This window comes from Scomber scombrus, chromosome 9, assembly GCF_963691925.1.
Source record: "Scomber scombrus chromosome 9, fScoSco1.1, whole genome shotgun sequence".
NCBI lineage: Eukaryota > Metazoa > Chordata > Actinopteri > Scombriformes > Scombridae > Scomber > Scomber scombrus.
This window is the reverse complement of record NC_084978.1, coordinates 9,652,341-9,796,519: the sequence shown is the minus strand read 5'-3', so window position 1 is coordinate 9,796,519 and position 144,179 is coordinate 9,652,341. Positions and strand designations below refer to the sequence as shown.

Sequence of the window (144,179 nt, the reverse complement as noted above, 5' to 3'; positions counted from 1 at the left end):
TTAACTGCCAGCATGGATCACTGTCTAATTTACAGCATGTTACCTGATCCACCGAGGGAATACCATCACAGGTGTGTGCATGTCTGGCTATATGTGTGTGTATGTGTGTGTTTGTGTGTGTTACAGGATCTATGGTAATTCTATAACCCTATCAGCATCTCATTTCCACCCCCAGTTCTCTGCCTGTGATGCTATCTGCTCCATTTAGGAAGATATGATTACAAACATTCAGCTTTCCCTCCTGGCATGAGACTTGCATACCTGAACGCATTGGTGTACATATTTGTAAGGATATGTGTTTCCGTGTTTCTGTAAGTGACCATCAACTATTACTGTGGCTTTATAACATACAATTTGTCACACAGAACAAATTACATACAAAAAAGGAGAGAGCAATTAATTGGATGTATGATAATGCTTTTAAATATATTTTCTCTAAAATCCCCCAAAAATCAACGTATAAGCAGAGAGTTGCATTTAATTACTTCACACCAATGGACCTGTCACATTACGTTTGAACCTTAATCACAGGTATTTGAGCATTATCAAGCTGTACACATGTAGCTAAGGATGTTATGTGTTGTTTTTTATTCATTTCCATTGTAATATTTTTTTTTAAATGTTAATTTCATAACAACACTGAAAGAATTATTAGGAAACAACGTACAGTAAACAGCTTGAATACTGATTGTAACTCATGCGCTGACAGTAAACATTATTCTGAATACACGTCAAGCAAAGCTTAGGCTACTCAGAACTGCCAAAACTGCCAAAACTGGCAGGGCAGATGAGAGGAAATTAAAATAGAAAAAAGAGGAAAAAAGCACATAAAAATGGAGAGAATGATACTCAGCTATGTTCACAAAAGGAAAGAGGGTGAATTATGAATGACAGAGAGAAAAACTAAAAACCCAGAGCTGCCTTCTGGTCAAGAACAGAACTTTATCATGTTGCATCCCATAACTGGCTGTTAAATGCTGAGCAGAAAAAGTCAAGTGAGGGACAGAGATCCAAGAAAAGGAAATGAAGTAGACATGCTCTCTTCTCCCTCAACAAAACTCACTGCCCTGAAGCCAAACACTGATCGAACCCCAGCTGCACCAGAGGAGCTGCTCCATGGTCAACACTACAAGATTACACTTGAACTGAGCAAATCACAGGCCAATGTGTGTGTGTGTGTGTGTGTGTGTGTGTGTGTGTGTGTGTGTGTGTGTGTGTGTGTGTGTGTGTGTGTGTGTGTGTGTGTGTGTGTCAGTTTCTACCACAGCAGACATTTATCAGGCTAGTTTTATACCACATTTGTTCATCCCAGTCAGACAAGCAGAAGTGACAATCAGAAGTCCCATCACAGATTTATTCTGTGAGCATAAAACAAGTTGCAGAGCGATAACTGAACACAACTTACCAATTTGTTTATTCTGTCGGTAGTCCAAAGGTCTCAATAAGCACACTTCACAACAAAAACGCTGCTAGTTGCTCCTCCTTGTGTAATTACAGGCGGGGAGTTCCGGTCCTCTGAAATGATGCCAACGCGGAAGTAACTTAAAACAGCATTCTATCAAAAGGCCACCAGGGGGCGACCGTTTTGGTGTCAAAAGGACTTCCGTCTCTATACAAGTCAATGGAGAATTCACCAACTTCTCACTTGATTTCTAACCTCAGTAAACGTTTTCAAAATGTGTTTATGGTCTCAATAGCTAGTTTAAAGCCTTCTTCAATGCAGTATGATGTTCATTTGTGAAATTTTGGCCTCTCTGATTTTATATTTGACGATAAAGCAGGGTATGCATTAGGGCGTGGCTACGTCGTGATTGACAGGTTGATTGGTTCACAGGTTCAGGAGGGCGCCTCTTGCTCCTCCTGATGCCCATATAAGTAGAATCCGTGTTTTTATTTTTTCCGGCATGCACCGGAAATTTTTAAGATGGCGCTGCTCAGATCCGAAACTATTGGCTTCGAAGCAGCAGTCCACAAACCAATGGGTGACATCACGGATGTTACATCCATTTTATATACAGTCTATGTGTAATTATGAAAACTGTAAACTAGGAGAAAGACTTCACTGGCAATGACAGGAGGAAGCAAGCAGGAGGCCACAGGTGTCATTAATGAGATGGATTTCCCCGTTCTTAAAAATACAACATTTAAAGACTGTGTAAAGTGAATTCAGACATTTTCTTCTAAACACATTAAATAGGTCATAAATGTATTTCAAAAAAAGTTGTAAAAAGCATTTCAACCATTTAGATTTGAATTGTGGAGCTAGGCTTCACAAACTGTGTTTCAAGATTTCTGTGTCTGGATTTAATGGGCGGGTCTGAAAATCACTGCCGTGTTTAGCATAAACCCGCCCCTGCTGCTGTAGAGGTATAAATACATTCAGCGCACACTACGACTACTACAGTCTACAGTTAGCTGAGTTAGCCGCTGAGCTAGCTGCCGAGTTAGCCGCCGAGCTAGCAGCCGAGTTAGCCGCTGAGCTAGCAGCTGAGTTAGCAGCAGAAAGCTCTCAGACCTAGCGTCCATGTTTCTGGTAGAGGTGGTGACTTTGATTGACAGGTGACACTTGGTAGGGGGCGGGGTTTCAGCGGACTCGGCGGGCACTCCCACAGCGTTTGGGAGCAGAGAAAAAGGTTGATTTTTACACAACTTTGAAGCCTAATTTCATATATTTGGCGATTTTTTTAATCATTCAAATTTGGCAGGGTGGTTAACAACACACTTTTCTGTGGTATGTCAAACTCAGCACACATATTGATTCTTACTTTACACGGACTTTAAAGCTGCAGTCGGTAACATTGAGGAGAGAGAGGACTTAGCGTCAAATTTGAAGAAGTACAACTTTCAGATCCCTCCCCCTCCCTCTCCGCTGCACTCCTGCTCTGCCTCCAAAGTCCCTCCCCCAGAGGAGGCTGACGTGCGTGCGACGGCATGCAACCATGTATGCCGTTGTTGGTAACGGAGGTATCGTAGTTTTGTCTTCGCTGATGGTTGTTGCTGCACCATTACTTACTCTACGCTCCTGAAGCCGCTCTCCCGAGCTGAGGAGGAAGGGGGAGGGGGCTGTGTGCGTGAGCAATGATTGACAGCTGTCAGACACTCCATCAGACACCATCCTGGATCTGATTGGTTCTTGTTGTCCGGTCGTGTTGGATTCTGGCAATTTGCCAATTTGCAGTAGGAGCAATAGATGGGGCTATATGAGCCTGTTTTTTTTTTTTTTTTTACAGATTACTAGTTTCATGTAATGCTGTCTTTACATAGTGACAGTCTTAGCAAATATGACAAAACGTTACTTTTATAAGACTTACCAACTGCAGCTTTAAAGACTTTTAATTTAAAAGCAAACACATCTCAAGTTTCGATGTTGGCCTTGCATTGTCACACAGCTTGGATATGTTCAAAAATCACTATCAACAAAAGTTGAAAAGAAACATTTAACAGGTTGTGTCATTTTTATGATTAGCATTCAGTTACCTGGGAGACTTGCAATTAACTTGCAATTTGCTTATAAATACTTGTGACTTGTTCTTAGAAACTTGAGACCTGCTATTATAAGACTTGAGACTTGAGACCGGCTTATGTTCCTCAAAGATTGGAGGTCATGACTTTGCTAAATACGATACCCCATCTTGCTGTAATCATGATCATAGGACAGTCTTTGAAAGCTGAAAGATTTTCCCGCATTATAGAAACTAAAACCTCCAGGATTTTGGATTTGATTGGAGCCACCCATTGGTGCAGCTTTTGCTTAAAGCATGCATAAAATCACATGGGGTTTACATTATATTTGGGGTTTCTGGCCTGATAAAATTCAGCTTGATTTCAGTTTCTATTTAAAAATATGAGACGGACGGAGTTCTAATGAAATAAATCTTGGTAGCTATACTGTAATTTACAGTGTTTTTTACTTCAGCGAAGGCCAAGACACTGAAGTCATAACATCAAAGCCATCGGCCTGCTGGTAACAGGCAACACCGACTCACCAGGAGTCAGGCTCCCATGGCAGGACACAGACACAAGTGAACATGCACAGCTCCACGCTGTTAGCTTATCTCTTATCTGCCATCTCCCTTCCTGCGGTTTGGATCAGATGAAGCCCTGTACTTCAAAGTTTGTGTGTGTGCACGTACTGTATGTGGACATGTGTGTGGATGTAATGGAAAGCACCTGCCCTCATTGAGGCGGGGAAATATTTAGTGTGAAACAATGAGGAGACATGGATGGATGAATGAATGGATAGATAGAGAGATTGAAGGAAAGGTGGATGGATGAATGGAAATATGAAATTTCTTAATTTTTAAAACAATTTTCACAAAGCAGTTTTGTCAGTAAAGCTTTAGGAATAAACATGGACTTCACTATACAGGGAGATGGGTGGATGGTTGGATAACGTCTAGATGGGGGGGCTTTCTGGGGATAAAACAAGGAGATGAATTGGATTGTACGTGAGAGGAAGAAAGGCTAAGGGAGGATTGGAAGCGTGGATGGACAGATGGAGGGAGTCCTCACAGGGGATAAAGAGCTTGAGGGAGGGATAGCGGAGATCAGATAAAGCAAAATAAAAATGAAAATATTGAATGCAGAAGGAAGGAATAAGAAAGAGAGTACACACACAAGCCTGAGAGGGGGATGAAGGAATGGATGGGAGGATGAGGAGGATAGAGCTCAGTTGAGAAAGTAAATGAGAGACAATTGAGGCAGCACGTGAGGGAGATTTCAGCAAGAGTAAGTTCTCATGCATGGAGATTTAAGATGTTTTGGAGCACTTTGAAAGAGTTTAAGATGCATTAATATAAAAGCAGTCTTTCATAGTCATTTGTTATTGTTTTTTGAAGGATTTGTCTTTATTTTACTTTGGGTATTATAGGACATATGGGAGGCAAAAAGAGTTAGTTTTGCACCAAAGGTCAAATCTACAGTCTATGAGATGATGGATATTTTGCCTGAATACAGAAATATCATAGTTTGTATTTGTGTATGCTGCACTAGAAAATAACTGTATGTCAGTCATGTTTAATTATGTAATCAATCACCCTGTAATCCCCACCATGGGTTTGTGATGTTTTTAATTACATAAGTAAATGAGCTGGAAACCTGGCAGCTGTATTTTTTCCGCTGCCAGCCAAGCATTTCAAACATGTAGTTAAAATGTAAAATAGATATCTAACTTTAACATTGCAGACTTTAATTTAATCATTCAGAACAACAGAATGACCAAATAAAATAATACCTGTAATATTGAGTTGTGTGCGAATTGACCTTAAAGGAATTTTTTTCTCTCCCATATATTGTGTTGCCTGAAACTGAGAAAATATATACAATTAATATAAGACAAGGTTATTTTTGTGATTCTGAATTAAGACTTACCATCACAACTCACCGCTGGCTGTCACTATTTTCCACCTCTTGTCTTTACCACCAACATCTAGACTTTGCAGGAATCCTGTTTCATCTCCAATATTTACTTGTCTAAATTGTCTAGATCTACACATTATGAGCATAAATCAGCAACACACTCTTCCAGTTAACATTTTTTATACATTTCTAATAATTTGAATTGGAAGTAAAGTGTTGATTTAGGTCAGGGTATATCGAGTTCCCTTCAATAGTCTGTCAAACAGGAGGGTCAGTGCACACTCACACTTGGATTTTACCCTTTTTGACAAGGGGTCACAGGACGGAAGGGTTTTATTTTTATTGAGTGGTGTTGATCGCCTAATCTTTGGATCTCATTTCCAAGTAGATGATCAGTTGAATGACTCACACTTCTGGAAAACTCTGACATGTATTTCAATGATTACTGGCAACAAAATGTAAGTCTTTTTAATGTTGTACTGATATTAATAATGGATAAGGTGAGACTGAAACTGCATTGAATGAAAAAGATTAGGCATAATATATGTGAAACATCAGATGTTGCACTCATTTGTGTTCCCGGAATGAAAATGCTGTTCCTCAATGTGCAAGTTATTAAGAAAGTAAAGCTGCGTAATAGTAGGGTCTCTTCTTCTCATGCCAAAAGTAGATGACTGATACCATTAAACATCAATAGAAGTCTGTGAGTCACACACTCAATTAATGGAAGTGATGAAATGCTTGCACATCCAAACAGTGTTTCACTGAGGGTTGTTGGGATGTTTGTTTTAGAGAAAGAGAGTGAAAGACAGATGGAGAGAAATGAGTGCGAAAGGAGCAAAAGCTAGAAATTGTATCCAAAAGTGAGTGGGAAAAGCTAAATAATGATCATTCCGTTGATGGAGCAGGAGAAAACCCCTTTTGAAAGTGGCTTATTAGATTTCACTGTACTTTGCTTTTAAAAGCCAGGAGTTTGGGACAAAATTATATGTTTCAGAGCACTGTTAGCAAAAAAATCTGACTCAAGTAGCAAAAGCAAAGACATTTGTCTCAATTGCAAAGCTGCCGGCTATTCATTTTGAGCAGAAACCCATGTAATTTAGTGCTTTCCCAAGCACAATGTAAACTAAATTACTGGTTGTAATACAATGCATGGCTTACGTTGATAACAAGGCCATTCGACTACAAGGGAAAGAGTCAGAGGCTTGGCCAATGTGCAAGCAAACAAGTCATTATCACATACTGTACACACTCACCCTCACACACACAAATCATTGTCAAATTTAAAATGACATTGTAAACTTTGCCATGAATGTCTACTGAGACAGATTCAGTGATAATCTTTGGATTAGTTTACTGAAGTGAGAAGAGAGAGGGCAGGTATTTACAGTTTCACTAAACATTTGTTAGAATTATTTAAGCCGAGAGCAGAGTCTAGAGGAAAAAAAGTTTACATAGCCTTGCCCGGGCCCTCGATTTCCTTTCCCAGGATATTAATGAGGAAATGACACACACTTGTAAAGAAAGAAAGAAAGAGAGAGAGAGAAAGAGAAGAAGGAGAAAAAAAAAGAGGGAGAGCGGGATGTAGGTTTCAGGGGGATGAGGGCTGGTGATTAATCCCGCTTTGAGTCGACTCCGCCGGGAATTCCATCAAAAGGACAGAGAAAAGGGGATTTTAATTGCTGTTCCCTCCACGTTTCCCAAAACGCTTACCTACCTCCACCCTCCCCACCTCCACCACCTCCACCCGCCCTCCTTTCCTCCGCCATCCTGGTGAGGGGGGTTGCCCTGGAATCCGGCAGGCCTCCCACCGCACACACACACATACACAAAGACCAAGAATTACTTTCAGATGTGGGGTGAAAGCAAAGGTAGGTGTGTATGCATGTGCTTAAAATGCCACCTCACCCTCAACTCCCTGTGTGTAGCTCCTCATCTTTGTATTTAAACGTATGTTTGTCTTGCTGTCACATGTGTCTGTGTGCTGAACTCCCACCTGTATTCAGTTACAGTATAATCCAGGATCCTGGTAGAACAAAGCCATCAACCCTACTCACTGTGTTGATAACCTAACACATAGGATTGACCCTTTTAAGACTGTTAGATTCATATGAATGGATAAAACTGCCAGCAGAGAGCCGTCCTGCCACATCTGGTGGATGTGTTTCATCGCTATGCTGCAGTGACTGTCAGAATGGAGCCTGGGGACCCATCAGAGGTCCTTGAAGGAAGCCCTGCGGTTCCCCAATAAAAATGAAGAATAGTTTCATTTCAGTATTATTTCACCGACCTTTTAGCTATATCGGAGAATGTACTGCCCTGCAACTTCAATACACTGTAGGCTTATACTGTTTAGAGAACCAGACCAACGTGCCACTCCATTTAAAATAACCGACCTCCCACTCCCCTCGATACCCTTTAGCTGTTTGATATCCTCAGTTTATTAAGCATTACGGGAGTTTTAGGGTAGATCATCAAGTTTAAATTTAGTACTGATTACCATACTTCCAAGAATGAAGCCATCAACTCGTAGGCTGGACATTTTTTCATTAAAAAAAGTATAAACATAAATATGCGATACATATCACATGGAACAGAGAGTTGATCTTGCTGTGTGATTGTTGAATGTAGGTGTTAAATGACCTTTGCTCTGTTCACTTGCAGCTACACTGAGAATACAGTATGTGTGTGTTAGGGCTGTCACTTTTTTTCAAATCATATTCAAACTATAATTAAACCATTTGAATTTTAAAATGTCACCCGTAGCACATTAGACAATATGTTTTTTGTTTTGATGTTTGCCATCTCATCCAGCAGTGGACACTCTAAAAGTTTTGTAGGCTATAGTATGCCCCGTCTTGACCAATCTGTAAATTAAGCAAATTATATAATATATGTATATAATTATTTAGCGGTTTCTGGATCTGGGCAATAAGTTTACTTCATAAATTTGATTGGCTATTTTCGGCCTATGAATTTATGAATGACTGCCTGACAGACTGCTGCGGCACTTCTACAGGGCTGTCCTGTTAATACTTTCATATTTATTGAAATGTGGTGATTATTGTATATATGGAGCTCTGAAAATTAAACCTGAGAGCGGGAGTACACCTAATAAAATAATACATTTATGTTTAGTATGCAAAGCTAATGATAGTCTGGGCAGAGCTGTTGTTCTGTCCAGTAAAAACATGAAGTGCCTTAGTGCGTATACTAAGTGTCCTACTACACAATAATAATGGATGAGGTGGAGGCAAAGAAGTGGCGTTTCCACCATAGAATGTATTATTTTCTATTCCTAAACACTCCACAGTGCATGAAGGTGCTCATACCATGACTATACTTACAGGTACCAAAGAAATAAACAACATGGTTATGTTCATTATATTATAAGTAAACGCTAAAGTAAGGCTAATTATTACAGTAGCATGAAAAGTATTGTTTCTATGGTTACCTAGGTTTAATTTGCCTGTCCATTTATTTAAAACCTTGAACTCTGTTTAAAGTGTCCTGGTATACAATGTTAACAAAACAACTGCCACAAACTGCATTTAATGCTGAAATAAAATGTTCAAGCCACAATGCACAGAAATAATACCCAAAAAATAACCCATAAATGTAACATACATCAGGCTGTTTTTAAACTAAGATTAAGTTATTAAGGTAAAGTTTTAGGGTAGGAAAAATATATCTGCCTGCAGCAGCACCACTCTGTCTAAATAATTGGTAGAGCATGGAGTAAGCTGTATGTACTGAGCCTCAGATATTAACCTTTTCACTCCAGTACATTACCATTGGCCCAAAACAGAGTGATTTCTAATGAGTGTGATCTATCAAGTTTGGCATGTTCTTCTCAAGTATATTTTTCCATATGGAGACACAGTAATGAAAGCAATTAATGTCAAACATTGGACCTGTGTGTCCAAACCTACCGCACAGGTGTTTATATCTGTTTTATTTCTATGAACTTAAGAGGTCTTCTTTCCTTTTTAGCTTAAAATAGTCTTCTCATCCTCCTGTTCACCTCACTTTCCCCCTTTACTTTCCCTTCAGTTCAAACAAGATCAAAGAGAGGAGTTAAGAGGAGGAGGTCTTTAAGTGGAGATAAGATGGGGGTGTTTGATTTCGACCGCAGCTAGAGGTCTAACTGTCATGTCATGGATAGATGACTTTAACAAACTTCCCTCAGATGAAACCACCAGTCAGTAAACATGAAGTGCCTTAGTGCGTATACTAAGTGTCCTACTACACAATAATAATGGATGAGGTGGAGGCAAAGAAGTGGCGTTTCCACCATAGAATGTATTACTTTCTATTCCTAAACACTCCACAGTGCATGAAGGTGCTCATACCATGACTATACTTACAGGTACCAAAGAAATAAACAACATGGTTATGTTCATTATATTTTAAGTAAACGCTAAAGTAAGGCTAATTATTACAGTAGCATGAAAAGTATTGTTTCTATGGTTACCTAGGTTTAATTTGCCTGTCCATTTATTTAAAACCTTGAACTCTGTTTAAAGTGTCCTGGTATACAATGTTAACAAAACAACTGCCACGAACTGCATTTAATGCTGAAATAAAATGTTCAAGCCACAATGCACAGAAATAATACCCAAAAAATAACCCATAAATGTAACATACATCAGGCTGTTTTTAACTAAGATTAAGTTATTAAGGTAAAGTTTTAGGGTAGGAAAAATATATCTGCCTGCAGCAGCACCACTCTGTCTAAATAATTGGTAGAGCATGGAGTAAGCTGTATGTAGAGAGCTTACTCCATGCTCCCCCCCACCCCCAATCATATGGCCCTGGTTACAGATAAGGGCCGTTTTAAATGTAGTGTGGCATCATCTATAGATAGATCTTTAAGGGCTGCTGTTGAGGGAAAATGCAACGTAGCTGTAGTTTGTTTGTATTTTTCTCTTGCGTTAAAATGCTCACAAAATACTCCAGCATTTATTTGACTGTCATATGCACTCCTGTTTCAGTTAAGCAATTCAGCACAACCTATATTTCTGGTTAGACTGGATCAAAAGAAAAAAAAAGAGCAGAAAAAGGTCTGAAATATAACATTTTCTCACATGATAAAACACCTCAAACACTTGCACACACATGCAGTACACACTCACATATACTTGGCATCATGTAGCCCTTGTGAAAGACAAGTCTTTAAATGGTATTTGTAGGGCTTTTTAATGCAGCAGGCTTTGTTATCTGTGCCTTGGGAGGGCAGCCACAGGATAACATCTTTTCTGTTGATGTTTGCAGGGACAGAATGTAAGTGATCGTATTTCCATGTCCAAACACATATCAGAGAAGCACGGGGAAAGTAATAGTGTTTATGTGTGTAAAATCCTGCTTACATATAACTCAGAAAGATAGAAATTTCTGATAAGGTGTGGAATGGTAACCTTAGGAGGGGATCTTGTTTTTTCTTACGCTCGACAAAGACGGATCTTTCTAATGTTACACAGCAGAAATCAGCTTTTGCTGCTATGGTCTTTCTACCCAATTGGTCACCTGTCGAGCCTCTGAAAAGAGGATAGAGGTCTACATTTATACTAGTGTATTACAAAATATTAAAGTTAACATGAAACTTTGAGTTGGATGCTACTACCTGGACCTTATTTGTGATAGAGAAAAACAACACGACTCTTTAACCTTGTTGAATGCCTTAAAATGCATCTAGTAGGTATTTTTACTTCAAAAATCTGGTGCAAATTTGTCTTTGCAGCTAATATTTGGCAGGTGTTTTATAACCACATACTGGCATCCTCTGTTGATACACTTCTGACCTGTTTTGAGTTTTGTTTAGATGGTGAATGGATGACACATTTACATTTTGCAATCCACAATGTGTAAGCTAACCTTTTCACATGAGATTAAGTGAATCTGATGGCACACATGAATTTAATATGTATTTTGCGGACTAAGCACATCAGGATGTATTTCTGAATAAATTTGAATGAAGTGCAGATTTGAGATAAGGATTTCTAGGTTATATCTTTGTATACAGCCCTGGAATAGTGTGGGAAAAGATGGGAAAACAGTATCTAAACAAAAAACTCATTATTTCCTTGTTTCATGTGTGGCAAAAACCACCGGGTAGGAACATATTATTTTGCCTTGTGTTTAATGGAAAGCGTATGTAGAAAACCATGTTGAGGAAAAAAAAAACACAATTCATATTTTTTTTATAAATAAACACCAGAACAGTGCGTGTTATTACTGCAGCTGCATGGAAGTGATAGCAGACATTTGTTTTCTCCGCCATTAAAAAATGGAGAGAGCAATGTTTACAGACACCATGTAGAACATAAAATGTAAACAGGCAGACAGCGCAGGAGGAAGCGATGTGGCAGCACATTTAATTAAATGCAGCCATGGGAGATAAATGTAAAACATCATATCACTGAGTAGGGTGTCGCAACATATCTTTATTGTCTTTATTGTCTTTCTTTATCAAAGTCGAATTGACAAAGGAAACGTTTATTTTGCAATAAATGCATTTAATTTACACTATAACTACTCAGGAGAACTTTATTATGGGTAAAACTCCAATGCTTTGGTACTTTTTATAAAAGGATGCTTTTTTCTTTTTTTCTTTTTTCTTTTTTTTTTGGTTGTTTGCTGTAACAGTGATTAATATCCCATGTCTTCTTGCATGTTGTATTTGTGTGTTTGCCTTCTACTGCAAATCACATTTCCCCTCGAGGGACTATAAAGATCTGAACTGAACTGAACAGTAGGATAGCTGCTTTAAACTTTGTTTAACCAAACACTTTGGCTAGAAACACATTGTAAATAATTGTAAAGGATTTAAAAATCTCTTTAATATTTCCTGATCCTAATTATGCTTGTGATGTTCTTTCTTACTATAAGAACGAGTATTAAAGTCTTCTAGCTGTTGGTTCTTGTGTGGTCCCACAAAATACAATCTTTATGATCAGATGTCATTGGAAAGACAAGTGTAACACCAGCTCCTAAATGCATCAACTCAAGAGTTTGTTGTTGAACTCACTCCTCTGTGTCAGGTATGCTTCTGGTTAGTGGCCGACAAGAGTGTCAGATCATTATCAACACGACACCTGCTGGGACTACCCAGAAGCCCCTGCTCATATGGGCTGCATTACCGGTCTCTCTAATTGGCTGGCTCCCCTGTGAGCGTTGAAACCTCTGCGCTGTGATTGGTGGAGCAACGCTATTTTAGCCTGCTGGGTTTGTGAGTGTGAAACTGCAAATCTGTGAAAACTTTGTAAAGTGTGCTTGCACTTTTGTGCCTCTATTTGTGTCTGCACATGTAATATATATACTGTATAGTCAAATAGCCGCAGAGTACTTCTCAGAAATCTTTACATGCTGTTGGTGTTTTGTAGGAATGAATAACTTTTTTTTTCTAATGAAATGTGGAAAGACATGCGGGAAAAACATTCTTCATTTTCTAATAAATGAACTCCAGGTCACTTTCTTAGTGTGGTAATCATAAGCCTGTGGGTTCATAAAATGCAAGATGTTGCGACATCATTTGTTTTCAAAATGATTTTGCACTCGAGGATGAGGTCTGTGTAGTGTTCTCTGTAATTTAGCCGCTCTGCCAGCCTCCTCAGTCAATCCCATGATCCTCAGGGAAACATTCTCTTTTGCCCTCAAACAATACTAAGCCCTTCTGCTACATATTTTACAACCAAATGGTGTCATGCACGCAACAATGCCAGAACACACTGCACAGGAAAAAATAATAAATATATAAGCCTGTTTTCATGTACACACACACACACACACACACACACACACACACACACACACACACACACACACACACACACACACACACACACACACACACACGCACACACACACACACACACACATGCACACAAAGACAAACACACAATAAACGTCAATAAAAATGTTTTAGGATGCTCAGGAGAGCTGAGTTTTAAGACTTTCTTCCTGCTTTCACTCCTGGATACCCAACACTTAGGATTTCAATTACTATCACTCAGCCGTGTGTGTGTGGGTGTATGCGAGTGCCTGCGTGCACTTCTCTGTCTGTGTGTACCCATTCCTCCATCTGTGCATGTGTGCAGTGAGTTCCTACAATCTACAGCACAATTAACGACCTCTGTTCTCTGGTAGCTGGCAGCCAAGGTGGAATGGTTCGAGTTAGGAGTAGAAATGGCGTGAAAAGAAAGGGAAAAGAAACAGTAAATGGACCCTGGCTCCATGGTAGTCTCCTGCGACAGCAGAGGCCGAAGCTGTTGCAAGCCTCATTTCCACCCCGGCTTACACAATGAATTTAAAACAGCATTTGCAGAATGAAGTGATTCTATTTTTTACCTACTTGAACTTTGCTTAACTTAATGTATTTTAAGACCAGAGGAAGCTCAGAAACCTATACTGTATGACTCTAGTATATTATTTTATGAGAAGACAACATTAAAATACTGTACTGTGTATGGTAATAATGTTGTATTTAATAGAATGAGGCAGTAAAAGGATTGTTGAACTTAGTGACAGAGCATTTTAATGAGGAAAAATGTTAGCGAAAGTGATGTTGGGGATTGTGTGATTATTTTGTCAACTAATGACTAGAGGAACTTATTTCTCAGTTTCTAAAATGAAAGAATAAAATTCCAAATAAATGGATATCTTGTTTTCAGTTACTGCTCAGACTCGTAACCCACATCCAGATTCCTCAGAGCGCTGCCTGCAATTCATGACCTTGAATTGAGTTTACAGCAGTGGGAGCACAGTCAGACTCAAACCACAGCCAGTGTACTACTGCACACTGAGTTAATCACACTTTCTATTAACTTTTATTGCCTACACACATGTAATGATGTTTAAATGAGCAGAATGTACAAAGTTTAAGGCGTTTCGAATGTGCCTATTGTGGTAACAATGTCAGAACAATGTGCAAGAAAAAAACATGAATGCAGCTAAACACACACACACACACACACACACACACACACACACACACACACACACACACACACACACACACACACACACACACACACAGTAGTAACTAGTGTTGTAATCATTATTTAAGACAGGGTTTTTTTACTTATTTCTTCTTACTCATTATTATTATTATTATTATTATTATTATTATTATTATTATTATTATTATTATTATTATTATTATTATCATTACTATTATTATTTCCTGAATAATCACAAAACTGAAATTTACAACTTTAAGGAATACCATGGTTGTTGAAAATCTAGTCCATGCATTGTACTTATCTTGGTAAGATAAACTATTACAGAGCAAGAATAAACTATATTGTATACTTGTAATTTTGGAGAAGACGAGAATGTTGTCATTTAACCAGGTTTGTCCAATTGAGATTAAAGTCCTCTTTTACAAGGAAGACCTGGCCAAGAATCTACAACACAGAGTTTCAATAATAAATTAACATAAAAGCACATTGATTTAAATAGCATTAAAGTGATCAGATGAAACTTTTTAAATTGTTCAGAGATAAAAGTTTTCTTTCCAAGTTCAGTACTTATAATACTTTATCTTTGATTGTTACCATCCTTCCTCTTGGTCAGAGAGGTCTTGGAATGAGACAATCAGGGGTTACAGGTGAGCCGACCTCTGCTCTCTCCGTGTCAGAGGGTCAACGATTTAGCCAAATAGAACATTAGAGCTTCAGAGATCAAGCCTGATTTCCTTTAAGTATGTTATTTAAACCTCAGTAATTCATCTCATTGAATAAATATGTCAGTTAAAAGTGGTTTAATATTACAAACCTGTAATGGCAGTTGTATACAGGTTCATGGCTAAGTTTGCTTTGAAAGTAAAATTTCACTCCTATTCTTTTTCTATGACTGCTGGGCAAACACCATCTACTGAGGAGGATCATGTGATTTGGTTAAAAGCTCCAGAACAGCCTGTGGTGACACAGTTTTGCGAACTGCAGACCTAGTATTACTTTATATTCTAGAGGAATGAAAGGAAGTCAAAGAGAAAGCAAAAACTAAGGAGGAAAAAAAGAACAAAGAGAGGGGGATAGGGAAATATGTGTTTTAGGGTTGAAGAAAAGATTAACGAGGAGGCATGAACAAAACAGGAACAGAGGTAGAAAGTATAATGATATGATTAAAATATGAATGGAGACTACTCTGTGATCCTTGTAATTGTGAAATTAGTCTCAGTCAAAACAGTCATACATTCACATAAACCAGCAAACTATATATAATCTCTGAAGTTTCAAGTAATCACTAGCAATAGATTACCAGCAGAGAAAACATGCAAATTCAATCTTAAAGCCCCTATTCAGATATTCCATGAATAAAAAAAAACTGGACAGTGAAATATTGTTGTTGAAGACCTAATGTTTGCAACTTTATATTTTCAGGATATGACCAGATGGGTTAGATTTCATAGAGTCACATATCTGCGTATCCACTCATGGCCTGAGAACACCTGTTCACTGTTTCCCTTGGCTTTATTTATTTAATTATGCGACCTAATTACTTTTTCCGGCTCTTGCTTTGTTTAAACAGGGTCAATGCACATTGAGGCTGGATTATATCAGTACGAGAAAGTCAGATCACTTCCAAATTGGGTGTGGAGTGAACTACATTTGGAAACGGTCTGGTCAGACTATCTATCTGTGTCTCTCTGGACCCTCATCAGTGGATGTTTCCTACAAAATCAGCGTTTGTTTAAACACTGTTGAAGACTAACTGGACAGCGCAAATGCAATACAGCCACGGGCAATGAATGAATATGCACAAGATGTAATGACCTAAATAAATATCCAATTATCTAAATATCAGTTCATTGTGGATCCTGATGATTACTAACAGATAATGTTTTGTGCAACCCTTCAACTAAAGACATGATTAAAATCATTTTAGTCAGTCTGAGTATTTTCAGGTTTAATCTAAACCAATGTACGTTTTAGTGTATGTTTTCAAAACGTATAGTTAAATTGCTCTGGTCTGAATCAGTGGATGAGTTGTTTTCCCTTTGGCTCATTTCTTTTCACACAGAAAAATCCAAGCAAACTAAAATGCATCACTAAGAGCCACGTGAAAACATGCACTGTGTTTATTGGTCAGATGACTTGAAGAACACACCTAGTAGCTGGGTCGAATTGAGTTTGGATCACATTCCCTCCACAAACGAACCACTCCAGAGTTTATTTGGGAGCATACTCAGACCACATCCTCAAAGGGTCTTGGTACTGCTGTTTTGGTCCAAACAAAAGTACAATTGTTCTTTTCAAACCAACAAATCGCACCAAAGGGGGAAAACAAACCTGTGTCTGAGTCAACTGGACTAATAATGCAGAACTGAAAATTCCCTGATTCTTTTTGCCACCGAGCAGCTTCACTGGAAAAATCTAATATTGTTCATATCAACATGCTGACAACAATTGCTGAGGAGGTGGAGAGCATCTCTAAGTCCTGTATTGAGAATATGATGGTCAGTGTCTAGAGGGAACATGCTGAAACTGATTGGAAGAGAGAGGAGTAATTTGCTCTAATCAGACCTGGTATTGTTACAACGGCCTCCTGGGTCCTGCTCTGTCATTGACAATTATTCACTTCTCTCCTTATCTGTGTCTCTTTGCGTCTCTTTTTCATTTTCTCTGTCATCCTCATATCTCTCTCCCTCTCCTACAGTTCTTACATAAACTTTCGCTCCATCCTCATCTCTCCTGTGATCTACCTCTTGCACAATCAAAAATGCTAGTTACATTTTATAAATGTCACATCAGCATATTCAGCTCTCTCCTATCCTCACTCTTCTGTTTAGCTCTCTAAAGCTGAGTATCTCTTCTATCAGTCGTTTGTGTGTCATTTTCTCTCTTGCCCTGGACCTCTGTCAGCTGATGATTCCTACAAAATCAGCCGTTGTTTAAACATAGTGAACGACTGGCTGTCTCACATCATGGTACTATACAGTTTGGGGTATGATTGAAACCGCTGACCACATAATGACACTGAGGATTGCAATCTTCATGTAAACTCTGCTATAAATTCACTGACAAGAGTACCTGACATGCATTTACCATCTGTGGACCCTATCTTTCTGTGTCAATGCCTTTCTCTGCTCCTCTCTCTTTCACTTTGTCTCTTGCCAAAGAAAACATTGCTGGAAACACTGTTTTGTAAAAAATCTATTTGTTTGTCTTTCTCTGTGCCATCCCTCTCTTTAGATGATTTATTTGACTGCATTGCGGCGCTCAGCTCCAGTTTCAGGCGGTCCAGCCAACGTAAACCTTGTCACAACTCTGAATTCCTGACTAGGCTACAGCTTCCAGGCAGAGCTACAGTGCATCAGCGCTGGATAAATACATGAGATAAGCTCCACCAGAGCCGTGCATAGCACATGAGTTGGGCAAAGACCTCCTAACCACAGATAACTTTGATGGGTAACTTGAAGTGGAGCCATAGTCAGTGTTTGTTTGGTCACATGTCAATCACTGTCTCTTAAGTAAGCAAAATGTATTTTAGCATTTTCCGTATACATTAATCACAAAGTGTTTTACAAGGGCATAATGCAAGATACCGAAAAGAAATATCATAACAGATCGACCACCCATGTCAATTGATTAAAAAGTGCAAAACTATGATGGCTTCTAATGCTCAATCACCACAGATCTTAAGGTGGGTGTGTGGGACAGACAGCAAGTTGAGCATATTTGACCCAAGAGAGCAAGCTAATTTTAATAACATTATTAAGTTAATCAGAACATGCAGAAAATAAAAACAATATTTACAGTGTGATGTATCAGCCACATATGCTTCAGGAGCCTGACCATGCATTACTCATGGAATTTTAAACTGGATCCTATACACAACAGGGAGCCATGCAATGATTGTTTGCAATGCTTCTCTGTGTCTCTCTAGGTCGTCCTCAGACGAGCCCTCCATCGTTGCTTCCAGTCATCCCGATTTTCCATACATCTGGCCAGTTCAATGGTACTTTGCGCTCCTGCATCCTTCTTGAGTACATCCACATATGTTAGCGTAGGACGTCCTCGAGACCGATGCCCATGGGTTGGTTCCCATAGTACCAATTTGCTAGCTGGCAGCTCTTGGTGTCTTTGGCAGTGTCCCGCCAGTCTCATTCTCCTGACAGCTACTTTCTCGCTAACCCTTGGCATTCCTTCATACAGGATACTGTTGGTAAAATGTGTACTCTTGCTGATGTTAAGTACTGCACGCAGCATTCTGGTGTAGCACCCGTCTAGAGACTTCTGCAAGGTTGGCTTCAGGCACCAGCATTCGCTGCCGTAGAGGAGAACAGACTCTACCGTTGCATAGAAGAAGCTGAGTTTTATTTGACGGGGGAAGTTGGAGTTCCATACACAGGTCATGCCATTCAGGGCCCTCCATGCGAGTGCCTTCCTCACCTTTAGGTCCTGCTCGGTTGAGTTGACCCATGAGCCCAGATACTTGAAATCCTCAACTTCCTTCAGCACAGTGCCACCAGTTGTTGTCAACGGTTGATGCTCCGGTGAGATGTTGTAGGTGATGACCTCTGTTTTCTTGGCGTTTAGCCTAAGGCCAACCTTGGCGCACTCCAGCTCCACTCTGTTCAGGAGTTCCTGTGCTTGCCCCACTTTGTTGGAGAGCAGGCTGATGTCATCCGTGTAGTTCAGGTCTGTCAGGACAACTGCAGGGTGTCGCTTTGACCTCCTTGGGGTTAGGGTGAAGCCGAGGTCCTGCTCCCGCCCACTAATGGCTTTTCTGAGCGCGTAATCCAGGACTATGATGAAGAGGAAGGGGGCTAGTGTGTCCCCTTGCATTACTCCAGCCAGGATATCAAACTCCTCAGTGTTGCCATCTGGGGTAACCACCTTGGACCTTGTTCCTGCGTGCATGGTCTCAATAGCCCGGAGTAGGTTGGGAGGAACACCGTAGGCCTTAAGGATCTTCACCATCGTGCCTCTGTGGATCGAATCAAATGCCTTTTTGAAGTCAATAAAGCACAGTACAGCTGTCAGGTTATCCTTCTTCACCTCCTCGATCATTCTCCTTAGTGCCAGGATCTGGGCTGTGGTGGATCTCCCCTCGCGGAAGCCATTTTGGCTCTCCCTCAGGTGAGGGTCGATGGCGCTCCTGATCCTGTTTAGTATCATGCGGTTGTATATCTTTGCCGTGATACATGTCAGGCTGATGCCCCGGTAGTTGTCTGGCTTTGAGAGGTCTCCTGATTTAGGCACAGGGATGATGTTGGAGAGAGACCATACTTCAGGCAGTTTGTTTTGCAGTAGCGCTAGGTTGGCAAACTCCAGCATGATGTCATCGAGGTCACAGTTCTTTAAAACCTCTGGGGGTATGCCATCTGGCCCAGCACTTTTTCCAGCTCTCACTGTGGCTTTTCGCCCGGGCTAGATCAGTGACAGTGAATGGACCATCATCGATGTCTAGGTTCTGGAGGACTGGTGGAATTTCTTCCCCGGCCCCATCTGCTGTTGAGCCCAGAAGGCTTCGGAAGTGGTTGAACCAGGTTGGCATCCTCTCCTCAGGGCTGTGACCTTCAACCTGTCCCTCCTTTGTCCTTTTCCGCCCAGTCCTTTCGTTGATGACCCTCCAGGCTTCCCCATACTGTTTTTCGCTTTGCGCAGCCTGCACCTTTCGCACCTTCTCCATCAGTTCCTCCCCCTTGATGTTGTCGTAGGTACTGAACAGAAGCTGCTTGGCGTCTCTCAGTTCCCCACTTCTCTGCTGGGTTGGTTCACGCTCAAAGTTGAGGCGTGCTTCCTCCAGACTTCCTCGTGCCGCTACGACCTCCGGATGCTTGGACCTCAGGGAGGTTCTGGCTCTGTCCAACACGGGCACACACATCCTGGTTGCCTCCTCGTTCGCAGCGGCAAATCTCATATATTCGCTGCTGGGCTCTGCACCCTTGTCCAGCTGCTGGAAACGATTCCTGACTTCCTCAGTGTACCTGGTTTGAAGGCCAGGATCGTTTGAGAATGCCTTCCAATCGTGCCGGATCTTGGGACTAGGCGTCGCACCCTCATGCACACCACACGGTGGTCCGAACCCACCGAGCTGAACGAGCTGTATGGTTCGGCATTAAGGATGGAGTTCCTCCACTTTCTCCTCACAAGTATGTAGTCCAGTTGGCGTACCATACGTGTGGCTCGATCCTGGAAGGTCCATCTCTTGCCTTGTCTTTTCTGGAACAAGGTGTTCGCTGCCAGTAGTTCGTGCTCCGTGAGAAGGGTAGTGAGGTATGCACCATTGCGGTTGGTAGAGTCGTGGTATGGGAAGGGTGTGTCCTCTGGTCCGAGCCTTGCGTTAAAGTCCCCCAGGATTACCAGGAAGTTGTGTGCTGGAACACCTCGTACGGCTTTTGCCAGGTCCTCGAAGAACTTCTCCGTCTCCTCAGTTGGGGCCACGTTGGTGGTACACGACTATGACTGTTATTACTGGGTTGCCTGAGAACTCTGCGATAAGGATCCTGTCGGTGTGGTGGAAAATCCGACGGAGAGCCTTACGCGCCCGAGAACCCAGCATTAGCCCCACGCCGCCTATTGCGTCCTGGGCCTCCCAGGATCTCCACTCCCCGCTCCTCAGCACAGTGTGCTAGCTCCACCAATCTAGCTTCTTCTCTCACTGTACATGCGTTGAAGGTTCCCATTACAAATGGTCTCCGACAGCGCATGAGTGAATTGGGCAGGGTGCTGTAATCGGACAAGACCCTCCCTGGTTTCCCAGGGTTTGAGGTCCTGTCGTCATGGTGTCCTCCAGAAGGAGGACAAGCACCACCGTCCGCTGCGTTGCTCCTGCGGACTCCCTCCGCTGGAAGTATAGGGTTTGGGATGACTTTGTTCTTCATGGTTGGCTTTACAATGCTGATTAAGGACTGTGGGGCACAACTCCTCGCAGTCCCGGATTTAGTTCAGAGTGTCCTTCTCCTAGGTGGGTTGCCATCCACGGATATGAGCCCCTCCTGCCCATGCTATTTGCCCATAGCTGGGACAGTGGTTCAGCAGGCGCCAGGGCGTGTCCACACGTTGGTGGGCCTGCGCGCCGTGCCTCTGGGGCCCACTGCTGCTCCGAGATCCCCTACAGTTTGGCCTGGAACCTCATGGTCCCAGTATCCGAGTGTGGCCACGGGAAGGCACTGTAGAGGTCTTGGCGATGAAGAGGCTTTGTACCGGCAAAAGGAGACTTATGCGCTCGGCTCCTCTTTTCACCCACCGCGAGGAGGGCTAGCCGGCGGCAGTAGCTGAAAGCAGAGTAGCAAGCAGAAGCAGCATGCAACATCCACTAACTACAAGCACAACTACCACAGGACTACTGCACTACGCGTCACACAGCCCTGCATGCAAGCACGCTCACACCCAACCAGTCAAGTCAGATGATCGCCCACCTAGAACCCAGTTGTGCCTGAGGTCTCTTCCAGTTTAAGTCAAGTTTTTCCTCGCCACTGTCATCAAGTGCTTGCTCATGGAGGAATGTGGGGTCTCTGCATTGCAGCACAGCGGACAGAAAGACTCTGCAGCAGGTGGTGAAGATGGCAGAGAGGGTCATTGGGGTCTCATTCCCTGCCATTGGAGACATCTTCACAGACAAATGCAGAAAAAAGCTCTGCATTGAGAGGGACTCCTCCTACCCCTATCATAGACTGTTCCACCTCCTGCTGTCTGGCAGGAGATATCGATCCGTTAGTGCAAAACAACCAGAATGTGCAACAACTTCTTCCCACAAGCCGTAAGACTCTTAAATGGCACTTTTTTCACATCTACACAACAGCTACCTCTTAATTAATTATTTATTAGGATTTTATCAGGCACTTGATTGCACTTTATTTTATATAGCACTGATCTTTTAAACTGCAGCTACTTTATTGTTTTTTTAATTGTTATTATGTGTTTCTTAGGTATGATTAGGAATTTGAATGACAAATAAATAAACTTGAACTTGAACTTAGTCTTTAAGGTAGAACATCTGTTTGTTACTGGTGTGCCAGTCAGTCAGCCAGAGAAATCAGATTGTTTTTGAAATCTGAAATAACTGTGGCTACACAGAAGAAAACATTATATGTGATGGATAAGAACTTATGAATTAAAAACATTTTTTTTGTCACACTTCAACCATTCATTGTATAAGCCACTGGTGAGATTTTGCACAGGGGCCAAATGGCTAGTAAGTTATTGCATAAACACTCTCGGAGAGTGTGACAGTTTATGCTACATTGAATTAGACAGTCACAGTTTGTTGCTCAGATTGTTGGCAGACGCTGAAGAACTGGGATCATTGTGTCACTCAGCATTTTCAAGTACATATTCTGCTGAACAACCAACAAGATGAGGTGGTGGGAGAAAAAGATGCCAGCTGGACCGAGAAGGAGGCTGACCTGGCAAAATCCTCATCAATTTGCTAATCTGGCACATTTTATACAAAACATTTATACTGATGTGTCATGTTGGCCTATTATTTAACCTGTGGACATTGCATGTTGTGCAACTGCTTTCTCTTTTTGTAACAACCAGGCACATTTGGCCTTTCTCTTTTCCATGTAAGCTTGGCTAACCCACCACTTGATTTATTTTTCTGTATAAACAGCATTCATTTTCTGTCCTGCCAAGGTTAGCCATGCTCCTGTATTGAATTAGTCAGATCTCATAATTTCATAGTACCATGATTTTCTGTTGTGATAGGCAACCTTCCCCTATAGTAATTTCAGTATGCTGATCTATGCCAGTCCATAGTGCACACAGTCTAGGCTGATATGGAGGGATTGCCATCCATCCTCATGTTACTGCTGTTCTAGCACCACATGTGTCAGGAGTCAGGAAAAGCTTGTGTAACTTTGAAAGTTGTTTAAATGTTTTAAAATATTTCCCACAAATATGATCCAAATTTTTCCAACTCAGAATGTGCTGTAATGGTTCACTCACCCTCAGTTATATCTCAATAGATTGGATAAGATAATTTAGTCATATAAAAAGAAATTCACATTATGGGCTGATGTTAATAAAACATTAATAACTCACGTGATATGCCTGTGTCGAATCATACTTTTTCCTTTATTGATAATCTTCAAGCCAGAAAACTGTAGTCAGGGCTTGAATTCCTGGAATTTTGTTTGTTCTGTTAGACAGATTTGCCTAACCCTAATGTGAACTATGGCTCTGGTCTGGCTGGATCAGACAGAGAGCCTAAACAGCCGGGAGCCCCTCTATCAGGGGCAAACCTCTGAAGCCATTTCTACATCAGTGAAAGAAGGATTAGAGGGGAAACAGCAACACCAGCGGCACTTGAGTGTGTGTGTGCATGTGTGTTTTGAATTGAAAGCATGCATGCTTAGCTGATGCATACCTGATATAGAGATGTGTATGCGTGTGTGTGTGTGTGTGTGTGCGTGTGTGTGTGTGTGTGTGTGTGTGTGTGTGTGTGTGTGTGTGTGTGTGTGTGTGTGTGTGTGTGTGTGTGTGTGTGTGTGTGTGTGTGTGTAATGCTTGTACTCACTAAATGTGCTCTGCCTGTAAGGCCTGAAAGGACCCACTCTGTGTTTTCCTACCAGTGTTTGATCAAGCTGACAGGAGCCCATTGTTTAGGGCTGGCTGGTTAAATCTTTGTGACCAAGTGCTGCTTGGCAGAAAAGATGCTTTTCTGAGAGTTAGATACACAAATGATGGCTGAGATCAGACCTTTCAAAGCCTTTTTATTCTGCGACCTGGGTAAGACAAGTCACTGACCCTTTTAGGCGGAATAACAATAATAACACTGCTTTTGTTATTCAGGGCTCTACACCAAAACTATGGTGTTGCTTGAGACATATTTCAGGTTATAAGGAAAAATGTAATCAACCAGGTTGACTTTGATCTTATTGTTAGATTGCAATAGACCTCAAGATCAATATCAAAAGGTGAAACATCATGCACCTTAGCTGTGCTTTGTTGAGGGTATAATTGTATCAATGCAAAATCTTTTGAGAGATTAAGCTGTTTTTTTTATTGTCACAAATCATTAATTATCATTAATTGAATTTTATTACTGGAAAAGTTTGCCAATATATTTTTATATATATTTCCATGAACCCAATCAGAACAAACAGAAATCAAAATTTTAAAGTGGACAAATGAACCCTTCACTGTCTATTTTTTGAAGAGTATGCTCATTGCTCCTTACAGCAGGACCTCCCACATCATGTTCACACATGTTTATGCAGTTCACTGCACCGCCATCTGTTGGCCACTAAACTGTCACACTGCATCACTATAAAATCCTTAAGTTCAAAGGTACTTCAGTGTAACTGCCAAGGGAAGACAGCATTAGATCCTTCTTTTCTCCAGTCCTTTAATGTATCAATGTATTTATGGTGAATGACAGCATTTATTGATCATTTCAACATCATATTCTTTTCATTCTTACATTGTTTATTTGGTTACTGCACAGGTTTGATATTAAGGAAGATGTGCAACCAAAGGATTCCATGTGATCAAATTGTTCAAAGAGGGCTGCAATGAGACACATGATTTTTCTTGACAACTGTCTTCTGAAAGTTATAGTGCCACCCAGTGTGGTCAAACACTGACTGTCATGTGTTGAAAAGCTGCAGAATTTATGTAGAGCTACAGAATTTCTCATGGGAGCCATCTTGGAGTTGCTATTTCTTCTAAGGAACAGCTCCCACCCTTCCTAGGTTTAGCAAGAGTGCGGTTCAGAATCAGAAATCTCCCTGTTGGGTCCAGACATTTGGGATTTAGCCAAAGAGTATGTCTGTGTGAAACACTGCAAAGGCCAGAGTCAGAAATGGGTTGAAAGGGTTTAAAAATGTTGTTGGCTCATTGCGAAAACTGTTACACTTTTGAAAAACACTTTTACAGAAACAAATAAGAGATTAGCAGGGATGCATCTGCATGCACACACATAAGCATTTTAGTCTGACAGTGTAATTATCTCTCTGTCTATGGCGTTTGTAGCCAACATGGCCCACACTGTAGAAACCACTTCCCCTCCACCACAATGGACAGAAGCAGAGAGAAGATAAAGACAGACTGGAAATACCTTAGGGGTCTCTGTTTCTTTCCCTTTTTCTATCCCTTAAATATCTGTCAGTAGTGGATGGGAAGCCAAAAAGCAGCCTAAATACAGATGAAAAAACAGATTTTTTTGCGATCACTGACTTCCAGAGATGTAGTGATTTTTGACATTGCGGCTTGCACTGAAAATTAAAACCATGTGGAAAGCTCAGGAGCAGAAGATGTGGAGGGATGTTGCAGCCAAAAATGCTGAACTGTTATCCAACTGCCATCCTTTCATGCCACCAGACACCAGATGAGCTGACAAGGATGACCAACCCCAGCAGTGATGAGTCAGTGCCTAGGTGGAAACATGCGGCTGTTGACTTTATTTTTAACCTTTATTTATTCAGGGAGCACTTGCTGATCATGCAACTTCTTTTCAAATTCCGTATCACACAACCACAATCACAGTTCTCTTCTTCTAGTGACTATTCAGCTCCACTGCAGCTGGTGGTGGTTACCTGTCTGGCTCATCTCAATATCAATGTTGAGAGCAGTGACAGCACTTGTCATTCTTTCTTGAATTACACTTCCACTGTGAGTATGAGGATTTAAGTCGCTGTTCTTCCAGGTACAAAGCACATGAGTAGACTTTACAGTGCAAGAACAATGGTGTTGTTGGCTGCTCATAAAATATATTAAAGGTGCTACTTGTAATATTTTGTCCTTTTCAAAAATGAATACCACGTTTCCCATAAACCCTGTTCCTTCCGGTTTCAGAAGGAGGACAAGAGCCAGTAACAGCGCTTGGTAACAGAATAAACCTGCACCAAGAGATTTTTAACTGTCATTTTGAATAATGGTAGTGGTGAGAAATGCGCACAGTAAAACAGTTCAAATGTTATGCCTTACAGCAGTCTCCCTTTGGGTGTGAGGGAACACAGCAGTTTCACCATAAAAATCCAACATGAAGGCAGACCTTACCAAACAGCGTAGGAGTTGATGTAGACTGACATCAACTCAAAACTGTTTAATTGATTTGATTGACATTGTTTTGAGTTTGGAAAGAGTTTTAGGAAACAGTGTCCAGTGTTTTCAGATTTTCTCTAATCATTTAGAAATAACATGTTTTCAACACACATTTCTAAGTCTCTTTTCATTTATTTATGGGCTTTTTTGCCTTTATTGTACTGTGGGTGGCATAAGTGGCATGATTCCCACAGGAATCAGGGCGAGATAGAGGGGGGTATGACCTGCAGCAAAGGTCCTTTGCCGGAACCGAACCAGGGACGCTGTCTTTATGTGGCATGCAGCTTAACCACTCAGCTGCCAACAAACTCCCCAAGTCCTTCTTTAAAAAGGTGACTCCAGTTTCATACAGCATGGATCTTTTTATCTCATAACCAATTATGTATGGAGCATGACAGTGATTAACACATGAGCGGAAGAAGTCACATGTTCCATATATTGTCCAAACATTCATGCCCTAAATCTATTTCATTACCTAATGGGTCATGACACATGAAGCAGTGTGCTTATCAAAATGGTTACTCCTCAATGCTCTCAGCACATTACCTGCCCCCTACACTCTCTTTTACACCAGCATTATGGGTGGTTTCATGATTCTCTTTTGTTTATTCATCAATATTGTGAAATCCATGCAGCCCTGCCAGTGTGGTGGTGAGTTCAGGATAGTCTGTGTCAAAGATTTATTCCAGAGCATCACATGTGGATGACCTAACTGAACTTTCAGTAATAATAACATTCTCACCTGCAGGGTGAACACAGAACTCTATGAACACAGCAGATTGCTTAAAATAAATCAAGAAGAGGAACACGAGCAGTCAGATAATGGTGATAATAATAACTCGATAGCACCTTTAAAAACAGAGTTTAAAGTGCTTTGACAGACATACAAAAGCAGAATACTAGAAGGCAATATAGAGAGAACAGAAAGATAATGGAAGATAAAAGACGGTAAGAGATTATCATATAAGTTTTAAAGAACCCAGATGTTAGATAATTGATTAACTGCGAACTTAAATCAGTGAACGCACAGTTTTTACAATGATAGATTATAGCATTTAGGTTCACAAATAAAGTTTTTTTTCTCTGTTTGACTTTGTTGCAATATTTTTTGTCATGTTAGCAGTTACTTTGGTGAGAATGGTGTTCATACAGTGATCAAAACCAAAAAAGTAAGACCCAAAAATGTACCCTAGAAAACAGTAATAAAGTACATGTATACAGTATGCTTTAGAAATCCTGTTTTTTTGGCCTGCTTTGCTTGAGTGAGGGTCATCATGAGATACGTCATAGCAGTCTCTTTGTTTGTATGTGTCTATGTGTGTAAATACATTCTCACATTTTTCAGAATTACCTGATAAGTTGCCTGAAGCCTGATTAAAGGACAGCTGAAACCCCTACATCAGTAGTTGCCGTGGTAGCTAATTGGCACAAATTACTCAGCGTGTGGCGGTCATTTCCCTGTTAGGTGCTTAGGGAGGTCGCAGAGGCTAAAATTACACCAATGTCATGAAATTCTCTCAATCAACTCCTCAGATTACCACAATGGAAAAGCTTTTCACTTTTCTCTGTTACTTAGTTTATGCTTCATCTCTCATTTTTGCTTACTTCTCTTTCCTTTTTCTAAATATCTGTTATGTCTGTGATTTTAACAATCATATTCCCCTTTTCATTCAGAAATCATCATTACATTATTACTTCATATCATTACTTTCTGTTCTGACACTGCTTATTCCTACATTTTTCTCACTGTTTATTTAATTTTAACTTCATCTTCATGCCTCATGCTCATCGTAGCCTTCTTCTTTATTTCAATCCCCATTTTTCTCTCTAAGTTTCATTTGCTAACTTTCTCCCTGAATCTTTTCCACTTTTTATCCACCCCCCTCCTTGTTTTTGTCTCTGTGATTTGAGTTGCCTGAGACTGGTTGCAAAAAACAAATTATTGCAGTTTTATGATTCTACAACAGGAGGAGTGTGGGTAGAGGGGGGAGGGAAGGATGGAAGGAGAAGAAGAAGAGGAAGGAGATGGATGAAGGGTGGGGCAGCGGTCAAAAGAGTAAGTCAGGCATGGTAGATAAAGCAAGAAAAGAGTGAAAAAGGTTAAGATGTAGAAGATGGAAGAGAAAAACAGGAAAGGAAACACAAGAGAGGGAGAAAGTTATCAGAGAGGCAGAGGCAGACAATACTGGGAGGAAAGAGAGGAGTAAAAAACAGAGAGAAGGGTTGGAATGGGAAAGGTGAAAAGAGAGGCAGGACAGCTGTACAGCAAGAAAGGTCAAAGCTATTGTACATTTTGGCACTTTGTCAAAAACTCACACCAACAGATTATCTTCCCCAAGATGGAATATTTAAGACTTCTTGTGGTATTAAAAATATGCAGAAAATGACATGGTTGTCATAACATTTGTACAAGAAAATGTTTTTTAAGAATGATGGCTCCTCTGCCTGCCTCTCCCAGAGGAAGATTTAATGTGCGCTGATGTCTGGATGACTAATGATGTTTCCATCGTAGCTGAAATGATGAAAACAGCCGATTTTTGGCTCATTTTCAAAGCTTTATCAACACGCTGTATCTCTCTGAATGTACAGAGACTCACACAGACACACACGCACAAATGAAGCTAAGGCCTCCATAAATGCTTGCATACACATACACACAAACAAACACATATGAAAACAGAGATGCAAAAACATATTTTAGCCAACACACACATCATCATACACACAATCACACTCACACATGCTCTCAGCGTGTAGACACAAAATTGTGTCTAATTCTCTGTGTGCTGAGTGATATAGACCACATAGGATGTGGAATGTTTCTGCTTAACATCCATTTTAAATAATGAAAAGTCAAACCGAACACCCCCACATGCACACACACCACCTGCTAACACACCATGCACACACACAGTGCACATTCAAACACACATCTCTTCCTCACAGTGTTATTTAATGTGTTTTCTGATTTTATTTTGTTCTATATGATTGCCTGCATTGTTCTGTTTTATGTTCTGTCTTTTCAGTGTAATCTGTTTCTTAGCTTGCATTATTGTTCCAGGTCTCATTAACTTTGTTTCCATCTATCAGTATCACAGTGCTGTCCATTACAATGTCATTGTTTATACTGCCACCAGTTGCCAAAGTTTGAAATATTCAAATGATGTACATTTGGCTTGAACTGAAAGAAACATCGACCAACAATACTTTTGGGATATTTTCTGAAAAAAGCCTAATCCAGTGTACAGCTGGATCCCATTGTTGTTAACTTGATGTCCATTTCTGTCACAGGCGGCAGGATCAGGGTTATTCAGCCATTCTCTATCAGGCGGATTGATAGAGAAAAAGTGAATACCTACTAAGATGAATGATGATTACTTGAGAAGTGGTCCTTACTACATTTCCAAATTGCCCGTGGTCAGAATTTTCAGGTTTTAATAACTATGGGTTCATGCAATAAAATAAGGCTGCTCAGTAAACTAGAGACTTCCAGAAACTGTGTAAAACTTTACTGGAATCATTAATGCTTATACCTCACTCTGCAATCTGTAATATTATTGGCAAGGATACACATAACAAAGAAGCCAGACAGTGAGCCAATGAAAAAAACACTGTTATTAGAGAAAGATTGAAAGCATACTGCACAGAAACACAGAGAGACACAGACACAGAAGGGAAAAGGATACAAGCGAGAGTCTATTTAGTCATTCACTGTAATTTCAAGATGGAAGTGATGAGATGAAATAAGATTTCTGCCCCATTAATCAAATATCTGATATCTGCTTGGGGAAGTTTCCTGACCACCCAGCCAATGGGTTTATCGTATCCTTTCCAGATACTAGAGAGATTAGTTTACAACAGTATCCCAGCAACCAGCTGGCAAATCAAACGAACTAACATATTAGAAAAGTTACTGCTTCTCAGCGTCATTCTCACTCTCTGGATCATTTTGATGCAATAATTTTACACTTGGAATCAGGCTGTAATTGCTCAGCTTGTTTGTGGTGGGTCTAGTTGCCATCAACAGAGGCCACATGGATGGTTGAGGACCTTTACTGTAAAGCACAAATCAAATGTGTATCAAATCTACACTTTTAACCAATATTTGGGGAAATATTTAAAAAATCTTGTAAATATCTAAAAAAAAAAAAAACAATCACCTTGTCAGCCTAAAAATGTAATTGGGGCTCATAACTGTGATGATAACCTTTGTCACTTAAATGAAATTCAGATTTTCTCAAAATGCAGATGTGTGGAGTCATGGGTTGAAAATGTTTTAAAAGACTTTTTACTTCACCAACAATGAATGCTAACTTCTTTTGGTTTCTCCAAAGGGATTAAATCCAAAAGAAGGCAATCAAGTCGTTTTTATATTTTAAATTACATTTCTGTCTTAACAGTTTTGTTTTTATTTGTATTGTAAGTTTGTATTGTCTACCTTTTCAGATGTAGAGTTATTTCACTTGTTTTCTGATCTCTGTATTTGGCTTGTTAAAGTTATATTGACCAATGTGCTTTTGAATTTCTGTTTGTTCTATTGCTACTCATGTTGTGTGGACCTCAGGCAGACTTGTGACCCCTTAGTTTACAAGACAGACACAGAACGAGTCTCTACTGTACATTTATACTCCTTGAACTGAATGGAAAAATGAACAAAATGACAGAATATGTTACACATGAAACAGGTGAAACATTAAATGATTACATTTATGAGCAGCTGCAGGTGCAACTTTTTCTAGATATCAAATTCCCTTAACTGTCTCTTCTCTCTTTCATTCTGTTTATCTATCTACCTGTATTTAGTTTAGATAGTGTTGCTGCTGTATGTTCTAGTCATATTTCTGGAGAGCAAAAATGCAGCAGAAATAATAAATAATTACAGTAAAGTGCCAAACTCAAAACATATATTTGAAGTCATTTCCCTCTCAGAGTTCATTTGCTCCATTTCATGTTATTTCTCTCTCTGGCTTTTTGAACTGTTTCTCTCCTTCAGTTTCTCTCACTCTGTGTCTTGGTCTTGTTTCTCCAGCTCTCTCCCCCTTTCTCTCTTTCTCTGGTTTCATTGCTTTCCTCTGATTATTGCCCTCAAAGAAAAAATAACAGATTACACCCAGATGTAAGCACTCAAGAGTTCAAGAAGCACGTTAAAAGACTTTGACCAGGTTTACTCCCAATTAGAGAAACACAAATAACATAAATCCAAGCGTATGTCATAGTGTCTCCTCCGAGGCTCTGCTAATCCAAAAATGTATCGCCGAGGGTAACATTTAGTCCAATTAGTTAGGGAAATCTTGCAGGCCAAGTTCATGATTTGTCAGAGTTGAAGTAATATAAACAAATGGCTCATGAAATATCTCTCCATTAAAATTCATATTATGAACTAGTTTAATTGCCACGACTGGCAGCACTGCCACAACAACAGTAACTCTGAGGCGTAATGAAGCAGCAGGAGTAAACAAGAAAGAGAATGAGTGAATTTATCAAAGAACATAAAGTATCAAGTAACATCAGCAGCCACATGACTGGATGAAATATGAAGAGCGTGAAAACTAAAAATGAGAAGAGATGATGTAATGAAAGTGAGTATGACATATATGAAGGTGACAACATACATTATGTCAGACCGAGTACAATACACATTCAAAACACAGTAGGAATGGGGTCAACACTGTAAAAAATAATGTAATGACATAACCGCACCAATGCAACAAAGTGACATGAAAGAAAAGATTATATTGGAAAGATGGATCGTAAGGAAGTAAAGATAAATACAATGAATTAAATACAAAGAGGGGAAGAAATGGGAAAAGAAAAACTGAAAAGGTGTGGGTAGAATAGAAATTCTAGAATTAACTAAATCAGTCAGGCAATCAATACACTAATGAAACATAACACAATAAAACAGATCATAATTGAGTAAAACCTTTTTTGTTAAATAATTAGTCGTCGGTTTTCAAAGTGTTCAGCTCCCCTGGGGGGTACCAGAGAAAAAACTAAACCATAAAAAATAACTGTAAACATCTGGTTAGCTAACTTCAGCTATGTGTGGGGCAAAATGGATCAATTTTAGTACATTGAGTGAGAGAGGACACAGAGTCTGGGGCGAGAAAAAAATTGAATGAGTATGATTACTTGAGGTTTGGATTTTCATGGATTGGTCATGATGCTCCATTGTCACAGTGTGTTATTTGCAAAGAGATGCTAGCTAATGACAGTATGTAAACCATGTAAACTTGAGACCAAGCACCCAAGTGTGAACCCCTGATTTAATTAAAACATTTCTAAAATAAAATCACCAGACTTCATTAATAATGTTCAGTAGGATAACATTGCATAATATCAGAAATAGTTGTATTCTAGTTAAAATGACAGAGTACGGTCTAAACCCTTCTCTATGTGAAAAGTGCCTTGATATAACGTTTGTTGTGATTTGGCTCTATATAAATAAAAATTGATTGACTGATTGACTGATTGTTTCTCACCTATGACAAACAAACTGAATGAGAAATGAGAAGTCTGAGGTAGAAAACTATTCAGATTACTAATCAATGGTCACTCAGTTACTCCAGTCTTGATACCCTCCTAGTTACATGATAGGTGCAAACTGGTAAGTATTCTGCAGTTTGCTGTATCCACACAAAAGTGGAAGAATTAGCAAACATACAAAGGATGCAAGGAACTGTTGAACCTTTACATCTGCAGTAATATTTCTGCAGCCTTGGGGTTTTTGTTGTGGTAACCTCTTCTCACAAAGTTTTCAGACTGTGCTGGTCTGTAGCATCCTGGAGTCAAATTGAAGTCAATACTCCGCTGAGCCATTGAATCTTGACCTTGGAAAAAGTTTGACAAACAAAAAATACACACAAACAAAGCTCCTCTTACTTTTCCTGAGTTTTCAACTATATCACATGGTTTTTGTCAGTGGATGGAATTTACTCAGTCACACCAATGTCAATTTGAGATGTCATTGTAGTGGCATATTTTGTGAGTCGTGGTAAAGAGGAGACGACAACCACAAAGGTCAACACATGCATCAATGTGGACATGCACAGGTTTGTTGTGACATGTCCATATCCTTAAAAGGATGGTTTAAAGACAGTATTGTGAAACAGTCTAATTTTAGAAGTGCTGGTCACTTCTACCTGGCACACACCGGAAAGGCCAGAGGCCACCTGTATGCCAAGCCAGTGGTATATATAGCCTAGAGAGAGACTGAGGCAGGAGCTGTTTTCAATAGTCTTCGTTTATGTATGTCGTGTTTATCGCATCTTCAATAAAGATCCCAAGTTGGCTGTTTGATACTTCTGTTCTCAAGGTCTCTTACTTTAAAGATTAGTAAAGTTAAGTTACCAAGGAATTATCTTACATCATGTCAACACATTTAATCTCTATGGCATCTGAACAAACCACATCCACTCATGAAGAATGCTCCAGAAAAAGCAAATAAGTGGAACTTCGGTTCAACAAGTGTTCTGTCAAACCGCTTTTTTGGTTAAAATTTTGTATCAATGCATCACCCTCTTGAAAATAAGACCTGCATCCATCTATTATCTGTACCGTCTTATTATCCTTTGCACCAACCTTTTTACACTGAACATAGCTGATAAAGTATTATAATGAAAACCAAAAGGTGGATTCTGAAAGTTTTAAATTTCTATGTAAGACTTACCTACAGCATGCATACAGGTTAGTACACATGCTCCTGGTGTATTCATTACATCCTGCAGCCTCAAAATCATAAGAAATGTGACTTTGCACTGTTTACAGCGGAAGTTTGTACTTGGCAGAATAGAGAAGCCTTTGAAACAGCAAACCAAAGAAATAAGACCCCTTTTTATTGGGGTTACTAAAGGTTTGTATTTTGTTTTTGTAATTTTCTTCAGCAGTTTAATGTGTTTCCAACTTAAACAGGATGAGGGTATGCAAGTTAACATCCTTAACAATTTGGAGCAGCATTTACTGTAATGAGCACAATGAACACACATCAACTCCAATGTGAGGAAAATGGCTGAGAAGATACTCCAGCACTAATCTAATCATCTTCATTCTCAGGTGAAAACAAAGATGCTGGATTCAGGATCAAAGAGCAGTAGCCATGGAAACAGCAACAAACACAACAAGATGTGTGTAGGTGTGGTGAGCTTGTATGTGTGACCTATGAGTATCAGTGCAGATTTCTTTGTCTCCATCTGTTTGTCCGATATGTATCTGTCTAGGTTATCAGTGTGTGCATGTATCAGTGTGTGCATGTATGTGTGTGTCTGTGTGTGTGTGTGTGTGTGTGTGTGTGTGTGTGTGTGTGTGTGTGTGTGTGTGTGTGTGTGTGTGTGTGTGTGTGTGTGTGTTGGTGGGGCGTGGGGTGTGTGGGGGGGTTTTACCTGTTCCTAATGTTTGTGTGCATGAGGGGGGAAGCTGTTGCCTTTTAAAGTCGATTAACAATGAATGAATGCACATGAACAGCTGTTCAAGAGTTGCAGTACATTAAGCTCCCAGGGCCACCATAAAATTCCCATTTGAAAGATTTTTTTAATGATAATATCGGTGTTCCTAAACATAAAATGTGGAAGTATCTTGGAAAAATCTATGTTATAGAATAAAGCTTGTCTATTCAGAAACTCCAGGAGGTATGGATGTCTTATGCAAAAAGATTTATTGGCAAACACAAACCTGATTGATCAAGGACACAACAGTTACATATCAAAGTACCAGTGTTGACACAGTGAAATGCCACATCAAGTCGGTAGAAGAGTTGTCTGCATGCCTTGTTAAACCTCTCACCCCGTCCAGATAAGGGTTCTTGCACAGCAGAAAGCCTTAGCCCAAGTCACAACACGCAGAACTCTTCCCATACTTTAAAGCCTGCTCCCCCTGGCAGCAGCCAAGTGGAAAGACTGAGAGAGGTGCAATTTGACCCAAGAATGGACAGCTGTGCCTTTTCTCTGTCTGTTTAATTCTCATAGTCCTATATTTGAAAATGACTTCACAGTTTGCCTCCTTTTTGATCAAAGGATCAACCAAAATGATCTACTATACCTCAGATCTGAAGTAACATACACCATCCTTCATCAATCAACCTTAATTTTTCAAATATCATATGAATCAAAGTATGCAATGATTAATATGGCAGAATTAATATTGTAATGTAGAATTAATATGATGAATGAAATAATGTGATTAATGCAACGTAGTGTAACATAGTAAACCTCTAACCCTTAGACACGTTACCACCAATCCATACATATCTAATTAGAGACATGATGATATTTTCTTTGTTCACTAAATCTAAACAGAAGATAATGAGTCTGAATAAAACATAACTCTGACAATATATATTTAAAGTTAGAATAATTCACATAAATCAAATATGTGGCAGTGAATGATCCATCAGAATAAATATGTACAAAAATGTACATTTACATAGAACACAGTTTAAAAAACAAACAAAAAAACTACTTAAAAAGTCTGGCAACAAAGTTTTCAGACTGATACCGTCAAATCACCGGCAACTATAACACAAAATGATAGGTAAGTTTTACTGTCAAAATTAATGAAATGATGATGTATATTAATGTTGATAAATGTGCATTAAACTGCTGGAAAACAGACATATTACATCTAAATACATAAAAAACCAATTACCTTTCAAGTTAATCTCTGTAAATTTAGGACATTTCGAAACAATCCAGTCTATCTATCCATCTACTGGCAAACAGTCTACAGCAGCGTTGACAGAAGTTTTTCCATTTGTGGCTCACTCAGTTATGTGTGCAATGTTCCTTCCACACAATGTCTTCTTCCTGAGAATTTGGGGACAGTCTTACACAGGCTTGGTCTTGGCCGGGTGATAATACTACTTATCTATGGTCTCTTGCAGTGTGTGTAAATCCCTCTGGTCCTAGCACCTGCTAGCAGTGGCTGCCATGGCAGGGACCCACGTGTCTCTCCCCCCGCCCTTTACTCAGTCAGGTATTCATCTGTCCAAAGCAAAGTGGTTTTGTGAGGTTTAAAGGTACTCCCCTTGAGTACTTCATGAGGATGTGATTTGTGGATCTCATTAAAGCACACTTGTCAGTTAAAGGTTTGATACGCCCTCTTCCCACTTCCCACACTGTTATTCACTCTCTCTGCAGCCCAAGGCTAGGGCTATGAAGAGCACATGTTCCAATTCATGGAAAGCTTTGTGTATTTCCTCAATCCACAGCACACCTAGAGGAGCAGATTGGACTGTGACTGCCTGCAAAACTGGGTCCATAGCAGTGTAAATCCAGTGCCGGCAGTAGTCCACCATCCCTAAAAATGAGAGCATCTTTTTTGGGAGCAGGCATGTGGTTCAAAAGCTTCACTCTCTCTGGTGAGAGGAAGCAATGTCCATTTTTTAAAACACATCCCAAGAAGTTTATGTCACTTCAGGCAGACAAAACTGCTGCTTCGCCAAAGAGGCTCTGTGACCACACTCCACCAGTCTTTGCATGGAAGATGGCTCTAAATACCCATTAATCTCAGCTGCTGTCTCAGTGGAAGGAGTATAGCAAGAGGTGCACAACAGAGATGTAGAACATTCAGAACGTTTTGTCATTGCACCATAGTGAAGCAGCATTTAGCTTTTATGCTGCACACAACTAGAAAAGCTACCAACAGAACTGAAATCAGCCCCAAATGTGAATATTTTTAAATCCAATTTTCCAATTGCAATTTTGTTCTATGGAAAGCACATTGAGTTGCCCATGTGTATGAAATACGCTATATAAATAAAGTTACCTTGCCTTGCCTTGCTCATAGTGGCCTAATCCATTTAAAATTTACCCAGAATCTGAAAATGAACAAATTGAATCTAATGAATGTTGTATCATGTTTCTACTAAATATAATCAGCCGGACATTAGCAGTGCACGCAACAGATATAATGACTCAAAGGGAGTCTTAGTTGACTTCTCTCGTTAGTTTCTATGCACACAGGCTTGTATCAGATACTTGTACTAGTCTTGTACCAGGACCAGATACTTCCTAACATAATTTCATCTTGAAAAAAACAAAAAAACAAAGAAAAACTGTAACTGTCAGACATGAGGATGGTCAAGGTAACATCTAATTAAGGTGTATTTTGATTTTCACAGTCGTTTTTTCAAATAATCTGTAATCCTTTTCACAACTAAGCTACTGGACCTCCCCAAATGTATTTTTCACTGCATCCATCTTCATCTTTTGTAACTCCTCTTTCATTTCTGTATCCACAATATGTGTTTGTGCACATGCATCCTACTGTATTTCAGGGGTCACTACACTTTGGCATCAGAGAAAGGATGTTTTCACTTCCGTTGGTTGGCAACTATCACTGTAGTGATGGCCTATCACAGACGCAAACAGGAGTTCTATTGTGAGAGGTGTGGCGTTAAGGAAGCTGATCTCTGACAAAATAAGGATGATATCAGACAAGAGATGTTAATCTTACCACAGAGCAGGGTCCTTGCGTGCATGTTTACAATCGAGACAGGCGGGATAAAGTGAGAAAGTCTTTGTTGACTGTATGTTTCAGTGTGACTATGAAAGGCAGATGTATGTTTGATTGTGTATGTGATTGTGTGCAAAGATGGGAAGCAGAGGTAGAAGGATCAGGGCCATGCAGCATTGAATCATTCCTGTGTTCCCTATTTTTTTCTGAGTTACCAGCACAAAGGATGCTTTCATATAGATAAGAGGTAAACAAACACACACACACACACACACACACACACACACACACACACACACACACACACACACACACACACACACACACACACACACACACACACACACACACACACACACAGTATGCTTGAGATCAGTATGAACTGTGAATAACCATACAGCACAGCCAAAAGCATGTGGAGACACATATGTTGTTTAAGATCTCCTCATCTGCATGTATCCCAAATAAGGGTGATGTCAGGGGTCTGTTCATTACAGTGAGGGTCCATAGCAACCTGAGAAAACTATTTTTTATTTTTTGCTTTGTTGACAAGAAGATGTTGTCATGGACCATGAAAAGTTCCTCAAACTGTTGCTACAAAGTTGGAAGCACACTAAAAATATAGGCTCCAGTGTTAAGAATCCTCCAAATTGGAACTAATTGGCCTCAATAACAAACCCTATGGAAAAAATACACAAAAGTATCCGGACAGGCACGTAGGGCAGCATATTTCAGTGTAGCTTTCAAAAATGCAATATTAAATGCAAAACAAAAAAAGAATTTCATCATATTTGGGCATGCACTCCTACAAAACACCCATCCAGCAAAATGAATGAAAGAAAGTTTTAATAAAATAAAGGAAGCAAGTTGTTGAGCTTAATAAAAAACAAAGCTTTAGAGAGCTGTAGAGTTGCACTTTTTTAAAAAGTAATGAAAGGCAATAAGGTTGAGTATCCGTTGGAAACCTTTTTTACAGTGCTGGCTTTATTTGGAAAGGACTCATACAGGGCACTTGACATTACCAAAAGCCTTTAGTGCCAGCAGCCCACACACACATACAGCTGACATTTACATTGTCAAGCTCGCCTCTAAAACTTGCTAAATTACTTTCGGTGAGTTGTCATAAAACAGTTTAAAGCACATGATGATGAATTATGACACCAATGTCAACATCACACAATATGATTCCTTTGCAGAACAATATTAGTTTAGTTTTGGTGAAAACTTGTTTTTCTGCATTCATGCTGTGCTAAAGACAACCATCAACACTCTGGAGGTGTATTCAAGTAGAGAAGCTTGACACCAGTGTAACCATAAACATGAACATTGACTTTTCAAGAACCAGTCATAAGTCAGTGTAATCTGGTTGTGTGTAAAACACACAAAAGGTTGATGACCTTAAATGGAAAGTCAGATACGCAGAGAAAACACATTTAAAAAAAATCTAACACTCTAATTGTGTTAGATTTGTTTTCATGTTTGCACTCACACCTTTGGGCAATTTAGAGTTGCCAAATAACCTAACCTGCATGTCTTTGGACTGTGGGCATTTGAAGGAAATCTGCAGCCATAAAGAGAACATACTGTACATACTGACCACTGTGAGGCGATAGTAACACTCTGAATCCCTGCAAGATCTTACTGCCCTAATGTAAATCCTATGATTGTTTTTTTATTGTCAATTATTTCTCCTTTTTCAAAAATGTTGTTTTGAAATGCAAAGCTGGTGGACACCAATTACTTAAGACCCTTAGACCATTACACCTACTCCCATTGACCAAATGTTCTCACTGTGAAGGATTGTAAATACTGTAACTCAAGGAGTCAACAATAGTGCATCATATGAGGACAGGTTAAGTTTATTCACTGTTACATAAAAACTTTGTCACATTTTCCCCCTGCAGTTTCAAGTGCTGTAAGTCCATTCTAATTAAGTTTCAAATATTTTTTTTTTCACAACAGCTTTCAATTTCTTTATTTATCCTGCCCCAGCTTTAGTTCAGAACTTCTATACACTTTATTTCCTCTCAGCTTCCCAAGTTAATACTTTGGTGGTATTATTCTGGTGTCACACTAATACAGTGACACTCAAACAGCAGCAGTTAAAATGTTCTTCTGTCATCAGAGTGGAAAGCAAAACTTTATTAAAACAAGCTTTTCTAGTCTGGACCTGTGGTACAATGCATGTTGAGGCATTAACAGAGGGGGAGGAGGGCAGCTCTTTGGTCCTAAATTGGCCTATAAAAACAAAGCAAAACGTAACAGAAACCTGAATCTAATATAAAAACAGAACGCTGAACACATTCAGGCTCAGGGAGCCTGTAAATCAACTGATTAGGCCTTTGCAGGAATGGTAAACAGCATAAAAATTAATGGCTCTCTGCATGGCACCGTGTGTGACTTCACCTACATTCATATACTTTCATGTGTGAACGTGTGAGTGTGTATGTGGAGAAAGTAATAGGCAGTAAGTCATACTTGTAGTAATTCGGTGGAATTCCTGTGGACCTGTAGTGGTGCTCACTGCCAATAAATACAGCCTGTTAAGCTGGACTGATAACTTCACCCAGGACTTGTGATTTACAGGTGAGCAAACACAAGTTAACTCTGGTGCCTTGGCGTGGGTGTGTGAGTGTGTTATAATGTGGAAAAAGACAGGATGAGATAAAAGAAATGTAGTTGACAAACAACAAATTATTCCAGACGTATTCGTCTGGGAGAGGGTGGGTGAGGTAATGACAGTCATGTAGTCCTGAAGGTACTATAATGAATTAACTCAAAAAAATCAGGAAAATGTGTAGACCTGCATTTCTTTCTTTTTTTGGACTATAAATACAAGAAGACACATCATTCACCTTTCCAAGTCACAACATAAACGTAAAGGAAATGTTGTTAATGTATTTCAGAAATAATTGTTGAAAGTTAACATATCTATAAATTGTTCATCGACAATTCATGAATTCATTTCCTACAATATCTGCTCCAGTCGTACAGTAGCAAGTATTATTGAAACTTTTTTGTGGTTCTGTAGAGGTACTCAGAGCACTAAGTTAAGGTTGAGAAAAGGTTGTGGTCTTGGTTTGATAAGTTAAAAATATAAAATGGGTTGAAGATCGACACAGGGCAGGTTTGCTTTGTTAATTATTAACTGAAACCATAGTCATTTCTAACCTTAACTGAAGGGCTTTTTTCACCTTTTGCATAAACATTGTGTGCCGACCATCTATCCAGCCACTTACTTGTGTGCAATACAATAATGTAACTATAACTTTCTTCATTACAAAAATCATGGCTTGTGAACATAATCTGCAAGAGGCAAAACATTTTACCCAAAACATAATTGGAGAAACATTTAGTATAATCTAAAAATAACTTCTAGGAGACTTTTTAAATAAAAAACTTGAACTGGCTTATAAACAGTAGCTATGCATTCCCTAAACTAATAAGAACACTATGCTGATTTTTAAAGTTAGTTTTTATTATGAGACATATTTTGTTCAATACTCAAAAAGTAATAATAGGTTTTGTATAGGAGTTTGATGCAGAATTCTTAACGATAAATTGGTTTGTTTGTGGTTTCTTTTTCATTTTTTCTTTCCAATAAGAAGACCGTCAGCACGGGTAAAAGGTAGGTAAAACCTTTTTTTTATTAATAAAAAAAAGGAAGTTGGTCATTTCCTGGAAGTAAAAATCTACCGTATGTATATGTCTTGAATTTTCAGGCCAAAAATGGTGCTGCAGTCATCTGAGAAATACAGCAGACGATGAGAGGAAAGGTGACATATGAAGGTAATTAAATAGACAGACGCAATCGGAAGCAGATAGCCAGATATGAAAAGAGGCAAAAGAGGTTCTAAAAATTCCACTGAAGTTCAATAGTGAAAGAATATGTTATTATTAGCATATTAAAAAAATAAACACAAAAAATCTGATGAAGAGAGCCAATGATAGAGACATTATATTATATCATCGCCTGAAACATATACAAGATTCAACACCTATAAGAGTGCAGAGGGAGTAAGAGAAAGTGAGCTGTCTATGGACTGTGTGAAAGGTGTGTGTGTGTGTGTGTGTGTGTGTTGGGGGGGGGGGGGGGGGCATGAGCTCATGACTGCAGCATTAGTGTAATATTAGTGTTAAGTGCTCGTAAAAAAACCTCTTTGCTCTGCATTAACTCAGAGTGTGGGGGAGCGAGACATGAAGTTAAAAATATAGCTGTTCTGTAAACTTTCATTTTTAATGTTTTTAATGAAGCATCTCAGGACAGAATGGAGGGAATCGTACCTATATATATACACACATATATACATATGGAGGGAATCGTACAGGTAGGTTTAGGCAGCACAGTGGAACAGTCAAAAAAAGACGTCACAGTGTGTCTTTGTCATTAGGGAATCCCATAACAACCTGCGTTCATCCTTTACCTGATGTCATCACAGTCGTAGTGGAGCTGAGGCCAGTGCTGATAATGAATCAGGCCGGTCTCAGGTTACATTACAAAAAGACACACCAACTTAGCCAGTGTCCTGTTGTATTGTGCTCTGTACTATTTTGTGCTTTTACAGCTGGCTCCATTACTTTACACTTTTTATTTTCCCAGTCTGGGGGCCAAATATCTCCCGTTAGCTTAATGGGCCCCCTTGGTTGCTTGGACCGATGTGTGTATATGTGCATGTGTGAGTGTGTTTATGTAGGTGTGGTGAGGTTCAGGCTACCTGGCATCCAGATGTGGAACAAGGTTCCTCTCTAAACACAGCTATTGTTTCCTACAAACTGTATATATTTTATGAAGCCAACAGATATCACTTGAGATCCACAACCATCAGTTACAACTTGAGTTGTATTATTTATTATATTGTAACAGCTGGCAGTAGTAATTGTGGATGACATTTACCATGTACCAGCATAAGTAACAGTGGCCATACATACCTTTGGTAGTACAGTAGTAGGATCCTAAACAGCAGTACTACTACATCAATAATTGCAGTAAAGGTTGTAGAAAGAGTTTGAGAAAAGTGTATATCCTGTAATAGAATAGATAGAATAGATACTTTATTGTCATTGCACTGATAAAACAATACAACGAAACTTAGTTCAGCAGCATTCCATATAGCAGTAAAATTAAAATCATTAAGTGTCCTAAAATAAATAATGCCTTAAAAATAGTCATAATAAATAATCATTGTCATATAAAATAGTCAATACATAATTCAGTTGTAGAAAAATAAGAATTGCACTGGTTTGCATTTGCATGTTGCTTGGAGCTTCAGAAGGCAGTCCACCGCCCTATAGGGAAAAACTGTTTATCAGTCAGTCTTTGCGGGCTTGGATGGTCCTCAGTCTGCCTGAGGGGAGAGTGGAGAAAAGTTACTGTCCATGGTGGGTTGGGTCTGTGAGGATGCTTATTGCGCATCTCTGTAGGCGGGTTGAGATCTGATGATCCACTGTGCTGTTTTAATTACTCACTGCAAGTTCTTTCTGTCTGTAGCAGCACAGCTGGGGTAGATCTGTATTGGCTTGGTTTTGTGTGCAGTGATCACTGAATGTCTGTGTGTCTTGTGGGTGTGGCTTTCACTTGTGGTGTGGGATAATTGCATGTTGATGGCCTTATAGTATACAGGTGTGCTCTGATGTAACCTCCAACATGCAGGTACTTAACCAGCAACACACACACACTAGACCAGTCATTTCTCTTTGTCTCCTGTGATGTGCAGATACAGAATAAAGTTGTGTTTATGGGGTTTTTTGGGGTATTTTCTGGTGCAGTTGTGGGAATTTGGGTGTTTATGGCAGGAAGTTTGTATTCTATTTGTGTGTAGAGTTATTGGTGATCAATGTGAAGATGTTTGACAGTAATTTCTCTTTGTCTCCTCTGATGTGCAGTGTCGTGGTGTGCTGGACCTGTTGCTGCTTCCCCACTATGTCACACGGCTGGGTTGAGGTCCAACCACTGATCCGGACCAGCATCAACACAGCGGCCCCACAGCAGTTTTGGCCTTGCCACACGCCAGGACGACAAACTGAGCGGACCTATCCACACACACCTTAGCCTGCTCTACCAATTGACTCTTGGCTTTTGCCTTGTTTTAGGCTTTCTTTATTTATTAGAAATTATAAAATAAGTTGTTGGGGTTTTTTTGTTTTTTTTTCAAAGAGCTACAGTTGATTGATTTTTTTTTTGCCCATTTCCTCACACTGGTTGGTCAATTTCAAGCTTGGTGGGTTTTACAGCAGTAGGCCAAGGTGGTCTCTATGGTGCAGTGGTAAAAGTTCATCAGCAGCTGTTTGGGCAGCCTGCTGTGCCGTAGGGTCCTCAGAAAAGAGTCTTTGTTGGGCATTTTTTATGAGATGTGAAACATTCAGGCTAACATACCAGTTTGTATAGGTATAGAATTAAATGCTGAGCTGAAGTCAACAAACATCCTGACATCGGTGTTTGGATTTTCGAGATTAGTGAGAGCTGTTTGGAGAGCCAGTTAGACCGCATCCTCTGTGGATCTGTTGGTCTTAGAAGCAAACTGCTGCTGATCCAGGTCAGAGGGGATGCAGGTTTTAATATGGTCCATTATCAGTCTCTCAAAGCATTTCATTATTACCGGTGTCAGGGCTACTGTTCGGTAATCCTCCAGTCCTTTTGCTGCTGAGGACTTGGGCACAGGGATGATGGTTGCTGTTTTGAGGCAGGTGGGAACAATGGCTTGGAGAGACATGTTGAAGATGTCTGTGAACACCCCCACAAGCTGGTCAACACATGCCTTTAGGGCCTGGCCTAAGACCCTAAACGGCCCTGATGTCTCTTTGACATTAATCTTGCTGAGGAATTGCTTTACCTGGTGGGATTGGAGAGTGAGTAGCTGGTGTAATAATGGTTGGGCCTTTACTCGAACTATCCTCAAATCGAGCAAATAATCTGTTGAGCTGGTCCGGCAGGGTGGCATCACTCACGGGGGTGCATGGTTGTTTGTAATCAGTCAGTGGCTTAATGCCACGCCACATGTTCAAGCAATTGTTGTCTCTGAAGTTTTTCTCAACCCGCTCTTTATACTGCGTTTTGGAAGTTTAAATGCCAATGTTTAGAGCAGCCATGGCCTTCCTGTAGGCCTTAGGGGGTCCGGATCTAAGGGCTGCATCCAGGGCTCTGAGCAGCACCCTCACGTTGGTTTTGGACTAGGGCTTCTGGTTAGAGAACACTTTGATATTCTTATTTTATTGTTACCATATCAGTACAGAAATTGACATAACACTGTAGAGGTGAATTGCTCTGTTGGATTCTTCAAAAAGTTCCCATCTGGTGTCCTCAAACCAATCCTGTAATGGCTTCTTCTGACCACAGCTGCACTGTTCTTATTTGGGTCTTTTCTTTGGCAATGAGGGGTTTGCAGGCTGGTGTCAGAAGCAGGGAGAAGTTATCAGACTGACCCAGATGGGGGGCACAGGTGGGTCTTGTAGGCTCCGGGGATGTTGGTATACACCTGGTCCAATGTCTTGTTTTCCCTTGTTCTGACATTGATGTTTTTGTATAACTTTGGTAAGACCGTTTTTAGGTGGGTGTGATTAAAATCCCTTGTCACAATAAATATGCTCTCAGGTAGCTTGTTGTACTCTCTGTTGATGGCGTCACACAGTATTCCCATAGCTGCCTTAGCATTAGCCCATGGGTGTACATAGATGGCTACTACATAGACTGTAGTGAATTCTCTCAGCAAGTAGAATGGTTTGCATTTAAGCATTAGAAATTCCACTTAAGGGCAGCAGTGTCTCTTTGTTCCGTTCAGCTGCAGCCTGCTAGTTCCACAGTTACATCAGGGATGTTTTCATGTTGCCCGGTCTCTGTTCATAACGCAGCTGTCTATTCGGTGGTTAGTGATCTATAGTCGTATGTCATCCAGCTTGTTGACAAGAGAGCAGGCCAGGAAGACGCTTGGGACTGCAGTTTTATGTGGAGTGGCTCTTGCCCCGCTTGTGTTTCCCCTCACTCTGTCTCCTGTCTCCTCTCCGGCCAGCATTTGGTCTTAATAAGCTGTTTTGAGTGAGTAATCTCCACCAGTATGATAAAGTCTATCGAGGGCTAGTAGTACAAAATTCTCTTAACTGAAAAATCTCAATCGTGCGTAGGTCCTGGTTTTCTCGCTGCTGTCCAGAGAGTGCCAAGCCGCTGCATCTGTGCATGCTGCCATAAAAATATAAAAAAAGAAAAATGCTATTTTAGTGATACCAAAGGACACCGAATTACTCAGAGGAGGTAATTACAAGTAAATGTGTTACTTAAGAACCAAAATGAGTTTGAAATAGCAAAACAAACATCTTCAGCTATATGAGGAAGTATCTGCGGTTTAACTTAATCATAATAAAACAGAAGGCGTCTGGTTTGGAAGGGACCATGCATGACCCTTGATTGACATGCAACATAGAAATGACATGAAGATGATACAAATCTGTGATAAGAACTGCTATTAAAAAAACTGGGGCAGTAAGGAAAAGGAGATAAAAGAACTACAGAAATGGGAAAATAAATAAAATAGTTATAAAACTAGAATTTTAATCATTAAGACTTCTGCCTCGTCTCAAATGTTTTTAGCTACCTTTTTTTCCTCCCAATGATAAGACAGTAAAGAAAATACACAAAATAGCAGTTAATTTTATATGGGGAACTACTAGGAAAGTGACAAAGTGGCAATTGCTATATAAAAGTAAAATATGGACGCCTTGGGGATATAGACCTGGGTTTAAAATCAAAGATAGCCTTTTGTAAAAATGTTGCAGTGGGCATAAAAAAAAAGCAATGCGGGTTGGTGAAACTCTGAGCTGAAGCAAAGGGTACAAGTGACAAGCTCTCTTCCACATTAGCTTATGTTTAAAGATTTTCTGACTAAGTTTGCCCTCATAAATATTGATTTGGTTGAAATGTCTAGCAAAATACATATATTAAATTGAGTAATAAGCTGTATGGTGGCATATTTCATTGATACATTTAGATAAATATGACTCTCGGGTATTTATTAAAAATATTTTTTAGTAAAAACTTATGAGAACGTAAATGAGACATTATGTGGCTCATTTCAGCTGAAAGACTATCAGTTTGAGTAGTTGTCAAATGGAACTGTTTTGTTAAAACTGAAAAGTGCCCTATTGATATCTATAATGAGGATAACAGTATTGAACATCCATTCTTAAAATGTCAGAGGTCTAAATATGTGTGGAGGATTTAATGGACATGAGAATTATAATGCAGTGATGTATGGTGCCAAGGTTACACCAGACATTTTATTGGACTAATATGTACTGTCGTAAAATATGGAGGATGAGGTGCAGTGGTTATTCACATACGTAGCTACTATTACAAGTGTTGTGGCCTTTAAACAAAAAAATAACTGAACTGAAAAGACAGAACACTGGACATGAGACAAAAACTCACACAATGGCAAAACATTGTAGATTCATACTCTATTTTTGTCAAGATTATTTAATGATGTATTATTTTAAAGAAATTATTGCTTTTAATTTCATATGTATAAATACTCCTTGTGCAAAAATGTAATGAAGTATATTTATTTGCCCCTGCTGCTTCATACTACTTGAATCCACCCAGGTTGGATAAAACAGCAATGTCCCTTTAGCACAAGTCACCAGCTGATAGCATAGGATAAATGATCGACATTGCTGTTCAAAAGAGTATTTATTGTCCACTTTCACATTCAATATTAGTACTGACAATCAAGACCGACAGAATATTTATTGTCCACTTTCATGTTCAGTATTAGTACTGAGAGTCTTCTGATTCATGGGAGGTTTGTGTCCTTCCTGAATTCTCCGTAAGTCACTTGCATTTGACAAGTGTGCCACCCCAGAAACCCACCCGCCAAGACCTCGGAGCATGGCACCCCATATGTTATTGATCTGATGCACCATAACTAAAGCCTGGCCGATTTTGCTACTCTTAGGAATCAATCAGGTAGCCCTCGTGGGATAGCCCGCCCAACCTGTGCCTTGGGAGAGAGATCCCTGCTGCAATCACCGGGCCTTGGGGTTGGCGGCTGTCCAGCCGAAACTGTGCCAATCCCCCCATTCTCGCACCTGGTGCCTTTGATGCATCAGTTGAGTTTCAGAAAGGACCCTTGCTCCAGCCACCAGAGTCATGGGGTGGGTGATGGGTGGCTGAAACCATGTCAGCCCACCCCATTCTAGCCCCCAGTGGATTTGACGCATCAGGGACTAAAGCTTGACACAGCCTCAGGTTACCGGCGATTAACCAGCAGATGACAGAGAGGGTTTGAGAAACTCTGTGTCCAAACTACTGGGACAGACAGGGCGTTTCAATCTCGCTACAAACCGGGCGGCCCGGGGAGAAACTGGGAAAAAAGAAGGAATCTCCTCCCCGCGTGGCTCTCCTCAGCGACAGAGGCGAACCCGCAGGCTGGAGGAACTGCTCACCCGAAACTGGCCAGCAGGGCCCTCCTATTGCGGGTCACCATTGCCAATTAATCAGTGGGACAAAAGCTGCTGAAAACCACAGTTTGAGCAGCCATACTCCTGCTTAGGCAACCCAGAGAGCACCCCACGAAGGTGGGCCACAAGTCTGGTGATTTGTCGTGGCAGCTCTCTGGAGGCCTACATTGTCAAAAACTGAGTTTCTGAAATCGTTCAGATGGTGCCTTGGAAATTCCGCCAAAGGTGTGAGCAAAGACGCTTGAAGCCAAAGGGTTTCATACTCATATATAACACAATGTGTTTCTGAGTCAAATTGACTGAAAATGATGAAGGTCACATACACTAATCCCCCTCTGCTACTACAGACAAGCCAAAAGAACATGCAAGTGCGAACCACAAGAGACAATTGGTCACTACTGACAAGTAACGTTAGTGTTTCTGTTGAGAAAAATCCCAGGTCCAGATGCTAGCTATGAACCTTTGAAATAAAGACGATAATAGATTGAGTGGCGCCAGAACTAGCAGTGGGGAGCTGGTGCTTGTGTCAGGATATGCTGATGATGTAACTGTTGTAATTAACTTTTTTGTTTTAAAGATTTATATTTGGGCTTTTTTTGCCTTTATTTACATATTAACTGGCAGAGATGCCGACAGGAAACAGGGAGAGAGAGAGGGGGGAATGACTTGCCTCATAGGTCTTTGGCTGGATTCAACCCAGGGAATTTATTATTATTATTATGTGGCATGCGCTCTAACCACTTGACCACCAGGGTGCTCCAAATTTTAAACTTAGTTTTATCGTTTACTCTAATAAAAAGTAATTCTTTGTTTAAGTATGATACTTTACTACCTTTGGAAAGGCAAAATTACACATTATACTGTTGTAACACTGTTATAATGCAGGAAGGCATTCTACTTATTTAGCTTATTTTATTTTTCTTTGACAAAGTATTCTCAGAAATAAACTAGGGTCACCACTTTAGAAAGCATACCTGAATTGTAAAGGAATGAATTGGAGTTACTCATATTAAGTAATATCTACAACTATAAGTAATATTTAGGTTAAGTATCAATACTCTTACTTCAGTTGTACTGTAATATATTCAAGTACTTTTGTCTATTAAAAAGATCTAATGTCTTCATTTCGACTAGTGTAATTGTTCAAAGTTCATATATTATTTTTAAGTATAGTAACTAAGGCTATTGTTCTTTACTCCATGTAAGCCAACAGTACAGTTATTGTAGCTGTTCCACATTTGTAAATCGATCAATGTTGACAACACAGGAAGGTTAACAATGTGTATCTGCCAAGGTACAAAAGAAATTCACACTTGAATCCTTTCTTTCTGTGATTGTTCAACAACAACTCAATAAATAATACAGCAGACAAGTCTTCAAAATGTTCAAATGAGTCATTCCTGATTTTTCTTTTGGGATTAAACCTCTGATGCCATGTTCCTGGCACTCTGTGGGATTGATGGGTTCCGCTCAAGAATTTTATGTATCCCGTGTCCTCTTCAGATTAGTTTCTCCAATTTTTCTTTTTGTTTTTCTGTTGCCTAAATATCACAGAAATGATAATGCAAAAAATTCCCAAATAGCAAATGGCCAGAATATTTTAAGAAATGGGAAGTGAATCCATAGGCTGCCAAAAGTCTCTCTCTCTCTCTCTCTCTCTCTCTCTCTCTCTCTCTCTCTCTCTCTCTCTCTCTCTCTCTCTCTCTCACATGCTCTCTCTCTGCAGCCGTTTTCCATTATCAGTGCCCAAACCAGCTTGTTAAAAAGAGTGAAACTCAAACCACAGTTTTGAAAATTACAGAATTCCATCATAAATACCCTACCCTCCCCGCGGCTACACTGGGTTCAGGCTTGAGGTGAGACCGCCATACTATAACATATGAGAGACACACACACACACACACACACACACACACACACACACACACACACACACACACACACACACACACACACACACACACACACACACACACACACACACACACACACACACACACACACACACATACACACACACAAACACACACATCATATGTAGACATTCATAAACAGCTTAAGATATACCCACATAAATATGTATTGCAATGCACAGTGCATACAAACCTACACATTTACACTAAAAAAGGCAGAGGCTCCCCCATTAGATACTGTATACAGACACATACCCAATACACAAGTACATGTTAACACAAAGATACACACACATACACACAAGTACACAGTTATAGTCCTGTGGCTACATCGCCCTTTTTCCTTCCCTTCTTTCAAAGTTTAACCAGAGCCCGTTCTTACAACAGCTGAGGCTGCCACATAGCAACTGGTTAGACCGCCCTAGCAACAACAACATTATCACTCATTTGACCTCTTTATGACAGCAAAGTCAAGATGAAACATTTTTCATTTTACACATTTAGGTCTTGGTTTGAGTCTTCAAACTCTGTAATTGTATAGCAGAACTGCAGTTTTGTTGTTCTCTGGTTGTTTTTACCTTTTACAATTACTTAAAGTGACCTTAAGTGCAGTTTTCAAGGCATGTTTAAAAGAAATGTTAAACAGTTTTTTTTGTGTTACTACTTTTTTCCAATCTCTGTGCTGAAAAGTATTATTAGATAGTGCTTTTATAGTGCATTATCTAAAAAGTGTTTTTGCCAACAGCCCACCTGGCGGCACTGTAGATTGCATTTCCAAATCTTTGAATTGGCAGGCAAATTGGAGCAGGTATGATGGTGATGCTGAATAAATTAAACTTTCCCATTCCTTGGCAGCTGCTGTTTAATTTCCCTCAAGTGTATATTTGTCTGTGTGTGTGTGTGTGTGTGTGCGTGTGTGTGTGTGTGTGTGTGTGTGTGTGTGTGTGTGTGTGTGTGTGTGTATGTGTGTGTGTGTGTGTGTGTGTGTGTGATGCTTGTTCTCACTAACTGCGCTCTGCCTATCACCAAAATCTCTCCAGTTGGGCTAATAAATTGTAATTATTCTCAGCTGCTCCTACATGTTAAATAGCTTGAATGTAACAGCATTCATGCTCAGACAACATAGATAACACAAAAAATGCAACATGGACATGCAGTCAGCCACTTTATGGTAAGTTTAACTTTTGCAGTATGCATTGATAGAGAGACAAAGCATTTGATACTGAACTAAGAAGTAAGAATGGAATAACACCAAACCACAAGTGTTTCACACATACACACCGCTCAGTTTCACTCTCCATGAGTAATTCTATGTTTTGCTTCAGAGGGAAATTGGTGCACTTTGGCCATAATTGTTTCAAAACTGCTAGCTAATTATGACCTTTTGAAAACAAAGTGTACAGATTGAATGTGACATTTTGCAGTGCCTGCAGAATATAAACAGCCTCTTGCACTGGCTGAAGCCCAGTAAAACCTAATAATGAAAACAAGCATGTCCGAACTAGTGCTTCAAGTGAATTGGACGGCTTTATTCCCCAGTTTCTGCCCATTGACCTGAGTACAAAACTTCTTGCAGTTTGGTAAGAAGCTCACGAGCAGACTGTATTGTGGCAGTTTTATGTCAAATTGCCTATGATAGTTTCAGTGTGCTACCATGGTAAAACTATTAAAAGACAAACTGTTCTGCTGCAACCAAAGTTACAAAATAATTATTCGGAAACCCTACATCATAATCATATACTACAAAATCTATCGAGCTCAGCTTTTAAACTGAGACGAATTAGAGGTCATAAAATTGCACAGAATAATGAATAGAAAATCTACTGTATGGTTCAAGGACAATCATCTGTGTGCATATACACTACAATGTTCACAACAATTTCATTTACTCAAGTCAACTTTATTTAAATAATACTTCACACAACACAGTTGATCCCAAGTACGCAGCATGCAAAGGAAAACAAAAAGCAATAAAAAGAAGACAAAAACACAATATAGGCATATAAAAAAGAAAGAACAACACCAGAGTAAATTAAGTAATAATAATACTATGAATAATAATAATTAAAGCTGAAAGCAGCGATGACCGGGCCCTCACTACCCCGCCCTAAAACACAGAAATTCGCCGTAATGCCATATCCATCAGGTATAACGGAGGTAAAAGAGTAAGATGACACTGAGTTAATTTGAAGTCGGTCAGATTAAAGCTTTAAATCGGAGTCAAAAAGTCAAATCAAAATGGCTGACTTCCTGTTGGTGTTAGGTTGGATCTTCGGTTGGTCCAGAATAGAGGGCTTCGGTCAGTGAGTAGAGTTGTGATGATAGAGTAGTGCTGAGGTGTGACTGGATGATAGTTGCCCCTCTCCTAGCTCGCACCGCATGTTTGTGGAAAACCTTAAATCACATGTAGACGACCTGATTCTGGGTCAGGATTTTGTACGTAGCAGAGCAGCTCACTTGCTGCAATCTATTGAAAATCAGCCCTTGATCCACCTTGGGCGCAATGGACAGGTGGGTTACTGGGGTGGTACACTTGTCAAATGCTTATGCAAGGTAGACTTATGGAGAAATCAGTAAGGACACAAACCTCCCGTGGATCCGAAGACAAAAAACGTACTTGATTTTGACTTTCACTACTAATAATGAATGTAAAAAAGCGGACAAAAAATACTCTTGTATTAGTTGCCAGACAGGAATGATGGGAGCGAGAGGGCGGTGTGACATGCAGTACAGGTCTGCCAGCCGGGATTCGAACTGGGGTCCACTCTGTACATGGCATGTGCTCTAACCACTCGAACACCTGTGCGCCTGTAACTTGAGTTTTTAAATATACTTTATTACATTTTTGCACAAGGAATATTCATACATACAAAAGTAAAAGAAACTACTTGAATGCAATAATAATACATCTTCAACAATAATACATCATAAAACAGAGCAACTTGGTAGTTGAGTGGTTACCGCACATGCCACATAATGGCAGCATGCCTGGTTTGATTCCAGTAAGGGACCTTTGCTGCACGTCATTCCTGTCTCTCTCTCTCTCTCTCCCTGTTTCCTATTGGCCTCTATGCCATGTACTTTCAAATAAAGGCAAAAAATTGCCCAAAAACAAATCTGATAAAAAAGAAAAAAGAAACCATGCCAAACCCTTTGGCATCAAACGTCTTTGCTCTCACTTTAGGCAGAAACTCCAAGCTGCCATCGGCATGATTTCAGAAACCCAATTTTCAAGAGCTCCGGCTTCCAGAGGGTTTACCAGGGGTGTGAAATACATGATAGTGTACCAGAACCACATTTCAGAGTACCAGGGGCACGAAAATGCATGATAGTATACTAGAACCACATTACGGTATACCACGTGCACGAAAATACATGATAGTGTACCAGAACCACAAAGCGCAAACTGAAACATTTCTACGTGTTTTACCTCTGCAGTGGGGGATACCAAACCCTTTGGCACGAAAGCGATTTTGGTCTCACTTTAAGAGGATGAGGTGAGGGTCTCAGCGGGTGTGTGGCTGCATGTGTATCCCAGAGATTAGTGCTTAAGTTAGGCTTGGCAGGTAAGGATGGAGGGAGAGGCTGATGGAGGTGGTGAAGCCCCCACAGCTGGAAGAACTGAGCTCAGGCTTCCAGATGGGTTACCAGGGTCACAAAATACATGATAGGGTACCAGAACCACGTGTTAGTATACCAGGTGCACGAAAATACATAATAGGGTACCAAAACCACAATGTTAGTATACCAGATGCATGAAAATACATGATAGGGTACCAGGACCATGAAGCACAAGCGTGTGTGTGTTTTACCTCTGCAGTTCTACCAAACATCAGGCATCCCCAAGCTGAGAGAGACAGAGAGAGAGACAGAGAGAGAGGAGAGGAAATGCAGAGTGAAAAGTCCCCTTTGCAGACTGAGAGGGTGTGTGGCCTGGTGTTTTATCCTAGGAAGGAGGGCTTGTGTGGGGCTTGGCAGGTGAGGATGGAGGGAGAGGCTGATGGAGGTCTGGAGAGGATGTTGAAGCCCCCACAGGCAGCAGATGTCAGGCATCCCCAGGCTGATAGAGAGAGAGACAGAGAGAGAGGAGAGAAAAGGCAGAGTGAAAAAGAGAGCGGCCCTGATAACTCAGCTGACTTGTAGTCTTGTAGCCCACCTCTGTGGGTTGCTCTTTGGGCTGCCTGAACAGGACTTTGTTCCACTGATCGATTGGCATCTGTGACCCGCCATCTGAGGACCCCTCCCTGGGTTCACCTCTATGGCCGGGGAGTGACACATAGGGAGGAGATTCTGTCTTTTCTCACAGTTTCTCCTGCCTGGTTTGTAGTGAGCTTGAGACGCCCCGTCTGTCCCAGTGGTCCTGATACAGAGCCTGTCGTGGGGTTCTCGGGGACCTCGGCCGGGGCACGCAAGGTGACTTCTGAAAACACTGAGTTTCTCGAACCCTCTCTCTGTCGTCTGCTGGTTAATCGCCGGTAATCCAAGGCTGTGTCAAGCTTCGGTCTCTGATCCGTCAAAGCCACCGGGTGATAGAATGGGGTGGGTTGGTGTGGTTTCGGCTGGCAACCCACCCACCCCAAGACACTTGTGGCTGCAGCAGGGGTCCATTCTGCATCTCCCCTCTCCCCTCGTTCTCTGCATTAATGTGGATAGAAGAAATTCACATTGTAAGGTGTCTTAGGGGGCGCCATAGAGCCTTTTTCCCTGCCCATTTCTGGGACCCATAAGATAGCACAGGTCTGATGTGTGTGCAAATTTTTATGACTTTTCATGCATGTTTAGGCCACCAACAATGTGTTTGTTTTGGAGGAAAAAAACGCTGATCTTTTCCTACAATAGGGCTTTCGCACTGTGACGTGCTCGGGCCCTAATTATAGCAAAACAAAATGTATACAGTTACACTATATCACTATATATATATAGCATTATAGTACTTAAAACACTAGCAAAAAGTGTGCAGTTACTGAAAATTCCAAATTCACCATTCAAAAAAAAAAAAAAGCCCATAATGACCACTCACTAAAAGGAACAGCTTAAGCTGCAGCATGATAGAATCTGCAGTGAAAGTCAGGACATGCAAGAATGTGAGTATGTAATCTGCTGCTGACTACCCATCATATCAGGCAGTCTAGTCTAAAATTGACTTCTGGTGACCAGTTTCGTTCAGGCAGAGTATAGAGTATAGCAATCATATAAAGGTAAATTACATGATAGCATATAGTTATACACCAGTCTCATAGCGTCTCTGGTGTGTGTGTGAATGTGTGCATGTGCGCGCACGCATGCACACAGACACACACACACCCTACTGCCTGTCACAGTGCATGGGTTTCAATGGCACATACTCAACTATATTCCCACCATGTCATGATGATTTTAGAAGAAATGCAAGTTCTTACTATAGCTGCTATTAAAACATTAATTACTGAATGTGTGTGTGCTTGCAAGTGTGTATTTGTGTGTATGTTTGTTCCCTTGATATAATCCTCTTCTACCATCTAGTGGATAAAATATGAAGCTAAATTGTAAACCCTATGACAATAAGGGGCTGATACTATTCTGATGGATCTAATGTCACTTAAATTGTACAGTATTGTATGTTTGGTCTTGATTTTGTATTGACATGGTTAAATCTGACTTTTTATTTTTTTTATTTTATTTTGGATTTTATCTCGAACAATAACAAATCCATTGAAAACCATCAAAATAAAATATCAGAACACAGAACATAATGTTCGAGTGGGAACTTTTGAATTTAAACTAGCGGGTAGTTATGGGTCTGAAAAGTGAAGCCAGTGCTAAGTGCTTTAAACCTGCATTCTCTCTAATGGCCAGCAGGGGACCACTCCTCTGACTACAAAACGATATGATTGATAGTACAGAAGTGTGAGAAAATGACCGTATTTCTCACTTGAGTTAATACTTCAGTAAACACTTAGGTTTATAATCTCAATTACTAGTTTTACGTTGCAACTACGGTGACAACGTTGGTTAGGTAACAAAAACATGGCATAAGCCCAGATTCAAAGAGTATAGCCATATCCGTAGACATTGTTATTTCAGTGTGTTTTCCATTCAGTAAAGTTAATTGTAATATTTTCGTCTTGTTCGTCATTTGATTGTACTTAAAGATCCTGTAAGGAGTCGGATGTTCAGTTTTTCTGGTAAGTAGCCTACATTTTCTTTGAATGGTCTGTTTTGCTAGCCAAAAACAGACTTGTAAGGAGGGGTTAGGACGATTCTAAGGGCATGTGACGGACACTTGACCTAATGAATTATTAAAACATTAGTTACTTTTTTCAAAGACCTATCATTTATCATTAATATACGTTAAAAGAATATTTTATTTACATTGTATTTTTCTTGTTTTTGGCAAAACATTAACCATCCAAAAGCCCATCTGTATTGCCTAAACATCCCATCTGTTTAGATGAAATGGTTCAGTCTTGCCTCCAAACCAGGTGCAATACTTGGTAACAGCTTCAAAAAATACAATTAGGTTTCCAAAAACGAAAAACAAAGTAAAGAGAGACAAGAGAGCGAACCTAGAGGGCGACAATATCTAACAAATTCTTCATAAAAAAAGAAAAAAGGTGGGTCTAATCCATGATTGGTCAAAATTAACCTGTTAGTTAAGTTTAGTCCACAGTGAAACAAGAAATAAGATAAGCAAAATTGGTCTCCCTTTGGAGAAATTCAATTAGACAAAGCAGTATAGTGTGGGGGAAAGTAGCAGCGTAAGGGTGAAAGTGATCAAATAAAATAAAATACTATATATAGTAAACAATCTCTGTGTAAATAAATCTGCAATATATAAATGTGCAATATGCAGAAGTTCCTGAGATTATATACATGTATGTGTTCCTGGGATTTACATAGTAACATTAGTTATTGCTAATATATTCACAGATACTGAGTGTTTGCATTTTACTCCTCTTTCAGCTGACATTTGATCAATGCAGGCACATTTCTACCAAGCCATTCATACGCATTGCTCCTGGTGTCAGGACCAACAGATGGATCTTCAGGCTCAGCAGCCCTGTCCATAATCATGAACCAGCCCTACTCCCAACTGAAGATTGAGGTGATCACCATTGTGTTGAATTACATGTTACTTAGCATAACTGAAGGGGATCTGTGAAATTTGTTTTTATTGTTATTATGAAAAAAAGAAAAGAAAATTAATAAAGTCCCTTTCCATGAAAATAATTGATACTTTTTGGTATGTACACTTTGTTTAAAAATCTACTGCTGAGTTTATTATTTTGTTGTAATATCACTCTATAGATGAAAATGTTTATTTTAATTCAGGAAAATCATTCATATTTAATCCATATTTATTTTGTAGTATTCATTAATGTTAAGATCATTTTCCATTTAAGAATGTTACCATTAAGATTACAGCAAAAGACAGTAATTGTAAGAGGCAGTCTAAACATGTGAGGGTGAGGGTGTTAATCTTGCATCGAAGGGTGAATTCCATTGTATGCAGAATGTTGCTTGAATGTCTCCAGTTTTATATTTTCACAACTCAAATTAGTAAATATTACACCATTATTACAGGACTACAAGAAAGTTGCAAACCTGCACAGGTAGAGTATTTTAAAGCTTTGAATGGGTTGGTTGGGTTCTGGAGGTGTGGGTACCGCAATTGTGCATGGTTGGTGTGGCCTTTCCGTAGTGGTAGGGCCCAATGTGACATTTTGACGTGTAATTACTGGACAAACACAGGTTTTACTTATAATGCATCTGTTGTTTTCAAGCTGTGACAGTGCCAACAAGGATTATATTAATTTAATTAATTTTCTGAAATACTAGTTTGCTCTATTAAGCACTCAAATATTTCCTCACAATTTTAAATATTAACCTACATTGCACTGAAAGAGTTGGTGTGTCGAAGGGGCATGAGAGACAAGACAGAAAAAATGTTTTACAATATGGAGTCATTTTAATTTCACAGAAAATAAGAACGTTTAACTTGGTGATACTCAATTCAGACTTTTATAAAACAATATTCTTTTGATCCCCTGAAATTCAGTTGTTTTTTTTTCTTTTCATCTCCAGTTAAAGTTTTTAAATGTATTCATTTAACTTTGTTTCTTTTCTGTGGTTTTTCCATTTGTCTCCTGTTCATTTCCAGGTAGCATTAAAAGCTCTTCAAGAGTCTCAGGTTTTCACTTAGGAAATCTGCAGATAGCCCCTCTCCCAGCTGCTCACACACTCGCTGACACTCCTGGGAGTTTGGTCTGCCTTCGCCTAACTCTGAAATAAAACACAGTGGTTACAGCGATGGAGCTGGAACACAGCCATGGACAATACTCTGCTGTGTTTCACCGTTAAACCAAATCATTACGGTGAGATGGCTGTATTAAATCACTGATGTAAAGTACTGGATGTCCTTAATGTCTTTCAGCTCACTTTAAATAAATAAGAGGTTGTTTTGAGTCTGAATACAGGCTGGAAAAGGAGTAATTTAAAGGTTTTCTTGAAGCATGAAATGTACTTATGACTGAAGTAGATTTTTATGATCCAACATTTTGCCTTTGTGTTATATATCCTGTTTCTCGGTCTTGATTCAATAGATTCAAAAGATTTGTCACATGGGCACTTTTATGTGGCTTTGCTGTCCGCCTATTGACATTTTCACGGATTTAACATTTTAATCCTTCACAATGCACCAAAATCAAATCCAACTAAATCTCACAAGCCTTTGCTTCCATCCTTTGCATATATTTTAACTGATATCTGTCAATCGAAGTAAAAAAACAACAACAAATTGATAAAGTATCTTTGTAGAAAATTTTCAATAACATTAATTGTGATGCTGTGTGGAAAGATCTAGAAAATATAATGAAATGGCATCAAATCTGCAACAGAGAAAAAAGGCTCAACAGTTGACTTATAACGCTAAGCTCCACAGAGCTGAGGGAAACCGCTCAGTTAGGTGATCATTTTCTGTGTGTGAGCCTCTTTCAGATTATACGTAATGATTCCATTGTTATTATTTGTTTTATGTTAATATAATTATTCCAGCTTTTAGGAGGGATGAGGTTGTGGCAGACACTTAATAGAGTCCATTGAGGGGGACAAATTATTTAATTGCTGGAGGTGACAAGTCTCCCTGTGTCCAAATAAAATTATACAGGGTAAAAAAAACAACCCATATCATACTTGGGCCATTCAAAAAATGTTGCATCTTAATTACAGAATTCATTATGACATAATTCCATGAGTCAGCAGTAAGGCTTCGTCTGACTGACGTAAAATGTTAAAGCTATGGGTTTTTTTGTTCATTACTTTACAGCCTGTCACTAATTGTCAGATTGTCTACAGATGGTTTTTCAGAGCTTTTTTGGCAGAAAAACAGCAGCCTTCTCACTTGAGAAGAGCAGATTTTCCAGGTTGCACAGCAGAAAACGAGCACAAAAACGCTCTATTGTGAGAGGAGCTTCACTGCTGGGGGTAATTCTCTGGTTTATCAGCATTGAAGTTATCCCTCAGCGTCCCTGTCACCCTGCCACAGTCCCATCTGCCATAAGATTCATCAGACTGATGCTGGATGACAAGGTTGGTGTGTTTTTCCTCTTATTACCAGGAGATGGCGCTGTTGCTTGATAGTGTAAAATAGAACGACTTATTTTCTTATTAAAACACACGATGTTTATGCTTGTAAAACCACATAATTGAATGATACTTCATAGTCAAGAATGCAACATCATTGTGTTTTAGATAATGATAGAGAATCCAAGTTATAAGTTATTTCCTAGATTTAGTTTATCAAACTATTGAGAAAAAAAGATCAGATCATAAGCTGCAATCGTGAAATTGTAAATTTCCATTTGGAAAGAAAGACAGTTTGAACAAGTTGGAAATACGGGAGCTTTATGGGTTTATTAAAGTGATTGATGAGTTGTTGCCCCCCCCCCCCGAGATCTCTATTAGATTACCCGATTAAATAAATGTTTTGGAGAGAGGAGAGCAGACCAGTCATTGATTGAGTCCCCATACAATAAAAAACATTTTTTTGCTTTTTGTAGTTGTGGAGCTTATGTAGTTGAGAGAGAGACTTGAACCACTACGTGAATCATTATTCACTGACCTACCTAGACCAATCAGCTACAGAAAACTCACTGTTTGCTGCCTGTTAAGACTGAACTCAGTATGTGAAATCATAATGGTGTAATAGCGTCTGATTGTCATGAGGTGACAGTGTTGGACCACAGTATTACTAGGAGCAAGCCACCAAGGACCAGAGCAAAGCAATGGACTAGAATGGGGAAAAAATTGTATAAATGTCTAGATCTTTATTATATCGGTATTTATATACTACTAGTAATACTAATACTAGACGTACGACTCAAACAACTATTACTATTGTGTTGCTACTACTACCACTAAGACTACTACTAATAATAATTATCATAATAATAATTCAATAATTAACACAAAAAATCAGGACCTTAGAGCTGGAGGCTAGTGCTCTTGCTATTACTATCAAACGATTAAAGTTAATTTGAGTTAATGTCCCCCTCCTCAGCACCCTAAACCGCTCCAAATTTGTCCAGCACGTTCCTGTTCGCTGATTGGTCCGTTCTCTGATTGGTCTGCACTCTGATTGGCTGAAAGTTCCGTGCTGGGAACAGTCCGTCGACGCAGTTTGTTTTCTTGCCTGCGGCTGAAATTTTGGACGGTGAACTGCAGCTGGAGGCTATGTGGATATAGTAGTTAGGTTTTCATTTTAAAGAAAACTCTCTGAATACTTAAGCTAACAGGGGGAGAATATAGATAAGTGTTTTTCTTGTCTTTTCCCTCTTTCTTTTCCCGGTTTCGTTAGCGGTCTCCTTCGAGTGGTTTACATGCGGACTGTCATTCAGAAATACTACAGCCTGCTTTTCGAGCGCTCACGTGTTTGACCTTACCTTTATATATTTTTCTTCTGTTTAAAATTTTTTTTAATTTACTCCAATATTTTTTTTGTTATAGCCTACTTTGTGGCTTCATTTAGGCTGCGACCAGCTGGCGTTTCGGTGACAGTCGCGTCTGTTCAGAGTTGTGATTTATTCTTAGTTTGATTCGCGGATCAAGTTATTGAAATCATAAAGTCATTGGAAGAAAGGTGAGGAGCTTTTTGAGGGATAACGGAATGGTATACGTGCAGGTCACCAGCGGGTAATACACCGTGGATACTTCATCACTGCTGGGAATTTGACAGTAAGTCCGAAAAATCTATGTAATATTATATTGACTAATTTACACACGATGTCCTTTCTGTTCCACTCTTTTGTGAATAAACTGTAGGCTATTTATCTCGTTTACCTTCCATTTGTACCTTGTGAGCTACTTTATGATGTGTTTAGGCTGCAGGTTTAGGGGTTTCCTGATAAAAAAGTTTAATTTTAATCGAAGTTGTGCTGTTTTCTTGATTTTCAGCAGGATTAATCTACGCAAATTCTGCCATTTAAAGTGATGAATTTCTATATCTATGAATATCAAAGTTATAACCTGTTACCCCGCTTGCAGAGTTCACTTTTACTATATTTATGAAGTGGTTGCAACTACAGACAACACATCCACATAGTACAATATATTAAGAGAAGGTGAATTTGCAATATTTTATGAATGCAAAGGAGCAGCCTTTATAATTACTGTACATTTCTTAATTAATGTCCCTGTAAATGGTCAGTTTTAATCAAGCCTTCAGTATGAGATCATGTATTGCAGACAATCACAGTTTGTGAGCTTTCCTCCTCTTTTAAATCACTCATTTTTAGCTGTTTTGCATTATGTTTATTGTGAATTTATGGATTCAAGATTTATGCTCTTATCTCTATCAACCAACAAACTAGCCTACTTAATGCAAATAAGAATGTGCTTGAAATTGTCTCAGGAAGGTTGAAAGCCTTCTCTTGATTGTCACATACAGTGCAGTCAAATCAATTATCCCTCACGTTAAAAGTGTGTAGCAGTTTGTGGTGAACTGAGACGCTGAGGTTGGCAGATACTGATCAAAGTTGCAGCTTGTGAAGTATTGAAATAAGATCCCATAATGCTCAGGGAAGAATTTATGTGGCGGACAGATAAAAAACACTGTAAGGAGAGACATATGGACAGGTGGACAGAATAAATCAGTGAGGAAAATACTGTAGTTTGACTACTGGAAAATCTCCACTTTATTTGATTTATGTTGGTGTCGAGCCAATGATGAACACCTTATTCTGCATGACTGCTGCAGACTTGTTCTTTCACCTTCGATGTACCCTCCTACCTTTTTGGGAACTTGAGCATGGTTCTTTTGCTGATAATGATCATGGAGATACAAAGAAATGAAAATGTATTATAAAGAAACTAGAAAATTAGTGAAAGCACGTAATGGACAACACATCATTACAGGCAGATATGGATGGCTTACTCTGCAGATGATAAATTCTATATAGTCTTTTTTGCTTTTTTCTCAAATCTAAGGCATGTTTTTTCATACAGTAGATGCTCACAAGCTGTCAGCCAGTTGGTAGTAATGAATTTAATTCCATTGCGCTAGCAGCTATTTTGGCAGCAGCGAATAAGCAAAATCCTGTCAGATGGTGAAATAATGAAGGTGGCTGTCGAGTTTTTGGAATTAATCAGACACTGTGATAGCTGACAATACCGCAGTTTGGATAAGTTAAGGATTTATAAAGAGTTGTATATTTTAAAACATGAAAATGCCAATTTAAGATGGGAGATAAATGCTCATTGTCTCCTAAATATACATATGTCACCTATTATAAGTTAATGTCACTTTTTTCTTTTATTTATTTTCCTTATTATGATAATTACTCTTACAGGTTGAAGAGGTTGGGCATTCATATTCATCACTAAACCAAAATGGAGCTTTTCTGGCTCTGTCTGCTGGTGCTGGAGACATTCCTGATGTCCAGTGCTGCCAGAGGTGAGTGACAGTGACACTTTGTTTCTAACTGAGACTTACAGTATGGATTTAAAACCAAAGTGTCAGCAACACGGCCATCAATACCAGCAATAAAACAACATAATGACATTAATTGTCATTAAGACAAATCACTGCAGCTGTCAGCATGAGTGAAAAGAGTTTCAAATTGGTACATTTTCTGCTGTGAAATTTCCAGTTTTTGCATGTTTGCTACTTTGCTGTCAAACTGCTGTTCCGATCTCAGGAGTGTTTACTGTATTTGATAAATTCAGTAGTTATGAAACATGGCGTTACAATTCCTGTGACAGTCTGTTATTCCACACACACACACACACACACACACACACACACACACACACACACACACACACACACACACACACACACACACACACACACACACACACACACACACAGTCTCACTAAAGCCGAGAGCATGATGGGAGGACAATAGCAACTGCAGGAGCTGACCCCTCCTCTGTCCTTTTTGTGTTTATTATCACATTTTCTTTGGAGCTACACTAATTTTTAAACACTTTTAAAACAGTTTGTCTCTCTGTTCTTTTGTTATGACACTTTTTGAACTGAAACATTTGCTCACATTGTGTAATATCTGCAGATTGTTGTCATTTGGTAAACTGAATGAATGCTTTTGCTCTTTGGATAGTCAGTGAACCATTGACTTTGAGTCGTTATTCAGTTACTGTCTTGTTCTCTTGCACTTGCTTCAGAACACTGTACTCATGTGGCTTGAAGTGTGGTTACTTTCCTCCTGGTAAATTTGCAAGAATGCTGCCTTGTTAGCCATCATGTCTTATAAAGTATTTCAACAAAAAATCTAAAATTGAACAACCCCGCAGGGAGGCTGGTGGTCAGGATCAGCTACAGAGCAGTACCCTCACAACTCAGCACGCCACCTTGTTTCTTTCAGTCAAACTAAACATAATAAAAGCAAACAAACAACCACTACAGATGCTGTGTATAGATGAGAACGTGTCCCCAGCCTGCAGGCATTATGGGCAGACGGTCATGGAGTTGGCGCCCCTTCCTGAGATCACACCGATGATGAGTTTTCAGCGGGAACAAAGCTGCATTCAGCGAGGCGAGGCCGAGCCAGTGTGCAGACACGGGGCCGAAAGTAAACACAGGGCCATGGACCGCAAAGAGATGAGATTAGATTAGCCTATTAGGGATGTTTGCAGTGCAATGCCACAGCACTTCCTCCCCCTCACCGCCTGCAGTCTGTCAATGAAACCAGGGCAGGCAGCAGTGAGAGATAGAAGGGGGGGTGAGGGTGAAAGGGAGAGAAGAGGAGAAAGGTAGAAAAAAAGAAAAGGAGGGTGAAGAAGAAACAGGACAGAGGAGGGGTGGGACATTGACAGACTGTAAGAATGTATGATAACAGAAAAGGGGAAGGTGAGGCGGAAGAACAGAACCTATGGGGGGAAGGAGTGAGGGAAAAAAAGAGAAAAATGGACAAGGGAAGGAAACAGATTATAGGAAGGGGTGTGAGAGAGGGCAGGAGAGCATGAGGAGGACAGAAGGAACAAAATGCCATTATGTACCTATTAGAAACTGTAAGTTCTCCCTCATCTTGTGATAGACCAGACTTGAGTTGGCCAACAGATCTGCTCACTTGGCTGAGGTACAGTATGAGGACAGGGAGAAATATAACTGAGGCTACTATAAAATGAGTGGCAGAAAATGAAAAAATGACAGTGTTTGTCTGTACATTTACCACAGGGAAGTAATACAGAGCATTTTATGTGTAAGGCTTCATTATTTTGTTGTTGCATGTGTAATGCTGAGTTTTGGCAAAGGAGAAGCAGCTGAAAGCTATCCTTGCAGTATGGGGGTATGTGTGCAGGATGCTGGGTTTTGGTGGCCACTAGCGTGTAGGTTATACCATGTAATTGTGAATTTGTGGTTTTGAAATCGGATAATGCGGCATGTCATCGATTATCTGTGTGTATCTCATCTTTCCCTGTATACAGGATAAGTTGTAGTATTGAACAAAACAGAATAATTATATGAATAATGGACTAAAAAGAATGCAAGAAAGTTACGATTTTCAACACATTTCATCTAGTCCCTTCTAGAGCTTGCAATCCTGTGATTTTCAATGCAAATTCCTCCAATATTTTCCTGCAGTTTTATCCAATATCTGTGGATTTTTCCCTCAAAATTGGTGAAGTTGAACGATTGTTGCACACTTTTACGAACACCAATAAAACCAATATACCAGGGGTCAAACTAAAATAAACTATCCAACTTGCTTACAGATATGTATTCTCAGGCAGGGTATCATGTCCTCAGCAACCCACTGTTGCTGAAAAAAAATCAACCCTATAAATATCACTAACACAACAAGCAACACAGCCTTTGGTAAGGTGAACAAGCCTCACTACTGTCCCAGTCCCTCAGCAGGGTGCATGCCAGGAGAACCGAACACAAAGGGAATACTTGCTCAAATAAATCAAGACAGAGGCAGATAATATCATATTTCCCCTGATGGAAAATCACTCATTGCTGCTATATTCACTTATTCCAACACTGTTGCTGAACAAACAATCGATTCAGAACTGATGTCGTAAACTAGTAATGAAAAGTAAGACAAACCCATGATTACAATTTCCAGTCTTTAAGTAGAAAATTGACAAATTGAATAGATGTATAATAGATGTAGAAAAGGCTTCCTCTTATTGGCTGTTTGTTGCAGTCTCCACTGCACTCCAAGAAATAACACAGAGAGACATTTATATTATTGACTTGGTGATTATTGAGATAACCCAGAGAAGTATGCATAGGGGAGTTGGGTTACCCTGGGCATCTGAATTAGCAATACAGAGCTGAATGTAATGAAATACATACAGTAAGGACAGTAAATATTGAAAACATGAACTCTTATGTGGCCTTGCTTGTCTGGTTCACTCACAGTAAATGTAAGAGCACTATTGTGTAAATCTAGCAAATTCTTTCTAACAGCACCTTCACAACTGCACTAAAATCACAGCAAAGTAGAGTGTGGTTAACTGTTTTGATGAAAAGGCAATCAAACAGTTTAAATGAATGTTACTGGAAGTTACTTTTCCTTGGGTGTCCCTGGAGTTAGTTGGGGCTGAGCATTGACGGCACTGAAATTTTTCAGTGCGAGTGTTGATCGGTGAATGGAGGCAGGGACGGTGGAGTGACCGAGAACTTTGCTGGACTTCTGTAAAAAAACAGAGATGATAGAGATAAGAAAATATAAGTAGAAGGATGTTGGAAAACAGGACTGAGATTGGAGGGCAGAGAGATACAGATACAGATACAGATACAGACACAGACGGAGAGATAAAAAATAAAAGTAAAAAGTTAGCCAAAGGAAATGGGAGCCAAACATAGAAAAAAGAAAGAAAGACAGAGATAAGACCAAAGACAGACAGAGAGATAAAGATGCAACATTTATGACCTTATTGCAGCAGATGTAGACTCACATAAACTGCACTCCACAGACTTACACAACCTCACGCTTTGAACCAATGTCTGGATCTCTGTCTGCATGTGTGTTTGTGTGTGAAGTTGAGCATGAGACCAAGCTACTGAGAGATTAACTTTCTCCTTTGTTAGCTGAATGGCATTTAGCTTAAATGCAGGAGTCAGAGACTATTTGTAGGCCAGAGTGTGCTAGGCTACCTGTGGCTCTGGACAGTTTTAGGTTCAAGAGGGCAGAATGTAAGAGACAGATCCAACTTAAAATACATTCACAGCTAAATGCAACAGCTATATATTATACAGAAGGCATTGCATTGTTGAGTTCGTTTTTTGTGTATGTGTGTGAGGGTGGTGTATTTTTGAGCTGCAACCGATTTGTGAATTAACAGAATATTAATCAGCAACAATTTTGAGAATCGATTTCTCATTTGTGTTGCTTTTTTAAAGCAAAACTACCAAACATTTGACATTTTATAGACAAAACAAGGCATGGAAAATACATTGGCAAATTGATCTATTAGTTAATTACAGCACTAGTGTGTTTTTCCTCCTACAAATGTAGATGAAGTGACACTACAGTGAAATATTTCCACTGTAGTGTCACAGTGAAACATTTTCACTGTAGCCACACATACGTCCTCCATCCAAATAATATAGGTAAAAAAGGTATAATGTTTTCTGGTCAGCCCTGAGAATCAAAGAGTAACAGCTTCTTTTTTGACCATTTTTCAACTGCATTAAACAGTGTTACAGACAAAAAAAACATTGGAGTGAGACAGATGTTGCATCTTGAAAAGGGTTCGTCTTTCATGCTTTCTTCAAGCTGATGCCGAGGCAGGTGGCAGGTGGGGATCAGTGTGTGTACCTAAAAAGTAAATTGCAGAACTTGATAGTGAAATAACACTTGGAATCCACTCAAGAGATGCAATGTTTGTTTACTGGTTCATACATGCGCGTCTTAATACTCAACCACATACTTGAATGGTGCATGTGATGTGAAATGTGTATGTCAGATGGTTATCAGCATGTCAGGTGGTATTTAAGGCAGCTGTTAAACACTTCTCATTCAAACAACTGGAGAAGGGCAGAAAAAGGATAATAATGATGTGATCACATTATTTTTATACTGTGATTATTGAGGTTATTTCATATTCAAATTAGCTACAGTGTCCTTCCTCGTTTACACAGTATTTTTTTAGGAAAGGTCTAGTAAGAAATGAGAAGATGAGTGTGGTTTTGTGAATGTGGTTTCCTGATGCATAGTTCTCTCTAAACAATTTAATGTTTTCCTGGTGATTGAGCTCTATAGACCACCCATTATCAGTGGGAAGGGAGAGAAACAGAGACAGAGATGAGAGGGTTCAGTTGTTGTTGCAGTAAGTGTAAAGGGCCACAGACACATTAAAAACATATCTTTATTGCACATAAGCTGCCAAAAAGGAGACACACTGAGCAACAGAGGAAGAAAAAAGAGCATCACCACTGCAGAGAAAGACAGTGCAGGGTATAAACAACGGCATACACCGATGCTGGGAATGTACACAACTAGATGTTGCTACCCATAAATATGACTTACACATGTAAGCACACACATTCAGAGACACACACACACACAGCCCACAATCACTTAACCTCCTGTCCCACTCACTCATTACTGAGAAATGTAATTAGCATGCTAACACTAACAATGATGGGTAGGGGAGAACTGCGGTCAGGTAAAGAGGAGTGGAGGAGGAGGCACAGGATAACCAGCAGTGCTTGAAATAAAGCGTCTAGATTTCAAGACGAATAGATAGACTAGAGGTGTCACAAATGTCAGAAGCCATCAGTTGAGAAATGCTAGACATAGGTGATGTTTTTCTACCTGAGTGGACCACCTGTGAAGTATTTTTCCATTTATTTTCAAATCACATAAAGAAATGGAAGGAGGTTGAAGGATGTTGAGTGGAACCACGGGAACATAACAGAAAGGAGTACAAATGCCTGCAACGACACCGGCCAACAGTCCACAACCCAAAACACATTCAGCATGAAGAAGACCAAAGAAACAAGGAAATATTCACATTTAAGAACAATTAATAAATAATTAAAATAGCAATTAATTTTCTGTCCCCTGAATTTTTCAGTATGTGAAGGACTGACCTTATAGTAGCTTGCAAGTGCCAGCATCTAACCCCGGGCCTTCTTGCTGTGGGGCAACAGTACTAACCACTGAGCCACTGTGACACCCAAATATTTGATGTCTATTTTATATTCAAACTATATGCATTGTTGTGTATTTGGCCACACACAGTGTTCTAAAGCTTACTAGTGTAAGCATTGATTAACCATGTTATTACATCTTATAATAGAAAAAATTATGGTGATAGTGGTAGGCAGCTGTCTGCTCATGTGAGGAGTCAAGGAGAACGAGAGCATCTTGATTCATTGTAGAGTAAACAACTGCATACCACAGACAGATGCTTCAAACTCACAACTTTACCTCATTGTAAACAGACTCACATGAGTAAATCCCCTCCACCCTGCTCCTGTTGTGTGTGCATGCAACGCGTCCTAAGTCACAGCTTGCTATCGTAAATACCATTTGACATGCTGATAACCATTATATGGCCTGCTGGTAGTGGTGATGGGCATCTGCCTGCCAGCCCCAGTGTAAACTGTGCAGAGCTGGATCCAGGCAACCATAAACAGGTTATTTTTCATCATCATTCAAGGATGAAGGCTTAAGAAAAGTACATTTTTCACAGAATAAAAACAAAATGTATATTGATAGTAGTTAGGCAATAATTTTTAATGTCGTTATATAGTGTTTTTTAAAACATTTTTATCTGTTGAACTGACCAAGAAACAGGCTCACTTCAAATCTTAAAAAATTACTTATGAATCTTAACTGATTATTTGTAATTGCTCACACTGATAATTTTGTCTTTAAAATGAGAGAAATAGCAAAAAACATTCAGTGCATGTGTGTGATGGTTGATTACTTGGTGATTTACAGACAAAGGGAAGCTTCAAAGGGCACAAATTACTCGTTTAGTTCCTCTTGTTAAATCCTAATGTCAGGGCCAAATGTTGAATTGCTGTTTGGACAACCAGAGCTGCTAAAAAAGTCAAAATGCCAAAGGGTGCAATATGTCACTTTAAAATACCAGACTGATCTATATATTTTGTTATATTTTGCCTTATGTGTGTTGTTTTATGTCATAATTTGAAAGAAATGTTGCAGACATGGGATACTCTACATGAATCTCTTAGGGACATTCATGAATGAAATGTCCTAAAATGTTTTGCTCTCCTGGCTCTTTAACCTATATATTCATTAGAAACCATTTCAAAACATTACACACACGTTATTGTATGCATTTTGTGCTCTTAAAAAACCCAGCCCTGACATGAACCCTTTTGCAGAGAACTGAGGGGGAGTCTTGAGGGCCTGCCTCACTCCTCCCCTCCCTACTTTTGAAACCACTGCTCTGCAACTCAGAGTTTTACAGGCCCTGTTAATGTTAAAGGCTATTAGCCCACATTAGATAAAGTCAATGTTTGCTTTGACATTGCTAATGGTAGGGTAATAATGGGGCTGTCTGGACGTTCTCAGTGGGGGTTAACTATGTGTCGCAGTGATGTGAAGATGTGATGTGTGTTTGTGAAAGGGGGGGTGCAACAGAGAGAAGACCAACAGGAAGAGATAAGATAGAAAAATAAGGCTTTGTGGAAAGAAAGAATGAAGGATAAAGAGTAAAGATGCTTAAGAACACTGAATTTAACCACTTACATTCAAAGTTGGAGAAGTCCACTCTCTCAGACTGGATCATTTCCGCTCGTTCCAAGTCTTTATTGAAGTTGGGGCTACACAGTTCAAACAAATGGAAATATTCTAGCTATTTTGTGCATAGTTCTATACACATTTCCCAAACATCAGCCGGATTGAATTGGTATCTTTTGAAACTTTGGTATCTCCACTCCGCTAGAATTTGAAATGCATTTCTTAATGCATTTGAACAATGTTTAGCTGCACAGTTTGAGCTTTTGCTAACAGTTTCAGGTATTAAGTCTAATTATTAAAAAAAGAAAATGGAGAGTGATGCAGGATTATACACTGATTTTCTATCAGCAGCAGGCAAGAAAAGGATGCCCTTAAACAGCATACTAATAAGAGAAATGTTATTTGTCAGTTCCCCCTTCATTGTATTCATCAATATTCATTTGTCTTTCTTTCCACTGTCGATTGTCCACATGCTGTCCACATGCTGTACATGTGTGTGTCTTGTCACTGTGGCCTTCTTCTTCTTTGGTGGCAAACAAGAGGATGTTCAAGGCTTGGAGATTTAATTTTTCATTCTGCTCTTTCTTTCACTGCCCCTCTTCATCAGTGTATCCCCTCCACCACCCTTGACTCTCTTTTTACTGCATAGCACAGTATTGTGTGGGTCGTGGCGCCACAGTGCTTTATTGTAGTCTCAGTGGGGTTGGGGTATGTTTGGTCAACGCTACAGCCTTACAGGTCAAAGGGCAGCCATTGGATCAGGGAGGGGTCAGGAAAAGTGTGTGCATGGCTTTGTGTGTGTGTGTGTGTGTGTGTGTGTGTGTGTGTGTGTGAGAGAGAGAGAGAGAGAAAGAGAGAGAGAGAGTGAGGTAGGGTCAAAAACAGCACATGCCATCACCAGAGGAGGCTGTAATAACACATCAGGAACACCACAGGACAACAAACACCCTGCTTTCACTCTGTTATCTCCTCTGTCTCTCACTCTATCTCATTTCAGTCATTGACATTGACTGTATATCAAAAACAACATGAACTGATACATTCCAACTATTATGGAGATGATTACATAGATATTGTGTCTCTATTGCTGTTTTTCCATTCAAATATTGAACAGAAAGGTCACCTGCAGTGAAAATCTTAGTTTTGATGGTCAGTCAACAAACACAATATATTGACTTAACTGCTGACTCAGTATAATCATAACTAGTTGTCTTAGACCTTAGATTATTTATTTAAAAAATCAATTGTACAGAAGATGTATTTTATTTCTTAATGTCTTTAATGAAAGGACCAAACAATCCTGCACACTGTCACTCACTTGTACTCACATTATTAATGACCTTTCAGTCCTCAGAACTACATCAGGAAATATTTATATTGGGAAAAAACTCCAATCATAGGGAATCAATAGCACCTAGCATGGAGGCGCAGGCCTCCAGTGTAGACAGGTCATTCATTTAATGGAACTAATGGAACTTTGTTTGTGGGTCTCAACGCATTAAAACATTGCTTTTTAAGAACTCAGCAGTAGTGTGTTTTTCCAGAAATATTTCCCAGGTCACTTGCAGTCAACAGTTTTCACAAGAAATTGTATTCCATTCAAACCTATGTACTTGTCTGTACTCTATCTCCTTTATATCTCCCCTTCTCTTATCTGTCTGTTCTCTCTGTCACCGTCTATCTGGCTCTCTGGCATTTTAACTTTCTTTACTCCTCTTGGTTTCTCTCTTCCTCACTTATCCTTCAAGCAGACCCTTTTCAACCCCCTTCACACCCCCACCCCCCCATCTACACATACACACACACGCACTCTCACACACACACACACACACACACACACACACACACACACACACACACACACACACACACACACACACACACACACACACGCACGCACTCCAGCTGTTATTCCTGATGCCATTACAAATGAGATGTTGAAAGGTGATCGCTGGGACAGGAGACACAAACCCTTGTTTTCTTTGGGTTTCAGCCTGTCAGATTGGGATGGGGGGGGGGCGATACGACACGCAGAGCAGCTGTGTGTATGTGTGTCTGTGAGTGTGTTATTGAGTGTGATAGACAGAGCGACCACCCTGACCAAAAATACCACCATTGTGACCTCAGTCTTTAATGTGATTGACATGTTGGGGACAGTCAGCCACACATACTCTCTCTCCTTGGCAGTTTATCAGACGTACAGATGACCTTTGAACCTTGGAGGCTTTGGCTGATTAGGAGCAGGATGTTAAGGCTGACAGCTTTAGGAAATAGGTTTTTTAAAGATGTTGCTGTTGCGAATAACTGTGACATATTGGGCTTGTCTGATTGAACTTCTGTGCATCTTAATTCACACTTTCAAAGTTATGAATACATGAATATACACACATCTTTTCTTTTTCACTGATCCTCTCTATTAAAGCAAAAGATAAAACCAAATCTAAAATTATAACAAAAAAATCATAAACAGGATTAGAAACCATCTTTGACCATTTTCCCTTGTGTGATGACCAAGAAGCTAAAACTAAAACATGTCACAAAGCTGAAAACCTACAGGCACAAGGGGACACAAATGCACTCGTCTTTTTCCCCAGTGCCAGCTGTCGATGTGGAATCCATACTGCAGGGGGAATGTGAGAGGACTGTGAGAGATGTGGGGGTGGGTTCAGCAAGACAGGAACTCAGGAAGGGACACTGTGGACTGCTGTGTGCCCAAACCATTGCATTTTAATTGTCCCATATTTACTGATATGTTTTCATGATCAAATTAGTATGGTAATCTGTAAGATTTGTATTGATGTGTTTTGCAGTTTTTTTGTTTATTTTGGAATCATCAATGGTCGTCGTACACTGATTTACGCTTTTTTTGTGTGAACAAGCAGATTTGCACTCCAGATCTGATCAGGTTTGGAAAACTGTATTTTGGGCTAGAATTTGCGCATTTAGCTTTATATGGAAGAAATTAAACTATAAATCCAGTGAATTTCAAATTCAATGCCAATTTTTTAAAATTTTCAGGTAGCATATTAGATTTGGACCTACTAACCCTTCTGAATCTTGCTTTCAGTCTAGGAAATATAGTTTTGCAGGTGGCAGCTACAATCATTGAAATGGTTTTGAAATTAGTGACTCTGCAAAAAGTGTTTTAATATGACTTTGAAGTTTATTTAATGCAACAGAAAGTGTCTCCATTGAGTTTGATCATCTGCTCATAGACTACTGCCAAAAGCCAAAAGTTCATAACCTAGAAACTTAGACAGTGCGTGCTGACACAGTGTGCTGTAACTATTTCTGGACTTCACAAGTAGCCAAAGTAGACAGTGCATCCTGCGTTGATTATTGTTAATAATTCAAAAAGCAGCAGAGAATGGCATGACTAGCATTACTTGCATTTTTCACAAAATACCAGGTAAACATTGACCAGATCTGTAAAATTATTACAAAAACACAGTATCTACACCCGCAGTGAAACAACCCAGGACATTAATCCTCTGCCAGTAACCACACAGTGCTGACGTCTGGCTGAAAGGCCTGCAGACCAGTTAGCTGTGTTAATTATTTCCCACTACGTGGCCCTTCATCACACTGGTCATCTCAGTGTACGTATTATCCGGAGGTAATCCCTCTGTTGTGCTGGCACCATTATCACACCGGCACACAACAGGCCTATTCTTCCACACGTAATTAACAAAGGTACTTATGGGCTGCTTTCTGGGATTTAACTGTTGTGTTGTCGGAGCTTTAGTGAAGGCAGTCAGACGTGGTGGAAAATGGAGAAGGTGGGGGAAAGGAAAGCTTGGAGGTTTAAGAGTTTAGGTTCTGTCTGCTGTGTGTAGCCATTGGTGATGGAAAGTTACATTTTAACAAGTAACATTTGAAGTAAAACCACACTTGAGGTTTTTCATTGCATTACTTTTTATTATTCTACTATATTTTAAATGTAATATTGTTTTTGTCACCAAAGTACATTCATTTGAAGGTTGCAGTTGTAGCAGATTTTACACACACATTTATTATGTACACTTTGTAAATTGTTTTTAATTAGATTTTTTCATTAGATTTACCTTTACCTCAAATAGTTGCAGATTATGATTTTGTCGATTGGTTAATCGACTAATTGTTGCAGCTCCAAAGTTAAGTATATTCTGATGATAAAATCAAATTCTGAATGAAGAGATATTTTTATAGTAGGGTATTACTACTACTGAACTACTTCTTATATACTTCATACATAGTAAGCTTCACAAGTAGAGAAGTGAGAAAAGATGAGTGCAATTTAGTCGGCTCATTTTTTCTTTAAGTTCACCCCTGTAATCAAGACAGACACAAACACACACTCGCATGTATGCAGGATGATGAGATGAAAAACAAGAGCGAGAGATGAAAAAAGTGAGATGCACAGACAGAGACATACGGAGAGATTAGCTCATACTGACGGCTACAAGTGGCATGATGACTGATTCTTTTCAGGCGGTATTCAGGAATTGCCTGCGCCTGTGTGTGTGTCTGTGTGTGTGTGTGTGTGTGTGTGTGTGTGTGTGTGTGTGTGTGTGTGTGTGTGTGTGTGTGTGTGTGTGTGTCTTTGGTAGTGTCCACTATCAATCAACACCTCTCACACTCTGTTCCTGGCTCACAAGGTGTGTCATGGCAGATACTGTATGTGCTGAAAACACGTGCACATATTGTGTGTATTAAAGGAATGATTCAACTGGTGGTTATTCAGACTTTTTCATGTATACTGATGAGTAAGATGACGGATCCACAGCAAACTTTTTCAGAGTTGGAGAGTTGAGTAGGTTTATGTGAAGGCTTATCAGACACCAGGACACTGCACAGTTGTTCGTAATATTATAAGGAAGGATTTTGCTGCTCCTCTAGAAAATCATCCAGACAGTAATTATTCTGTTTTATCATCGACAGCAAGGTAAAAAGTTGAAATACAGCATTTCCTTCACAAAGTGATCCAACAGGAATGTGAGTTTGTACATATTTGATTGGCCAACAGCTCCTCGCCGGATGACATCACTTTGTGTTACGGCAAAAGTTGAGCCAGGCTCAACTTTCTTGCCAGACAACCGTGTCTGTTTTTTTGCTGGAGCCCTCTGAACTGACACCTTGTCTGTCTGTTAGAACAAGACCTTAGATTCCCCTATTTTTTTTTTACCAGCATGCAAGTGATGTAAGTATGCAGGCTCAAATCCCATGCTGGCTGGGAAAATGCCAGTGCAGAACAGAGATGGATGTGAATTGAGGATTACTTCATACTGAGGCAACTTATGCTGTTTCATGAAGGTTAAAGGTTTGTGGAAGACGTCAGCAGGGCCAGTGCTTCTTCATATGAATGTTTCCACTTTTCATTTGGCTGTGTTTATCCTTTTAAGGCTTTGTGGGGCATTTCGATGTTAGTCAACATGGAGTGATTATAAAGAAGAGATATAGGTTCATGCAAACACGTACCCACGCACACCAAAATCACACACTCTGACACACACACAGTGGGCTAAGATGAGACAGTGACCTGAGCTGAACAAATGGACTTAGTCACGGCTGAGGATTGGTGTGGAATGTGGGAGGGGGGTATGATTGTGTGTGTATCTGCGTGTGTGTGTGTGTGTGTGTGTGTGTGCGTGTGGTGCGTGCGTGCGTGTGTTACGTTATGTGCATGCTTGGAATGTCTGACTCCCCACCCAGTGAACCAGAAAACACACAGGTGGATGAAGAGGAGGAAGAAATACAGGAGGAAAAAGGGGGAGCAGAGTGTTTCCAGAATTATAACATTCAACTTGATTGAGTACCATGCGTTGCGGTGCTTTTTTTCCCCAAAGTCCACAATTTTTCTTATAGAACAAATAGAGATACAAATGTACCTGACGCTACCAGGGATGAAGTGTGACGGCTACAACACATTTAAGTTACTAATTCAGAAAGAATTAGCAGAGATAAAAACTATGAAGACAGACAGAAGCTGTGTTTATTTAAATGGAAGCCAATCCAAGCCAACATTGATTTTGTAATTTGTTGGTCAAACGGTTAAAAAGTGAACGTTTTTCTTTCTTTCAGCAACATTTATAACTACATTTCAATGTAAGACAGGTTGTAATTATACATTGGAATATAAACAATGAAGCACCTGGTTTTGCATTTTGTTTTTGTTATGAGTACCTGCAGAGCACTCAAATAAGTAAAGTTACCTTAAATGCAGAGTCGGTTACCTTTTGAAATTTACTGTTTACAAACTAGTAACTGATTTGAGAAAGTAGCACATTCAAGTAACTTATCAGCTTGAAAAGTAACTGTGTTCAACACCGCTGAGGGGTAGTGACTTCTAAAGAATAAATAGTCAAATAAATGAAATAATCTGATTATATTGAAATTAAATAAAAACCACAAGTCTTTTTTCCTTCCAGGGTTACCAATTTTGAATACAGTATTTTTATATATATATATAAAGTGGAGATAAGATATATATATATATATATATTGTTCATAAAGACAGTCTGTGTCGCTCTCTCTTGCCATCTTACACTGTCTCCTTCTTTATATCTGGTATGACAATATGAAAGGCTCCCTTAAAGCAAATATTCACCTCTTTATCACCAAAGTGGACCACAGCAGGTGGAGGGACTGTGTGTATGCGTGTGTGTGTGTGTGTGTGTGTGTGTGTGTGTGTGTGTGTGTGTGTGTGTGTGTGTGTGTGTGTGTGTGTGTTATCACTGTTGTTAATGAGTAACAGTGACTGCCTCCAGAATGCTGATAAAAGTCAGGTCGAGGACGCTGCTTTGGTTCACATAAATTTAGTTGTTTGCCACAACATGTATGTTCAACAGTACGTTCTCTCTGTGTCTGTCTGGTACTAAGGGTCATTGCTAAGCTGTGTCCACTGGTGGTTACTGTAACCTGACAGTGACTGAACAAGTACATTGACCCGACCCTAGATTCCAAACATATGACAACAACACCTGCCATGGCTGCAGATTTTTGGAGAGACTTTGTAGCTTAACAAGTGTTTGTTGGAGGTCACTAGTGAAGGATGGATAGAGTCAAGTAGTGAGGCTTTTTGTCTGGATAACTTTTTTTTCTACTTGTGTTAAAATGTTGCTCCTCTAAAATATTGAAATAATGTATCTGTTTGTAAGGTCTTAAATGCAAAACTTTAATCTGTTCTGCCAAACTGATTTAAACGTCATGTCCCTTACCAGTTCCCTGAATCATTATATATTATTATTTCTTATTAAAGTGTTTCTAGGTTCTCAGTGGTAATGAACCACCAGAGTTTTGATGTCTGATATCTTGTACAGTTGCTAGATTTGTTTAAATAATTTGACTGTGTCCAGTCTCCACATATTTCCGAGAAATATGTAATGCTTTAGTGGTGATAATTCAGGACATACACTGACCAGCCAGGACACACACACACACACACACACACACACACACACACACACACACACACACACACACACACACACACACACACACACACACACACACACACACTGAACTGGAATAGTACTTCTGGCCTTTGACCTACTTTCAGCCCCAGCTGGCCTGCTTACCTCCTTTATTTCAGTCTTTCTTCTTCTCATCTTTTCTCTCCCCTTTCACTTTCTTTTCCTTCTTCTTTGTCCAGTTGGTTCCTGCTGAAATCTGTTTCACAATGGAAATAAGCCTGTGGGCTTTATTGTGTAATTTAATACTAAACACTTTGTAAGTGTATGTGATGTCTTCAGTATTATGTGTATTTTATGATTGTCAAATAAGTCCATCTAGAGAGCTACAAAGTGTTGTCTACATTTCCCTGGATACTCCAGTCCTTATTTTTGCCAAACATAATTTATAATCTGACAAAATATGTTGCTAAAGCTTTTCGAGTATATTCCCACTGCAGAGTCATCATACAATCTTCTCTCGTTCTATAGTGTATTTGATTTATAATAAGATATAAGTGTTTGAATAACCTGATTCATTATGTGAAATGAACCTCATGTATGTTTTGGAGACACTGTCATCACAGGAGACAGGTGAGGTATTGTAATATGCTCATCTAACTGTGTAAAATCTAATTTACCCTTCATCTCTGTCTGTGAAAGACAGAAAAACAGTGTTTTATAGCTACGTTTGTGGACAACTACCAGATCGGTTTTCAACAAGTCATGACTGCAATGTGTTAATGGACCGTTGAGAATGTCTCTACCTCTGTCAGTCTTTTTTTGTTTTTGTCTAACAAGATGAAAAAGTGTTTATCCAGGGTAGTCATTAAAATGTCAGCTTCTTGTCCAGTGAGCAGTTTACCTGTAAATGCTCAAATGTTAACAGGTAGATATTTGTATGGATTAATTCATCTCTATTTATCCCTCTCCAGCTACATCTCTTAACTCACTCTCTGCGTGTCTTTTGTGTTTGTGTGCCTTTCACACTTTATTTTCCCGTCTCCCTCTTTTCCTTTCCTTACTGTTCTTTCTCCACTTCCATTAATCTGCATTTATGTAACAGGCCCAAGTTGTTACTACACCCTCTCACACAAGTGCATACTGTGCATGATGTGGTTTCTGTAAAGCCCTTTATAAGCTTTAAAAGAATGTTTCAGGTTCAAGCCACCCTCAGGTTCTTGGTGGTTTGCAGAACTTAATGTTCTCTGTCTTGGTTTCCTCAAAAAAGCCTTGTTCCCACTTTCCCATGTTCAAGTATCCTCTGTTTTTCCTTTGGTAGATGTGCACCGCTGTGTTTATTTTTGGACCGCTGACTGCAAGTTTTGCAGGTTTCCTTCACATTTCTTTATGAATTTGAACATATTTGAAATTAAACAGGATTTTGTGAGAAACATAATCTTTTGTCTGTGCAGAAAAGTTTTTCAGACATTTAGGGCTGCAACTAGCAATTATTTTCATTTGATTATTTTGACAATTAAGTTTCAATTCAATGAATCATTTGGTCCCTAAAATGTCAGAAAATGGCCTAACACTCTTGTCTCACACTCCTTGTCCAAATAACTTCAGATATTCACTTTACTAATGTATGACACAAAAAAAACTTCAAATCCTCACTTGAGAAGCTGCAACCACCACATTTTTGGCATTTGCCTTAGTAAAATTAATCATTTGAATAAATCTTTTTCTTGCGGTTATTTAGGTGGGGCTTTTTTTTAAAGCCAGGCAAATTTATTACTCTTGCCAAGTATAAACCCAACAGAAAAAAGTTTTGTGGTTGGTTTTGCACCTCGCCCCACTGGTTTCATAGAACATTAACATGACATTTAAACACAGATCTTTGTTTTGTAAAGGAAAGGCATGACTTTATGGTGATTTTATATCGTTTTTACGCTCAAAATTTTAGAGGCCATTTCAAGGGCTGTTTGAATGTGTGTGAAGCATTATTTCAAAATGACGGATAGGGAAATCTTTGAGCTTAGGTTTCTTTCCATTTTTTCCGATGTGGCACTTGTTTGGTAGGTTTCTTCTAAATAACAGCCTTGATTCTTTATCCTGATTGTGGAAAGCTTTCCATTCAGTCAGAGCAGGCAGGTGCAGCAGACAGAAGAGAATAAAAGGGGGAACAATATAACCAGCTATTAGAAAAAACTGTGGTGAAAGGAGGGAGGGGAAGTGAGGGATAAAGAGGTGAGGATGGAGAGAATAGAAGGAGAAAGAAAGACTGAGAGAACAAATCACATTTACAGGAAGAGTCTGAGAGTAGTTTCATGCTATAAAATATCAGTTTTCAATGAATGAAAAAGGGATTACACAAATTTTACAACTTTGTGTGTTCGTGCTTTTAAAAAGCTGATGGTATGCGTCGCAGAGAGGATCAGGTTGCCGTACCAACCACTCAGTAGATTCCACAAAGTTTTTCTGGCCGCTGTTTGTTTTTCTTTTGTGCGAGAGACAAGTGTAGGCTATTAGTTTGATGCATATGTGTGTCATGTAGCCTTTCAATGATGACAGTGTGTCCTCCCCAGCCTCAGGCCCAGTGTTACCTGTCAGGACGTAGTGAGCAGCAGTTGACCTATTGATTGGGTGGAAGTGACTGGGTCAGAACGAGAAAGTGTCTGTGTTTCTATGTGTTTGTGTGTGTGTGAACTTCAGGAAGACAACTTAATGTCTACCCTTCATTCTACCTGTTGCGTGTTGTGTGTGTGTGTGTGTGTGTGTGTGTGTGTGTGTGTGTGTGTGTGTGTGTGTGTGTGTGTGTGTGTGTGTGTGTGTGTGTGTGTGTGTGTGTGTGTGTGTCAGCAGGAGCTCAGGCTTTTTTTGGGGGGGGTTAAGTCTGTCAGTGTAAGTATCCTGATGAGAAATTACACAACAACTTGGTTCCGCTAATGTGGCGTTACGCAACAAGCAATCTCACTGGTCATAATCAATTTAGAGAGTGTGGATTTGATAGCTGGATTCCAGGTTATAAAGAGCATTCACATACAAAACCATAACAGCATGGGATTACAGGGTTTCACTAAAAGCGTTACGTAAATGGCGGACTTACGGGTATTGGGGTAATTTGAGTAGTGCACATATTGCAGATAGATAAACCTTGTGCCTGTTTTATAAACTTTAAGCTGAGTTAAAAGTAAAGAGAGAAATAAAAGTGTATTTTACTGTTATAAGTGATTTGATAATAATGATGATCTCTTGAGGATCCATTTGTCTTCGAGTCTTTTGAGAAATACATTGTGGCACAGCATGCATACGCACACTAATACACACACACACACCTTTACCTAGGGTAGTACATCAATGCTGTGTCCCGCTGTTAAGTGCTCTCCATCAAAAGCATTCCTCAGCTCTCTCCCCTCGCTCCAGTCTCACTTCCCTGCCAACAACAACGTTGTGTTGGACTCTGCAGACCCATCTGACTCTAAGACCAGTGGAACGTTAAGGGCATTAAAAGACCAAACTCTGTCCAAACCAAAACATAAAGGGCAGTCCCAGCTGTCACACACTGCCAAAATATGCAACACAAAAAATGAACACATTAGCAGTTATTTTTTCAGCACTTAGAAGAATGATATATATTATGTATTTGAATGCTTGATTGGATTTACGGTAAGTACAATTATATTTTTCAAATGCTTTCAAGAAACTTGAGTTGGGTCGTTATGAGTAGGTAGGTGTTAACTGCTCTTCTCGATCCAAAATATTTTACAAATCCTTCACTGTCAGCCAATTGATTTTTTACCATTGATTTTTTTTTTTCATCTAATGAAATGACACTCATGGAAATGTCTGGGAAAGACATTAGCAAGTGTGATTTGAACAAACAGCACTGTGCTCTGACATTAGTTGGCAATGATAGTTGAATTTCAAAGTATGTAGAGCTGAGAACCAAAGAAAGCACATTAAAACTCAGTTAATACTAAACTCAACTGTGTTGCATCTGCTAATGTCAGTGTATGAAATGCAAAAGTGTACAAGTATTGTCTGCTGGCCACAGAAAGGAAAACAGCCTGTCTGCATTTGAGTGACAACTGAAAAATTCTATTAAGACAGACAATAAGACAGAGCCAGGAAGGTGTATTACCTAATATGTAGTTACAAGGACCAGACCTGACTAGATTAGACTAGACTAGACTAAACTGAAAGTAGACCACACTGGACTTGTGTGAACTGGATTTCTAGTGGGCATGGTGTATATGTTACAGTGTTTGATGTTCATACTCAATGCAGTCAAAGTGTTAAATAATGAGGTAAAAGTGTAGAAGTAATCCTTGTGAGCAAAAAACACAGGCTTCAGCTCTGAACACTCAGTTTCCAACATAGTCATACCAAGCCATGACTTGCATCGAGCTGGCACACAGTGAGTGTTTTTTCCATTACTCAACAAGTAAAATAAGTAGTTTACCTGTTAGAGGTGTGCTGGTGCTGGTCATCTGCAGCTCTTCATCAAACGTCATCCATCGAGCTCCAAATATTTCCAGAGGTTTTTTAACACCGCTAATGAAGCTCTGCTGATTTGGTGGGAAACACATTTCATTTACTGTAAATCCTTCACAATAAATTATTAGTTATTTAGTCATTGGAAAGCTTTTAATATGAAGCAGTAAAGCAGGAAATGTTGGGTTTGCATCAGAGGGACCTTAACATGACTTAGATATGATTGACCCTCTGCAACTTCCAAAAGACTGGCCATTCAGTCCATCCATCCATCATTAGGAAGGGGCTATAAGATAAATAAGGAGATTTTTGAACTGCTAATTATGCAATGTTACACTGGTGGAGTCCCACAATAAAAATATAGAGCTTGAAATGACCATAATAGGTCTCCTTTAAGTATTATAGGATAAAGCTGGCAATTTTCTGTATTTTTCTTACTGTAAACATATCTCAAGTTCAGAGCCAAGCCAACTACTTACAAGTCTTGTGCGTATATTCAAAGCCTAATATATTTTGCTGGTTGCTGTGTCTCAGATGTGAGGATTTGATGGTTTTATGTGTCATACACAATAGCAAACTGAATATCTTTTTATTTTGGGTTGTTGATCTGACAAACAAGACATTTGATGGTGTCACTTTGGGCCTAAGAGGGTAGAACAGGCATTTTTCATTATTTTCATACATTTTAAAGAAAAAATAAAGGAAATAATCCGCAGAGCAATATTGACAATCTTTAGTTGCAGCCCTAATCACAACCGTATACGGTCTTTCAGAAATGTACAATGTGGTACAAAGTAAAAAAAGTTGTTTATGTGCAAGTGTAAGATTTTAAACTATATCATACTTTCCCAGTTTTTCCTATAGATTTTCATTGAAAATTACCACATGAGAAGTATGTAGTTTTTAACAATTTTTGTCCATATTTTAAATCCTGATTACAAATAGTTGGGTTTTTTTGTGATCACTATTTATCCCATTAAACTGTAAAAAAAAAAAAAAAAAAAAAAAGTCTCCTTAAGGTGAAGAATTTTTGGGAGTAACCTGTAAAAGAACAGAATGTATGAACTGATTTCTGCTCTGCTTTATTTGGCCTTCAGCTACCATCCATGCAGAGGATGTGCAGCTCTGAGCTGGAAGGTTGTGTCTACTATGTGGGAGTAGTGTGTGTCTGAGGGGAAAGAGAGGGAGGGTGGGTACGTTTTGTGTGTGTGTGTGTGTGTGTGTGTGTGTGTGTGTGTGTGTGTGTGTGTGTGTGTTGTGTGTGTGCGTGTGTGCGTGCGTGCGTGTGTGAGTGGAGGGGGTGCAAAGAAAATTGCAGGCCTTCAGTCTGTTTAGTCCATTTGGGGCTTATGGCGCTCACTTGCCTGCAACTGGCTCCACACGACAATCCAAAGCAACTTGGAGATTGTTTGTCTCTAGACACACACGCACGCACACAAACACACACACACACACACACACACACACACACACACATACACACACACACACACACACACACACACACATACACACACACACACAAAGACACAGTCTGCCTATACAGCATATAAACAGACAAAGTTGGACACTTATTTAGCATAACTTGACTATATGAAGAATGTGTAGCTTTTACTGTATATAAACTAACATTCAGAAGTACGTGTGTTCAAAATCATGCATTTGTGCACACACTTACACACATTGACCCTTTGTCTCGTGAAAGAGAAGAATAGATTTTTTACTTGCTCCAGTTTCAACCCCTAGAGACATATTTAAAAAGACTTTACTTCAGTCATGAACCAAGGACCACGATGAAAAGGGGGAAGGAAGGGAGTAAAGGAGCTGCTGCTCTGTGTTCCCTTCATCAGGGGGAGGAGAGGAGGAAAAGGGGGAGAGTGTAGGATAGGTTAACTGTCGAAAGTTGAGAGGTTCAGTCAGAGGTCCTGCCCCTGTGAACCTCTGGGGAAGAGACAGAGTTTTGTGCGAGTGAGGAGGCAGGAGACTAGTAAATCACTGTGGAGAGAAAGAAGAGATACAGCATTAAATGAAGAGGATGTGTGAATGAGTGTGATGAAAGGGAAAAGAGAGAGCAGGGAATGAGGGAGTAAAATAGAGGCAGAGAGAGAAACAGGAAAAGAGTGATGACAGGGGAAAAGAGAGGACTGAAGGAGGTAGTAAGAGGAAGAGAGGGGTTGAGGGTAAAAAAAAGAGGTAGCAGGGGAGTAGTAAGAGTTCAGGGCAATGAGATTTCAATCTGTCAGAGGAAGAAAAGAGAGAGAAATAAACAAAGAAAAAGAGGAACATTAAAGGGGCACAACATACATATATATAGAGAGAGAGAAAGAGAGAGAGACAAGGGTGAAAAATATATAGAAAAAGGCAATGAAGTCAAACATAAAGGAGGTGAAAGAATGCATGCGAAAAAGGAGGGTTAGTGTGATAGGAAACATGAGAATATACTGTATCTTTACAAGGAAATGTTATATAAAACGGAAATAGCAAAAAAGAGCAAGAAAGGAATAAATAAAACTTCAACAGAGGAAAAAAGAAAGGAATTGAAGGAGAGAGTAGAAGGAAAGGAGTGAGCTGTCGGGCCCCTGATGAGAAAGCCATACAGCTGCATGAACACATTCCCTCGTCTAGGAACGAGGAGGATGGAGGGAGGAGAAAGGAGGAGGAGGAGGAAGAGAGGCTCTCGAGAATACCTCTGTGTGACTAATGTCTTTTTCACACATTTCACCTCCATCCATCCATCATTGTGTCCACCTCCTGCTCTCTTGTTAAAATAACAGTCCGTTGTGGCAGCAAATACTAGAAGACTACTGTAACTGTTCTCCTTTTTTATATTCTGTTCTAACCTCCTCAGCTTTATTTATACTACTTGACTTCACCATATTCATCTCTCCAATCCACAGCAGAGGACTGAAGGGTAAAAAAACGATCCTTGTTTTGTTTTATTTCAGTGACAGTTGACAGCTGGCCAGAGCTGGCTACGAAAGGTGAAGCATTTTCTTTGAACTTTATGAAGTTTGACACGGTGTAGGGAGGTTCCCCCGCATTTCTAGCCATGGTTGCAACTGCTGCTCATGCAAACTACTTAGTTATTCTAAAAGTAATGTGAAAAAGTAAAAGTATATGTAGCTTAACTGAATTAATTTCCTGTGCAAAAGAGGATTTTTCCTCTTATCTTTATTTCCCCAATAATTAGAATAGTAAAAGTTAAAGGAAAACGTTGGTGTAATGGACTTTATACTCATAATTTTGGTCATGATTCATACCAGTAATAATAACATTGTACACATCAAGTTGCTGATAACTAAAACCTGATGGGGCTACACAAGTAGTCAGATCATTATACACTTTTTACACAAATCCCCAGGATAGCCAAACTTATTTAGAAGTGAAAACAAAGTCGAACTTTAAAATTATTACCCAAATTGTCCATCGTAAACATCTTCCACAACTTCTTAGTTCAGCGTACCTTACTTTAGCTGTGCACAAACATTTTCTTTGTAATGAGGCATTATTACAGGAAGTTTGAGTTTGCTTATTTACTTTGTGATTTAGATAATCCATCTCAAAGGTCACATATTTCACACTTTTCCAGTGTTTCATTTGAAGTTTTGATATCCATAAGAAGATATATTTATAGTTTTTAATACCAAAAACCATTTAAAAATGGATTTATATCTTAAGCTCCTCTCTGTGGCTCTAGCAAGAACAGGCTGTTTTGTGTCTGCTCAATGCCCCTCTCTTCTGTTTGGCTGACTGTTTTCTGAGTGATGCACCCCCAGGCCAACCACAGGTAACGGATTGTAGCCAGGTAAAACCAGGGCTGTAGGTAAAATGCACCAATAAAATTGGGATGGCTACCTCTGAGGATACCAACAACTGTGCAGTGTTTCCTCTAAGATTGTCTCTCGTCTGCTCTGCTTCGTGTGCGTGGAGGGTTGAAGCCCCGCCCGCAGTGAGACATAGAGCAAAGAAGAGGAGAGAAACTGCCACAACCATAAATGGCAGCAAAACACAGTAGAGACTCTCACACTTACCTGAATTGAAAGTACACAGAAATTAGGTTAATAACATTAATAAACATATTTTGTTTCTCTCAGAAGGGTCAGGGTGTCCCTTTCCAACGCAAATCACTGAGCGTATAGTTGTGACATCACAACTTTACAGAAGTCCAAATGGCTCTTTTAAAAGCACTGGGTTTTTTGATACTTTCACAGTTTATATATTGCACTTAGATCTGGGAAATGGATATCTCCCTTTCTATGATATGAGACCTTTAACTGTTGCCTGATTTACAACCTTTCTGCTCTTATCATATCTTACTGAGTCCACTGTCATCATAACTTATTGATAATGGCCAAAATGACAAAAAACAAGACCAAGTTATAACAAACCAAAATATCTTTAATAGTTTGATGGATTTAATATATATATATATTTTTTTTAAATAAAACAGGGTTTTAGTTCTTACTTACTGCAGACACAGTTGAGATGTCTTAACACCTCATTGGACTTGACATCACCTGCTCTTTTTATATGTATTTATTTATTCTTATTCATTTTATTGACCACTTGTTGCTTCCCTGTGAGCTCATCTGACTACTCTATCTCTCCATTTTGCGCAAAATAACATCCACCTACGTACAATCAAAAGCCAAACAATGATACCAAAATAGTGTAAGTCTACAAGTGTTTATACAAGGGCAAATTAAAACTCTCCATAATCAATGTCTGGCATCAGACTGCTAATTCTCCGCGATAAGCAACTATCAGACAAAGGGTGCAAAAAATTAAACTCACCTCAAGTGTTTATATATGAGGTTACGTTTACATATGTTGCTATTCATTATCAGGCCATATGTATTCAGCTGGATAAGCCACTATCAGGCTCATTGTTCAAATCAAACCACCCTTTGTCCTTCCTTTAATGTGTCTCTTAAACTATAGGACGTGACCTGGAGTGTGTGCGGGGCTTGTTTTCCAATGAATTTCCATACAATTGCCTTTTGTTGTCAATCAGGACACTTTGTTCAATCCATGGTGGCCTATTATGTGTTTTTAGTACTATATTTAGAGGGTATTGTTTTAACCCAAAAGGAGTAATGAGAAGCCAAAGAGAGATGTACAGAATGCACTGAACCTTGCTAACTCCTACACCCCTATTGCTCTCATCTTTTTATCTTCCTGTTTTACTTTCTTTGTACTCCTCTCCGATTTGGCCATAGTTTATTCCCTTTCTCTCATCAAACTGACTCCCCTAAATTCCATCCTCCCTCATTCCCTTAATTTCCTCCCTTTTTCTCTCCCTACTTTGCTTCCTCCCTCTCCCCAACCCCCTCATCCTCACTCTCTAATTTCCTCCTACCTCTCACGGTCAGTCAGCCTGCACTTCCACTCGCTCTGTTTTTCTAGTGTGCAGTTTCACAGTTGACTGGCTACTGAGCGGTCAAGGTCACGCCTGATTTTATGTCTCAACACGACATCTCAGTTGATATTAAACCCACTGCCTGAGCTTTGTGTTTGCTCCCTAGGGATACCATTGTTGTCTGTGTTAAAATGTCAACGTTTTTAGCTAAGCCATTATAAACTTAACTAAAGGTTAAAGAATAAGTCTTGTAAGTTTCATGCCATATTTGGAGGACAATAGAGGTGAAAATGAGAGATTTGTGGCTGCAAACAAGGAAATGAGGGCATGACAGGAGAATGAAGGGCATTACGACAGGTCATTCTAACCTTGATCCCACACTTTTCTGACACATCCAAATACCTTATACTAAGTATAAAATATGAAACCATAGCATTACCTACCTGGGTGTAAGCCAACTCTAATACAGGATTTTTAATGTGAATGGAAATTGGGGAGTTTGTGTGAATGTGAGCAGAATTGTTGATGTCTCATCTCCTTATGTGAGGGTCAGAGTGACCAATTAAGGGGAAGATATGTATGTGTACTATATTTCCGAAATAACTTCAGTTCAGATCTTTATTGTCCCACAAGAAGAAGTTATTTTTGTAAAGCAGCATAGAAACACAAAACCATGGAAACGCAAAATAAGATATTGAAAGTGCCGGTTATATAAATGCAATTCAGAAAATAAGCATGTTTATTAAAAATATAAAGTGCTAAGCTATGTGAGGAGTGAATGTGCCCTTAAATAACCTGGTTGTTGCTGCTTTCTGCAGTAATCTGATTTTTTAAACTAGTCTGACAAGGGAGTAGAGTGTTAGTGATTAAAACGATTTCTCTGAACATATCACAATGTTTAATAGAGTGTTTCATAATCTCATGACCTCTCCTTGTTTCTCCTGCTCTTAAGGTCCACCCAGGGTGTCAGAACGGGTGGCTCATCGGCAGAGTGTCCGCCTGGGTCGTACCATGAAGCTGACCTGCCCCGTAGAGGGTGACCCCCCACCACTCATCATGTGGACCAAAGACGGCCGCAACATCCACAGTGGCTGGACACGGTTCAGGGTGTTACAGCACGCTCTGCGTATCAAAGAAGTAGAGACTGATGACGCAGGGACTTACATCTGCAAAGCAACTAACGGGTTTGGCAGCGTGAACATCAACTACACGCTCATCATTATAAGTAAGTGGAAAGAAAAACAAATGAAACACCAGTACTTTACAGAATGGCACAAAATTCAAAGAAATCATAATACAAAAACACCTTTACTTCAGAGCTATTAAATTACCAACTTTAATGCAGATTTGTTTTCCTAAAGTTACATACCGCATAACATTTTTCAAACTAACTGTAACACATTTATCAATGTCACCAGTTACACAAACAAAAATATTTTTTTGTACAAGACTTGTGATTCAGGGAAGGAATCCACTAAAGTCTCCTGTTGAAGGAGGGTTGAATTGTGTATGTTGGAGAGAGAGTAAATGTATGAATGTGAATCATGACAGACTGATAAAAACCAGCCATCCATGAACAAATCTTAAGATTTTTTTTCTTAATTTCTCTCATCCTCTCTTGCTTTCCTCCCAGTTATTTAAATCTGCATTTGGTCTGCTTTACTCCTCTTCATGATTACACATGGTTTGTGTCTTTCTCACATTATTTTCCTTTTCTTTCCTTCTTTTTTTTTTAAAGTTTGGCTCTGCAGTGTGAGTTTCTTGGATATAATTTGCCAGGTTGGATTGGTGGGGTCATTATTCAGTAATCAAGTCTGTGAGGTTCTTCAGACAATGAAGCACTGCCTTTGTCTGGCTTATTACGGTCGTGTGTGCGACCACAATTGTTTTGCTTGTGTGTTCCTGTATGATTATGAATGAGGCATTTGTTAAAGGAGACTGCTTGTGTTTGCGTGTAGGACATTGCGTCAGTGTAGTAAGGAATGTCATGTTTGTGTGTGCTTGTATGCGTGCGTGTCTCAGTCCTGATGTCACTATAAAAGAGACATTGTAGGGTCCCGTTCTTTTTTGTCTGCATTATAAACTTTCCAACTTGATGTCCAAATGGCAGTTGTCATTGTGTGTGTGTGTGTGTGTGTGTGTGTGTGTGTGTGTGTGTGTGTGTGTGTGTGTGTGTGTGTTTGTGTGCATTTGTCTCCATTGTATAAACTCTGTGTTGTTGTGGTGGTCACTGTAGCCTGTGACCCTGCGGGCTCTGACAACCTTGCTGCTCAAGTACAGGAGTGTGTTTCTTTCTGTGCTGCGAAATATCCACTTCCCTCAACTCTTATCCATGTAAACAAAATACCTGGAGGGAAGACTGTATCAGTGCACATTTACACATGCAAGTCTGTTTGTGTCTGACTCTGTGTTTTATGTGTCCATTACTCCATGTGTTTGTGTATATGGCACTCTGTGTACGTATGTGCGTGTGTGTGCGTGCGTGTGTGTGTGTGTGTGTCAGGTTTCAGTCAGTAGAGTGGATGCCAACATGGAGATTAAGGCTGCACAGCGTTCCAGAGAATCTGACTTAAGCATCTCTCTCTGCCCAACGTCAGCACTTCAAAGACAAGCTTGTGTAAAATGCTGGAATACAGATATTACCAACCGATATTTTCTGTATTCTAATGATTAGTAAGGGTGTGTGTTTACTTTGTATTGTATTGCCCAAGCTAACAATCTTACACAAATTTTATTTTTATTTTTTTTTAAACCAAAATGGTAATCTTAAAAAAGCACTGCCGGCAGAAAACTGAATGACATTAGGGTTTACTGAGAAAGTTTGTTCTATATGTTTAGTTTCTTTGTTCATAAAACGGTCAGTGATTTGTGACATGAAACCAATTAATAAACATGTGTAGAGTAATTGTTAAAGAGAGTTAATATTAGTTTTGTTCTTACAGATGCAGCAATTTCTAGATATTATTGTCACTTCCAGTAAGGACAGTAAATTGCCATATTGGCAGTTAATAATATCCTTTCATTCTCCAGTTATCATTATCGGTATGTGATCCAAAGCTGCATCGGTCTTGACCTGAACTTCAAACACAGGCTGGCATACAGAGGACAGGAGGGCGGGTGGGTAGGGAGGGGGGCAACAGCTGCCGCTTAGGTCATCCAGGCAGACAGCTGCTGCCTCTCTTTCTCTTTCTCGTTTTCGTTCACGTTCTCTCTCTCTCTCTCTCTCTCTCTCGCTCTCTCTCTCTCTCTCTCTCTCTCTCTCTCTGTCTCTCTCTCTCTCTCTCTCTCTCTCTCTCTCTCTCTCTCTCTCTCTCTCTCTCTGTCTCTCTCATTCACTGTCCCTTGTATTCACTTTCACATAAGTACACAAACACACACATGCTTCAGAAAAAAACAAGAGTTGTTAGGTGACTTGGTATTTTTTGTGGAATATGTCTATATTTTAGAGTCAATGGTAGAGAAATGAATGAAGGGAGAGAGATACTGGGGATGACATGCAACAAAGGTCCCTATACTCAAACTACAAAGTCTACCAAGCCATCTTACTACACAAAGGTGTCGCATTATTTGAATGAAAACAGCCAGGGTGTGAAAACAGTGCTTTCTCATAATGTACAGATGTGATTTTTATTTATTTTTTTAAATCATTCTAGATCTCAAAGGTTTATTCTTTAACAAATGCATCGACAATAATCTAAAAGTTCTGAATCAATGAGGAACACTGAGGTGCTTGAAGGAGACCTATTGAACTTTTCTTTATTTTCAGTCATATTTAAAATGTCACAATGTTGGATGTTTATATAAATGAGGCCAAAGTTTCAAATAATTAGGAATCTATACATGCTACCCCTCAGCAGGCCTCTGGAAAGCAGGCCAATCAGAACAGAGCAAGGGGGTCAAAGAGACACAAGCTAAAACGGCCTGTTAGAGACAGAGGCTGAATTGAGGGGCTGCATGAAGGGCCAGTATAAATTAAATAAGGAGCTTTTTGAACTGTGAATCATGCAAAGCTATTATAGTGCAGTCCCTGGATAAAAATATAAAGCGGGAAATGAGCAGAACAGGTCCCCTTTAATGATGCACGTAAAATCTAAGAAACCTCCTAAAATCTTATATGACATATCCTGGTCTCAGAAAACAAAATTAATTTTAAAAATGTGTTTTTCCACATTTTCAGGCAAAGCAACAAAACTTTTAACACAGCACGTCATATTCCCTGCATCAAGAAAACTGTGGATAGTTAACGAATGTACAAAAGCAAAGTTCACATGCAGTTCAAGCATAAGAGACTACATCACTACATTTGCAGATTGAACAAATGGTACCCAGAAATACTCTTTGCTCCAACAGGTTAACCTACAGAGATGACCCCTTTCTGTAATTCAAGCCAGGTCTCATGCCACAGCATCTCCTTGGAGAGGCAGTTAGCGTGAAAAGCGGTGTTTTCATAGCTGGTACAATCCGCATACACAATGATGTCTGAAGCACGGGTAGAATGGATGCATGTATGGGAGCAGTTGTCTCTGTCTAAGTACAGTGATGTCCTGTTAAGTTTATGACTGAATGTTCAGTGTTTTCCTCTCTGATGTTTGCTTTGTCGCTTTCTTCTCACTTCCTCTCCTCTCGCCTCCTTCTCTCTGCTTTCATCTCCTCTCCTCTTCTGTGTGGTCCAGTGGTAATTATTCTATGACCGCTCCGTTTCTCAGTAATGAGCCCACACCTGCGTCTTATTGTCTTTCCCTCTCAATTTCTAACCCAAAATATCTTTAACACCTTTTTCCTGTTAGCATTCAATCTCAGCCCTCATTCCTCCTTCCTCAGTCTGCAGGCTCATTTTTCCCCGGCCATGTTTTATCAATATTTTCACAGTTTCCCATTTTTCCCGGACGTAATAGCATTTGATTACCGTAATACATCCACTGTACCGCTGCCCAGTTGCTGAAGCAATGGAGAGGCATTTTGTGAAGGCAAGCTTTTGTTGGCGGGGGAAATTAGAAGATTCCTTGAAATGTTTGTTCTTTTATTGTGTGGAGGTTGGCAAATGTTTGCGCGAGTAAATAGTCTGTGTGTGCGTGTGCGTGCTTGTTTATCCGAGGGCTCGTGTCTACGTAAGAGTGTATGTATGCGTGTATGCGTTGGTGTGCGCAGATTTATGGGACCACCAGTAAAGTGAAACTGAGAACGATTTTTTTTTCCTGCTCCACAAACCTTGTTGTCCTTCAAAAACTGACCGCCAGGAGAGCTCTCATTTCTTCCCCCCACTCTCTATCTTGATCTCTCATTTCTTTTTCTCTCCCTTCATTCACTCTTTCTCTCTGTCTTTTATACTCACTTGTGAGAAATTTTGAAATTGTTTCCCTCCTCCCAGAAGAGTGAATGATAGAAAATTTATAGTTCAAACCAGATGTGATGACAATGGGAGCGTGTCTGGAGCAAAGTTGGGAAGCCATGCGTAAGAAGGAAGGAAGGAAGGAAGTGGTTTGGAGTTGTGTGTGTGAGCGCTTATGTGTATGTGTGTGTGTGTGTGTGTGTGTGTGTGTGTGTGTATGTGTGTGTGTGTGTACATGTAAAAATGCAGTTTTTAGTTTTAATGAACATCTTCATCAATGCACCCTTGTATTTGAGTGTGTGTATTTGTATTTGTGTGTGTGTGTGTGTGTGTGTGTGTGTGTGTGTGTGTGTGTGTGTGTGTGTGTGTGTGTGTGTGTGTGTGTGTGTGTGTGTGTGTGTGTGTGTGCGCGTGCAGGTCCATAAGTGACTGATGTGATGATTTGCGGTGATTTAAGAGCTCAACCACAGCAGCTGACATCTGGTCATAATTGGAGAACAAAGAAGAAAGAGAGGCAGAGAAAGATATCAAACGTAGTCATACTGTACGTTTGATTAAATGAGCTTGCTCGTGATTTGTGTTCATCAAGCGGCAGATACATAATGAATGTTGAAATAAGAAAAACAGAAATGAAATGTGACAAATGGAAAATATATTTAGGAAAAAATGATGCTATTCTACATTTTCTCTAATAGATCGCTGCGGTTTTATGCCAGGATCAGTCCACTACCGCTGCTAAACTCAGCTGAAATCATAACTCTTAATAAATCCTGACATCACACTGCTCAGTCCTGTATGTCATGACAATTAAATGTGATGTTGCATGCTGACTAAATGACTCACATTTGTTGCTTCGGTCTACTTTTGTTTTACTATATTATTCTTTCTCCATTTAACTATACTGCATGTCTGAGACTGCAGCTGTCTTCCGGCCAGAAACTAACACATCAGATCAGGTTGCAAACCAATATCATCTCTCTATCCCTCAGTTCCTCCATCCCTCCCTCCATCTTGATACCTCCTTTGTTTTTGTGTTCTCAAATTTCCAAGTTTTTAATTGAGATATCTGGTGCCTCGTCCGGAGAGGATGTAAAGGTGGCCAAGGTTTGCAGGCTAATTGGTATGAGTCATACACACACAGAGATGTATGAGTATGTGTGATTGCATAGAGCCTCACACATCCTCACCCACCTTCTTACAAACACATGAGCCCATCTGTGCCTGTCTTGCCGTGTTTTTCCAAATGTGTGTGTGTGTGTGTGTGTGTGTGTGTGTGTGTGTGTGTTGTGGATTTAGCATTTCTACCACCAGATTCTTCTGCTCAGGTTACACACGGCCCTCTCTCACTAATGGCAGAAAAATGCATGGAGTGAACACAGCGCTGCAGCTCGCTGGCTTGAAGGAGCCGCTGTTTGCTAGTGTTCAGTTAAGGGGTTGAGGCCTCACAGGGGATTTTTTTGAAGGGATGGGGGGTGGGGGGGTCTCAATCATGATTTACAGAACATGACATAGACATTATTTTAAAAAGCTGCCCAGAAATCATTGAGTGGTTTCCTCTTTAACTATATTGTTGCTTAAACTAAAAGTTTCTATATTCTCCATTCTTTGTTTTTACCTGGATAAAAAGTACCAAAGGTCAACAGACAGCTTATTTGCCTTTATTTGATTCGATAATACAAATATTAAATATATATTAAGTTAATTATTAAATATATGATTGTTTCCTGAATAAAAATACAAGTTCTGAAAGGTTTTTTTAGTCCCTGCTTCTACATTTATAAAGTAACATGGACAGTAATGTTTCCTAAAAGAGTTCATATTGAAAGAAGACCAGAAATGTCACTGCAGTTTTTGAGTTTACAGTGTTAAAAGCTTCCAAATTTGGAAGGTCTAAACGAGATTGTCACACGATTTTTCTTATTTCCGTTCTTTTTGTTTGTAACAGCAAAGCATTACACATTTTTATAGATACATATATACGGTATGTTAAATCAAATCTGATGAAAGAGGTCCGTCAAATGTGATATATACCTGGTCATGTTGTCTGATTTGATCAAATATTAATGTATGGTGTTCCAGCATTTCAAGAGGAAAGAAATTGTTTTACATTGTTTAAAGATTTTAACAGTTAACAGAGAGTGGTATAGGAAACAAGGATTCCCAGCCAGAATTGATCCAATTGACACAAAAAGCATCTTAGACAAGCTAATATATTTTTTGAGGGCATAACTGCTGGACCACAGGGCAGAATGTGACCAGAGCTAATAATTGCATTAAGATGAGATGGATGTGCAAATGTTTCTATTTTTCTATTTTCACTCTGAGTCATTCTGTGTTGCTCCGCATCAGATCTGTGTCAACCACATACCGCCCTTACAGTGAGTAAGGTAAAGCTTTTCCTCCGGAAATCAGGGTGGCACCCTGAAGAAACAGAGATGTCAACATGCTGGCTCATATGAAACTGTGTGTGGGAATGGGGGAGAAAGAGTGGAGTCAAGTTTCAAAAGTTGTTCTGTGCCTTGTTGTTGAGTCCAGTCGAGACAAACACACAGTCAGATGCACAAAGATATATTTGTACCGTATCTTTGAGCATATATCTGCAGGGCTGGACAGAAAAACATTGGTCAATGCACGCACCTACACACATCACAGACAGATGTGAACAACATGAAAATGCACACGCAAAGATAGGAGCTTTCACTCACACATACATGCACACCACCACACACTCCTCAGGGGCCCTGGCCTCCATTTCACGGCTGTCTGTCCCACATCCTCTCGTTCTGCCTCGTTTCACTTCCAGCAAAGAGACGGAAAGAAGATGGACAGGAGGGAGAGTCAAAGAAAGAAAAGAATAGAGCGTCTGTTTTTTTTCCTGGCTTCAGCCTGGAGAAGTCAACAAATCTGAAGACCAAAAAAAATATAGAAGTTTTGGAAACGCATGTTCTAACAGGTCGAGATGGTGCGATTAAATCTTAAACATTTTAGGCAGAGAGAGAGATGTGTATCTACTGTATCAATAGAAACATAGAATTCCATCAACAGACTGAAGAAAGCTGAAAACATATTATTGTGTCCTTCACATTGATTGGTAGTCTGTGGCAAGCGCAGTGTAATTACACCACAACAACAAACAAGACAAAATCACAGCAAACCATGCAGAAACAATAAATTATTGAGGACCTGAAGGACAAGAAGAGAAGTGATTTGGACACAATTCTATTCCCTATAGAGGGTTTTTGCATCTACTATAAAGCTTCAATGTCCGAACTTTACTTCTGTTGATCCTCATCCTCACCCTTTCTCAGATTCTCACCTGCTGTCTCCCTCTTTCTTTTCTCCTCCTTCTTACCCTTCTAATCTAACTTCTTTCACCCTCACACCTGAGATTGTCTGTCTTCCCTCTTAACCGCCTCAACTTTCTCCCATCATTCCTTCCTTTCCTTTTCCTCTTCTCTCCTCTCGTATTCCTCAGGCTCCACCAGCCGATGGAAGACGTCTTTTCTCTGAAGTGTGTTTCAGCTCCTCATTCTCCCCCCTTCTGTTTGCCTTCATGCTCCATTTACATTTGTGTGTGTGTGTGTGTGTGTGTGTGTGCGTGTGCATGTGCATGAGTGAGTAAGTGAGTATGGGCCACATCTACTGATTGTATGCCAAGCAAATCTCTCATAGACCCCTAATGGATCTTAAATACCCTCTGCTAGCTTTGACTTCAATTCTCCATGCTAGATGCCATCTGTCAGTCAGCGGGCCTTTTCCATGAGACCTGAGCAGTGAGTCATTCTTAAAAGAAAATCCACCCAAAAACAGAAGTCAGGGACACATTCCCTATGATTCTGGAGAGTTTAAGTGCTATTATCTCTCAGTGAAGCTTGGAATCTCTTCAATTTAGCCTCCCAAATTACATTCCTTCTCTCAAATCTTCCTTCTCCTCTCACTTAAGTGCACTCTGATGCTACTTAGTCGCTGAGTCAGACACATCTTTGAGAAAACTGTTCACATCTGCTCTCAGGTTTTTTCCTGCTTGCAACCACCAGTAGAGCTTGTTAAAATGTTTTTGGGTCGATAAAAGCAATTACTTAATAGAAATAGACATGGAGGCATTACAAATTACATGCATCAATTCTTGGTTTTAACAACAAGATGTCATCTCATTCTTGCTTTTTCTTGCCCTCTCCCTTTTGCCCTTCTCTTCCATCCTTTTATAAATTCTATTTCAGGGTGGAATTTGCCTTTAACTTCATCTGCCAGCTGTTTCGCTCTGGGTTTCCACAGCAACTCTCCTATTGCTAATATGAGGTGTAACTTTACTTCTCATTGTGTATTTTGGCTGAGTGGGCATCCTTTTAGTAAAAAAAAAAAAAGTAAGTATAATGGGTAACAAACGTAGCAGAATTTAACACGGGTCATTTGGTGCACTATTACTCATATCATGAAGTACACTCTGTCCCCAAGTATGAGTAAAACTATGTGAAACTGAATATTTGAGGATGTGGGCTGCTTTAAAATATCTCAGTTCCTCAGTTTGTTTAATGTAATTAAGACCTAGTTTCTCAGTGTGAGTCCAACAGTAACAAAAGAAAGGGGGAGGCAGAGAATGAAGCGGGTGCAAAGAAAACTGCAGAACTATGAGTGATAATGAAGGAAAGTGTAATCTGGCCGGCTGGTGAAAACAGAGCTGCAGAAACAAGTTATTTAAAAAAGTTAAAGTTTGTATGTATAAATATAAAAGAATAATAACAAATATTGATCAGTTATTAGGGCTGGTAATCAAACTTCAAACTTTTTTGATGCAGAGCAGAGTATGTCATTGCCAGTGGCTTTTACTACAAATTGCAATAAATGATTGGTCACATATAATTCATTAAATAGTTTTAGATTTTTTTTTAATTGCCAACTTACTTTAATTCTAAGTAAGTTCTTAAACAGCTGCTTGAGTTTAGATATTCAAGTAATTTGGCTTTTTGGTTTTGTGGAAATATCACTTTGGTATCAGTACTGAAAGTCAGATATCCGCACTTTTATCGAAACATTTCACACAACAGCCTTTCCCAGCTATCATAAGACAAAGTAACATCTTAGAATTTTTTTAGCAACCTGAAAAAAAAAATCATCATCATCCAAATCTTTGTGTAGCGGTAACAAGTTTGTTGTAACTTTCTGATACAAAATAAAGTGAATAAGCTACTGAATATGTGTGATGTAGTAATCTCCAGACATGTGAAAGGCATCCACCATTCCTTTCAAGGAGACACTCCTGCTCTTAAAGTGGTCCTTATGGGAGATGTGTCCTACACCCCTCACCCACCACCTCCTCACCAGCCCACCTACAAGAAAGGAAACGAGGTGCTTCGGCATCCTTATCTGCAACGACTTCACATTCTCACGGCAGAAGGGTTAACCTCTCCAAAACCTCATCAATGCAAACAAACAACACAAAGTGCAAAAAGTTATTGGGAGGAGGGGGTGGGGAATGGAGGAAAGAGGAGAAGAGGCAAGAAAGACAAAGAGAGAAGAAGATGATTAGAAAGAATAGATTAAAGAAAGGAGGGACAGACAGGGAGCACAGCAGATGGAGGAACAGAGTCAAAAACTTAATCAAATACCCAAACACCAAGAGGGGTAGATATAGATGAATGAGGCAGAACCTGAAGAAATGGAAGCAAATGGAAATGATGAAAGAAATAAGAAGAAGATATTGCAGAGGAAGTCAGAAGAGATGGAAGAGCACAAAAAAGAAAAGAAGAATGTGAATGAGCGAGTGCGGGTATTCGTGTCTGATCAGAGCAGTTAGCAGGGGTGCTGTGTACTTCTGAATAGACAGCTTAGTGGCCATTATACGGTGGAGGATTAGTCCTGTTCACTATTGTTACCCTCAGGAGGCACCAGCACACACACATGCACACACGCTCATGCAGACACAAAGACATACACGCAAGTTTGCTTCCTATTTCTTTCTTTGACTCTTTCCATTTCATACACTACTATACAATACTATGTATTACTTTATGTCTCTATCACATAGACTGATGCACCCATAATTTAAACACCAATACACACACACACACACACACACACACACAGAGACACACACACACACACACACACACACACACACACACACACACACACACTCTGCTTCCAGCTCTGCTTCCAGCTCACCCCCCACCCTGTAACTCCATAATAGGCCAGTCTATTGACAGACCTGCTTGTTCGCTGAAGGAGTCTTTTCTCATTAGGGCTGGGATTTTGTCACTGGCCCTGCAGGCTCCATTGTCCCACTTAGAGCGTGTTATTAGGCCTTCCCGCTGTAACAACCCCCCCTGTTGAATAGACCTGAGAGGAGTGGAGAGCTTACGAAGGGCAGAACAGGGTCTGGCAATTAGCAAAGACATGTTTGAAGAGAGGAGGGAGAGGAGAGAATGGAAGAATCAAGGAGAAAGGGAGAGCGGACCTGCGCTACAAAAAGGCTTCTTTTGAAGTTTTAGAAACTTTTGTCTGCTTTTTGCTGCTTCGCTCTTGCGCCGTCATCAAAGCCAAAGACTGGTTCTTCAACACGCAACGTCCCTCCTCCTCTCCCCTCTTTCTCCTTTTCTTTTCCCTTCTCTCATTCGTTACTCTTCTCTCGCAGAATGCATTTGTGTCAGCGCTCAAAAGCCCCTGTATCTTCTGCAGCAGCTTTGATGTCTTAATGACGACGTGAAGAGCGAGTTATGCTCTGAGATTCCCCCATTCACTCTCCTTTTGTCACTCTTCAGATTCCAGCAGTTACATCTGGCTTTTCCAATCTCACCTCACTGACAACAAGAAGGCGGGATGCAACGGAAAAACCGCTCGCATTCAGAGGGGATGATAAAAGCATAAAAAAGCAGCAGGCATGGAAAAACTTGTTCCAATTATCAAAAGGTTTATCACAGATTCAGCTATGTATCCAAACGCCAGTGTTTTATCTGGTTTTGATAAAACCTTGTTGCCTATTCAATGTTTTCTTGTCATGTGGTTGTGGGAGGCGGGTAGACTAAACTGGTGTTTAAATCTGCCACCGGGCCATATCTCAGCCCCAGGAAGTTTGATAAAATGCTTTATCACTTGTATTTTTAAACATTAACATAACTGAGGTGAAGAAAACAGCCGAGGGGAAAAAAATCATGATTAGAGAAAATGACTGCTGACTGAAATGCTTCGTGAAAGTTTACAGTGAGTAATTTGAAACATACAATGTCACCGTGAAACAAGACAGGAGTTTCAACAGACTGGTTTTGTTCTGAACCATCAGGTGTCTGTATGTGTGTCTGCATGTACTTACTTGCATAATTTCGCTGCATTCCATCGCATTATATTTCACATAAATGCATGCACAATATGTTTTTGCTGTGTTCTCTAGATTAGATGTGTGTGTGTGGTGTGTAATTTTCCCCATAGTTCTTAGGCAAACACTGCGATGGTTCTGCGGCGCCTCGGCTATCAGCCTGAAGTTTGATCAGTGTGACAGCATGCTGAAAACTGATACACACTCACACACACACGACCATAATCTCTTCTCCGCATTTCTTTGTTTTGACTCTATTTTGCATTTGTGTATACGTGCGTGTGTGGTATATTTGTAGATTTGTGATCATTTGTACTCTGAATGTGTATATCTGAGTCAAATTTCATTGATCGCACATCCCTTTGTGGCTCATTCTGTATCGCGTACACCAAATTCTCCGTTGTTTAAAATTCCTTTCAGCTCCAGAGGTTTTGAGATGTTAACAAATCATCGTCCACGCTTTCATTCAAGACTTATGTCCTCAGACATTTTCTCTTAATGCAAGCGCTGCTTTGATAGACGTTCGCAGCGCTTCATGCCAACATTCGTCGGATTTAAGCCGCCGTGTCGAGTCGAGTGTGTCCTTTTCGGTTGTGTGCCGTAACTCCTCCTGGCCCCAAGACAAAAGCTCTCACAACAAGTGGAAACAGAAGTATGAAGAAAGGGAAGGGAGAGCGGAGGATGTGTAGATGCTGTCAGGCATGTTGTTAAACGACGAGAACAAGCCACAGAGTTAAGCCCCTGTCAGCCCACGCAGACCTTCCTCCTCCTACTGTACTACTGCTTGTTTTCTGCATCTATCCATTTGAGACTAAGAACATGTGATATCTAAAATGCTACTATTTCACAAACTAAGAAATACAGCATTTTGCTTACTTCTGAATGTATCCTGAAGAGATTTGAATTGGATTTGGCGAGTCTAAATGTCCTGAAATCCCCTCCATCCGTAGATGACCTTGCAGTGATGAGATTTGCATGTGACAGCAGCAATGTGTGTTGCTTATTTACACATAAACACATCCGACTAGACGAACAACTGGCTGTTGCATTGTGTTACCTGGTTTTACCCAGTTTCAGAGGCTATACTTGGAGCAGGCATGTGCCCATACAATCCTTGACTAAAAGACCTACCATATGTCAGCAACAATGTAAGCAAGCAGGATACAGCTTTTAAAAATAATGCATTATTATTAATCCACAAACAGCTCTGAGTAACACAAATGCGTGATGAACAAAGCAGGCGTCGGGGTTGAGTCATGTTGAAACATTGCCCAGCGGTGCATCATGATGAGTGGGTTAGTTTTACATTGTTGTAAATAGTTGTTCATCAAAGACAGCCTGTCAGCATGTAGCCTCACACAGCAGAGCGTGCCAACATCTTTGAAGTTAAATAGGAGAACCACATATTCTCAACACACACGCTTAAACACACACAAGGGCATGTAAACACACATGTAAGCACACTCTTAAGCATGAAATAGCTCTATGAGGGGGAAAAAAATCATACACAAAAATCATCTTGCTTTGAAATGTGACTTGTTTTAAGGCCTGGTTACATTCCAGCAGGGATCATAGTGAAATTCAATGTAAGCAGAGTAGCAGTAGGCAGATGGGGGTCACATAGTAGTCCGTAATAATAGTTTAGATTAGTCTAAATTATATAAGTATTTTGAGAATAGCAACTGGATGGGTTTTACTGCATCAGAGGGGTTGAGGAGGAGTCAAGTATGGAGTCATGTATAGAAAAATATATCAAACTTATTGTATGCTCAGGTGTTTGCAGGCCTATTCAGCAAGACCAAGATTCACAAATAAAGTATCTATACATATTAGTGACATTTGTGTGATTGTTGCACATTTGCAGGTATAATTGTAGGGGTGAATTGACTCCACTAGTCAACATACCTGCATATATTTCTAAAAATGTATTCACTTCAAAACTGATACATACACCGTAGTCCAAAGTAATAAATAAATGGGAAAAATACAATGAGAGTATGTATTTATAAATGTTTTCTCTGTCCTCTGCAACTGTAAATCTTACTGAAAAGGATTGACTTCATCTGCTTCTACAGTCATTTATACACTCTAAAGGTAAAAGCTTTTTATCGTGTACATTTGTTTTTGTTATGAACTTAATTTAGTGACATGGTTTATCAAGTGATTTGATAGGTTGATCTGTTAACCAGATAAGGCAGAAAGTGAAAGACAGGAAAGTCATTTGATTTAAATCTGATTTTACAAGCCATTGAACAATAAGACATCAGGGGTGACAACAGAATAGTCAGCATTAAGAGCTTTATGGGGATATAGTAAAGTAGGTGAGATTTAACAGGGAGAGCTTATGGAGTTTGTAGGGAACCAAAATGAGCTTTGTTGTTTTGTCCACCACATGTGGTACCAAAGCAGCTATTATCTAAACTCTAGCCTGGGCATTGAATGGATTCAGGAATTTAGGATGAGTAAAAGGTCAAATGGGGAGAAAACTACTAAAGTACAAATGAGTAAATATTTAACTGGAGTATAATCTGATACAGAGAAGAGCAGGGTGGGCGAGAGAGAGAATGATTGAGAGTTCAAAGTGCTGAGCTGAGGCTGGCGGTGTGAGTTTCAAAGGCGGCGCGTGGCGATGGATGTGAGAGATTCGTTAATTCAGCAAAGCGAGGCACTGCCTTGATGTTTACTAGAGTTACAGAGGCAGCAGCTGGACATGTACACACAGGAACACATACAGTACACACACACACACGGTTGAATGTGAACGATTGCATTTGCATTCAGGCAGGTTCACACATAAATGCAGACAGATGCATCAATATACACCCTGAACAAATACACACTGTGCACATACATGGAAATACATGCTCATTCAACTACACACACTTAATGGCAAACATATTAATTTACATGGGAACCCACACACAGATACATGCTTCAGCTTCCTAAAAGTAAACACACATACACTACACACACAAATATACTGTACAAATACATACACTTGCATTCAGGAACACATATGCATTTACACAAATGTTGCTGTCTTCATGAAAATAATCAATTTACAACCTGGCGCTCTTTAAGTATAAAAAGATTGGCCAAACATCTTTGCTTCATAAGACAACAGGGCAGTTAAACAATAACAAATGAGGACCATGTTTTACCATCCATCATTGTAAAGGAATTAACTTTTCTGCCTGCTGGTGTGCAGAGGGGCTTCACATGGAATAGAAGCAACACTTCACTAATGGCGACATCATCTATTTTTGGGATATGACAGCAGTTTTTATACGGCAGGATGGTTTGAGGTTGGAGCAAATTGCTAAATATATCTGACTAAATGGGCAGTGCGCCTACTGTACTGCATCCCACATGCTACTGAGCATGCAGTAGTATTTCAACTTGCTAATTTACAATACAGGGTAAGCTTTGCTTCTTGAACTTTATGGCTCCTAACTCCTTAAAACAAAGCAGTAACTTCTTGCAATTCCTTGTTGCATTTGACCAGGGTCATTTTAGAGGCCTTAAGCCATTAAACTATCTGATATTTTTGCAAGAAGAAAAGCAAACAGTTTCAACAATCTCTCAATATCTTGTTTGTCACTGTGCAGCATCTCTGTTACAGTTCTTAAGGTTGGCAACCTCTGACCATGTTTTCCTACATTTCCCAGAGTGTCTTTCAGTAACACTCAGATTTGCATCAAGCTTTTTGTTCTCTGACAGAAGGGTACAATAATAACTAAGATTGGGCTATAGAAAGGGGCTTTTTAGGATGAATGAGACAAGACTTCTTTTTTTAACTTTAGTTGGTGAAGTCAATGATTTTATTTTAAGGGACATTGTCTAATACACACCTGGTGGACAGGTGCATAAATGAATGAAGTCATGCACAAATCATGCAGTAAATGTCTGCACAGAGTCAGCACAAGATAACTGAAAATTTTGTTGACAGACCTTCATCCTGTAAATATGAGTTCTATTGTAGTGTATGGATCCTGAGATGCATTGCTTGTCTCATTTGTGTCTTTAATTAGGTGTTGATAAGGTTCTGTACATTTTTGTGATTCTACTTTTTAGTAAACTTTGTGCTGATGCTTCTTACTTCAGGGTGAGATTTTACTTTAAAACCATGTCTCTTAAGTTCATATAGAGCAGCTCGTATCTGCAGTTCTTCATTGACTGTTTTGCAAGTTTGCACTTATACATGTGACATTATATTTAACCTACATGTACTGTACACTCACCCCCCCACCCACACACACACTCATACAGTCTGTTTCCACTTCTGTGATCTCAGAGCACCCCTGTGAGCAGCGGACATGAAGTAATTCAGTAATTCCATTGAATCATTTCTGTCCTTGACTGGATCACCTACATCATGTTAATCTGCCGGGTGGATGGTCAAGGCTTTAGGCTGCAGTTATATGTTAAGCCAGGTTTGTGTGTGGCGCCCATATCGTCTCCATTTTAGGCAAATCTCAGTCTGTGTTACACACTTGACCCTGCTGCTCTGATAATGAAGTGTGAACAGTGATGTAAAACAGCTATGTGAACAAACAAAAGCACACATGTAGATTAATGCAACAAGCGCTCACATACACATGCATGTGGAAAAGAGAAGGAAGGCAAAAAGGCTACCTTACTTTGAGGCTGAGGCTTAAAACAACAAAATGAAATTAACCAGATGCTTTTGTTTTATAAACACATACGCATATATATATATATATATATATATATATATATATATATATATATATATTAACACTCAAACACACACACACTCATACACACACACACACACACACACACACACACACACACACACACACACACACACACACACACACACACAAAGCCCGATCCCGAACTGTATGTTTTCAGAACTCATAAACCCCATCTCTGTGTGACGTTTATGAGCGCTTGCGTGGAACCACTTGTGCCTCATGCCTGTATGTTATTTCATCGCTCTGTTGATATTTTACGCTCTGACACAGTCCACGTTCAGCATTGGATGAGCCCGAGGTACTTCATGTATTCTCTCACTGTTGGTTTTCTCAACATTTTTCATGTCGTAACCAAACCCAGACGTTGTTGTTAACCTAAACCTTACCGCCAAGGGTAAATGGCCCGTGCCTGGCCACAGTGTCTGAAAATATACTAGTGTTGAAACTGCAAGTAACTCTGCTGGAAAATGGATCTGGACTTATTAACGCCCCATAAAAACGTGGGATGTTAATCACATATTGTGTATTTGGATAATATCAGATGGAGGTTGAATGGGGAAGGATTTGAGCTTCGTCAGCTGGAAGTGCACAGTCTTCCTTCCTCTCGCTGCTGCAGTGAGGCAGCGGTTTCCAAAAAGATTAATTGAAATACTTGGAGTCAGAATCGGTTTATAATGTGATCCTTTATTGATCCCCAGTGGAAATGTTTCTTTTTTGCCTTCCAGGGAGGTCAGGGGCCAGGGTTAGTAGGAGAGCAGGTAGGGATTTAGTTTCTTGCTCAAAGGCACCCAAAGGAAAAATCCACCTTAAAACACAGTTTTTGGTCACGTACCTTACATTTCTTGGAGCATATTCTTGTTTGGTGTTGTAATATTCCATTTTCTTCCTTGGACAATTGGCCAGATGTAGATATTTGTAGCTGTGCTCTTAAATACGATTACAGACTATTTTTACAGACTATTACTACAGTGTCATCTCTAAAAGTTACCTACGTAGTATAGGAACTGGATATCTGACTCAAGGATGGTGCCGGTTTGCTTGTGGTTGTTCTGCAGCCAACTGAATATGTACAGTGGTGTTTATTCTGCTGGACCCACTCACAAGTTCCCGCTCAGCCCAGAGACTTAAGACAGGGACACATTTTAAAATCAATTTTCTAATCTTGAGAAAAGTTTAGAAATATAAATCATAATACAGAGTTTTAATTCGCCTTATTTGCAAGGTACTGTACAAACCTAAATCAGTTGCTTGCAATCAATTATTAGTTGGTTATTTGATTAGTTGCCAACTATTTAAATATTCAGTGACTGTTTTAATAATTATTTGTTTGGAAAAAACATTGATAAATTCTCCAATTCCAGCATCTTAAATGTGAAATGTGAACTGTGATGTAAACTAATTATGTTTGGGTTGTGGATGTTTGAGATTGTCACTTTGAACTGTGGGAAACAGTGATTAACATTTTTCACCATTTTCTGAAATTTGTATGGACCAAACAACTAATCAGTTAATTGAGAGAATAATAGACAGATGAGTCAATCATGAAAATAAATGTTGGTGGCAGCCCTTTAGCAATCATCTGTAGCACCGTCCGATCAACAGCAATTAAGTGTGTAAACAGAAGTCACTGCAATAGTTATGTTAACAACTGTAAAATGGTCGGCAAAATAATATATTAAATTGAACTGCCAGTCCATTGTAAATGTAGGTATTACTCTGTTTTATTTATATATACATACCGAAAAATATGTAAGCATTCAAATCAATAATATTTATGCTTTTAAGCATCAAGGGTAAATATCCAATTATGCATCCTTAACCAACAATATTTGTTCATTTAGTTGCCATAATGTTTTGTAATTTAAGTTTTATTGTGTCATTTTGTGAGACCTAATTATTACATAATTTTTAAACAACATTTTGTTCTTGATGCTGCTATCAAAATAACTTCCCTTCCAGAAAATGGGAAACAACAACATGATGTCAGACTGATTAATGAAGTGAAAAAGTGAAATGTTTTTTGAAACTTTCCGCCAAGGGAAAATCTCTTTATCATGTTTTGTCGAGGGACTGTGTATCTCTCAAGTAACATATGAGTTTTTGGAATGAAGTTTAACTTTATTCTGTTCATCCTGAGTCAGTGTGGATAAGAAATTGATGGGGTGAGAAGGGAGAAAGCAGTACAATATATTACAGCTGCAGTGGATCTATAAAGTCAGAGTGCTGAGGGGTCTGGAACTATTTTCAGCCTGTAGGGGTGGTAGATTTTACTTCCTGGAACAAAGTTATATTACTAAGCAGCTTTAGCCAAAACTTTGCTCCCTGGCTTAAATTAGTCACCTGGAAGCGTCAGCTTATTGAAGATTTTATCAGGAGGAACTGAGAACTTTTCAGGCTTTGCTGTTCTCAATGGCATTTTTTTGTTTTTTTGCTTCTCCAACACTAAGCCAATTATATTCTCAAGATAAAACTTTACAGTTACTTTGCAAAGGGGTGAAACACGAGCACCAGATGTTTTGAGCTGTGATCATACTAATATTTACGACTTTTGCCATAAAACTGCCTGTGTGCATGACGTTTGTGGCTTCCTGATCGAACACACACATGGTAGCCTGCTGCGCTTATCATAAAACGCACACACAAACATCTTCTGTTACACAGATTATTACAGCTGAATTAGTGAGTGACAGAAAGATACTCACACATTTTGTGTTTTTATACAAATAAAGACAGAAAGTTGAATATAAAATTTAAGTCAATCAAAGTGGAGTTGATGAAAGATTGACATGGAAGCTACTAGCGGTCTCATGTGTAAAAAAAAAAAAAAAGGTATGTGAACAAAGCCTTTAAGATTGAGCAAAAACAGTATGTTGCTAGTGTTTTTTAGATGTAAGACAGTCGAGCTATTAAAACATTTTTTGTGTGTTTGATACTGTAATAGAAGTGGCTTTTGTAGAATGAGGTGATTTAATGTACGTCATCATTCTTGTTGCACACATGGAAAACATGACTTCAAAGGAAGTTTCTTCAAGAGAATTACTGGTGAGCAAAATGTCAGTGGTTTGATGGATCAATAAGGCAATCTGCAACCAAAACCCATGTTACTGTAAAACAGAACCTGTGCCCATAATATGAGTTTACTTGTATGTTTAGACTTTAGACGGTGTGTTCCTGGTCTAACTTAGTGACTGACAGCTGGACAGACAGACTCAGACATGCGGCTGCCTGGTTGGGAGACATGGCCAAGGCCAAAGTGAATGTAACAGGCCAGACTCACACACATATATACACACACACACACACACACACACGCACACACACACACACACAAACACACACACATACTGAAGCTTAACCCAAGAGTGGAAAACAGCACCTCTGCGTCCTCAAAGTATGACGCTACATTATGTTTTCCTCTTTATGTGTGTGTATGTGTGGACAGAGTGGAAACAGCAGGTTGCTTTTTTTCATGACCATACAGTCACCCTCCTCCCTCATGCGGCCACTCATACCTCACACACAAACACACACACACACACACACACACACACACACACACACACACACACACACACACAGGTGGCTGTAATTAGTGTATTGAGCCCATTCATGGCATAGGATCAAACTGTGGTCTGTTCAGCTTCAGGAAATACTGAGCTCTGCTTAGAGTTAGACACACACACTTACACACACACACATACTACAGTAAATATGCATGCACCTTCACTCTTTATTTCTCTTTCTCTGTTTCTAAAATGATGCTGGCATACAAAAGGTTTCCCCTGAAAATGTTTTTGTTTAGTCTGCAAGTGAAACAGAGCTCCACTTGAATTCACTGTAAAAACTCACACACTTGGGTGCAAAGTGTTTACTTCTACAGGCAGAATACACAGACAGGAAAGGTGGAGAGCTGGGATTATGGGTTAGATAAGCCTGACGTTTTCAACATCTCCAGTCTCAGTAAAGCATACACACATTTGTTTTTTTTCTGCAGCGGTAAGCAGAGCTTTCTCAGTGGGTCCAGCTGGGCACAAGGTTATAAAAGCAATAATAATACTTTGGGAGGAAAAGCTTGTAGCTCCGAGTGGTCAGCCTTTTATATTGATGACCGGGCATATTTCTCTCTGTGTGCCGCTTTTTTCACTTTGTTACGTATTCAGACACAACTAGAATTATAAAAAGATTGTATTACTTTTGTAATGAAAGTTGTTTTATCATGTGATGGAAGGACAGAGTTAGTCCGCACAGTGAGTATTGTTTAATGAAGCAATGGTTCATGGTCTTTGTGAGTTTTAAACATTTTTTTTATTAGTTTTGTTTTTTTTGCTTTGTGAAGACCTTGATGGTCAACATTCCCTCACTAAACACTTAAGGAGCTCTTTTATCCATTGGAGGCTGTCTGTGTGTCCTCCACCTGCACATAACTGGACTTGGACGTAGATGTATAACATATAAAATATATAAAAATTATCATTAACTGTTGGAGCTACATCAAACAAGCCACCACATTCTCATCTGGTCAAGGAGGAGTTTTGAATCCATGGGCTTCCACTCACTCTTGTCAGCAATCCAGTACATTTTTGCTTTTCAGCTAAATTACAGTGCGTCTTATGCAATCCCGCTCCGGTTGTTACAGCTTTAGACACATTTTTTAACTTTAGACGCTTCTGTCTGAGCCACTTAATGCTTTGCAGTCACTCTTAATGCAACATGATTCAATTATGAATTCAGTGTTATACTTTCTGTTGTGAGAACTGATACGAATAGATTCCACTCGCTCTAGGAAAAACTGAAAACGGTTACTCTCAGTTTCCAAGACTATACTGTACGTCAACTGCACTACTGATCATTTTGTTGTTAGCCATAATAAACTGTTCATTTTAGTCATAACTTTTTCTCTTTCATGTAACTGATTTTAAGATGTCACTGAGGTGATAATAGTGCATTAAGCATTCTTAAAAATACAAAAGCTGAGTGTCAGATTTTTGGATTTCAGTGTGCATTTCATTTAACCATTTGAACCTCCACAAATTGTCTAAACTTGCAGTACACACACACATTCACGACTGCTTAAACCTGCCTTCTCTCTGAAACCCTTGCCAACAAAGCAAAGAACGCTGGGTAATCAACCATATACTCAGGTGACTATACAAAATAGTTTATGTGTACAGAATATGTATATGTACGTGTGTGTGTGTGTGTGTGTGTGTGTGTGTGTGTGTGTGTGTGTGTGTGTGTGTGTGTGTGTGTGTGTGTGTGTGTGTGTGTGCGTGTGTGTGTGTGTGTGTGTGTGTGTGTGTGTATATGCAAGTCAGTCTGCATGTGTGTGTGATTTGCACACACATGTAGATTTGTACCAAATAGGTCAGAAAGCTGGAAGCAATTCCCGGCCGAACGTTGACGTGTGTTCATCATATTTCAGAGAGTCTGAGGCCAGAATGGTACAATGTGTAATCACATTTGTAAATAACATCGTAAAGTTGCACTCGTAAAAAGTGTGTTGTTGTATCGGACTCTTGCAAGGGGTCCATGGCAAGAGGAGGGTTGTGGGGGCAGAAAATGCTGTCAGGTGTGTGTGTGTGTATGTGTATGTGTGTGTGTATCTCCATGGATATGATGAGAGTAATGAGATTAAATGTTCCAGACACATTTCAGATAAAAAAGATGTTAACCTTCAGATGATTTCTCTCTCTCTCTCTCTCTCTCTCTCTCTCTCTCTCTCTCTATATATATATATATATATATATATATATATATATATATATATATATATATATATATATATCTGTGTGTGTGTGTGTGTGTGTGTGTGAGAGAATGTGTGTGTGTGAGAGAGATTTGCTGATTTAATAAACTTTTGAAAATGTCATTGCCTCAAATACACATCATTAATGTGCTGGGAAGCTGTTAATCTGTATTGTAAGCCAGCGTTGTCGCTCAGATGGTGTAGCAGTTAACTGTAGCGCACGTTTTGTCTGTTCTGCAGCTACAGTTAATAAATCTCTCTCTGTGCTGCCTTTTTCTCTCTCAGCCTCCGTCTCTCTTTCTCTCTCCAGCTCTGTTTTCATCTCTCTCCTGCTGCCTCTTTGACCTCTTCTACAAGTCCGTCAGATCCCGTCTTGTTCCCTCTCTTTCTGTGTCGCAGCCTCTTTCAGTGTCTCTCTCTCATGCTGTTAATGGAGGACTGTGTAGCAGCACAAGTTATAATGATTTCCATAAGGCTACACAGCCTCTCCACAGGCGACAGAGTAAATCACAGTGACGTGTGTGTGTGTGTGTGTGTGTGTGTGTGTGTGTGTGTGTGTGTGTGTGTGTGTGTGTGTGTGTGTGTGTGTGTGTGTGTGTGTGGACAAGGAGTCTGTAGAGTACACGTGTGCATGCATGTGCGCAAATATAGATAAACTGATAGATAATAATAGATATAAATATAGATAGACTTTAAGCTTAAAGTTTGACTTTCATCTTCTGGACCATGTGTGAGAAAAGTAGGTGTTTGATTCTTCATTTGTTTATTGGTATTTTGATTGTGTGAAATACATTTTAGGAAGACAATAAATTGGTTTCTTAAATTTTTTTCAGATTGCTTGTTTTGTCCAATAAACACTCCTAAACCCAAAGATATCAATTAACCTTAATATAAAACAGAGACTGAAAACCCTTATATTTGAAAAGCTGAAACTAGCGAATTGTTGGCAATTTTCCTTAATAAACAGTCAAAATAGTTGTGCATAGCTTTGATAAACTAGTCATAGTTAATCAATAAGATAAAACCTTGGCTATAGTAGTTTGTAAGAACCAAAACACTCAAGGTCTACTTACTCTTTTTCCTGAGTTTTCAGCAATATCATTAGGTAGGTGTTTGCTCACTGAGATATATCTGTTGTCATCTTAGCTCAGTACAGTACCTGACTGCTATGATTTCAACCATAGCAGGTTTAGGACTTCTTAAGATCCATTTCCATGCCAACTGAGCAAACTCCAGACACCAAAGAAGACCCTTTGATACCATTAAACGCTTGGGAGTTGAGTTGTCCTTGAGTTATGTTTGATAATCAAAACATTATCGTTATTGTTATTAAGTGTTCTGTAACATGATCCTAAATTCCAGGCTGATTCACTCAAATATCATTAGTGTCCTGCAGATGCTTTTGTACTATAAAAAACTTACATTAATTTATTTATTTTAGTTTGTTGTGAATGAAAAGAAACAAATTCATCTTCACATTGATATTGATGTCTGTTTTACACTGTACAGTCAGTGGTTTGGCTTGTCCCCAAGTACTGTACCTTAAGCAGTTACTTTCCACTGAGGATTAGATGAGCTGCTAATTACATCTGAAACACGACTCATATTGCACATTGAAGTTTTCTACAGAACATCTACAGTATTAGCTTTTTGGACTAGAGCTACAATAACTGAAATCAGCCATCTGATAAAATGACACTGCGTAATGTTGCAACTTGTTGCACAAAATCTGTATAAATATTCCTAAAATGGCTGTGGTTGGAGAGAAAAGTATGTTTGGAACGTGGGGTCAAAATGTAGAACAACTGTGGTGTAATCATTTGAGAGAGAGAGAGAGAGAGAGAGAGACTAAGAAATATAAAGAGAGAGATCTTGGATCTGTCTGTTTTCTTCCACAAACAGTGCAGAAAATGTTAAATCTCTGGTTATATTCCGTCAGCAGTAATAATGGGCTTATAACAAAAGAAAAAACCACATGACGTGTGGGTGCATTGTTTCCAGAGTATTATTGAACTGATGGAGTTATAATGACAGAGTCTGTGCTAGTAGGGGGTCAGTGCACTGACAGGCCATCCCATTGCTGAAGGACGAATGTGTTTATTCTGTTGGTTTTTATAGGCTTTGGAGCAGAATAGATCCTTGCTTAACTGTTGAAAAATCGGTTTTAAAGTTCATCTATCTGATACCAAAGTGTATCACTTATTATCTTACCCTCCTATCAAGGCCTTTCAACATTGTAATCAAAGCATTCCTGTGGTCTCCATTGTTACACCTACTGGAGGTCACTTGTTAAACAGAATCAGAGGCCCTGTGACGTCTCATTTTTATTAAAGTGTGTAGTTATTGCTTCAATTAATTGTTTAAAGTTAAAGTTGAGTTAAAGGTGACTGTAATGTGTGACAAAGAAAAGCATGAAATCACCACATTTGAGAACTTAAATAGCGAAATCTGGGCTTTTTTGTTTAAAAAATGGCTAAAAGGTTATAAACTGATAAGCAAAATAGTTTCCCTTTCAATTTCTGTAGATCTACTAATCAACTAATCGTTGAAGCTTCATCAAACATTTTGTTTTTATTTACAGTTTTAAGAAATTACAGATTTTATCAGTGACACAGATTGGTAAAACAGGGAAATAATTATGTTTCCATTACAATTCTGCTTAAAATATGTTTCATTCAAGCTACAACTACAGGCAAATTGCAATCCACGTAAAGTTGGAAGATAATATGGCATTTCTGATCATTTCCACAGCACACAGTTGGGTTAAACTTTGTTCAAAACTGCAAGTCGTTGCAATATTTAAGCCAAGTCTTTGTTTCTGAAGCAAAAATAAACCCATCTTAGACCCATGGTTTAACTCAACAATATCTCTTCCCCCAATGTTATGAAAAAGTTGTTCACTTGCGGTAGCTCCTGTCTGAATTATGAAGTGAAACATCAGGTCTGTATGAAGTATGAGGCAAACTTTGACCATGGTGATTTTTAGAGTACTAACAGTGGTTTACCGGGTTGATCAGGTACACAAACTCCCATCAGGGTTGCTGGTTTTGGCCCTGATGCTGGAGCAACCAGCGGTCAGTCAGGAGCTGACACAGAAACATCTCTCTCTCCTCACACTGAAACACAGAGGCTTTAACACACACACACATACACACACACACACACACACACAGAGGTTCTGTCCACATATCCAGTGTCTCTATATTAAAACCTGGAAGGACATGACCCTTTAGGAAAACACACTGGCCCCCTGGACACACAGACTCACACGCTGGACAGTGGGGACTCATATTTCTGAGCATGGTCATGTCCAATCGCTGCCTTTTCTCTACAGACCTGAAAGTAAATACAAGAAGGGGTTATACAAACACACACATACACACTCACACACAGGGGTACCCCGCCAGTGAATGTGTGAAATGTAGCACACTGTTGAGCCATTTCCCCCCGTAGATTAAAAGAGAGAGAGAGATGAAAAGAAACAAAGAAAAGAGGCAGAAAATGAAATGGTGAGAATGTAAAGCATAAGTGTGATGAGAGAGAGACTGAATGTTGGATTGTTAGAAACAGCAACACTCATAGATGACATAAATATGGCAAATTTGTTTTATGCTGTGTTAAGCGTTGTACAAAAGCACATGTCTGTATGCTGCAATGACACTCCAGACCAGGTGGCAGAACTGCAAATTGTTGACTCTGGGGGGACATTTGGTGTCTTTACAGCCAATGTTTGCATGGTCACATTAAAATATCCTCTCATGTGTGCTGTAAGTATAACTTTAAAATTATATGGAATAAAAAGTCAAACATGACTTAAAAACAGACATTAATCAGAAACATGTGGTCCAAAGGCTTGAGGCAGAAGTATATTTTTTACATTTTAGGTCGTGTTGGTGTTGGAGTTGTTCAGTTCAGTTGTTTGCATGAAACCACACTTGTCTCATTTTCATTTCTTCATGGTCTCACTGCTGTGAACCTCACTGCTAGAGTATCTTCGGTGCCGTTGAACACAAATTTTACATGACATTCGTTTGGCAGACCAGGCGCTTTGCTTGCTGACATTTAGAGTCCCAGCAACCTTATGACTGGCTGAACCGCTCGACCGCTTGAACTGCAGCCTACCCAAAAAAAACAACCACAAAGCGTAACAAATTCTGACAGGGGACAAAATAACGTCTGCTAGTTTGATGGAAGTAAAGCTAACATTTAATTTTCTTAACACAATCTGTCCTGACCATCTCAGGACCAGATGTCGTCAGATGCAGCTACATTCTGTCATTATTATGGCTTGAGGAGGTCCCAGTAGGTGGTAGATGTGTCCCCCAGTCTTTAAAAGATAAATGCAAATGGCTGCATTTATATAACACTTTCATCCAAAACGCTTTACAATGTTTTTCTGCTGACCATTCACACACACACACACACTCGCACACCAGTGACAGTAAGCTACCACACTGGGTGCTGGCACAACCATCAGAAGCAATTCAGGGTTAAGTATCTTGCCCAAGGACATGACGACATGCAGACAGGGAGAGTCAGGGATTGACTAACCACCGACCCTCCTGAGCCACAGCTGCTCCAAGAAAGAAAGAAAAGAGAGATCTTGTACATAATAAAATAAAAACAAATGTGATCAGGTACTACTAAATGTGTATTTGGGGTGAAATCTGTGTAATAAAACATAATAACTAGTTTGGCCACTGGTCCTGTGGACAGTGAGACAATATCATGTGTCCCATTACAATTTAATATAGCATATAGAGTATATAGCTATATATAGAGATTGTCACTGTTTATACGCGATTACAAAACTTGCACTCATTTATTGATGACTGTATGTATTTATATGTGTTTGCGTATTGTGTGCACATGTTTATTATTTGTGTGTACGTGGGCGTGTGTGTGCGTGTATTGTTTGTTGTAGGCACCAGCCAAAGTATCTGGCCGAACATTAAAAGGTGGAACAGGATCACAAGAAAACAATGTTTATTGAATACAGCTGAAGCAGGGAGGGAATATGTTTTCTACTTTGTGTGTGTTCAACTTGTAACAAACAAAGTGAAACATTAACTCTACCCCCAACCTCGCACTCGTATAACGGTGGTGAAGAAGAAAGGTGTAAAACGGACTCGGCTGGCAGAAACATTTTCTGAAGCCTGGATGTCCAGCACGCTGACAGTACTGTGTGATTTGCAGGGTTCACATTGAAAGATAGTGTTACAGTCTGGCTCCGTATGACGCTAGGAGGTTTAAAAAGGCGTCACATCACAAATACAAAAATAAAAACAGCATTTATTCATGGCAGTGGCTTTTACAGCAGGAGAAATGGGTGACTATGGTGTTTGTTGATATAGTTAGTAAGACCACACACATTCAGTTTGTTCTCTCCGGACGTCTTTGGATGAAAGCTTCCTCTTCAGGTCATGAGTGAAGTGAGTGAACTTTGGATAATGGAGGAGTCAGCTGGTCATCTGTGTGCTTATAGTCAGACATTCACTTTGTATTGACATCAATAGTCTGGTCTTCACTGTTGGTCTACGTTTATAGAATACATGTAGAAATCATGCACTCATCTTTGGATCCAACAGGGATCTGTTTTTGATTATTTCCAGCTCTCCTCATTGAATGCTAAAAAATCAGTCAGAAAGAAGTTTTAAATTATTTTATGTCTGGACATTGTAGAACGTACTTCATTGTCCCGAATAGCAAAACTTTTGACGCACAGTGCATTGATTTGATATTTGATTTGGTCAGCCTGTTACACAAGCAGCCCAGTCATTTTCATCAATCGACAATTTCAATCAGTGCTAGATTAGTAAAAAAAAAACTCAACTTTTAACTTTCATAGGATCTTTTTTTCTGCAGTGTTCAGAGGAAAGCAATAAAGCATGACAACAAGTGATGACAGAAGAGAAGCCCTTTAAAGTAGCTTTATTCACAGATAAGGAGACAAAACTTTTCCAGCCGTCCGACCTTCATCAGTGGCACAGCTGTGCAGTACAGATGACACAGATGAATGCATTTCAAGTAACTGGCATTATACCCATCAACGGAATTGGATATTTATATAGCAACCAACCAACATGTAGCACTCAAACAAGGACAAAAGGCAAGACTCACTACAGAATTGTATATCTCATTTACTAACCCATAAAAATATTTGCAGAGTGCAATATTTATATAGATTCTAATGTATTATTATGTATTTTGTCTTTTTCAGTATCTTAACACATGATAGATAATTACTGGAGGATCACCTTTTCCTTGGACAAAAGTCTCCTTTACACCATGTTACCTTAAGCACATAGAGCCTGGAATTTCAACAACTAGGCTCTTTAATGATATGCTATCTATACAGTATCTGTTGTTTATAATGTTAACCATGCCACGAGTCAGTGGGTTTGTTTTGTAGGCTGATATATCTCTGCATCAGTATCATGATACGGAGCTGCTATACGTATACATGTTTTGAATTTGGGAAATACTTTGATACTTGGGATGTGTAGCTGCACTGTATGGACAGTGGAAGCGGTCCAGCCCCCCCTCTGTGAGTGGGTCTGTAGGAGGTCTGCCAAGTAAGGTTTACAGGCTTGCAGCAGGCCTGGGGGAGGGTTTGCTAGCTGTTAGAGTGTTAAACCATGTTCCCTCTTCAGATCAGACCCCCATGCCGCTGGGCTTCAAACGCAATGCCCTTTCTCAGAACATGCCAGGGATGAAGGGGGAGTCAGAGGCAGGGAAGGAGGAGTGAGGTTCGACAGGAATACCGGCACCTCAAGTTACCACTTAGTTAAATAACGGTCGAACACACGCACCCACACATGTTCTGACACACCCATGCAGGAATTCATATCACACAAACAAAGATATACATAATCACATGCACAGGGCCTGCTCCACGCATCCTGCCAGTGTGTTATTAATACCAGCCCTGAGGATGCAGGTCATGCATCGTATTTGCATTTCAAATGCGTCTTTTATTCCATTATCCAAATAGTGATACTTTAAAGACATTTGGCGCTGCATTAAACACTCTGAGCTTTCAGGTGGTCTTCTGAAATCCAGCTACACATCCATATATGTACCAACATGCACGATAAATATATCCATCTACAATTACGCGTACACTCTCACGTCTTCCTTGCAGGTGGTCCAAAGCAATATGGTTCCTTTTTCTTTTCTTCCATAACTACCATGAGGTTTTGGTTGAAGTTTCAGGTTCAAGCCAAGTTAACCGCCAACCCCCCGCCCCCCCCTCAGTATTTTGACAGACCTGATATTGCACTGTATCAACCCGTCTCCCTCCTCACCCGCCTGTTAAAGGGCCCCTCGGATACATTGGTTACATCTTGAAGTGGTTCCTCGCATGAAGGTCCAGGCAGATGTTTGTATCTTTTTGATTATCGATGTGGGAAGCCATGCTGAGGGAGGGAAACTGATACACCAGTGAGAGAGTGAAAGCAAGTATGATCAAGTATGATCGAATAGAGTATGAAATTGACAGAATATAAAGGTATTATACAGTGTTTTTCCCATGAAAGAATATGTTGTGATTTTGTATTTATTTCCACTGTTTTTTTTGGATGTTTAATGCACAGTTTACGGTCATGCTGTGTGAAAAGCAAGAGACTGTAGTTAATTATTTTATGATCAATATCAAAGCATGACAGGGGATTTTGGCATAAATTGTATGGTATCCATCTTATATCAGAGACCAATGAGACTATGTTAAACATGGTATATTTCGCATAGCATAATGGATCTGTTTTGGGTCCAAACATGTACAGACATATTTGAGAAGTTTCTGAAATCTTTGGGTGCGTAACTGTCAGCTAAACAACCAGAAATGACATAGAAGAGTGGGTTTATCGGGTCGGGGGCCTTAAAGAGACAGGAGCTAAAACAGCCTGTTTTAGAAAGATGCTGAACTGATGGGCTGCATTAAGAGCCAGTGTAAGATAAATAAGGAGTTTTTTTTATGCTGATAAAAAAAAAGAAAAAATCAAGCTTACTCTCGCATATAGCCCCAGTTAAATCTCCACATAATGAATGTTTATTTTAGTCTAACTGGAGAAACAGATGAGTACAGGAATCATTTTCAGTACTAATGGGTGGATTTGTTTAAGAATGTTATAAACTGTATATTAGTCTTGATTATTCAGAAGACATTAATTCACTAATGATGCTTCTTCTCTTTTTTCTTTTTTTTACTCTTTTGTTCCTCTCCAGATGACTCCAGTTCAAGAGGTGGAGCAGCAGCATCAAATGGTGACCATGAACATGTCCCAGAGCTGGCAGGGAAACTAGGTAACGACCTCAAACAACTTCTGACTGAATGTTTATAAAATGAGAAAGCATCCTACAGTGGAAGTCACACCTTAGATAGCTGAGAGTGTGTAACATTTCACAAAGTACAGTGGCAGATTGTATAATAAACACCTTGCACACTGTCAGAGAGGAGAATGTGAGGGTATACTTTATGCCCACACACAAACACACATCAGGGTGCTTGTTTGCTTAGATAATTGGCTCTGACAGAGTGAAGAGCAGTCTATTTGTGTGAGGTGTGATTTGGTGGGACACATTCCTCCTTCTTTCCTCCCCCTCCAAAGTCTCCCAGGACCCCATGTCATGTAACTTTACCCTTCCTTCTTTGCTTGTTATTATCCTTCTGTCTCTTTCTTTCCCCCCATCTCATTCTCTCTCCCCCTCTCGCTCTGTCATAAAAGTCAAGGCACACTCACACTTAAACACTGACAAACATTTGCTCTTCATTCTCCTTTTGTTTTTCCACACACAATGAAACATACATGCTTGTCGTATTTGGCTTACCTTGAATATCACATACTTGCACATACATACAAGCACACACACACACACACACACACACACACACACACACACACACACACACACACACACACACACACACACACACACAGACAATTATCCACATAAATGCTTGTTTCTCTGCCCTTAAGAGGACCATGTGTTACATGTCATTAAAACTGTACTGATAAAGATACTGATAAACTTTTCTCTTCAAGGAATAGTTTGACTTTTTTTATTATTTTTTTTTTTTGGGGGGGGGCTTTCTTGCAGTAAGTTAAATGAGAAGATTGATACCACTCTCAGCAGAAGACAGAAATAAGAGTAAACAACTAGAATAGCCCGGTACAAAGTATAAAAAATCTGCCTCCCAGCTCCTCTAAAGTTCACTCAACAAGTTGTATCTAGATACTTTAATCTGTACACAAAACAGTAATGTGAAAACAGTTTTGTGCTGTCTCTACATCACTACTTCTATGCAGCATCGCAGTTGGTTGCCTGATAACCTCATAGAATAGGTACATCACATAACTAATTCCTAATCTTTTGAGGTGTTGTTAGACATATGTTTTTACTTTGGAGAGAGTAATGCTAGCTATTTTCCCTGTTTCTGGTCTTTATGCTAATCTGGACTAAAGGTTGATGTATACTCGTATGGTCGACTAGCTTCCAAGACTTCCTGTCCCCGAACACATTTGAGTAGGGTAGTAGTGTCCGACGATTTCTGTAACTTTCCAAAACTGACAATTCAACAGTAACACCCACTTCACGGCATGGTTTGCCAGATGTGCACAGGTGAGAAAGGAGTGACGTTTTCATTCTTTACACAACTATTTCTGTCACTTTTTTCAACGGGAACAACAGAGTGCAACACTATGAATGACTGCCAGGAGAGACAGCACTGTTATTGCTGTATTTAAACAATATTGTATCTTCACGCTTTCTATGACGGTCAGCTTGTCACTCCACCTTTAAGTGTGGCTGTTTAGAACAAATAAAATCACATTTGATTTCAGAGCATAACCTGGTCTTAACTCCCTCCAGCTCTGTATGTAATGTACAGATGACACTGGGATCAATCTTCTTGTCTAAATCTGAACTTAACCATAACCAAATTCCATATCCTGACCTAAATCTTCCCTTTAAACTGAAAATAAATGTAAAACCATGTCCACCACTAAACTACTCAAGTCAAGATCAGCCAAAATTACCTCACAGAACAAAACTCTCCTCATTCTCAGTCTTAAATCCATGTTAGAAATATTTCTCTCTCTTACATGCACACACACTCTCACACACGGTCTGATCAAAGGCGGTCAGTCGGAGGGTCAGCAGTATTTTTACACTGTGAAGTGTGGCACTGAAGTGGCCCCTGAGACCCAGAACAAGCTTGCCCTTTTGCCCGCTCTGGCTCTCACCTTCTCTCTATTGCAGCTTTTCTCGCTTCACTCATACATGTCCTCTCTCTGTTTTTCTTTCCTTCTTCCTCTTAATGTGCCCCTTCTTCTACCTTGGCTGTTTTTATTGTTTTAACTCCATCCCTCATTCTCTTTGTTCTCAGTTTTTCTGCTGTCACTCCAGTTTTTTCATCAGTTTTATTAATGTGCCGTTCTTCTGGATGGAGTAACCTTAATATGAACCTTACTTCCTCACTGTCCATATGTTTTCTCCTGAACGTCTGTTTGATTTGGTTCAGCTTAGATGATATAAATCAGTTCATTTCAGATGCTCTTTGCCGTATTCTGTTCATTCTCCAGTCTCATCTTTACCCAATCCATTTCAGTTCAGATCAGCTGCACTTTACTTTGGCTCTTCCCTCCCCTTTTCAATTATTTTTAGTCTTGAGCCAATGCAGTTGAATTTATGTCATTATCAAAGAGAGACATTGCCAAAACATTAAACTATTAATCATTGTCTTCTTCTTCTTCACCACTATACTTTCCTGAATCTCTCTCTTAGATCTATTGACTTGTCTGGTTCAGCTGTAGTCCAGTAGCTTTTCTCAGAGGCGGGGGGACAAAGGCGAGACTTAAAAGTCTTTCAAGTATGTTTGTTTTGTCATCCTGCCCACCTTCGTGTCGGTCAGTAGAGAGCTATATTCTGCTGAGTAATGCAGCCGTAGTGAAATCTCCGGATTCGAGCGCGCAAACCCGTCACATAACTCTTCCCCTTGTTTGTTGACACAGAGTTAGAATAATAACTGTTTCCAAAGAAAGAGACGTAACTGCAGTAGTTTCAGGGTGATTTATTGCCCGGGTTGATGGCTATCTGCTGTGGCTGGAACACAAGGGCTGTAAAATCAAGCACTCCTGTGAATGATTCTCTCTCTTCCCTCCCGACTGGCTAGTTTTTGGCTGGACCACAACAGCAGGGTCAGCCCTATAAACACGGATGTCCGTGACTGACTGACTGACTAAGTGATGAAATTATACCATCGGCCGGCCAAAGTGGTCTGACGGCCGCTAAAGCTACCTATCCCACAATGCATTCTGCACCACCTGTAGCGATGTCAGAGATTAAACTGTTTAGGACTGTCAATATGTCACTTCATTAAGTTTTAATATTTTTTTCAGGTGAAAAAGCCAACCATTTAGATTCCCAATATGTTGTCAGTTTATCCAAATAATTTGTGTGTGGAAATTTGCAATGTTTTTGGACATGTGAGGAGCCGCTGGCTGGGTGAGACCAGCCGACCATCTCACCCACTAGCAGCCCGGCTCCTGAGATGATCGGTCGGTCATGATCTGATGAAGTGATCTGTGCAGCTCTTTGGTAATTTACCACTGGCTTTAATGTCTAAGTAGCATTTTGTAATATGATATAATTCCCTCTGGAAGATAAATGTTGGTCTCACAGATGAAATCTAACAATTGTAGCTGCTACATTAGTTTGTCTGAGTGTGATGTGAAGCTTCATGTTTTTACTGAAACAGAACAACAGCGCTGCCTCTGAGGATCTATTAGGTTAGGTTAGATACGTTAGATTAGTTAGATTAGATTATTTAGGTTAGTTAGGTTAGGTTAGGTTAGGTTAGTTCAGTTAAGCTTGAATAGTTACGTATGTTAGGTTGAGTGAATGTCTGGCCATTTGTAATCATTGATTGATTGACTGATTTTTTGGGGGTCAGGAAAAAGGTGTGTCTTTGAATGGCTAAATGAGTTTTGGTCATGCAACTGCATGGAAGGATGTGGATGTTTAAATAAGCGTATGAGGTTAACTGGCCATTTTATGTTTTCTAAGAAAGGATCTGCATGGATGAATGGGTGTCACTGCCTGACTTTTTATGACTCATGTAGACAAGGATACAGCGCCTTCATGACTGGATGTATACTGGGATGTTACATAGCTGTCTAGCAGGCTTTACAGTGGATGAATGCATGAGTTGATGTTAAATATGTAGTTTTTTTAAGAGCAGAAGAGGCTTATAAACCCAGGACTGGAGGTGCAAGATCAAAGGAAAATAAGGGGGAGTGTGTGTGTGTCTGTTTGTGTATATGAATGTGTTTGTGTCTGTTCCCAGTCATGTGTGTAAGTCTTTGTGTCGCAGAGAAGAGGAAGTGATTCAAACATTTTTCTCAAACAAAATAATTAGGGTTTATCAAAGCAAATTACGTTGTATATACCAAGAGGCACACTGCCATATGTTGTTACAGCACAACATGGAATTTCTGGCACCGCCTCAAGCAATGACCTCAGCCCGTCTGACACTCCTCACACTGCAAGAAATGTCCGTTTTACCAAGTCACCAAGTCTTATATTCAATCCTAAACCTCACTCTCAATCTTTGTATTTTAACTCTCAATATTCGCTCTGATTATTCAGTTCATTCTTAATGGAATTTTTCAAAGTGTGTGGAAGTAAAAACAGAAGTCTTTTCACACCAAGCATGAATATGTTGTAGATGCAGATTATTATTAACTTCAAAGAAATTGATTTCATGGTATGTAATGGAAGGTTACACTTCAGTGCAGAATATGTGTGGGGCAGAAAAATTAATTTGTACTCACATTAGTTGCTGCAGATGTCTGCATGGAAAACAAAGTCTTCAAACACTAAAACATCAGACTGAGCAGCTAGGAAACAAGCAAACACAGTTTGTAAATCAAAGCAAACATCCACACAGCATCTGTGCAATTGAGGAGAGCTGCTAAGAGCTAAAGATACAGTAACTTGACTTCAAAGTGACTTTGTAAGTATTTTGACTAATTCTACTAGAAGAAATGATAAAACGATGTGAATTTGAGCTTCAAGCACAAGGAAAGTTGGTATTTTGCAGCAGCCTAGTCTACTACTGCATGAATAAAGTTGTACTAAAGATCAGCTATATAATATAGAGTTTTAAGAATCACATACAAAATATCTTTAAAAAAAAAATAAAGCAAAAACGCCAATAGTGTTATTAATGTTCATTTCTCTAGTAGCAAAAATACAATACAATTTTAAAAAACTCAGGAGGCTTGAAACATTTCTGAACTCTCCTTCTGTGTCCCAGCCTTTTCAGATAACGTGGCTTTGATCGCTCTTTATGTCTCATAAAAGTGTCACATAAGAATCTCCAATATTTTCTCCCTCCACTGAAAAACAGAACACTGCTTGTAAATATGAATCTGCCCTTTAAATCGTTTATCTCTCGTAATAACTTCTTCTGTTCTCTCCTCTCCTTTCGCTTTATTCTTCTTCCCAATGAACAGAAAGAGTGACTGTGTGTTCTTTATGTCTTTTCATCCACGTTTTTAGTTGAATTTTTATCCAGAGTAACATTTAATGATCACAGCTTGTTTTGCAATACTAAATAATTCTCCCTTTCACCCTCTCTCTACTCACAGTACGTCCACGTTTCACCCAACCTGCAAAGATGAGGAAACGCGTCATTGCTCGTCCTGTGGGCAGCTCCGTGCGCCTGAAATGCACGGCAAGTGGTAACCCTCGCCCCGACATCATCTGGCTAAAGGACAGTCGCCCGCTGGTGGACGAGGATGGTGGAGCAGGAGAAGGTGGGGAGAGAGCTGCAGGAGGAGGAACAGGAAGTGGGGAAGGGAAGAAGAAAAAGTGGACTCTGAGTCTGAAGAACCTGACGCCGGAGCATAGTGGGAAATACACCTGTCACGTCTCAAATAGAGCGGGAGAGATCAACGCTACCTACAAAGTGGAAGTTATACGTGAGTCATCCTCCATTATTAAAGATGATTTATAGGATTAATGGAGATAAAGGGCCAGTTGATGTGTGCAATAGGCTGGCTGTCCATCTACCAAATGATCTGGGCCTTATCTCAGCAAGAAGTATCCTGTCAAGATTTGGAAAATATTCCACCGTCCGCAAGAAAATAGCTTTTCTACACAGAGATAAATTTATGCATGGAATGAATACATAAGTTCTTCAAAAGCACTACTTTAGTACACATTTCAGCATCGGAAATGTCACTAAAAATCTTACTTCTGCTTGGTTTAAGTCATGTGCCAGTATCATATTGTAATACTATTTTCATTTCTGACTTCATTTTGAATGTTGCCATAAATACACGGATCCTCTCTCTCTGTTACAGCCTGTGTTGGCTTTATCTTTATTGATATTGATTTCTGAAAGTTTTCAAGTTACTTGTCATCGGGGCCATTATCAATAAATCTGTCAATTATTTTTATAGTTCATCAGTATCTAATAACAGAAAATCATAAGCCCCTTGAGTCCAAGGTTGCGTCGTTACATTCTTTGATATCGCCTGACCATTACTCCAAAAACATTCAATTTGCAATGAAATAACAAAACAGACAAGCAGCAGATTTCCACATTTAAGCAGCTGGAAGAAGCAAATATTTTCTTCATAAATAGTCAAATTGTTTTCTGTGGCTCAACTGAGCAAGAAATCTACCCATCGATTTAGCATTATGTTTTAAGAGATGAACCATCTTAAAAGTATGCCTCTAATATCAAAAAAATTTGAATATATGTAAAAAAAAATATGGCTGCATGTGGTCAATTCATGTTGTGACACATCAGAAAGCACATTTTTGGGATTGTGATGAGTGAGTATTTCTTTTGGTATATAATTTATTTGTAGGAATGACTCAACAACTATCTTTCTATCTATCTATCTATCTATCTATCTATCTATATATCTATCTATCTATCTATCTATCTATATGTGTGTATACATATATATACACACACATACATTACTGCAGATTTCCATTCAGACTTCAGTTTTAGTATGTAAAAAAGTGTCTTGCTGTCATGTTTCATTCAGGTTTAATTTCACATTTCGAGTCTATAGTAGATTCGTTTATGAAACATTTTTGATGGGATTCACAAATTTGAGCTACAAGGATATTGTCAAAAATATTTTATCCATCTGCAGTCGAAAATAAATGTACTATTTATTTCATGTTGTCCTTTTGCATATTGTAATGACTAAATATTCTTGGTTGCAAACTAGAAACCACATTTACCAGTGCTGGTTAATGAGCTTTACCAAGAATAGAGTTTAAAAATAGCTTTTAAAAGTCTCCTTTCACTTCAGTGGCATTTATTGATCACTACCAGTCTTGTCAGTAAACTTCAGTCAAGCATACGAGGAATGTTCAGCAGGTTTTTCAGTTTGGAAGGTGAGCCGGTTGCGGTTTTAGTCTAAAAAAGGTCTAGTTTCACTGTTGAGAGCAGAACGTGCGTTATGATGAGTTGTGAGTGTTTTTTTGATGTATTAGGTCGTATTTGGAAAGCTAAAAAAGCTGTTTTGACGCTGGTTGATTTAATGTTGAGCTGTTTGTATGGAGAGTTGGCGTTGAATTTGTGTGTGTGTGCTGAGCTGTACAGTGTGCTGCAGAGTGTGATAGCTCTGTTGAGAGCAGACTAGCTCCTCTCGCTTTACCCGCCACATCTGTTGTACATTAAACTACAGCTGTAGTCTTTCCTGAAAGACCCTTACACACTCGCACATGTGTGCACACACTCATAAGCACGCAGACAAAAAGGAAGTAAATCAAACCACTGCTCGCTTATGTCAAATGTGACATTTTCTCTATCAGTAGAGATTCACTAAGCTGTCAGTTATTTACAGCTGTTAGTAAGAAACATAGAAAAAAAGGAGTCAAGGGGAGAAAAACTGTCGATTTCAAAAACCTAAATATAATACATCAGGACCATAACTCCTAAATATAATTCATCTTGTCGTCTTGTATGGTTTTGCACCTGTTTGACTCGCACTCAACTCATTAGGCCAGACATTCAAATCATTTTGAGATTATATACGTTAAGTGCAGTCTGTTTAAGAGCCCCACCCATTCGGCTTTTACCTCACAACCTATAAGAAGAATGTGATTCCAGAAATTAGAAACAAAACATTTGTCCAGAACACTCGTCTCCGAATATTTCTTTGTCTGTATTAGTTCAATGAGTTCTGGCAATGTTGTTTGCATCTGTGTTCCCTTTGCATTTCATGGTAGGTAGCAATGCTTACCAGATGTTTTTTGGACATGCTCTGAATATTAAAACATACTTAAAGTCAATATAAGTTAACATATAGCACATTGAACTCTGAGAAAAACTTGTGAACTTACATGTAACGGTGCATCAGCTTCTCGGATAGAACTAAACAAAAATTAGTCAGCATTGTAAGATGCTTTAAGAGTCTTAAACCTGCTTCAAAAGTAAAATATACAAGCAACTTTTTTGCATCACCTCTTGATCCTCCCTAAACTTAATGAATAATAACTTATCACATGGCCAAAACGTAGCATGCCTCTCAATTTCTGCTAAACAATGGAGTTGAAACAGCTGATTGTCAAATACGTTTTTTTCTTTTTTTACAGTACAGATTTTCTCAAATTATATTCCCATGAGATTACACCAACAGATACTGAAACATGCCCTGTTTAATTTCTATAGCAGGTGTGTTTATTCTATGAAAACTTAAAAAAGAAAGGGTCGCAGCCATAGATAAGGGATCTGTTTGTATATCTTTAGCTGAGAGGGAGGATGTGGTGCTGAATACAGCACCTGCTGTGCAAATAATGCTTTCAAACCATATTATATTCTCTCTGGTGCACTCTTTTCTGTTTCATTCATTCCCATTTCATTCAGCTCAAATAAATTGTATAAAAAGAGTGTCTTACTTTCCTCTCTCTGTTTGATTTTAGAAATAGTGCATGCTGCTGCTCACCAAAACAATTCATGTTTAATTGAGTTTGAAACTATACTTTTGTTATTACACTGATGCAAATCTAATGTTATGTAAAACTTTGTGTAAATTTGTCACTTCACTGACTCTGTTTTTTTCTAACAATATTAAAATGATTATTGCTGTAATGTCACTTACATAATTCTGATAACAGCTGTTCTGATGCAGTTTCTTCTATTCACTCTTCTTCTTTGTTAACTAAAATAGCATTTCATGTTAACAATATGTTCACGTTCTCTGTGTTTGTTTCTTTTTACGTCCCCTTCAACAGAACGCACCAACTCTAAACCAATCCTGACTGGTACTCACCCGGTCAACACCACGGTGGACTATGGAGGAACCACATCTTTCCAGTGCAAAGTCCGAAGTGATGTTAAACCAGTCATCCAGTGGCTTAAAAGAGTTGAGCCTGGTGATGAGAACAAGTTCAACTCCACCATCGAGGTATAAACATTTGCATACATGTGCACTTCTTCAACCAATATTACTGGTCATATTCAACTAACAATATCTGACAATTTTGCTTTCACTGAAGAGCTTATGTGAAAAGTTTTCCTTTATGTGATCTCATTCAGGTAGGTGACCATCGGTTTGTGGTTCTGCCTACGGGGGAGGTTTGGTCACGTCCTGACGGATCCTACCTCAACAAGCTGCTGATAACCAGAGCCAAGGAAGAGGACGCTGGCATGTACATCTGCCTGGGAGCCAATACTATGGGCTACAGCTTCAGGAGTGCATACCTCACTGTGCTACCAGGTCAGAAGAGGGAAACTTGGACACAAAAAGAGATGATAGTATATAATTATGTGTATTTATTATCTGATTTACAATACTAAAGAGAAAGAAGAAAGAAGCATTACATTGAAACCATTATATTTTAATACTGATGCTAGGTAACATGAAAATATTTGTCCCTACTAGTCCTCCCCCCTATTAGATGTATTTCTGAGAATGCACATCTTTCATCTACCCGAAAACTGTAACAGTTTTCTCAGTTGACGTTATAAAACTTGACAGATGTTATCAATAAGCCAGAAGATGTTTTTTCTGCACTTTAATGTTTTTGTCTTTGTCTTTTTCTGTAGTGTGTCATATTTGCTACTGCTTTCTTTTGTTTTAAAATATCTGTATCTCTCACTCTTTTGCAGATCTGAAGCCCCAAAATAACCCTGTACCCACAGCCATATCCCCCAGCCTCCCCTGGCCCGTCATCATTGGAATACCAGCAGGCGTCGCTTTCATTTTAGGCACCGCCCTCCTCTGGTTCTGCCAATCTAAACGCACCTGCTCCTCTTCTTCATCCTCCTCTGCCCTTCCTTCCCAGCGTCTCCCCGTAGCCAATCGTGACCGAGCCTGCCCAACGCTGCCTCCTCAACCTGCCAATGGGGATAAAGATTGTCTTTCTTACGAGGACTACATCGCCCATCAGCAGCTGCTCCTGACTCAGGGAGGTGCTGGATTGGCTCCCAAGGTCTACCCGAAGATCTACACGGATATACACACGCACACGCATTCACACGTGGACGGGAAGGTGCACCAGCACCAGCACATCCACTATCAGTGTTAGCAGTGAGCCTAGCAGCAAAGCTTTGGTGTTTCACATTCAACTCTTACAGTCACATCAGCCCACACTGACTATAGAGCATAGAACAAGGAAAGCCACATGCAAGAGACCATGCGGATTTGTATAAAGGAACATGGGATCACGTAGCTCTTCCTGATTCTGCTGCAGCCACATTATTGTGAACACATCGACTTATTCAAGAAAAAAACAATGAAGAATGTAAAGAAAGAGAAGAAAAAAGTGCATCACAAAGAACCTTATTTTTAGCCATCAGCCATTTAGCCATCTGGGAGTTAATCCACAAAAGGAAAACATGTTTTATTCTATTTTCTATGTCGAATCTCTTCTATAGATCAATAAGCCTCTCCATATTTAGCTTGAGGCCCTCTTTGAAGCAACAATGAACTATGCAGCTTCAAGGTAACTCAACCGCTTTGGTCATGTCCATTTATGTCTGTTCTTTAAGACACAACCACAAACTCCTCAGTAACAGCAAGAATACAGCTCGCTTACACTACAAGGCTCCAAATATAGCTACTCCTGTATATAGTGGAATATTATATAGCATTTAGCATACTACTTCATCCTCTAAAAAGAACAATATGACGTGTGTAATGTAATAGCTTAATTTCAGAGTATATCTCAGGCGTCAGCCCAACTGAGCCATAAGAACCACAAATCAAGACGGACTTCACTGTATCCACACCCTCGGCAAAGATGAGGGCTGCTGTTTTCTGCTTTTGCCCAGCCGACAGCCGCTCTGATAAATGTCCAGCTGCTATCTGGGTACTGTGTGAAAAAGAGCTGATGACAAACTGAGTTACTGAGTTCAGACAGCATGGACAGAAAGCTATGAATTCTAGCTGCAGCTACAGAGTGATTTCTTCTCGGTTGCAGAAGTAATCATTATATCTGTCCCACCTTACGGTTTCTAACCCTTTACTTTCTGGAGAGTGTGGCATTTCCTGTTTGACATCACCTCCTTTTCAGCTTTGTTTGATGCTCACTGACTTTAGAGGAGAGAGAGACGGAGAAGGATGAAGGTTCAGTTCTCCTCATGTCAGACATGTTCAACCTCTTTAGCTAACAGCGCAAAGGGAAGCTCAACAATGCTGTGGTGCGAAAGTGTGTCTTCTAAGAATTGTTTCCTGATTTCGTGATTGCTCATTTGAAATGTGACTGATTCCTGTTAATTTTTTATGAGACTCAGAGAGCTAAAAAGACATAAAATCTTAAGCTGGGTAACTTAAGGATGAGACTTAAAGCCCTTAACTCTCCTCTTTTAGCGTGTCACAAGATGACCTTGGGTATAATCGAGGTTTGTTACAAGGCAGAGGGACTCTTTTGTTGTCTCCTGTTTTCATTTATCGAAGAAAAAATATGGATAAAGGGGCTGCCTTTCCAGCTGCAGAAACATCTGTCACCCTGATACAGAAAGTTGAAAATGTTGCAATCACTTGAAAGGTAAAATGATGGTATACAGCCTGTAACTGAATCGAATATTAATATTTTTATCACAAATACTTGAGCCAATTTTTAGAGCCATATATTGTGCAGAAAGTCTTTCATGTGGATGAATAACAACTATAATAATACCCACTGATTAGCTACAAGTTAATAAACTTCTCTTATTGCTGGCAATCAGTTATCACTGTTTTCAGTAAATTCAAGGATATATATCACTAATTTTATTGACCTTGATAACATTGATATTGTGGCTAATTGGATCGACAAATGTGTGTTTTAGCCCTTATCATGCCATTTGATTACAACTTAGTCTCATGGTAATGTTATTTGAAACCTCGATATAACTCCACAGATGAGAGATCTGAGACAGAGACTGTGCGGGTGTGATTTAATGTTTCCTTCTCTCCCCCGTCAGTTTTGTTGCACATTCAGGGTGGAACAACTAAAACTTTAATTCTCATTAATACACAATGAGTTTGGTAAACTTAATATTCCCAATGTAGCTCCTCCTGGCTTCATCCTGACCAGAGTAGTTAATCAGCCAAACTGAAAACACCTGCGTGGGAGTCTGTAATGTGTAAATGAGATCATCAGCAGCTGTTGTGAGTAAAGCAATTAGTACACAATATAAATTAGTACAAAATTCGCTGGAGGCTACACTGACTCAAGATGGAAAGGCTGGATATCAAGTTGTGGTCAGATTTGTGAGGTGATGGTGTTGTTTCATCATGAGAAAAAATCCCAACAGTATGAAAGCAAATGTTTCAAGCCCATAAAATTGTTTTTCACTAGCACTAACATCTCTAAATCTGAAGTTTACTTTTGAAAACTGCAAGTACTAAAGAATCAAAATCACAAAATGATCTGTAAAGTTAAGTATTACTTTTCCACAGTACTGTAGCTTGCTGAATTTTCTTCTTGGAAGTGTTTTAGAGACATACTGATTTCCATTTTTCTTTGTGTATTGTTGCATCATTCCACTCAGTGCTCCTCTGATAAACTCATTTACATTGACCCGTACATCATTGGAAACCACCCCCCCCCCCCAACACTCCTTTTCATTACACAATGAAATTACTCTTGATTACTCTGTAAAAACAGACACGAATCTGACCACTATGTAAAAACTGTGCAAGAAAAGTGACAAGAAAAGTTTCAAGGTTTCAGCTGTTTAACATTACAGCACTCTTGGAAAGACATGTTCAGCATTATAACATTGAAACAGTGGAGTGACTCTGTCCAGAGATGTTTAAATACATAAAAAGAGAAAAAATGTGGAAATGTGACAAAAAGAAAGAAACTGTAGGCTTGTCATGAACTTTTTATTTGCATTAACTGTTTCCCTCTGCAGACTGTTTAATTCAACCAAAATAGATGAGTGACATCTTTACGAGGGTGTGTTTAAATAACCATGTGACATGAAGTGATATATTAAATTCATCTGGCATGGTGGTTGTGCATAATTTTTCAAGCAGGAAAATGTACAAATATACTTATAAATTTCATATTCCCGTTTAAGTATGTCATCTACTGTACGCCCCGAAAAGAACAGTAGGTGCACACCACAGCTACAAGAATTAAGTGCCTTTGAGAGAGTTTGTTTGATACCTGTGAAACTTTATTTTACCCTGATATGACTCTTACACAGAACATGCAACCTGTTAAATTAAAGGACAGACTTTGTTCACTCATATGCCTCTGTAGAAACACCTTTAACTGAAAATAGTGCCGCAAACATTGCATGTCCTCCTGCATCTTTTCTCTTTTTTAACATCTGCTGACAGAGTCACCCTGAACAACAGCTGGATTGTGTGTATTTTCCCCTACAAAAGTTTTTCTTTCGATGTTGGAGGTTGCAGAACAGTTGCCAAACAGTAAAATTATCCTCAGACTTTTCTAGGATCAGTTTTCCCTCATTTCTCATGTTAAACCCATGTACGTTTAATGTGTCAAAGCTAATGGACTGCCAATAGACAGACTGTGTATATGTGCACTTACCACTAGTATGTTCATGGAATGAGATTAGTGTCGAAATAGAAGACATTAAGTAATTTAGTAATAATGCTTTGGACCATACAGTAGCTCTAGCAACACATTGGCCCACAAGTGAATCCTAAATTGTCTCAAGATTCAAAAGGGTAAAGTGTATTTCTAATTTATTTTCTTTTGACATGTGTGTTTGTTTTATTTCCATATAATTGGGCATTATACTGCATGAGTGGATTTTGTGTTATAGTCATAATGTAAGCTATGTAGCAAATACCATGTTCATGTCATTGTAAGATACTGTATTTATACGTGTTGACAGAATATACGAAATTTTATCGATAATCTTTGTATCGACAATCTTGTACAGTCTATCGTCATTTAGGTCAAAATTGTGTTTTCTCCCTCATTAATCATGTTATTGGTGCCATTAAAAAATTTAATCTGTGCCATATTGTCTTTGTTCTTAAAAGTCTGTTCCTCTCTACTCCTTGAATCCTCTACCTTTGTCTCAAATTCAGAAATGGATTCCAGTCCAGTTCGGTACAATACCTCACAGTGCCATGGGACTGTCTTTAAGTGAATGTCCTTCTCTAAATAGTTGTAGCTCTTCAATTGTGAGAACTGCAGCCGGCCTTTCATCTGTCAACATGTCTGTCTGGGGAGATGATAGATGGACAAGCGTTGCGTGCAGATGGAGGGTGTGAAGGCCCAGCGTTTCTCTCCCTCTCTGACTCATTTAGGAGAGGAAGATGATGAAAGCAAACGCTGTTGAAAGGATGGGGCACGGCAAAAGGGTGGAGGCTAGCGAAAAGGGCAGGACATGAGAATGAAATAAGAGTAAACCCCAACAACATTCGGTTGGTGTTTATGCGCTCTGCTTCTCAGAACTCACTGTGAAATGTTCTGGACTCTGCAGCGATAGAGTTTCTTTAGGTGACTGTAACGTTCAGTTGTTTTTTTTAGCTTAGGTGGCTTCCACTGATCATCCAGAGCATCCCTACTTTTGCCTTAGTGCTTTGACTTTCCAGCAAGGCATGTAAAATTAATTTTTGAATTTCTTTTAAATATTGTTTCAGCCACTCAGAGGTAGCAGAACAAGTTGATATGACTAGCACATTGCCTGTTTGCAACCAACAAACATGAATCAACGTAACATTTGCAACCAATATATCTGACCACTCGTCAAATTTAAGTCCAATGCGCACTCTCCTTTTGGTCTCCACCCATTGCTGATTTAAAGATCTGAGTCCTTAACTGCTGAATGCTCCACTGAATTAACCAGCTTGTCGCTAATATTGTCCATTGTTTTGTGCTGGAAAAATAGCGTCCGATGGGTTTATCTGAGTATTTTTTGTAGCTGCATGGACTAGATTGATGAGTGGAGTGAGAGTGAACTAAAACAGTAAATTTGCTGGCTGTAAAACCAAAACAATGTGCTCAAAGATGCTACAACGCTCCATAGAGCTGAGAGGAACTGCAGAAGTGAATTCTCTGTGTGTGTGTGTGTGTGTGTGTGTGTGTGTGTGTGTGTGTGTGTGTGTGTGTGTGTGTGTGTGTGTGTGTGTGTGTGTGTGTGTGTGTGTGTGTAACTACAAGAGATCCCTGTCACATTTGAACCATTATTAATATAGATATATTAAGACTCAAATGATCTTAGTCCCATTGGACGTCCATGGGCCAAACTCATTTTAGCCTTAAATGCTTTTGGGAAACTGGGCCCTGTTGTGTAATCCATCCATGCTCAAGCTCCCCTCTCAGTTCTTCCCCTAGTTATTCCAAAATAAACAGTGTTGTTGCATGTAGGAACACTAAATGCATCATTTCCTGCACAGCATTAGCTTTACCTCGGAAAGAGCTACAAGATGTTTATAACAGAGAAGGTCCAGTGAGGTGGCTGTAGGGTAACTAACAAGCATTCATTCATATGATTACTAATGATTGATTTTGATTCCAAAGTTTAATTTGTGTTTATTTTACAGAGATATAACATAAGATAAAAAACAGTTAGATTTTTACAGGAAAAGACAGCAAAATTAAACTTCCCCAAAATGTTTCTGTAATCACTTGATCCTTCTTGCTTCTCAAAGTGTCATTAAAGTTTAATCAGATATCAAATATGTATTGATTTTTTTAAAATAGAGCAAATTAGGACTATTTGCACTGATATATTATGTTATAACTTTGTGGATGGTAAGGTTAAAGATTGAGAAAGCGATTGAGAGAATATTGAATATGGATGAGAAAGGAAAGTACATTTAAGAAAAGGAACAATGAAACCATACAGATAAGAAAAACTACATCACAGGATTTTTCAGTTTTTAAGTTTTTATCAAAGTCAGCAATGACAGTATATGACTAAATATCTTCTTGCATCTGGTGAGCTTCAAATGTGATAAATAAATAGCAGAGGTAGTTACTATATTTAAAATGGAAAAATGTGAAAGGCACATTATTTTCAACAAGTGTGAGATAAGACATGAACAAACTGAGCAGAAGATACATGACAAACACTGTGTCTGACTTTCACAGGGTGTTTTCATCCTTGACATTCAACTCTCATTCTTTCCTTATCTCAGGGATTAAACTTTTCCTGCTTTTTTATGTTCTGGGTTATCTCCTGTGAATTTGATTGACTTGAAGAGTTGGAGGGAGGAGGGTGGGGAGGACAGAAAGAGGAGGAAAAGATGAAGACAAGCAGGGTGGTGGAGGAGAAGGATGACACAGAGCTGAGCTGCTGACAGATGTGTTGATCTCACCCCTGCTTAGCACTGATGAGAGGAGATGAGAAAATCGAGGGGAGATCAGTGAAGAGTTTGGAAGTGTCGAATGAGAAGGGAAAGAAATGTGCAGAAGAGGAAGGGAGGAGGAAACGTCACTGAGGCCCAGTGCCTTCAGTGTTTTCTGTCTCTGTTTTGATTTTTCATTTGGACAAGTCTGATTGAGAATATTTTCCAACAGGCCTCGAAGTCAACAAGAAATCGCCACAACAATAAACACATGAAATATGAACAGGCCAAGGATCCAGTTATACACACAAAAAAAGAGCAGAGATTATCCACTTAGAACATGCGTGCCTGTATCTGAAGTCTCAAGTGACCATCCAAATAAATTAGAAACAAAAACATGAACTAATCCATTGTGTAACCACAAATTTTAAAGGCTGTTTTGTTTCTGTAATATCTAAGGCATGTTGGTTGAGGATAAACTTCTTGATATTTGACCCAAGCATTCATTCATTTATTTATTTATTTACTACACAGCATTTCAGATTTTGTTCCATTTCTCAATACTGAACATTTTTGTGTGTCTCAACTGCTGATTTGGAAATTTTTACAGAGATTTGGCTCCTTGCTCAGGGAAGCCTGTTGTGGTGGTTGAATTGTAAGAAACATTTTAATCCATTTAACATATTGACCCTGTAAGGTGTTAATAGTGAAACCCTATAACTTGAGCTGGTTGCGTCCTCATTATAAAAAAGTCCGAGGTGGGATCTGCCATGTTTATATGGTACTTAAGACAGCTGAAAGGATACATTCATATTTAAGTTGTATATATCATGGACGTTTGGTAAGAATCAGACAAGAAGTTGTATTTCAAGAATACATTTTAAAAACTAATGTAGGGAAAGAATAATAATATGTAAATAAGTAATATAAATAATAGTTTGACCACACTGGACATATCTATGGTTCTTTGTTGAGTATAGATAAGTACAAATAATAGTAATAAGCAAACAATAATGTATATGCCACATACTCTCAGCATCTTTTCATGATTTTGAGTAATGTGAAAAGCCATAATTATGCATAATATGTAATCCTTAAAATGCCTCATCAGTGCCCCTTTGCTTGTAACGTAAATAAAATAATGTTTTCTTAGCGAATAATGAAATTATGTTATTTTAACAGCCCCAACACAGATAAAATGATTGCTTTAACTCGAAGATAAATGATTTGGAGTGCCCTGGTAGTCGAGTGGTTACAGCGCACCACGGCAGTGGTTCAAATCTGGGAAGAGACCCTTATTGCACGTTGTACCCACTTCTGTAAAAAAAATACCCACCCACCCATAAAAAACATGGATACTAAAAAAGATTTCTAAACAACTAAAATAAATTATAACAGAGAATGTCAAACATTTTTTGACTGGACCTTTTTGAGAATAAATCCTGTTGCTTTTCAGCTTTTGCAGTCAGTCGGCCTTTCTGCTCCACTGTACCACCAAGTGGCTGGTTCAGCAGAGGGCTGTGAATTCACTGAGGACATACCTGAGCTGCTCAGATGTAGGATGAACCTTTTGTTGGGTTAAGGTCACAGGGTTTTTTTTATCGATTTATTTTTGGGCAATTGTGCCTATATTTGACAATAGCTGGCATAAAGGCCAACAGAAAACAGGTAGAGAGAGAGGGGAATGACTTTTTTTCTTTTGACATGAAATTTTAGAAAATATTACTAGTTTCACATAGAAAAGTATTCAGTTATTTTAAGCTGCAACTTATAGTTGACTTTAGTAACTAGAAATAATCTGATGTGTCTTTGGCTGCTATATACTAGATATATGGTGGGGCCTTTTCATGTCCTATGTTAGAGTGAATGCCAAATAACTGCAGTGTCCCTGGTTCAAATCTGCTTAGGAACCTATGCTGCATATCAAACCCCTCTATATCTCTCTCCCTGTTTCCTGCTGCCATCTCTGCCAGTTACTAAATAAAGGCAAGAAGCCAAAAAATAAAAAATGAATCCATCATAATTATAATTTATGGGATACTGCTCTCTGTTGCAACCAAACTTCTTCTGTAAGTCAATAAGAGTTAATAAGGTGGTTGCATTTTGGTACAAATCTTGACCATTGCCAGGGCAAATGTTCAGTCCTTGGGACCTTGTGGTCTTGCAGGACCTTTTGCTTGCTTGGGGAGGGTTCTGGTGTGCGGTTGGCTGGTTAAAAGGGTGTGAACCCATAGAGGAGATTCCTGGGAGCTTGAGTCAACAGCAGCTGTGGTTGGTGATGAAGAGAAGCTGTCCAAAGAGCTTTTTACCGACAACCGCCTTTTCACTGTGAAAGGGCCGCTCAGGTAAATGGAGTCAGTGACCATGAAGGGCTCACACACACGCGCGTGCACGCACGCACGCACACACGCACACACACACACACACACCTGGGGGGAAAAAAACATACACAGACACCCAAGGAAGACAACTAAATATATATACACACACTCACCTGGGAAGAGTTTGACACCGTTTAGTAAAGTGCACATGCAACATGTGCACACAGCTACACATGGATGTCTGCACACATACGCAGACACAAAAGCAAAGATGAATGCATCACGCACATGCACACACACACACGTGCACACACATACACACACAAACTCATATATACACACACACACACAGATGGGAATAACACAGACACCTGGCTGGCATTGAAAGTTCTGTTTGCATACCTCTCCCTCTCCTCTCATCCACCACACAGCCACAAAGCTGCCATTAAAACTAGGAAAACAAAAACACAAAAAAAGAGGCTAAAAGGGGGCAACAGGCGGCTTCCATCCTTCTTCCACCCATCCCTCCCTTCTTCTTCCCTTCCTCCCTTTCTCCAGTCCCTCTGTACCAAATGTTTACTTTCCCCCTGTGAAAAGAGAGGGATGTGGACAGACAGGGTGAGAAAAGAAAGAAATCTGGCAGAGGGGAAGGGAGCCAAGGCCTTTAAAGTCTGCCACAGAGCCGTGACAAAAGCCTCCTAATCTCGGTGTTGTCTTTCGGCCCCTTTTTCTCCCTGCACATCTTGCCAAGTGTGTGTCTGTGTGTGCGTAAGAGAGAAAAAGACTGGAAGAAAGTCAGAGTCAGTGTATCTTATGCAAGCAAGACAGTGTGCATATTTGTTTGGGAAAGTAGTAAATATGGCAAAGACGAGTTGTGTGAAGACAGATTGTGTGTGGTAAGGACGGTGCGTGTGTGTGCGTGTGTGTGTGTGTGTGTGTGCGTGTATGTGTGCACGTATGACAGGAAAGGAATCTTTCCACAGCCGTGCTGACATCACTCAAGCATGCATGGGACAGTTGAAGGAGGCCGGGCCCCTTCAAAGGCAGTAGCCTGCCTGCCTTCACATGTGGGATGTCTGTGCGTGTGTGTGTGTGTGTGAAGGCTAACTGAAAAGAATACGAGTGTTCCCACTCACCCATCCTCACCTGTTCCTCTTTGACTCACAAACTACCCCTATTCAGCTCTCTTCCTCTAAAATGCAACATAACTGCCTATGTGTGTGTGTGTGTGTGTGTGTGTGTGTGTGTGTGTGTGTGCGTTTGTGTGTGTGCACAATTCCTCAATCTCATCTTTTTCACCCTCTATAAAAGATATGTGTGTGTGTGTGTGTGTGTGTGTGTGTGTGTGTGTGTGTGTGTGTGTGTGTGTGTGTGTGTGTGTGTGTGTGACCTCCTGAACGTCCCTTCCTCATCCTGTAGATCCGTATCAGAGGCAGCTGTGGTCCAAAGGCCTTCACACAGTAGAAGAATGCATACTGAGGCTATGAAAGGTTGACATAGACTACAGTGCCATCTACAGGCCAATCAGTTTAATGTCAGTTCAGTTCAGTGTAGAATAGCTCCAATTTAATTATAATTTTTTTGTGTCAGGAATCTGCTGGAGCTACTCTCCCAGTCTGTGGGTCACAGCCTCCGGTGCTCCGATAACCACTGGCACCACTGTTGCCTTTACTCCCCACATCTTTTCTAGTTCTTCTTTCAGCTCTTGATATTTTTCGAGCTTCTTGTGTTCCTTCTTCTTGGTATTGCTGTTGCTTGGGATTGCTACGTCTATCACCACTCCCTTCTTCTGTTGTTTGTAAATCAACATAATGTCCAGTTGGTTAGCCATCACCAGTTTGTCAGTCTGGATCTGGAAGTCAGGATCTTAGCTTGGTCATTCTCAACCACCTTTGGAAGTGTCTTCCGTTCTGACCTCAGGATTTCCAGCCCATACTCAGTGCAGATGTTCCTGTACACTATGCCAGCCACTTGGTTATGGCATTCCATGTATGCTGTTCCTGCCTATATCTTACACTCTGCTTTTATGTGCTGAACTGTCTCAGGAGCATCTTTGCACAGCCTGCACCTGGAGTCCTGTCTGGCATGGTAGACCCACAAGCTTTATTGATCTTGTACTAAGTGCCTTTTCTTGTGCTGCCATGATTAGTGCTTCTGTGCATTCTCTCAGTCCAGCCTTTTCTAGTCGTTGGCAGGATTTCTTGATATCAGCCACTTCTTCTATCTGTCGGTCGACCTGCTTTACTCTGTGTAGGTATTTGTCTGTGGCTGACTCCATTGTGGCTTCTTCATGGTTCCAATTTGCCTGCAGGATCCCAAGGTACTGTATTTACAGCTATCCTGAAAATCTGCAATGGTGCCTCCAGTGTAGCAATGGGATAGTTCAGTGGTTAATGCTACTGACTTTGGCACAGCATCAGGGGTTCAATTCCTGGTCAGGGCGAGGTAACAGCTATCCAGTGTGGACCCTTTGGCAAGGTCTTTGATTGGCTCGGATGTCAGTGAGGTGTTGGGGAACCAGGGTGATCTGATAAGACATGAACAAAAAACAGTTTGGGGACCTGTTGGGATGCTACTGTACAAGTGAGAGAAATGACATGCACAATGTGTGGGATAAATGGATGCTTTGAAACACACAGAATAAGAGGGAGCCAGCATGACAGGTCAAAGGGGAATAACATCATCATCCGCAAACTTGGACATTGGGTACCAAGCCCCAAAATACATACAGAGATTCCCATAACACAAGACCGAATGACCTGAGATTGAAATGACAACTGGATGTGAATGCAATACTACATACTACATAAATACTAAATAATCAAACAGCACCTTTTTAGGGAGCATAAAACTTTTAAAAAACTTTTTTAAAAATTATTTCTGGCAGCAGGACAGTGGGGTGGGCTCAAAACAAACTGCAGTGCTCATGTTCATTATAATGATTTTTTTTTCTGCATAATTTAAAATTAAACCCCCCATACGCCTAAGAACTCCAGAGACCTGGATTACGTCTGCTGCACCCTACCCGCAGAGGAGACACAGCAGGTGGCGAGAAGGGAAGCAGAGGAGGGGTGAGCGCAGAGGTATCTGGGCTAGGCTAGCAGCTAGCCCATACAAACAGGCTATTCAAACCATTGTCCTCGCCAACGCCTCGCGAAAATAAAATGGACCACATCTGGCTTCTGAGATCTACTCAACATGCTGTGAGAGAGTGCTGTGTTTTTGCATTCACTGAAACGTGGTTCAACGAAAACATACTGGACTCCGCCATTCAACTTGACCGGCTAACGTGTCACCAAGTGGACAGAGCCCAGGTTGAGGACAGTAAGACCAGGGGTGGCAGGGCCTGTGTACATCAGTGATGCATGGTGTCGTGATACTACGGTGATCTGCAGACATTGTTAACCCCTGGAGTTTATGATCATCAAGTGTCTGCCTTTCTATCTGCCGAGGGAATTCACAGCCATCTTGTAAGTCGCTGTTTACACCTACAACAATCATACCAACATGGAAGAATACACAGAGACAGTGATGGCTTACATCACCAAATGCATGGATGATGTATCTGAAACCAGGACCATCACCACACAGGCAAACCAGAAGCCATGGTTGACAGGGGAGGTCTACAGGCTACTGAGGGCCCGAAATGTTGCCTTCAGAGCTGGCCATGTTGCAGAACTGAGAACAGCCAGGGCCAACTTGTCCCGGCATCAGGAAAGCCAAAAAACAATTCACAAGGAAGATAGCCAATAACTTCAGAGACAGCAGAGACACAAGGAGTCTGTGGAAGGGGATTCAGACCATCATGGACTACAACCCCCCACCACAGATGTGTGACAACAACATCTCTTTGCTAAATGGACTCAATGACTTCTTTGCAAGCCTTGAAGCAGACAACCCCTCACCTGCACAGAAGACACCTCACCCTTCTGATGACCAGGTGGTTTTGTGCCTGTCTCCAACCAGCGTGAGGACATCTCTCTCCATGATCAGTGTGCGCAACCTGCTGGTCCAGACAACATACCTGGCTGTGTGCTAAAGGACTGTGCAGAAGAGCTCTAACATGTCCACACAGACATCTCTAACACCTCCCTGAGCCAGGCTGCTATCCATACATGCTCTCTAGACCCCTTCCAGTTTGCATACCAGGCCAGCCGGTCCACCGATGATGCAATCTCTATTGCCATCCACCTAGCCATCACCCACCTGGACAAGAAGGTCTCATATGTGCGAATGCTGTTCAAAGACTTCAACTCAGCTTTCAACACAATCATCCCCCAGCAGCTAATCCAGAAACTGGACAGTCTTGGCCTTAACACCTCCCTGTGCAACTGGTTATTGGACTTTCTTACTGGTAGACCACAGGCAGTTTGGGTTGGCAACAACACATCCAGCAACATCACACTGAACACAGGACACCCCCAGGGATGTGTGCTCAGCCCCCTGCTCTTCACCCTGCTGACCCATGATTGCACACCAAAGCACAGCTCCAACCATTTGAGCCAACTGATCGTGTTTTTGTCGATTTTCAGAGAGCACACACCCAGCACCATCCTCTGTCCATCAATGGTGCTGCTATGGAGAGGGTGAGCAGCACCAGGTTTATGGGTGTGCACATAACATAGGACCCCTTCCCGGATCAACAACACCACATCACTGGCCAAAAAAGCTCCCATCATGTGCTCCTTCTATGGTGGCACCATTGAGAGCGTCCTGACCATCTCTGTGTGGTTTGGAAGCTGCACCTCCTCCAACAAGAGAGCCCTCCAGCGCATAGTGAATCCAGCAGGGAAGATCGTTGGTGCCTCACTCCCCTCCCTTCTGGACATCTACATCACATGCCTGGCCTGTAAAGCACTCAACATTGCATGTGACGCCCCCCACCCCTCACACAGCTTCTTCCATCTCTTGTTATCTGGGAGGAGATACCACAGCCTTTGGGCTCGCACCTCAAGACTGAAGGACAGCTTCATCCACCAGGCTGTGAGGAGCTGAACTCTCTCTCCTCCCTCTCCCCTCTGCTTTCTGCCCCCATGAAAACTTGACCCCAACAAACTCTCACCCCTCTGCTAATACAGGAACTAGTCTACCCCCCCCCCCCCCCCCCCAACATATACACACACGCTTACACTCACACTCACACAAAACAGCACAAACCACTTTATAATTATTATTATTATTATTTTATTTTTTTTCGTCTACCGCACCGTCTGAGAGAAACATAATTTCAATCCTCTACACGTCCTGTATATGTAGCAGGATTTACAATAAAGACCTTTGAACTTGAACTTGAACTTGAAATGTCTTCCAGTTTAACTTTGTGGCTCTGTAATATGTGTTTATTAGTTGTTTGATGATTTGTTGACATTAGGAAAACTAGAGAACATCACCAGTCTTATCCTTTAACAGGCAGTCTTTGTGTCGTTGTCATATATGGATGACTTTGGGAGATTTTTGCCATGTGATGGCTATAAGTTGCTTTTAGGGGAAGAGAAATGCTTTATAGCATGCCTGGATGTAAATGGAGCATATTCTAGGAAATGACGCACCAGGATGCTCTAGACCACTGGCGTCCAACCTTTTTGTGACCCCTTGTGACCTCTTGTCACAGGTGAGATACGAGTATAGCTATGAGGTGTGACCAGTTCGACCTCCCTGGTTGAAAGCCTGTTTCAACTCTGACTGGTTGGGTGCGGTCTGAAGTGTGCTCTGATGCATCTGAACCAAAGCCGACAGTGACGTCAAAGTGTACTACTGACATACCCCAGAGTGCACTTCTGCATCACTGTCAAAAGGTGAGAAGTTAAACTACTGGGCATCAGTAAAACTTGGACTGTCTGGGTGAAGTTGCTCTTTAAAGTTTGTTAAATTATGAAGTGGTAAAACTATTCAGCAAGTAAAGGATAAAATGAATATTATTGTGTGCATCAAACATTCAATTATTCTTCTTTACGTTCTTGTTAATCATTTAATCACATCTCAAAATTATCGTGTGACCCATGGGAAGTAGTTTTGGTATATTTGGTTTCTTTGTGGATCAAGATATACATATAAACATTTAAATAAACCTCTCTGTTGCTTTTTTTGTTACTTGTCAAACAAGAAGGTCTTCATTGGTCTTTTTTTTTGCTGTTTTCAGCCTGATGGGCATCACAGATTATACTCTGTAGGCCTACACAGCAACACTTTCTGCACAACTCAGAAAGACAAATAGCTCCAGTGTGAAATCATTTAGTTCATGTCATGTCTTGCCTGGAGGGGATTACACTTACAGCACCAAAGGTTCAAGACTGAAATACTGAGTGACAAAGTGTGAAATCTGGATCAGATTAAGTGAGAAGCTTCTCTCTCACACACAGAAAGATGGAGATAGAAAGGGAGAGACTGAGAGAGGGAGAGAGAGAGAGAGGGAGGGAGGGAGGGGAGGACAAGCTGTGAGAACACGCTTCTGAATA

General features: G+C 39.8%; 2 protein-coding genes across 2 annotated transcripts; one reads left to right on the top strand and one right to left on the bottom strand.

Moving 5' to 3' along the window:
* Window positions 1-20,222: 20,222 nt before the first annotated feature.
* LOC133986392 (craniofacial development protein 2-like) lies at window positions 20,223-21,190 on the bottom strand. Its single transcript, XM_062426213.1, is given in 3 exon segments — window positions 20,223-20,757; window positions 20,759-20,899; window positions 20,901-21,190. Coding segments are annotated over 3 exon segments (966 nt in total).
* A 39,672-nt stretch (window positions 21,191-60,862) lies between these two features.
* fgfrl1a (fibroblast growth factor receptor like 1a) lies at window positions 60,863-131,965 on the top strand. Its single transcript, XM_062425666.1, has 8 exons — window positions 60,863-61,375; window positions 62,989-63,092; window positions 88,508-88,780; window positions 118,887-118,964; window positions 124,313-124,645; window positions 127,929-128,101; window positions 128,233-128,413; window positions 128,806-131,965. The coding sequence occupies exons 2-8, from the start codon at window positions 63,029-63,031 to the stop codon at window positions 129,222-129,224; spliced, it is 1,521 nt and encodes a 506-aa protein (XP_062281650.1). The 5' UTR covers window positions 60,863-61,375; window positions 62,989-63,028; the 3' UTR covers window positions 129,225-131,965.
* The last annotated feature ends 12,214 nt before the right edge of the window (window positions 131,966-144,179 follow it).

Coding starts and splice junctions, on each gene's coding strand:
- fgfrl1a (XM_062425666.1), top strand. CDS start 63,029: ATGGAGCTTTTCTGGCTCTGTCTGCTGGTGCTGGAGACATTCCTGATG. Junction 118,965..124,312: donor AGAGCTGGCAGGGAAACTAG/GTAACGACCTCA, acceptor CTCTACTCACAG/TACGTCCACGTTTCACCCAA. Junction 128,102..128,232: donor AGTTCAACTCCACCATCGAG/GTATAAACATTT, acceptor GATCTCATTCAG/GTAGGTGACCATCGGTTTGT.